Source organism: Ischnura elegans, chromosome 6 (genome assembly GCF_921293095.1).
Source record: "Ischnura elegans chromosome 6, ioIscEleg1.1, whole genome shotgun sequence".
NCBI lineage: Eukaryota > Metazoa > Arthropoda > Insecta > Odonata > Coenagrionidae > Ischnura > Ischnura elegans.
The window spans coordinates 58,260,531-58,401,404 of record NC_060251.1 but is presented as its reverse complement, the minus strand read 5'-3'; the positions used below and the strand labels follow the sequence as shown (position 1 = coordinate 58,401,404).

The 140,874-nt window shown below is 37.1% G+C and overlaps 5 protein-coding genes and 1 long non-coding RNA gene across 15 annotated transcripts; 3 read left to right on the top strand and 3 right to left on the bottom strand.

Annotated features, from left to right (window-relative positions):
* Window positions 1-3,893: 3,893 nt before the first annotated feature.
* Window positions 3,894-10,598, bottom strand: LOC124160775 (60S acidic ribosomal protein P0). The gene is made up of 7 exons (XM_046536809.1): window positions 10,511-10,598; window positions 10,017-10,110; window positions 9,751-9,926; window positions 8,714-8,948; window positions 8,406-8,591; window positions 7,505-7,663; window positions 3,894-4,109 (listed from the first exon to the last, which is right to left on the bottom strand). Exons 2-7 carry the CDS (start codon window positions 10,068-10,070, stop codon window positions 3,960-3,962), a joined length of 960 nt encoding a protein of 319 aa, XP_046392765.1. The 5' UTR covers window positions 10,071-10,110; window positions 10,511-10,598; the 3' UTR covers window positions 3,894-3,959.
* A 21,173-nt stretch (window positions 10,599-31,771) lies between these two features.
* LOC124160769 (glycine-rich cell wall structural protein 1.0-like) lies at window positions 31,772-51,007 on the bottom strand. 6 transcript variants are annotated; one of them, XM_046536796.1, is made up of 9 exons: window positions 50,857-51,003; window positions 50,511-50,651; window positions 50,316-50,429; window positions 44,276-44,496; window positions 41,483-41,744; window positions 38,891-39,054; window positions 35,980-36,072; window positions 33,999-34,049; window positions 31,772-32,979 (listed from the first exon to the last, which is right to left on the bottom strand). In XM_046536796.1, the coding sequence occupies exons 2-9, from the start codon at window positions 50,642-50,644 to the stop codon at window positions 32,963-32,965; spliced, it is 1,056 nt and encodes a 351-aa protein (XP_046392752.1). In that variant the 5' UTR covers window positions 50,645-50,651; window positions 50,857-51,003; the 3' UTR covers window positions 31,772-32,962. The 6 variants fall into 6 exon arrangements, with proteins under 6 accessions (XP_046392752.1, XP_046392751.1, XP_046392753.1 ...); XM_046536795.1 differs by having other exon boundaries at window positions 31,772-33,548; window positions 50,511-50,654; window positions 50,860-51,003; XM_046536797.1 differs by having other exon boundaries at window positions 31,772-33,548; window positions 41,498-41,744; window positions 50,857-51,001.
* LOC124160770 lies at window positions 37,034-38,037 on the top strand. The gene is made up of 2 exons (XR_006865235.1): window positions 37,034-37,515; window positions 37,948-38,037. It is a non-coding gene; the product is annotated as an uncharacterized LOC124160770 (long non-coding RNA).
* An 8,160-nt stretch (window positions 51,008-59,167) lies between the features above and the next one.
* On the bottom strand, window positions 59,168-65,727 carry LOC124160768 (60S ribosomal protein L35a). Of its 2 annotated transcripts, none has more exons than XM_046536791.1 (4): window positions 65,638-65,727; window positions 65,076-65,363; window positions 59,327-59,482; window positions 59,168-59,239 (listed from the first exon to the last, which is right to left on the bottom strand). In XM_046536791.1, the coding sequence occupies exons 2-4, from the start codon at window positions 65,352-65,354 to the stop codon at window positions 59,216-59,218; spliced, it is 459 nt and encodes a 152-aa protein (XP_046392747.1). In that variant the 5' UTR covers window positions 65,355-65,363; window positions 65,638-65,727; the 3' UTR covers window positions 59,168-59,215. The 2 variants fall into 2 exon arrangements, with proteins under 2 accessions (XP_046392747.1, XP_046392748.1); XM_046536792.1 differs by having other exon boundaries at window positions 65,533-65,645.
* A 1-nt stretch (window position 65,728) lies between these two features.
* Window positions 65,729-83,706, top strand: LOC124160767 (dynein regulatory complex protein 9-like). Of its 2 annotated transcripts, XM_046536789.1 has the most exons (7): window positions 65,729-65,880; window positions 66,008-66,204; window positions 66,340-66,423; window positions 66,507-66,747; window positions 77,869-78,075; window positions 80,357-80,488; window positions 83,280-83,706. In XM_046536789.1, exons 2-7 carry the CDS (start codon window positions 66,029-66,031, stop codon window positions 83,511-83,513), a joined length of 1,074 nt encoding a protein of 357 aa, XP_046392745.1. In that variant the 5' UTR covers window positions 65,729-65,880; window positions 66,008-66,028; the 3' UTR covers window positions 83,514-83,706. The 2 variants fall into 2 exon arrangements, with proteins under 2 accessions (XP_046392745.1, XP_046392746.1); XM_046536790.1 differs by lacking the exon at window positions 65,729-65,880 and having other exon boundaries at window positions 65,937-66,204.
* A 4,777-nt stretch (window positions 83,707-88,483) lies between these two features.
* LOC124160766 (serine/threonine-protein kinase Pak) lies at window positions 88,484-139,409 on the top strand. Of its 3 annotated transcripts, XR_006865234.1 has the most exons (14): window positions 88,484-88,670; window positions 89,073-89,183; window positions 95,491-95,638; window positions 96,737-97,007; window positions 106,646-106,805; window positions 109,672-109,898; window positions 110,686-110,940; window positions 112,170-112,435; window positions 119,670-119,856; window positions 122,104-122,296; window positions 127,259-127,455; window positions 128,680-128,817; window positions 132,726-133,081; window positions 133,181-139,409. XR_006865234.1 is itself a non-coding variant. In XM_046536787.1 (13 exons), exons 3-13 carry the CDS (start codon window positions 95,583-95,585, stop codon window positions 132,807-132,809), a joined length of 2,034 nt encoding a protein of 677 aa, XP_046392743.1. In that variant the 5' UTR covers window positions 88,484-88,670; window positions 89,073-89,183; window positions 95,491-95,582; the 3' UTR covers window positions 132,810-139,409. The 3 variants fall into 3 exon arrangements, 2 of the variants coding, with proteins under 2 accessions (XP_046392743.1, XP_046392744.1); XM_046536787.1 differs by having other exon boundaries at window positions 132,726-139,409; XM_046536788.1 differs by lacking the exon at window positions 89,073-89,183 and having other exon boundaries at window positions 132,726-139,409.
* Window positions 139,410-140,874: the final 1,465 nt, after the last annotated feature.

Sequence of the window (140,874 nt, the reverse complement as noted above, 5' to 3'; positions counted from 1 at the left end):
GTAAGCCTATATCGAGAAAGGCAGCAACTGAAAACTCCCATTGTTCAGAGTAACTTTGGGTATAGAGGGCTTGAATGACAGTCCAGCTTATAGCAGATCATACAGTAAATATCAAAAGAAACTTAATAATTTGATTCAATCTTTCAGTCAACCAATTAGTAGCCAGAAGGTGAATTGTATCACCCTTTTACTTTCCCCATTAAAAACATCAAAGATGATTCTACTCCCACCAACCATGATTTCTTACCATTGTCAAGACTTTTGAGAAGGGCCATTCATCAATTTGTGTTACTTGTTCAATAGTGTGATACTCCTTCATAACCTTTTTACCCATTTCTATTACCCTGACTCCAAATTCACAACAATGTGGTAACAGAATCTCTTTTAAAATTATTTGTTTATAACCTGATTCACTACGTAGTACTACGTTGTACAATCCACTAAAAATTAATGCTTAACAAGAGGTACCTTATCTTTGTAGTACAGTTTTAACTAGTAGAAAATATGACTTCAAATACTCATGATCTACCCCTCAAAAACCAAGAAACTTATGAGACTTTCAAATTTAAAAAACTCATATCCCAAGATGCAAATGGATAAGGAACTGAATGGAGTGACAAGGGCTTTTTTTACCCATCACTAACTACAGAGAAATCTCTGGGGTAATGAATGTGAAAGCTTAATACCATAATGGTACACAGTTGGTACAAAGCTTAATGGTTCATACCTATTCAGCCATTACTAAGACAAAAGGCAAATATGTAAGTACCTATAATGACTCAACAGAAAACAATGAGAGATACATATTCTACATTCTGGAAGGGCCTTCACTTCCAGTTCTCATAACATTCCAAAGTAAACAGATATGCTACTAATACACTGGTCAAAAACACACTTGGCGTAAATGCAAACACACATATAACAAATTAAATACACTACTATCTTCTTTGGAGGAGGGGAGGTAAATAGATGGTTGTGAGGAAGTGTGGAAACTGGTCGAGGAGGGGTGGCTGTACTACCAAATCGTTAAAAATTTAATTTGTGAGGGTCCCTTGATTCTTGTCTTTCGCAATAGTATTTTTATTTTGTTATACATTATCTCCACCAACTATACAAACAAAATCCCAAGACAACTCGCTGATACCTCTTCGAACATACCAACGTCACTTGATTCAATCCTGCACTTCACCAAAAAATCTTTTTTTTTAAAGAAAGCACCGGAAGAGGGCCTTTCCAGTAGTGAAATTTCTCTTTTATCTCACCCCATCGACAAACTCCACACTTCTATGTTCTACCCAAGATACAAAAGGCTAACGATCCTGGGCACCCAATCATCTCTTGTTAGGATTTTCCCACAGAACACATCTCATTCTTCATCGACCATTACCTTCAGCCTCGTGTACATTCCTTTCTGCCTTATATTAAAGATAATTATGGTATTCTCAATTGCCTTCTTTCTCGTCAGTGAGCCAGTTGAATTCTGATCATGCAGGAAAAAAGATGTGATCTGAAGATGGGAGACATAATTTGATCATACATTTGTACCAACCTGAGGCGGAAATACAGGAGACGAGAAAGATTGTTCAGAGTAAATCCACTTTTAAGAGTCAGATATTTGGAAGTAAGTTTCTACACAACATATGAAAAACTTAGAATGGATGAACCTCAGTTTTTAAAAATTATTTTCCTATGAGTATACATACATATGATATTCTCTTGGGACGCATAGGAGAAGTTACTCAGCACCAAGACATGGGCATACCCAGCGAGGGGCAGCAGCCCCCCCCCCCCTCACAAGAGAATCGCGAATGTCTTTAATGAAAATAATATTTTTTCAAGCAAATAATTTAAAAACTAATAAAAAGCTTTAATAGTTTCCATAAAATGTTGATTTCATTCACCTTTTCCGTGCAATGAAGTTACCTATAACTTGAACAGCCATGGCTAGCCCCCCCCCCCCTCCTAGTTTTGTTCCTGGGTACGCCCTTGCACCAAGATACTACAATGCGAGCATGAACACTGCCGATGGAAATTTTTGCAGTAACAATAAGGTAAGTTTAAATTAATACATACGCTGGGTCTACTATAACTTTCATTTGTAATACGTACAGAGACAATTTACTTAGGTTTTGTTACAAAGATATTTTTGAAGTTCTTGAAAGAAGGGGGTTGAGTGGTAAGATATTTCCGGGTCAAGCTCTAGCTGTATTTTGTAGCTGTTCACGTTGAGGCAATGACAATTGTTGACTTGTGACGGCTGAGAATGTAACCTATTGATGTTGGGCATAAGGCAAAAGATTGGAAAGAAGATAGAGGTTGATGATGACCAGGCAGGAGAAAATTCTGGGATTGGGACAGGGTGATTTATTATGGTCTGGCTTTTGATGTTTTTAATAAGCTGCAAGACACCCATACGAAATTCCATTTTTTCCCCTTCTCCCATTTTTCTCACAGTTGGTAAAACAGTGATAAAAAAATGCTTCGTCAGGTGCATGTTTAAGAGCATTTTGGATGGCTTTATAAACATCCTCTGGGCATCCGGGTTTTTTTTCCAAGAGAGGCAAGCTTTGTCCCAGTCACAGGCTTCCTCATTCAATGGCTCATTCCCACTCTAATGTTGTCATCAGCCTCACTGGCAGGTGCTGCTGATCGCTCCCGCAATGATGCTGGGGCTATAGGGAGTATAGGCTTCTCTTTGAATATATTGTATTCAGCACTGGCTTCGCCAGTGCATGTGAAAACGGCCTAAGCACGCAAACAATTATTGGTCTTCTGGAAGAATCTCTCCTATCTTACAACTTCAAATGTTACTCTGGCTTCGCTTAGTTGGAGCCATTTTCCATCTCCAGCCAAAGGACCAGACTCATTGAACTCTTTTATCTCAGCATTCAGTAACTTCTTTCAACTATCCTTTGCCTCCCAAATAAGTTTTGTGTGTTTCAATTTCCTTATAAATTCAAAAATACAACACTCAGTCCATATTCAACTCGCCAATAAACAACACTACTTGCCCTACACTAGCTGTCATCGTCACACACTCAACAAGGCCCACCTTTCTCTTTCTACACAAGGCCACATTATCTGTAATAAACCTGAATCCCTTCAAATTTTTCAAAACCCTTCACTAATCTCATATTCATCCTGTAGACCCGAAAATTGCCCTAACAAAAATCCCACAAACCTCTCACTTTCCATCTCCAACTTCCCTGGTGTGCACTCATTGTCAGTGAATAAAAATAATTTAAGCTTTTCTACAAAAACCTTATTGCCTGTTACATTAACTAAATTGCCAATCCTTGGCCTTCCCCTATCCACCAAACCTCTCTTCCAGCCTTAAAACAACTAATCGCTCTTATGATTTACAACCCAAGCCAAATCTTGACCTACCACATGCCACAGACCGCTATAAAACCTCTTAAAATTTCTTGCTTTTACACTTCCACTCCATCCCCCACCATTACTATGTGATCTACATTCTTCTGGGCAATTCTTTCCCGCCCTATATCAGTTCAACCACTTTACTCAACTTGAGGGTTAACTATCTGCATCACTTCCTGTCCTCACCCACTTCTCACACTGAGGAATCGATGAATGCTTCAGCATATGTATAGTTGCATCACTACTAGAATTGAAAACCTCAGGAAGCAATCGCATACATGGCTGTACCAAGAGTTCAATACTCGTGGTCTTCAGTGGACCCACTAATTTCTATGGTAGTCCTTCCCCTACTTCCCGCTTTCTTACCCCAGCCTGCAGAACCTGAAACTGCACATGTTTACTTTATGCCTTCGCTATTGCGGCTTCTCTTGGCATTCATTTAAATCATTATCACTATCATACACACATGTATAATTAAGGGGAATGGTAACCTGCCACTAATAAAACTAAGATGTTGGCCAGAAAAGGCATTTATTCAGGAAGTAAAAATGCAATGACAATACTTCAACCATTCATGGTTCTTAATCAAAAAGACCGAATCCCATATCATCATCAGACTCGTCACTTTCTTCTTTCTTCTCTTCCTTCTTAGCTTCGGCAGCAGGTGCTGCAGCTGAAGCAGCAGCTGCAGGAGCAGCAGCAGCCGCGACAGCTGCAAACTTGGAAGGATCCTGAGCAAAGGAAAGGTGAATATCAATTAAAACAATCCATAAGGGTCTTCCTTTTTAGCGATGCTGCCCTCATTTACTACAGACATTATCTTTAGTAATTCAATATCCTCCCTCCTCCCTTGTGTGCACTCCAATTCAGACCTATTTAAGCTGGTATTAGAACTTGTTTTCAACTTAAATACTGAATTGCTTATTTGGGTTATGTTTGAACTAGGTCCCCCATCAGGTATGTTACATAATTATTCAAGACCTTTGGACATGAACAATTGAATACAGGAGCTCACAGAAGGACATTAGTAAGAATGAAACAGTCTTTAAAGACACCCTGAATGGAGAGAGGCAACACTTGAAGGTGCTATCACATGAATTACCCCAGCACCTGTTTAAAAAATATCATCACAATAAATCATGGCTGAGCATGTTCAGACTACCAAGTGGTCAATATCCACAGTAAACCATGCCCCCCTCAGTGGGTTCAGCTATTTCTAGCTCTGAAGAGTTGATGGCACAGTCTGTAAGACGCTAATAGTATCATCATGACAAAGTCAGCCCATATTGACCCACATCATATCAGCTTGCATCCAGAAAACACAAGCAATTCACTTTTAAGATGTATGAGAAAATTCAATTGAAAAACAATATCTTACAAGCCACTTTAAGGGCAAGCAGCAGTGACATTACAACTACTTCCACAGCATAAGGAAAAAAGACTTGGTAAAAGCAAAAAAACTAATATAAAAATGAAGGAAAGACAGCTGAATCACAAGTTTCTTTCAGCCTCTTGTAAGACAATAAGATGCACAGCTCCTATAGCACCGCATTTCAGACACATACAACAAACATATATAATAAGAGTTTTATCCCAATGCTTCCGATTCATGCAATTTCATGATAGATTATCAACAGTAATGAAAAATAATTGAAAGTGATATAAGCCCAACTGAAGTAAAAATGATTGAATGCTTTAAGGAAAACACCAACCAGGGTTCCTACCACACTCTACCTACTCCCTACCCACTCTACCTAAATAATGAAATTCATGGTTTTTTCCAGGTTTTCACGGTCTCAATGTCGTCTAATTCATGGTCAGTTTAAAAGTGAAAAATAGGAGAATCACCAGCCGTATATTAACTAAAAATTAACATGCTCGACATGCAGCAATGAAAAGTGATATCTGTTATGACGTCAACGTTTGGAAAATTCAGGGCCAACTTAAGGCCCAACCCAACTGCGATCTTGCCTGGACGCCTAATACCATGGCCTCCTTTAATATGCGAATACCCTTAGGACCTTCTTCCGCCTGAACACCGGAAGTCCTTTTTTAAACCCTCGCCCCTCCGAGCGATTGTTTTTTGCGCACATTGCTACTACCGCACAGTAACCAAATTTCCCTTACCCAATCTTTCTGAGATCGCCGAAAATATTTATTAAAATTGTTTATAGAATGTTATACATCAAAAAATCAATTTCATATAATTACAGTGGAACCTCGATCTATCGTTTTTCAGGGGGATGGACGAAAAAAAACTATGAATGCGGGAACGTTTGGATAGGTTGCCTATGTCCCAGGAAACGCAGGATTTTGGCACGTAATTATGATATTTGTTAAAGAATTCAAACAAAATTTTAGCCAATTACAGGAATACTAGTACTTTATCGAAACACTTAGGTCACATTGCTGATTCGAATAATATCAGTTTCAAATGTCCTGCCATATAAATAGCCATGAAATTATTTGTTCCAAAGAGAAGGCAACTTACACATTCTTTTCTAATTATTGTAGCGCCAGATGAGTAGATGAATCCGGATTGTTAGTAGGGAGAAACAAAATATCTTGAGAAGATATCCCTTCCTCAGTAACTCTTACAACTGACACTTATAGTATAATCCATTAATTGATAACTGATAATAACCTGATATCCTGTTTTCGGAAAAATGCCACATTAACTGCCGAGAATCTCAGCTACGAGAGTTTTGCCAGAAATCGTCATTGTATTTTTCCAACTATTTTCTTGTTTTAAATGCTTAAATAACGTTAGAATAATGTGGTGTTTGGACTCATTCTTCTTAGAATTACGTTCACTTTACAAATACTTCAATCTAATATAAGTATAATGCCAATTGCCAAAATTCATTGTTAGACTACTTTTTGGTGACTACTACTGGTTAGACTACTAATAGGTGATTCATGCAGCAGTTGACCTCCAGAAACTGGGCACTTTGAAGCAGTTAGGCTGAAAAAGGTCAGTGGGTGAGCAAAGGGGGGGGGGGGCACGAAGCACGTTTCTAGTGTTCTCGTGTAACTTCATATTTTTTAGAAGCTAAGGTCTTCGTGATACGATCCCTGCGCGAGCTGAGACCTTTTCTTTATTTCGGAGAAGAGGAAAGCTTCAGAGGGGGAGGCGAGTTCTGAGTGGAGGGGCATAGCGAATCTTGGGAAATGCGCTAATGTTACTATCCCACGGCACTCAGCTTCTCCCCATAGTAATTCAATCTCCTGGTGGTGTCCGTTGTTATTAGCCACAAACAACACTTTGTTATCACTTCGTCACATTTTCGTTCAACGATGGATGCGGGAAAATTATACGACGGCACCGCAATCTTCAAACGATCCAAAAGAGGTGAGCGTAGTCTATTGAGAGCTATTACCATTAATTGAAAGGCTATTTGCCGTAGAAATGTTTCCTTAAGTAAAATTCCAATGGCAAACTCATCTTTCTAAGCATATGGCATGTGCCCTAATTTTGTGTGGGAACCGAACTTCGAGTTACAAATCAGATAATTTTCGTAAATGGTTCATTCTGGGTCCATCAGAAATGCAAGTTATTTCATTCCTCCTTTTTCGAATACAAGTCCACCCCAAGCTATCACTGAAATTGAAACGCTTAGACAAAATAACAAGACTTCCACCATTAAAATGCAAAATATCGGTCAATGTGTCTTCATATAGTACGGACCAATGACTAAACTTAGAATATTCGCGTGTAGAGAAATGCGGAGACTAAGAGTCAGCGCGTGCCTGACCATGAGACATGATTAACATACCGCATTTGACCAGTAAATCGTATAATTATCAAGATTGAGATATTTTTAAGTTTACATGGCGAAATTCACGGCTTTTTACAGGTTTTTTTCTCCGTGGACCAAATTCACGGCTTATTCACGGTTGAGTGGGAACCCTGACCAACCACTACTTCATAACTTTTAGATTAAGTGACAATAAAGATTAAATTAATGATGGGAAGAACAGCTTAAGAGCAATGAGTAAGCAAAGAGTAGAATTCAACACTTTGAACAAGAGGTCCACTAATGACAACGATGCAAATAACAAATTAAAAACTCTAAATCGAGCCTACAGGAATGTAGCCTGAGCACATTTCAGAAATTTCTATTACCTTAAGGAATTCCTTGACAGTAGTGGCTTCCTTAAATTCAATCTCAGTGGCTGCAGCAATGGCCAACAGATTCTTGAATCCATTGATGATGCTGTGAGGTGCAGAAGCCACAGTGGGATATCCAATGGACAAACACAAAGATGCAACTCTGCTGACACCCTATAACATTAAAAGAAAATATTGGCATGTAACAAAACAAGTGGCATTTATTTGCAGCAAGATTTTAAATATCCCAATGCATACATTTGCAAAAACAAAACTGTTACAATTTAACTTGTGAATATTATTTAAAGCTTTCCAAGTCCAGAAAACTATTTAACAAAAACTATCAAATCCATTGTCAAGACTATAGATAAAGCTTGTTTCTAAAGTTAATTAATCCAGTGGGTTTATGTCATTAGTTATACAGCAAATTGGTGCCATATATTACAAATTTTGGGTTTAAATGCCCAAATGATCAAATTAGATGGCAAGAGTAAAGTAGCAATACAGTTGAGAAATGGTCTCCACATTTTACTGTTGCACTGCATTTGCATTGATTAAAACACTACCTGTATGAAACAGTAAGGTCTACTACCTGTATGAAACAGTATGGTCTATGTTCAGACAACCAAGAGGTCACTTATCCACAGTAAACCATGCCCTCTTCAGTGGGTTCAGCTATTTCTAGCTCTGAAGAGTTGATGGCACAATCTTTAAGACGCAATTTGTAACATCATAACATAGATAGCCATACTAATCCAAGCTAAAAACACATTTTTAATTAATTCCATCAGTGTCAACTTGTCAGATGTCAAGCAAGGGTAAACACTTAATTCTTTTAATTAATACTACATCCACAACATTCTATTCAAGTGTGAGACAAATTTACAAAAATAATTTGACATCCAATGGCACTGACCTCCATGAATTTCACTCGCAGATCTTCAGGTTTCACATCAAGGATCTTCGGCTCGAATATAGTTCCAGAGTCATAGACCATCTCTACCAACAATCCATAGGAAAAGGGGGAGATGTTCAACATATTTAGCAGAGTGGCTTCTGAGGGTCCTACTTTGTCACCCTCTTTCAAGATGTGGACATCATTCTGAAATAAATGGGTAAGATACATAAGTGGGTCATAGGCAATACAACAGATAAAAGGGATTCGAACTATAAATGGAAAATCAAATCTAATTAGACTGCTTTATAAGGACAAAAGATACTTACGATGATTTCAATTGTTCCCTTAGAAATTTTGGTTGGAATAGAGAGGGCCTGGAAAAAGGATGTCTTCTCTGGGCCTAGACCAGTGTTTTGAGCAGGGATGATGACAGGGCATGGAGCAATGGCACCTGCACGAGCTGGAGCCCGAACTTTGTTTTCCAGTAGCTTATCACGAACCTCGGCAAGATCTCCACGAGTGAACACAAATCCAACATTGCCCTTAATGTGATTCAAGAGCCTGTGAACACATAACGAATACTTCTTACACATCATGTAAATGCAAACAATGAAACACGAGACAATATAGGTGATACCGAAATATTACTATAATATGTGAAAGTTTGTACAGCAAACTTCATTGACGCAACACAGCGGTTGATAAAGACTGTTATAGAAATACCATAAGTTAAAAAAAAAAAAACAAATGGTAATATATCCACAGCAAACCCCTGATTTAACTCCCCTCCCAAACATCCTACAGGTGGCTCGCAGGGTAACATGAAGATGTACCACAGCATCCTCGGCATGTTCCAACAATTTCTACCAATCAACAGTCGATGGCAAATTAAGAATAAAGTGACAGCATCATGACATAGAAGGCCGTATTTAACTGCACAAAGCGAGAGAATCAGTCTCCAGCAGCTGCTCTATAGGCCTGGTTACACAATACATAAACACGTACAAATTCATATTTAATGTATGAACGCGTGAATGAACCTTGTAAACACCCAACTTGTGCGAATGCATGTATAGAAAATTGAAACTTCTAATATATTTCATACATTCGTACATATTCTGTTTGATTCACAAAAATCACTCGAAAGCCAACAGACTAACTCGTACGTGCTAATGTACCCCGTAACCAGGCCTGAGTAGTAGAAATACCGTTCTTATGAATTTCTAGAATCTATAATTTCTTCAACCTCATGACAGCCTACGAGGCACCTAAGGACTGCTTGGTAAGGGTGAAGGTGCTCCCTCGGTAATACGCAAACGGAACAGAAACGCCGCAGATTGCTTAAAATTTACTCTTTACTTACTTCTCCAAAGCCGGGTTTCTTTCAAGATGTCCACGAATGGCTTTCCTCATCATGGTATTTTTACCCATTAGTACGACGGCCGAGCCACGCAAACTCATACGAATTTGCTGCATCTGCTTTGACCCGACATTGTCGGCACCGACGATGAAACATTTTGGATAGTCGTCCAAGAGTTGCTGCGAAATTAGAGGTTAAATAACATTAATAAGGCAGAGGTCTTCATTTGCCGCCTAAAGAACCATCATTTTCGCCTCATTGGCACTTACGATTAGCTTGGTGAAGAAGTTAGCCTTCCAGGTCGCCTTGTCCTCCCTACCCATCTTGTGGTTGTAGGGATTCCTCCGAAGAGATTTTTAAGGACTGAAAATAATATAAACTAAATAAATGCACAAGAAATTAAGTAGGCACGAGAAATAAAATAGCAGCAAATCATGAAATAAGACTCGAAACATATACTACAATATTGACTAAAAACTAAAAAACAATCAGCACAGTAAATTTTAAGGGATAGAGAGGTAGCCAAGCCACAAATTATGAAAAATTTAACGATTAAAACCCGAAACTTATCAACAAAATCACGAATGGCATTGACACACGTGGCATTCCATATTTACATCGCGTGCACTGATATACCAACACTATAACGAAATGAAACAAAAATTAACGGCATTTAAGGGACTCAACGCATATATTGGACATTGGGAAAGGCTATATTAAAGATAATTTAAGAAAGATGCGGAGAGATTCAAAAACACGTTACCTCAGGCGAATAAAAACGGTGCGAATGAGCGATTTGGCGTTCGATTAGAGATTGTTACATTCGATAGCTCGAAGTCTATCGATCACCCTTTCGATCCTTTCGATTTCGACAGTGGAAGCGGCAGGGCGACAGATTCAAATAGTCGAAAGAGCAAAGCTACTAATTGCTTATTGCCAAGTTGCCAATATATATGTCCTTCGTTGGAAATAGAACATTACTAATCACTTTTAAACAACAATTAATCAATTTGGAGATAGTTTGGCCACATCTTTGAGTGGATTACCTTCCTAGAGATGACTAGATGGTGCAAAATACAGTACATAAATTGACAGCCAGTTGACATTAACATGAAAAGTGAAAACAAAGAGTAATAGATAGTGATATAAGTAATTTAAGTGAGATAAGTGAAGCATGTAAAGTTACACTCTGCCTTTCTGGCTGCAATGAAAGATGGGATTCATGGGTACGAAAAAAATGACAAAAGACTTCATTGAAGTAGTGATTCTTAATGGGATGAATTTAGTTTACTCAATACATATTAAATAGTAGGCATTGAACTGTATAAAAGAAAAACTGGTCTGAGAGGAGCAGAAGAGTATAACAGGCAAAACAGTACCTTATTTCCTAACATGTATTGAATTTTAATGAATGCTCAAAATTGAATGGCATCAACCTTGAATGGCAACTTGATCCATTGATGGATAGCAAACAAAATCCGTAAAGTTAACATTAAGGTCATTAAATTAAGGTTAACATTACGCCTCAAACAATCAAAATCTTAATGGTTAATGCTTGATACTGCTTAAGTGATAGGAAACTATGGAATTTTTTATCATTTCTCACAAACTCTGGTGCTCCCACCAGTGGATAACAATCGCCATGAGCTGTACTAAAGCCAATATAATAGTGAAGTTGACTTTTCATTCCAGGCAAAACAAGAAATTTGAAAAATCTTGCCAATATTTCTTGAATCAAGCAGTCTGAAATTAATCTTAATCGCTCAATGCAATTTTGATCTATAATGACTTGTTCTACTGCTTGTAAAAATAGGATATACTTACACTCATTCATGTCTTATCTAGTAAGCCGAAGATTATGTGGGTAATGGATAAACTACAGTTTAAAAATCTAAAACCTGAATTTATAAATATCCTAAACTCCCTAGGGATAAATTCAAATTTATGTTTTTTTTCATAAACTCAGAAGTAATTGAATGTCCCCTTAAGATTAACATTCTCAGATAGAACCATCACTCATAGACAATTCATAAGTTTAATAATGGCTCTCCCACTTTCTTTGTATTTCCCTACACATTCAAATTATAATCACAACTACATGGCACCTGGGAAAAAAATACCGGGTAAGGTTGTTAATCCATCATTCTTCACTTTTGAATATCTATTTGATTAAAAGATTTCTATAATTTTACGAACTTTATGCTTCTATACCCCTAGCAACATGACCTTTATAAAGCCTCCTGCATGCACTTATGGTTATTTAAATAGAGATATTTTTATCTAGAATGCATATAAGTTGACGCTCATTCAACACAATGGTAGCTCCAGCATTTGTTGTCTTGTTTATTGGCCTTACCCCACCCTTACAGGATGAATGGAACTGTGGGAAGTTGCTTCTACTCGTGGGAAGTCGCTGATTAAACCTGACTCAACTTGTTTTTCAGCGTGCTTAAATGTAAAACGCATAAGGACCTTGAAGTACTATCACTTAAATTCTGTAAACAACTTTTTATCTTTGACAGAATAGGAGTTAATGTAAAAAAATTTTCAATGCTGGATTCAGGCAATTTGTTAACAATGGACAGCCCACTGAAAATGAAGTTGAAAAGCTGCAAACCATAAAACCATCATAGTAGCTGCCCTTGATCAGTGGCGGATACAGATAGGGCAGGGGGTGCGCGCCCCCCCCCTTGCGGGTCCACATGTATTGCCGAACATTGCAAAACCACAATTGTAACTTTTTTATATCATAAGATGGCATTGTCTTTTACATGTTTATAATCACTTTAAATAAAATTGCGTGGGAGGGGAGAGGGATTCTTGTGACTTGATCATCTTTTATTACGATAAAATTTAAGACAATTCAAGATATGTTGTGCCCCCCCTTGAGTTTTTTCTGTATCCGCCACTGCCCTTGATGAATAACTCACGTTATTAGTGCAATCCAATTCAAGAAGTGAAAGATAAGGTAGTGACTGGTGACTTGGAAATGACTTAGCACCATTAGTTTGACTTATACATATACCGAAAGTGTTTGGATCAGAAGATGGAGAGCAAAAAATAATGTGAAGACAAATCATCCAGCATGTGATATCACCAGACAAAAGTCACAGCACTACATTTGTAGAACAAGCACTACCTGGGAGAGCTAATTGACTTGCCAAAATGTAATATGAATATCCTTGTTGATTAGCAGAAATTCAAAGAGGAGAGATTGTTCTATGCTCTAATTTATTTTTGTTCATCCATCACCCCGGTTAAAACAGCAGTTGGGTGATAACAAAGTTTCTTATTGAAAAGGAAGTAATCTCAACACTGGAAACAACATAATTCCAGAGTAACCATGGTCCCTTGTGGTCCAGATTATCTATCTTAGTATCTACCAATACTAAGTAATTATTACTTCTGTTAACAATATTCCTTATTAAAAGCTGATAAAACCTCACCACCATGACCTACTATTTGTTGAGCCATGTACTCCTGAATGAACTAGCAGCTGAAGAGTCATCCAAGAGGTCCATGCAGCAAGGCATTGCATGTACATATTACAAAATGATGCACATTTACCAGAATTACAGGTAATTTCCAGGAGCACAGTACAACAAACTCAAGCATCCTTCCCATTATTTAAGAGCACCATTACTTTCTATTGCTCACTGGATGGAGGAACCCAAGCATTTAAATTTTAAAATTGTAACGATCTGGACCATAAATAAGGTGTCCTCAAACTCTACACAAGATTATAACCTTTCCTTCCTTTACAAACTGTGAGATGGTAACATAAACTGGATCCTATTGTTTGAATCACTGCTTTCACTAATCGGAATGAATTCTTTCACTCATTTCAAACACGAATAACCATCTCAATGAAAAAATTAAGAAACTGGAAGTGAAATATAAAATTAATATTTCTAAACACTACAACTAAAGCAGTGACTACAGTCTAGCATTCAATTAAAAATGCTTGACTGACAATTGGATGAGTGGGACGACATATTTTCAACCAATTTCAAAATTAGTGAATTCATTCATTACAAATTCCAGTGTTCATCTTCTTTCGCATGAAATTAAACATTTAGGCTAAACATTAAAAGTTTTACATGATGAAATACTTTTTATCTGGGATGCATTCATTTCACTGTAATTTTCTAAAAGCAGTAATTATTACATTTAGAATTAGGAAAAGATGCTGGACAACTTGTGTTAGTTCTTTGTTCGTTCATGAAAAAAAATTCCAGGAGAAATTATTTGCATAATTCAAGTGCAAATAGTGACATTAGTTACTTCAATATTTAGGGATTAATACGAAATGTTATCAATGACAGAGATGATCGAAAGTACTTCCAGACAGAAAATTATTCCATAAAAGTTTTCAAAGCAACAATTTAACCCTAATCTGAATAAGCTTACCAAGGATGAATCAAGCACTACCAAGGGAATAGGTATTCCATTTGTCACTTAAAGTTTAACATTTGCATAAGAGAGCACCAGTTGTAAAACTGTTCAAAACTGAATAATGCAATTGTACCCTAAGCCCATCGGAATGTGACAAATAGTAACTTCAAATCATCATGAGGGATAAAGGTTAAAAAGATGGGATAGGTTCCACACCTTAAATAAAACAGCAGAGGTGAATTTTAAATATGTTTATTAAAAATCTTAAGCACTCAATGAAGTCACCAACAGTACATACTTAGGCTCATTTCTAAAGGCTTGCTCACCTTTCAATCAAATGAAAAATGTTCCACAATGCAAATGAAAAATCATTTATCAAGTAGAAAAAGAAAGAATAAAAATTCAAAGTTAAATTAAAGAAGAACAATATAATGTTTACCATCCAATTAAAGCCAACATTTAATTACCACTTTGGTGATGTCATCTACTTCCTTAGAAAAAATGGTAAAATTTTAATTTCAACAAAATATAAATGTCCCTCAATAAAAATTATACCGGAAATATAAGTATGTAAACACGGATCTTAACATGTTAGCAAACTGAAATTATATACACTTCCATACATCACACTAGCCAACATTATGGCACATTTTCCTTCATGGATATAAGTAGAGCATACACAGTAAAGATCAAGATGAATCCCAATTTATCATCCAAACAGCTAGAAAGTAGTAAATTAAAAATCATAGAGACAAATGGATAAGGCATGTCATGTGCGTAAGATAATTCCACAAGTTTCCCAACCACAAGTATAAATAAATAATAAAAGCCTACCACAAATGTAAATAAATGGACGTAAGGAAATAAAAATACTCTTAATATATGCCAAATAATAACATTAACATCCCCAAAACATCACACTACAGCTAATAGTGGCCCCTCACATTAATAGTATTTTATGAGAAAAAAAGAATCGGATAGGTTCAAATAATGAGAGCTTTATGGGCTTCCAGCTTGGATACAGTTCTTATTTCTTCCAAAAGATGCTAACACTACTAAATTTAGAGGGGAATGGGAGACATTTAACATGCCTAGAGACCTGCGGTGCACCTGGAAAAACATGCATAGGTAGGGACACTTCATTTTTGCAAATAGCAATAATATGCAGTCCAGGCAAATAATTTTTCTTCGCATAATTTTTAACTACCGTTTGGGGATGACAAATGCGATCTGCATGCAGTGGGCAGCCTATATTACAATTTTAGATATAATATAGCTGAACAGAATTCTTTTTACTAATTACAAAAATTTGGCGCCTCTAATTATAGGGTTATTCAGCTGCATTGGGTTCAGTTTTGCACACTGATCAAAAGAAACGACATGGGACGACCACAGGTCAGCAAAATGTCACAGCATTGATTATAACTTCAGCAAAGAAAGTTTTTGTTATTTAATCTATGCGGAAGTGCTCTAGTTTAAATCACTTTAAACAGGAAGCACAATTGTACATAAAATAATAAAAAATGTACTCAAATTGTAATTGAATATTCTGCACACAATCTTGATCAGATAAAAAGTTGACAGACTAAAAGAAGACAATGCAAGGCGGATTCATAGGCAGAGAAAAGTAGAAAATTTTTTATCTGCAAATAAATCTTTTCTTGATCAAGCGACTTCATTTATGACTCATGTGTGTTCATTTTTTAAAACTGAATGAAAAATAATTCAACTGTACATCATTATTTGCTGAAGAAACATTCGCTGACAAAGATAAATAATGCATAATTTAAAATAGATGAGGGCTTCTAAGCATAATTTAATACTTCACAGGAACAACGCTCTTCTGAGGCCCATTGATATAATTTCTAAATTTCAACTGATTTGGCTCATATAATTAGCACTACAGGGGCTAAAAATATTTCATGAAGACCCAACTTCATTTTTTCCACCTGGATCTTTGACCCAAAAGTTATTTGATTCAGAAACCCGCACCGATGAAACTACAATTGATAACAAATTACAATATAAATAAAATTCAGCTAATATAAAGTATAGCCAAACTTACACCCCTGATAGCAGCCTCTACAGCAAAATCTACCCCTAACATGATTAAGTATCATCTTCAGCCATTGGTTTAAAAGAAAAATCAGAAAAGACACTAATTATTTGTCTCTAATATCTCTTATTGAATCAGTTAAATGCATTACATAACTTTTAACTTGAATACAGTACAATTGATCATGATAGCAGCTGGTCCCTCAGTTCATCAAGTCCTAATTTCATTGCACAAATACGGGTGGAAAATGGAGTTGAATAAGTCTATTTCCAAAAAAATAATAAACATGATATTGCAAGAATATTTCTTGTAGATGCCTGAATCTATGACTCGAAAAGAAAATACTTCCATGCAATAAGAAATAATGGACTTTTTGGGCTAAATCAACTCAAAAAGTAAACGGGAAGTAATTTTTCCACCCAAAAATGTTCAAACCAGCCATGGTTTCTATGCTCCACTGAGTTACGCCTGACCTCTTCAGTAGGGAGTAACTCTGCATACTTGCACACTACAACTTAAGTACCCATGCCAACAGTTCGTAGAGATAAATACAGCCATTTCCATGAACCACTTAGTTAACAAGAACCACAATTTTATTTGCTAATGCAAAAATGACAGCAGTTTTCTTTTTCATCTAACAATCCTTAAAATTCCACTAAATACGATATAAAATGAATCTTTTATGAATGTTGCGCATAGCCTTATTGCTTTGTCAGAAGACATACGTGATATGAACTTTTTATCTAATTCTATAAGCTAAAAACTAGTAATCAACACTAGCAATGTTATTTCTTAATCACTACAAAGAATTTTGAACATTAATTTTGATTAATTTCAATTTGGACATACCTAACCTAATGTGCCAAAACAAAAATTTGACAATAACATATCCCTCTGAAAGAAGACTGAAAACTAAGTAGTAAAAAACATCCTAATCTTCAAACTGCCAAAAGTAAGCATGACAGTTATTCAAGTATGTATAAATTAGCCTGACATCAAGCGGCTAGTTAAGAGCCTGCAGTGAGAGATACAGAATCAAACGTGAGACACTCACATTGTTTCTTTAAATTATAAAAGGAATTACAGTGAATAAATAAAAATAACCCTGCCAGGTTTCATGTGACATCACTTCACCCACATTTCATTGATGGGAAAGTCAACATCATCATAGAGATACTTGGAGAATACATCACATTGCAGATAATTACTGATCCAATAACTTCCTTTACGAGGAAGAACTATTTCTACTGAGTAACATCAGATGTAAGCATGAGGTCCCTTCACTCCTGACCCTTAGCTAATACATATGGAAAATGTACATGAGACAGAATGAGGCCTTCAAAACAAAAATTTGGATGAGATAAATAAATGATAATTTTACCTCACCCAAAAACATTGAGAAGCTGTAATTTTTCATTACCTAAACTCATAAAATGACAATATTATGTTACAATAGAAGTGAAGGAAGAAATAAATCTTCCATTATTTGTTTTTACCATGGAGCGGAACAAAGGCAGCACATAAGGGCTCCTAGCAACAAATAGCCAACAGCTACAACTCAATACTTCCACATTACCAGGTGAATACTTATCACGTTTTCTACATGGTTAGTCTGCATGATGGATGCTGACTTTTCATTGGGATACTTTTCCAACATTCTAAGGTCTGATGATGGTCATGAGGATGGTGTGAAAGTCTCCCAATGAAATGCCGGTATCCATCATGCAGACTATAACATGGTAGGAAACCTGAGAAGAATCAATCATTTTCACTTCGGGAAAGCCTTGCATCCTTCCACATGACCTCTCACCATTTCTCATCCCAAATCATCCACATTTAAAACATGGTAACTCCCAATGCACAAAATATAGAAAAACCACTTTCCAGCAGAAATTATAACAGACCCAGCAAACAATAGTTTAAACAATTTCCTTATGAAATGTGAAAACAAAAGAAAACCGCAGAAAAATTTACACCCAACATATAGCCACCAAGATCAAAAGAAAGCAATCTGACCATAAATAAGACTCGTTAGATCCTCCAGAAATTTTATAGAGGACCATCTTCATACAACGTGCAGAAGGGTGGAGTGAAAAAGTTCAAACTTTTATTCCAAAGTTGCCTCGGCCCAGAAAAGTAGTGACTGGTGAATACTTAAAAAAGGATTTTTAAAATTCTTCATGTCATATAATACCCTTGATCATGCAAATTGTTGGCACATTAAAAAAATGTTTTCCACCCATTTTTTTGCAGGAATCTTCCCATATTTTTTTTTTGTGCTTCAGCAAAAAAATACAACTAATACTATTTAAAATGAAAAATACGTAGTTACTTCTTTAAATATTTCCTGACCACGATAATACACCCAAACACAGCTTTCTGGTATTTTAAAGATAAACTTTTATCACTTCTCACCTGTAAAAGTTTTTGATTAATGAGAATGCATCTATAGGTCAGTATTGGTGTGTTGATTACAGAATTATATTCAAATGCTACCACCTTGGTCATCCAGAGAAACATTACTGTTTTTCCATGCCCAACTGTTAACATTGAACTGCCAGTGCATTGCATCTATTTAAAAGCTGTCATCTTTGTGCAATATGGACGGGTTTATAGTTTCACATGAATTAGATAGTGAATGCATCTCATGCAGTGGCACAGCAAGGGGGGTGTTTTGGGGGAAAAACCCCCCCAGAGCTCAGAGATATTAAGTTTAATCCATTTTACTTAATAGGATTGATATTACTTATAGAATAGTGTAAGGATTAATAAAATATCCCTCAGATAGACATAAAACTCACCATCACGAACCATTTATCTTAAAATTCCGCAATTTATTAATCTCGCATCTACCACTTATCATGGAGGGTATTCCACACCCCCAAACACCCCGGTATTGGTACCATCTTAACCTCCCTGGGCCTTAATTCCTAGCAGCACCCTTGATCTCATGCACTGGTAAAATGGATTCTTCAACGACAAAGAACATTAAAAGATATTCCCTTGGATGTTCAAAATTGGGCATACCAGAGACTTCATCCCAAGATAACTCCACACCTATGAGGATGCATTGTGATACTGATTTCAAGAGAGTATTCAGCTAGTAAAGAAAATTAACAATTAAAATGTGGGTTTTTCAATTACATATAAATTGAAGCCCTCTAAGGTCAAAAACATAATTTATTAAAGGTCCATCCCCACAGTGTCATTCTAAACGATAGGGTAGTTTCCTTCATCAAAGAAAATGAAAGGCATTGATTGCGATTCATTACCCACCATTGGTGTATTCATTATGCATAAAAATTATTTGGTTTTAGAAATCCCAGTTTATACGAATGATAATGGTCAATTTTAACATCATTTGAAAAGTGCCAGATTGGTGGCCATGCGATGCCACTCCATGTGACGTCACAGGAACCCAGATGCTATAAGAGTAGTCAGGAGTTTTACATTGTCTGTGATTACCAATGCATGCATGAGGCACAGAGCTCAGGGAAGCGTCTCTTAATAATCGCCAATTAAATTTGCCTATGGTCAGAGAGTTTCCTCCGCTTGATAGGGTATTAATAATCCTTATCTAAGCCAAGCACTACCTGCTAGCAGCCTGCATCGTGATGGCACTCATAGCCTCGCACCAAGGTGGCCTCACACATTGACAGGCGGTACTAGAATGACGTCACATGGGCTTTTCCCAGCATACATACTTAGGCGTTGCATTTTCGTGCTCTTAAAAATTTTCACTTTTCATTTAATCGCGAAAAATAGATACCTTCATTTAAAAATCTAAAAGCATGAAATACGTACTCCAGGAGTATCTTTCAGTTTAGGCAATAAAAAAAAATAGGAAACCACCCTATTGCTCAACTCTTTCATAGATACAGTGGAACCTCAATAAAACAACACCCCACGGTGCACCAATAAACACTCGCTATAGCGAATTGTCGCTTTACCGGAGGTGGTGCAAATAATAGCCAATATACCTCATATTACTCCTTTATTTTTATTTTCTCACTTAGTCCTGTTAGGTGTTTTTTTGCCCATGGTGTGTTCCATCAAATGCTTTCTGTTCATGCAACTCATGGACTTGCGGGTATGCTGACGACTGCTTTCTGCCGCCCGAGGAACAAAAGAAGATCAAGCATTCGCGAATGCTAATGCTACAATATTTTCACCAAAATTAACTACTTATTTATCGAACGACAGTTTACCACATAAATTTGAGACTGAGCACTCCATTAACTTCATTTCTAACAGATCGCTAGCAATTACAGAGATTAAGGAGTCTTGATGTAAGTTTTTCCGGCAGTGAAACCCTCGCTACGGCGAGAGCCAACACCAAAAGGGCCTCGTAAAAACGAATTTTTTAACACGCTTATTATAGGGTCAATTGACGGTGCATCGGCTATCTCTCATAATAGCGGGGGTCTCGCTATAACCCGTACTCGCTTTAACGAGGTTCCACTGTATTTTGGTAATCTTACAAAATACTACATAAGCGACAGCAAGAAAACAGATATCAAAAAGAAACTTAATGAGTTCATAAGTAATGAAAATCGACTCTATATGGGAACAGCTTAACAGGATCCCTGCCATAGAAAGAAGGATCTGCAAGCACATGATGCATCAATAAGGAAAAATCGTAAAGACATAAGGGTAGATTGTAGAGACGACAAAGATTTAAAAAGGACTTGAGGGAAAAGCTCTACTTCCAAGACATTCAAATTCTATAATTGCACTAAAGGTCAAGTCTGAAATTTCCAAAGAAAGTAATCCTAGTAGCTCTCATAAGACTTATGAGAAGTGTCAATTTACATTCTGAAGCAAGAATTTTCCTGGCACATTACTATTAATCTTGAAAGTACCTCATTTCGTACCCTAAGTACATACTGATCTAAGAGCAGTTGCCATAGCAACCAGTGTCCCGAAGACATTAGTATTATAACAGTACCGAAAATTGTACCCTCCCTATTGCTGGAGGAGCACCATATACCCTGCCAAAAGACAACCTGCAAACATGTAACCCCGAGCTATCAAAACACATGAACAGGTGCTTAAGGATCATTCACTGAATCCACATCACAAGGGAGCTTACTTATTATGGTTAACCATGCAATGTAATGCAGTTGAGATCTTATGTTGATATGTAGCAACATTGGAGTGCAAGGAATAACTAGTGATGTGTTTGTGATGCATATAATAGTAAATGAATTGTAAAATGTTGACAGAGGACTTTAAAACTTAACACTCATTACCATCTTTAAGTTACTAACATTAGGCAAGATGTGCTCACGGGAGTATGATGGATGCTAGAGGTCAATCAGTATTTCGTCCATCTGGCTATCACGAGAGCTGGTGGCGTATGAAGTTTTCATTTCAAAAGGCATAATCTTTCACCTTCGCTACTCAATGAATATTCATTGAAATAACAACCTCATTCCAAATGCCTCACTCTAGGTGCGAAATTCAAGCCCTATTTGGACTAGGTTAAGAACTGCACAGGCTCCTGGGCAACAGTTCAGCTGTTATAAAAATGTGTTAAGTGAGATTCTCAAGGAATTAGAGTGTGAGCCCAGTTTAGCAAGTACAGCATTTTATGAGAATCATGTTTTAGTGAGTAATAGTCTTTGTACCGCCAAACCACATATATTTTACAAGTAAAATAAATCATACTTGGCAAGGTCAAAAATTTCCTTCCACTATGCTCCACTAGATCGGTATTACCACAGATATTTCTCGAAGGGGGACCTACAAGAGAGAACTGATAGAAGAAAGGATGCGTAAATAAAAACAGTGGAGGGAGTTCAAGAGAGGGATCGCAGAGGAAGATATCCGGCAGTGAGTGGAGTTGTGGAGCATTGAACCATCCTGCAGTGTTTGAGTGGAGTCGCAGAGCAGTGAACCCGATAAGTGGAACTTAAATCATTATTATAAATATACAAGGAAAAGGGGAAGAGTTAAAGTCCATTGGAATAGAAAGGGAAGTTATACAATCTATTTGTAATAATGTCAGATTGTAAATTGGGCCCAATTAGTCTTCCTTTATGATGGTTTGAATACAAAAGTGTAAAAGTGATTTTGTGCATGTTATTTCATAATTAAATGTGTTTCTATACCCTAAGGTATCACAAAACAAAAATATAGAAGGTGAGTAGTGTTACAACATTCTTTTGTTTGGTCCAGTTATCAGTGGGAGGGGAATGGGAGGAAGATTACAGTGGGAGAGGGAGTTGACACCCCCCCCCCCCCAACCTCTTTGGCTGGCTTCGTTGCTACAATAGACTCTCATTATTACGAAAGTTCGCCGGACCGAAAAACCGGAGGTTCACAATAACGAAGTTTGTATGAATGTTTATTTTAGGAATCATCGCAAAAAAACTCAATATTTCTTGTCTTTTCAATATCCAGTACCTATAGCCCACACTGCGGAATAGCTTCAGTCATTTGTATAATATATGCAATTAAATTACGTGCTAATATATAAAAACGAGAACAATTTTGGTTAGGTTTAAACAATAGAAAAATACGACATGACATAACTGAGGGCTGATATCTTCCCGAATGCAGTAGGTCCTCGGTATACGAACCAGATGTGTTCCAATACCTTTTTCGTAAGGCATTAAACTTTTGCAAGGCATCAAATCGTGTGGTTATCCTGCAGAATACAACACTGCATTACAACTGGGTGTTAACTCATGATTGTGATGAGCTAATCTAGCTGCGAGCGCGACACAGCTGGCACCGAAAAAAATCACTATCCCCGGGAAGGAAGAACAGGTGAAACGCTGAACAGTCCCTGACTCCACAACAGATTAAATGATACCTTGATCAGATTATTCCCAAAGTGCGAGTTCCTATATGCCACACCGCATCGCATCAGCCAACTCCAAAGGTGCCAAATTTGAAATTTCGGGTACGCCTGCATTTTGCAAATGTTCGCATCTCTTGAAGGTCGTAAATCAAATTTTCATAAGAAGAGAACTTAATGTACGTCCAATTTCCGAGCAGTAATGAGTGAGTTACCACGATTCCACAGGAATGAAGTTTATTATATGAAGTTGGGTGCATGCTTACAAGTATTTTCTACCGAAGAAGAACCATAATTGTTGCTCTTGAGCACTGTGCACGAAGAGAACTTAAACCTGGTGATATGAGGAACTTATATTAAATATATAACGACGCACCGACGACATAAATTTTTTTAATTTCACAGGCAGACAAAATTATTTTCTGAATTCAACAAAGAAATTCACAAGTAAATCTGAGTTTTCCTTCGCAAGATATTCAATGATAAATATTACTAATTATTAAGTGTGCCAAAAACTCCCACACCCCCAAGCCACTGCCGACGAAGCCTCGATGACGTCATAGGTGCCGAAACATCACACGAAGCAATTGTTGTGAATGTTTGTAATAGTTGCCAAGAGTTGTGAGAGCTTCGTTTGTCAGACATGTTGATTATTTATAATATTAGTAACCGACTAAGGGCATAAAATATAAAACTGGAGCAGTTGTAAACAAGCTGCCATGTTGTTAATTTAAATGAATTAAAATTAACAGTAGTGAGGAAGCAATAATGGTAGTGAGGGACTCAAAAAGAAAAAAGGGGGAGTCGGATTGTGATAGTTATGGCGGACGGGTGTTTCCTTGCTCCCGAGTTTGTATTATTTAAAGTGCAATAAAATATTTGTAAGTTAAGTGAAACTGAGAGAAATTAATTAAAACGTTACACAGTTAAACCAAAAATTTTATGATACCTGAATAACATCGTTGTAGGAGTCTGAGCCACGGCCGTTGGAAGGGGATACATTAATTTTAAGTTTATGTTATCGCCGGCATCTCATTCATTTAAGTTTGTAATTAGACCAATTTTTTTGTTTTCTAATGCCCGCTATGTTTTTATATACAATAACTTAATCCATTTATTCGTAGGTAAAAGAAAATCTGTCGTTTTGGACTGCCTGTGCTTGTATTATAAGGTGAATTCCAGTCGCAACTTCTGCTCACTGATTGGAGATTTCTAGGAACATCTTTTGTCCCAAAATGGTGTTATTTTCAAAGTGACAACTCCCGTTAAGCTACTGTTAATAATCACAGTGCCAGTGGTTGTAATGCACAAAGTTTGACAAGGTTGAAAAATATCAGCCAAGAGTTGTAATTACCTGTGTTTCATTGCAATTTCATAATAACATTTCTTTTCTAGAGATTGGATTGGCCTTTTCATCGGGACCAACGATATGCCCTGTAATAACGGGAACTTCGTATTAACGTCGTTCTTATTAACAAGTCTACTGTAGCAGGCTATGTCTTAAGCGCAGGATCTACATTGTAATAAATCCCCCTCCGTCTTTTCACGTATTAGGTATGGAAGTGGAAATGGCAACATTGTCGTAATTAGATAGGTGCCCTTACATTGATTATTAGAAAGATAGAGCAATGTCATCTGTTGCTGCATGCTATCCGGTGATGTATATTTCGATATTTCATTTATGCATAGGAATACAGTTCGATTAAAGCATTGTCAGCTATTGCCATGTAAGAAAATCACAGTTATCACCAAGATGGTAAAATACAATCAACCTTAGGTTAGCAAGCAAGGACTCAGCACTGTTGAGTAAACAACTGCTAAATTTGTAAAAGCAGAATTACTGCGCCAATAGTAAAAATCCTCTGCTTAGGGACCATAGTGTATCTCTTCTTCATACTCTTCAAACTTCTCTACGTTTCACATCATTTCAGCAGAACTAAGACGCACTTCCACATAACTTTGTTTACTTGAATAGCTTAACATTGATGCGGTTACTCTCAAGGGCAATGTACTACACGAGCACAATTTAAAAAATGCTGCTTCCTACCCAGGATCCTTTGAATCTCCTGGCAATGATTAACAGTTCCTATACACAGACTCCTATATCATATATAATATCCCGCTGCGAATTTTGCAATGCAGCACATGCATACTTTCAAATCCATTCCCATGCGGTGCTTTTATTGTAGGTATGTAAATCGCCCAGGGTTATTTTTTTTGGAGGAACTGAAGATTTTGTACATTATGTAAATATTTATATTATTACTTTATTTATAGTTTACTCAGTCTCAGGGGCATAGTAGTGTCAGGTGGTTTGCACGAGTGCATCATGTCCAGGAAATGTGGATCTTTGGACCTTAAAACCAAAACTAAAATATATAGGAGAGTGACAGTAGCAGGACTTCAAGGACATAGGAAGGCAGTTTGGTGTCTCGTCATTTACATGGTTCACAATATTAAAGACATAAAATTCGTGCAGCAGACACCTAGCATTCAAAAATATTTACGGCGAGGGGAACATCCACAAGTGGAATCTGCACTATGCAAGTGGTTTTGTCAATGAAGGTCTGCAGGACTGCCCATAAACGTTTTTGCTGATGAATAGATGTTGAAGACAAAAGCTGACTACATTTCGAATGGGGAGAAATATCTTCAACCACTAAATCATATCATATTTCAGCGAACCTTTCGGCCAATTTTCCACTCCACGGCCACTGACTGGTTAACATTCAAAAACTTTACAAAACTGATATTGCCAGGATGATGCATTCGCAAGAGTATCCAAACACTTCCATCGCATACCAAACATATTGAATCAGACTAATTATGCCGTTTTTACAGCTTTCTTCAGCGATCAATAAATATAAGAACAGGAATAAAAACATTGAAACTAGGGGAAGTAATACTTCCTAAAATTGAAAATCCCCTGTTTCTTTCTTTAACTATGTTGATACTCAACTAGATTGTGCTTGATGATGACTCTTTCACTGTTTAACTACATTAAATACAACAGACACAAAAGAAAAACTGTAAATATGAATGATTTGTGGGTTTATTCAACACCTTCGGATACAATGAGCTTTAGCTTGGTAGGGATTATGGGCACTCATTGAACCGGGCTTCTACTGAATGTAGAAAAGCATTTAGAATGAATAGAATAGAAGGGGACAAAAAGCTGAAAGCTTCCAAATGAATCTGCCTCTTAAACCTAACACACCTGCTTTCTGTGTTGCGTTAACCACAGGCTCTCCTCTGGAACTACAGAAGAACCTCACTTATGAAACTTTCAGCAGAGAACCGAAAAAAGTTTCATAAGTGAGGAAGTTTCATTTGTGAGGTTTTTCGGTATTTAGCATGAAATCCTTTTCAGTAGGGGCCGGTTTGTTTCCAGGATGCAATTTCTCGTTCGTAGGCAGGATATTGAACCTAATTATCATATTTACTCACACGCCACACCACAGATGATGTGTTACTTCAAGAGAAACATAACTATGCATTCCTGAACAAAATTACCTACGGTTGAACATCTTGGTTGAATTGCTATCATTTCTAGCTCTAAGCCGCATGGCTATCACACAATAGAAATTTCGGTAATGGTGATACTAAATGTTGACAGAGGCCAATTTTCGATAAAAGTTGGCTCATTAAGAGCAGTTTCCAGGAAATTCATTTTACCATCTAAAGACAAACCCAAGATTGGAGGTTGAAGAAATGGGACACCTGAGGAAAGTCATCCAAATTTACCCCATAATTGGGGAGCAAAATTTCACTAATGCATCACGAAGGCTTCACACCCTTAGGACCAGGGTTCAAGTCCTGGCTGTGGCAGAATCTTTTCAGAGATGGCAGTATCCCTACTTAAAGAGTAGTGTGGAGGGAACTTCCAGTGCAACACACTGTCCAGCAGAAGGGACGTTTAGCCCTGGTTATGCCTCTTGTTATCACCTGGCTAATTCCAACACAAGGTTTCTATCCTCCCTCCCTTATGACAAAAATGACCCCACCTGTCTGTTACCATCCACTACATACCATACCATAGATAATACAGAGCACACGGCACCCGGCAGTGGCGTAAGTATGGGGGGATGAGGGGATTGATCCCACCCCCAAAGCCTCAGAGAAATGAAACGAACTATTTAAAACAATTGTCAAGGTTATGTACAGCAACTGCATCTGCTAAAAGTTAAATTTTAAGTGCCAAAATGATGTAAAATATATTTCCAGTCATGTAATTTTTTTTTGAGAATCCTCGTTGCTCCAGGTGCTGCTATCCCACACCCGAAAGCGTATTCCTAGTTATGCCACTGGCACCTGGGATATTCAGTAACTCAGATTTTTCCGGTGTTTAGATAACTTTTTTAAAGTGAGCCATTGAAATAACCGCGCAACTGCCGTCAGTGATGAATGAACAAAAATAGATTAGGAACCTGGAAAAATCTCCCCCCTCTATAATGTTTACGAACTAAAAAAGAATTTCCCCATTAAAATTAAGCGATAGTAGATTGAATCTACCAGGTATAGCTTCTGTCGGCATTCTTCCGCGAATTCAATGCCGGGAACTTCGACTCGGATGCCGCGTCATTTGTCTTCACGGAATATTTTACTTTTCATCTCTGATAACAACACCGGACATTTTTTGTACTTCGATATAATGGTTATAAGCCATTCCTGAGTCGAAAGGAACTGCTTTATCTGTCACGTTTTGAATTTGACTTGAATGATTACTTGACGACTGACGACGCGTTATTCTCCGATAATATTCACACTAACTCTCGTTCTGTTAAAAAATAAACGATTGCCACCAGGCAGAGTTAAGCTACTAGATATTCAAGGTCCAACTATGCGTAATTTAAACCCACTGAGATACAAGTTGGGTCAGTTTTGATCTGCGCACCGCGTAAGCAATTCCCCGGCTTAATTCGTCCCGCAGATGCAGCATTAGCCCGAGGAATGAGACCACACATGCTGTTTTAACCATCGTGTTGAATCACTATCAACTTACGTCCATACTGCAAATACGATTATCTTTTTTGGATGACCTTGGAAGCCAAAATTTTAAAAAGGTACGGTAATTCTATAAAATCTTTCGAGAGATAGATATTCAGTAGTTCATAATTCAGGATTAACGATCACCTACTGTAGTTGAAATTAATGTGTAATTAACATCATCGCTCATTATTAAAACTTATTTTTCCTTATTGACATATCTATGTAATAAGCACATACTACCCCCACTCCAGTGACTAAAATCGGCGTGCGTACCGCGATCTTCTCGTAGAGCAGTTCTCTGACAAGTCGTATAAGTGAGGTATTTTATCTCATTGGACTGGAAAAATACGTTTCGTCACAGAGGTCGACGTTTAAGTGAAATGTTTCATAATTGAATTTGGAAATACATGGGATCATATGGGGTTTTTCACGGGATGAAAAAAAGTCAGTGTATAAGCGAGTTCATCGTATAACTGAGCGTCGTATAACCGAGGTTTTACTGTATTTCTAGAAACCCGAGTCACAATTACAGTCACGTCAGCCAGAATTGTCCTATGATGAGAGGAAAGGTTGGAAGAGGGGCAGATGGCAAGACATCCGATATGAAAAATCCCACCACAGGAATAAAAAAAAAGCTCCTCCTAAGGAAGGTTTGCGCACACCTTCTGGAGAAATAACAAAAGAAAAGGAGTTTCCAGCTAATTCTTCTACCAGTAACTTCCAATGAAAAGGTGAATACATTTAATTTAATGGGGCTACAGAGATTGGCTGATGGACATGCACAGTCACCAGAGCATTCCTGTCTTGTCATGGGACAACTATGGCCGGCTGATATATAGTTGGGCGCTAAACAGCAGGAAGAATAAACAATGTGTCAGCACATACAAGATTTCACAAAGTTTTTGGCAATATATCGCATGACAATATCATCAATTTTTGTAACAACATAAATAAATTTATGGTTGACAAATATGATGCCATAAGCACGAACAAATTAAACCTGATGTTAAAGTAGCATGAAATAAACAGAAGTAATTAACTAGTTGACTGCCATACTATTCATAGTTACTGGCAATGAAAAGTCTCCCCACGCAATGCCGGTCAGTGACCAGCCACAGAGCGATTAAATCTCAATGTCATCAAGTCACTGGTGACCTAGATCAATTGTTAGGTTATGGGTGATGACCGAAGAAGTTATGATTGTATTATTTGACTGCAGTACTTGACCGCTGTAACAGACTTATTATGACTGCAGTACAAAACAGTAAAATTCATTTCAGATTAATTTGAAATTTTACAACATTTCCTTAATCAATGATATACAACTGGCGGAAAACACACGACGTCATCGCAGGAAATACATACTAAAATTCTACGGCGGGCAACTTGTTTACCCCAACAACGTAAACTATACCATTTCCTTAGTTACTCTCTCACTGTGGAAATAACAGGCCTCAAATTTTCTGCACATAATTTTCCCACCAAAACAATTTTTTTCTCTCCTTAGTCTTTTTTTAAATTTCAAACAACGTTCCAGTACTTAGCTTCACTTTACACTTCAACCGCTACATGGATTTACAAATGTGAGGACATAGCTCATCCAGACAAAGCCAATGGCAATTGAATTTCAAACATTTGGGGTGGGGGGCCAGTTCCTTTCTCTGTGCCACCTCTCACTAAGATGATTTTGCTCTGAAAATAACCCAAGGCTTCAGCTAGGACCTTTGTTCAGCAGCTATGCACTATACACACATATGTTATTTAAGATTTACTGCAATGCTCCCTAATTACTAATTCTTGGGACCAATTACAAGTTGGCATTCTTTTTAAACTGTCAGTGCATGAGAAAGTTCTCCCGCTAACGTGATAATATACACTTTCAATTAAATCCCTGATTTTTCTGCTTAGTTAACTCTACAATCACAACTATCTTTCAGCTTTCCCAACACCCACTCACACCCTAGAACTGGGTTTCCCCTATTCACTAGAAATATGAGAGAAAGAGATTCTGACATTTAAGTTTTGTTGATATAAACCATCCAAGTACAAGGTTCATCCACATAAGGGACCTCTAAGTGACAAGTGCCCACCAAGACTTATGAAAAGTCCATACTGCAAAAACTCACAATTTGCCATGGAAAAAGGAACTGAAAAAAATTTATATAAAAACGAGACTTATATTCGTATCCTATGTTAACTTTTCGTCAACGGCAATTTTTCACACAACGCACTGAACTACATACAATTATTCAATTAAGAATTAGCATTAATGGTAGTTAACAGACTGGGTTGCGTGATTTTCACAGCCAATTCCATGAATGTCAGTCATTTCTGTTTGAAAGTCTCAAACACAAATGTATGAACTGAATATAGGAAAGCCAGCTGAGTAACTTGATTTGCATTTTTATCCAAATCATGGCCTTCACAATTCAGGGGGATTCATAATGAAAATTATCACGCAACCCATAATGATTATGCATTTTTTGATTAGACAATTACACACATTGGTAGCCAGACAACAGACGGAAGCCACAAGTACTCACGTAGAGTAAAACAAATAAAAATAACCACCATGTTAGCTTACATTTAAGCATTCACTTAGCTAATACCCACCATTACTCCATTTCTTTCAGTCTCCATTGCCTTATTCCCAAGGTGGTTTCCGAAATTCATAAGACAAGGGCAGAGGTGTCCAAAGGTTCCCCCTTGGCATCCATGCTGCCCACCAATGCTCAGGTGCCTGGTATGTACAAAAGATAAGTTAAAGCATACTGGCCTCCTCATCATCACGTAATTTATGATTGGATGCTATCACCATCTCAAAACTAAGGTATTAGAGCTCAAAGCAGTGCTTACTTGAAGCTTTTCACTTTCACCACTCAAATTTACTTGCCATGTGTCTGAAATCTACAATAATTTTTTTAATCGATACGTAATCAGAGTGAAACCACTATGTGTTTGTATGTATTTTGCTCGCTAGTGATAGCAAGACATCCTATGATCAAGGAAGTAATCTGAAACCATTTACAGGTTTTCTCCCATAAAGGAGTCCTGTACAGCTGTGTAAAGTGAACCCCGGGTCCTAGTTGCATGGACTGTTTTTTATTCCAATGAATAAATCCCCATAAAGGTATATCCTATAATTTTTTTCTTTCCAAATTTGCTATGCACTGTAAAATGGCTTCCAGTTGATTAGCACACACATTATAAATATCAGGCACATCACCCTAAATGCTCACTATTACTGTAAAGACAATAATTTCTCCTGTCTGGCATTTTCAATGAGAAGCCTCAAGAAAATACAATGCCGATTATTCATAAATAATTTATAATTATTTCATCTAACTATTCTAATTACTGTCCGACAAAGAGGCATTTTTTTGGCATATAATGGCATCATATACACTTACCTAATGATTTAGCACCCTTAAATACCCCTCTCACTACTCTCTGATCTCCTCTTCTCAATTTGAGGAATTAGGTCAGCACTCTTCAGCAAACATTGTAGATTTAATTAAAAAGGCTGCATTTCATGTCATAACTTCTCATTCCAAGATTTTTTTATATAATTCTCATTTTACATGGAATTTTTTTCACCCAGAATACATAAAAATGCATGGTGTACATAAAAAGGTGTACTTGCAAAATGGCATAGATATAAATAGCAGGAGCATTTACTGAATAAGCTAACAATGTTTAAAGATGCTATTTAATGGGTGTTCAGAGGGAAGGTCAAATTGTTATATTTTTTCAAACAATGTGAAATAAAACAGTACTTATCATGTTTAATTTTGTTTTATATACAATACTATTAGAATAACCTATATCATTGTACAGGAATTAACTAAAAATCTCCAGAGAAAAGAGCTACAAACTCACGACAATCACATTCAAAAGTTAAAAAATTAAAATGTTCATGAACAATACTGTGCAACAGATTCCAATCTACACTTCTCAATACCTGGCTTTAAATTATCAGTGGTATATGGCTTGGATTACCATGATCCAGGTAGTCACACAACTAAACATTTAATGATAATAGACATCTGCCAAAGCAAACCACATTTGCATTTGTATCACTTAATCTCTGTAATATCACTTCTCAAATTCACTTCCAACTGGCACAATTATTCAGATTTCTTGTTATCCAAAAATAAAAAGAACTCACAATTATAAATGCCCACACTTGGGCAATAGAGAGAGCCTTGGAATGACCCTATGGCCTATCATTAAATTGAAAATAACATCAAACACATGTTCCTATAAGGTTTGAGGAGATTCACCTGACTTCACATCACTATTTCTTGGTCTATGGAGACGCATTTAAATCACCAACTTCTCTCACAAATCACGAATTGTCAAGCAATAATTTATCCAAACAAATTTTTCCAGGAAATAAAGCAGTGGGGCAAGGTGCTTTGAATAATTCGAGTGGAGAATGAGTCAATACAACACATGATTCTGGTGGAAAGTGGGGTTTCATGCTCATTTTCAATTGCAGCAATAGTTGTCACTATGCCCAGATGCGGGACGAGGCTTTACTGGAGGCCTCAGACACTTTGCTCAAGATCTGCATTTACTCTCCTGTTGTCACAATTGAGTCCCTTCCATGATGTCATATCACTCCCAACACTTTTCCTCAGTGTTATACTCGACTACATATTGACAATTACTGCAATTCTGAAGGGAGTGGTGGCCCACCGAGCATAAGAAACTATAAGGAGTAATCCTTTGACACCAATGGGAGGAAGAGCAACACATGGTTACCCTACAGTTATCTTGGAAGCATATTCATGGTCTGGAAGATAATAACCTAGTTTCATATCTTGTCAGATTCACGGCAACCATGCCAGTTCCAAGAACTACACACTAAATAAGTAAGCAGCCATAATTTTTCATGAGCCTTCATAGAGTGCCACCACTTTTGACAGCAGTTAGTCTCAAATGGTTGTTCCAACACCCTCATGTAGTTAGATGTTTGAATTTCCTAGTAAATATGCAGAATTTTTCGTTAACACACTTCTTTTGCAAAAAGAGACATCACATTACTTAGAAATTTCAAAATACAGCCAGACAGTACAGTCATTGCACTCTTTTGTCTCCCATACGTGAACTTGTAGGAAATATGAAGAAAAATAAATAATAAATTCTCCCTCCCACATACCCTTAGGCTACAAAATCCCTAATGACATTCAACTAGATTCTAGTTAAAAACACACTGCCTAAAGGTCAACACTGACCACTGTGTTTCAGTCCAACACAGTTTTAATCGTTCATAAATTTCATCAACTCACTTTCCACAAGATTTCATTTGTGTGGAAATTTTCATTCACTCCCATTTTGGGTTAGTATATAAAGAGTGACACCAACAAAAAAAAAGACTTCAAATGAATGATTTGAGTGGCAAACTTCAATACCCTGACCTATAGATCAGAGGTCTCAGTACCCCACCCCACCCGCCAAATCTTACTCAAATGAAATGTGGGACGCAGACGGGTGGGTCATTTCATGAGTGAGTGTGTGTGCTTTCTCACTGTTGAGCCCAGTATCCAGTTCCTGCAATGTAGGCAAGCTTTTTCAGTGCATAATTTGGTATAAATTCACAACTTCTTCCAGTTTCAAGAAAATTCATAATTGTATTAAACAGTGAAAAGAGTATCTACATGCCTATATAATTTTTATACGGTTATATACTTTTCACCTCCATTGGAAAGTTTTGTATAAAGATTTTTTTTAGAGAAAGTCAATAGGGCATGCTCATTACTAGCGGGCGGGCAAGCAAAAATAATAGCATGTAGAGGATAGCCACGCCTTCATTTTGCCATAAAACTTTTCTTGGGAACTTCTATATGCCATTGCATCTTTGGGTTAACACCAGAAGCAATCAATTAATATCGAAAACCTCTTATTAAGGCTGCAAGTAACTTAAATGCCATGACTGAATGATGGAACATGTCTTGTGATGATATGTGAAAATATAACTACGATACCAATAATCCTACTCACCATAGTCAGACTTGCCGTAACCACCGCCACCCCCACCAGCAGCATAGCCATCTGTAAAAATTGATTCAAAGGAAATCAGTCTCACAAAATAAACTCAGAGGATCAATAACAAATTAAACCTATAATTCATACGGTGCTATTATACACTGTTCAAATGATTATGGTGCCTAACATTTGTGCACAAAATGTGTGGTATAAAATCAGTTATTTGAAAAAAAAAAAAAAAGACATTATACTGATACATTCAAGTATGTAATTTTTCACTAAAATAATAGTATATTCATACCACAGCTAATGTTTTCTGCCTTTTGTTTGGACTAAGTACGGAATTTCCTTAGGTAAAAGGATCTAGGCGAAACTATTTACTCTCAAGCTCGATAGAAATGTTTCATTGCTGAATATTGTTAAGCTGCAGATCTTCCGACCATGCTCATATAACTTTCGTTTAATATTGGGCATTTATCTGAACAAAATAAATCACCTATTTCCACTATCTTGATTGTTGAGTTCCTGTGAGCCAGCAAATACTCCATCTGACACATTAAAATTAATACATAAAAAAACTAACTTACAGAACTTTCAGCAGACCATCAAGAAATGTTTGTAAGTTAGAAAATTTTACAGAGGTTTCATTGTGCAAGGGAATGAAATCATAATCATGTCCAAATTAGTTTACTTTATTTACTTCCATCCATTCCACAAATGGTCTCAGGCAATTTAAGACGAATTAATTTTTGATCTTTCAAGCATCAAAACAAATAAATGCATAAACGAAACAAAAAAAAATTTAGTGCAAACATTCAAATGCAGTAACTGTACAACTGAAACAAACAAAGGTTCCATATTTTACTCTAATAATAATGGATGCAAAGAGGAAAAGATGCCATTAGTTTGAATAAAGATTCACACTTGATGAAACAATAAATTGCTCGTGTGCACTAACGGAAGAAAATTAACAAAAAAGCTAAGTGTCCATGTTGCACTACCAAGTGCTTTTAAGTAAAGTGAACTTGTTGAAAAGGCAACGGGTCAAATTTCATCAATGAATCCATTTTTCCTACCTACGATATGGTTAGATGAGGGAATGTCACGCAAAGTTTTTTTTCCAGAATAGCAGAATGCATCTTAAGAGTAACCACCTAATACTGAAGAATAATTTCTTTAAAACTACCAAAAGAGGCATGTAATAGTACCCCATTCACCAGAAAATTAGATTTTCTACATGCAACACCCCCCCAAATTTTCAAGAATTCAATAAGGGAAAAGGGGCTGTAATCCAAGCAAGAAAATAGATTTTAATCTAAGCCAATCAAAAACAAATTGGGTAAGTATTCTTACATTATAATTTAAATAACTACTATAAAAAATAAAAAGTAATTTTCACAAAATTACAAAGACAGACGAGGAATTTCACCCACACTTAGAATAATGGTAAAGACAAAATACAGTGCACATATTAAGGAGGATAACTAACAAAGTACTTGGTCCTTTTCCAAACATTATCACGCATGATGATCTAAGGACTTATCACCAATCAGCTACTAGCATCCGACAGCTTAACTAATAATGGACCATGAATAGTAAATTACATGCCTTCAAAATTATGCCAAAAGATAAAGTAATAAGGACACATGCATGAAAAGACTTTAGGACTACACTTCCCTTTTTATTAAATAATACTTCACAAGCAAATACTGACCATTATGTGAATGCAGTGTGATACTAATGCCTACATTAAACCAGTGAGATACACCCACTTAAAAATTATACAGGCCATATTAAGGCCTTCTATAAGTCATTTCTTGGCCAAAATTATACAACACAACCTCACCTTGGAAGATGAAACATATTTAGTATCAAATATTATAACCAGCTCACTACAAACAGGTTGACTTTCATTACAAGGGCCCAGAATGACAGCACACATCTCTTATTGAGATGCCATGCTTATCAGGACAATACCTCAATGGCAAAAACTCACCATAAGAATTAGAGGAGAAATCTCCCCCCATGTCATCATAACTGGCTCCAGTGTTGTAGCCAGCAGAACTTGAAAATCCTTCGTAGGAATCTTCTAAGGGAAATAATGCATTAACACAGTTAATTACCAAAGTTTTCGACGAACAGGTAGTGGACTGGATGAGCAAATCCAAATCAAATCAATGTTGTTTCGACAAACGCAATTTCCTTGCAAACTTAACACAACTAGAATGACAATTGAATTAATCCCACTGAATTGCTACATCCAATCACACCAGTTAATCTAAGTGAGCTGGTAGTTCACATGAAGCTGCAATGACAGCAGAGTGGTTTTGCTTTAAGGTGAGATTTGCACTTGAATAGTAGCACTTTCAATTAGCTTATAACAGTACCATGTAGAGTAGATGAAGCCAAAATTACATATCACTGTGCATTCTAAAAAAATATTCCTATTGAAAGATACAAATTATTAAAATGTTTTTAATTAGGGGAAGCACCAATTCCAATCAGGCATCCAAGCAAAACTAACACATTCAAATAAGTGAAATTAAAATGAACAATCAACATTACAAATAAACACAGTTACTGCACTAATAGTAAAGAAGCAACATTTTTAGGATACTTCTAGTGAATATTACAGGATCAAGGCATGTGATTGTCTCTCTAATCTACCAAACTGTTAAAAATAAACTTAAAAATAAGAGTTGTCCACATTATGATAAACCGCCTACAGATTTCTAATTTCCACCCCCTTTCACAGCTATATTGTTCAACGCAACAAATCATAAAAGATAAAAGCACTCACCAAATACAAACTTCAAATAACTAAACGATTTCCTAAGGCTTAATCCAAATGCCCCAAGTGTAATACTTGCAACTGACTAGAATAACTGTACTTGAAACAAATTAAAATAGTTCTCATAATGGCCCATTATTAGCAGTGTATTACTTTCTAATTCTACATAATACCTACTAAGAGGAAAAACAATGCTAAAGACATTCGCATTGATTTGAAATTACCTAAAGTACAAATTGAAATGTTAGCTTATGCCTTGTTTCCACTACGCCCTTCTTACGCGGGTTAGCGCTGACCCGGGTTACATATCGTTGTGGAAACGGCAGTTAGCGCCAACCCCGGTCAGAATTGTAACCCGGGTTGGCTGACGCGGGTTAGCAGGTAACGCGGGTTAGAAATCGTAGTGGGAACGCTAGTTTCCTGATCTAGTGAGCAATTGACGAACGTATTTCGTCTAACAACCACGAGATCAGGCAATTATTGAAGGCAGGAAAAACGTTGCGAGTACACATTTTTTTTAATAAGAGCGGGGATGGCCAATCCTGAGAGAAAGAATTTTTTAGACGACGAGACGGAGATCTTGCTCTCGATTTATGAAGAGGAAAATATCCAACGGAGGTTTCGGGGTACATTTAAAGGCCACAAACAGGTGTGGGCAGACTTAGCTGCTCGGGTATAAAAGCGGCCTATGTTGACATCGCAGAATACCTCCACCACTGCAAGATCTGACCCAAACTTGAGGTAGTACAGTGCAATCGCTATCCTTTAGGGACGAGAATAGCTTCTCGCGTGCGCGTACTTATTTTAACGATGCTAGTCCTTATTCTATTGCACAGCATTTGAAATGTATCCCGCTGAATACGATATGTTTTTTGAAAAGCATCAGGTCATTTGGGAACATCTCCATCCCAAAACCCCTGACTGCTAACAAACCGTCAACTTCTTCTAATGTAATGCCGGGGTTTTCTTCATAACCTATTTATAATATAGGCCCTCAGGTTCCTCCTCCGTCGCATTTCTTCTTCCATTTGTTCCGGAGGCGGATCCAATTTCGCCACAGCATTAAATAAATGTTGATCAAATGCAACAATCTAGCTACTTGAACCTACATTTTCATCACACGCTATTTCGTTACTCAACTATTTACCTCCCCCAAACTTCTGTTCCCGGCAGGGTATTCGGACAAACTTCCCGTTGGAACGCTGGTCAGGTTACCCATCATCCCCTAACCGCTGTAGACCCTTCGTAGTGGAAACAAGGCATTACTAAATCATCCAAGAGAAAGGGTCAATTATCATGCACTATAATTTCAATATCTCTTGAGGTAACATGAAATACATCCATTATTGGTATTAGATAATTAGTAAATATTAAAGTGAATTGATACATACTTGCACCAGTGTAGTATTCACGAAAATTATGAATGAAAAACTTTTACTTAGTGCACTGAACTAACTTGAGCAAATCCAGCAGCTACAATCCAGCCGGCGAGAGTTGTCCAATGGCACTTTAAAAGGAGGGGTGGAGAACCCTGCGCCAACATGGTTTGCAACCAATCGCTGTCCCCCAAATGCACCTCACACCCTTGCCTAGTCATACAACGTTGCCACGTGCATACGAAGCACTGAAACAAGCCTGAACCACCAAAACTAGCCCTTTCTGCGAATCGCCAAAACAAAGGATTTTTCCTTTGGATCGTTCACGCTCGTCGTCCCTTCTGCCTGCTTTCTTCACGGAACCAGTTTGTTTACATGTGATGTGGGCATTTCCCTTTGTTACCTGGCAACCTTGCCCCCTACCCCTTGTAGCTGTCAACGGACAACTCACGGCGGCCGGACTGTACATGTGGCTCTCAAATAATCACAATTCTAATTGAACTAAGAGGTTAACAATAGAGCCCTCCCTAGGTCAAGAATAACCAGTTACTAAACAGTTTCATTCATTAAATGGTCATATAATCTTTACTGGATGACCCCCATAGTTTTTATATTTCTATCCCTATATCCCATCACAATATTTGAGCCATGCAAAAATTACTTCCTAACAGATGTTTTACTATTTGTGAAGTCTCTCAACAAAGTCACACAAAAAACAGGAAACAATGAAGGTTACTAACCTTGCTTGTACGAGGCATAGCCATCTTGGCCATAACTTGGAGCAGAAGCATAGCCTCCCACAGGCCTCACCTCACCAGCACCTCCATATCCACCCTGATAACCTCCCCCTGATCCTCCGTATCCATTTCCAGAGAACCCTCCTCCATAAGAACCTTGACCTCCCCTGAAAAAATACATCAGTCTTAGGGCTACATCACATGACACTTGTGAAGATTCTGATATAATTGAAAATATGATACACCCACAATTTTTAGTAGCCTTGCAAGCTTTATTGACATGTAAGAGGGCTGTTTTTTTTTCAACCTCTGATCACTTAGCAAAATCACCATACAAGCGATGGGCAGGTACTGCATAGATAGGGCGACTGCACATCCTCCATGCCACATGCTCAAGTCATGTAAGTTGATGGTTGAAGGTTAGTGGCAATTTCATTAGCTACACTGCCTCAATAGGTTCTCCTGCCTAGTGACACTAGGGACAGCCAGAAAACTTGCTGAATGACTGCAGCACTGACATGTCTTGACCATTTCAAGCAGCTGCTGACAATGCTAATCCAGCTGCTCAGTGAAATATTACAGTTTCGCCCATTCCCATTCAAAACAAAAGCAGAGACATGATGACTTATGAAGTGTTCTGATTAATGACAATGCCCATCATATCACCACTGACGTAGCCCAACTCCTTGATCAATTTCAATGGGACATTTTCAATCACCTGACGTGCAATGTCAACCTAGTGCCACATGACTTCCATCTTTACCCTGAAATGAAGATGTGGCTAATAGGGGAGAGTCTTCCAACAAATGATGAGCTTCAGGACAAAGGCAAAACTCAGTGGAAGTCATTCGGGCAGCATGCTATGCAGAAGGCATGGTAAAGGTTGTCCACAGGCACGATCAATTCCTTAATCGCTGCGTTAATTATGTCGAAAGGACACAAGTGTGCTCAATGTTTAGCAATTAAATCATATTTAATCAATCACTTTGTATCCTGTTCATGACCCATCGGAGTTTGAAAGAAAACATCCCTTGTGCTTAACCTTATAACTGCTAGCGTGGCTACACTGGAAAGGGAAAAATGCACCAATGAGTACCTGACATGCCCGAACTGGCACCCATGCTACAGAGTTGGAATTGAATCCAGCAGCAGAGGGTACCTCAATTTAGCGGCTAAGAGTTTAGTACATCAGTTTGGTTTTATTGCAACAGCATCATCAGTTGGGTTTCATTGGTTATATTGCAAAAGCATCAATAGTTGCATTTTATTGGTTCATTACACGAACATTGCAAGGTCAAGTAAAATGAATTTTACAAGACCTTACTATCGTAATGACCACTGTGGTCACCACCTGTGACCAGTAAATAGGACTTCATCGCTCGTCACTATTATCGTCAATTTTGTCATGTTAAAAAATCAGGTATTTTAAAAATATTGTTACAGAATGATCAAATTGCCAACTTATTATCACCAACGTTCTTATACTACTGACCCCTTTCCAATGGTTCTCCCATTAAGAAGCCCAGGGGGGAGGACTATACCTGAGCTTTCATTTGCATGCAAGTGATAGGTGACCAAGGAGTCACGTGACCCTTTATCGCACAGCTAGTAAATTTAGCATACCTAAGTAGGGGGAGTTAACTAGAATGTACAATTGGTTCACTCCCTCAAACCCGAAGAGAACCTACTTGCACATACGAGTAAACGAACAACATGCCGTTTGCATTTTTACAATGTTCGCAATTGAAAAACTGAAACAGGAGCAACCGGCACAAGTTTCACGAGCCATGTGAACAAGGAAATCATTTTCATTTAGAAGAATCTGAATTTAAATTTATTTCCCATCAGAAATAGATTAATGTCACACTTCAGCCTTAAGAATAGATCCAATGTCGCTGATTGGTTGTGATTTTTGAAAGCTCATGCCATTCTCACATTGCAGAGTTATCACGGCTCCCTCTCTCACTCCCTTGAAAGTAGTACATCACTAAGGCACACCAAATCTCATCTCACATACACGCAAGGTAGGGCATATGAGGCGAGGCAATCCATCACATGATTTTGAGCATTGTATCCCAGGGGAAGAGACATGTTTCTAGATCACACATAAATTATGACCATAATGAAATAAAATGCTACCATTGATGGTTTATGCTCTTTACATGACATTAATCTACAACTAGGATGAGGTAGCCACCCTATTTCTAATTCCAACATTACCACAATAATCCTTATTTAACATCATCGCAGTATTAATTCTAATTTTTGCTCAGACTTGTTGCTGAGGAAAGGTTGCAGATGACAAATGGGTAAGTGACAGTTAAGCCATTGAGGAAGAATAATGAAAAAAGGATTCTCAGAAACACCTAAGACTAAAAGGTCTAGGTAAAAAGATAGCCTCTGTATGAAACTTCAGAGTAAGTCCTAGACACTAAATGAGTTTCAAAGATTTACCAGAAATAGATAATACAAGGAATGTTCAAGCAGGTGGAATTTTAAATAGGTTTTCCCACTATCTTGAAGATGAGAGGCCAACCAGCAGTATACTGTAAAAAGAGACAGCAAGGCAATGTGTTTCATTTGTTTAACACATGCCTTGGAGGTGAGTACCCGTTATGGCGGGCCTGAGGCTCGAAGCGTCCTCTCTTGGGAGCGGGACCACCAGGGGGTGCACCACGGAATCCCCGCTTGGCTCCAAGAAGTGGTGGTGGCCTTGACCCCCTGTCTCCAACTCCAACTCCTCTTCCTGCACCCCTGGGGAAGCGTTCAGCAAAGCCACCTCGCTCTCCACCAACAGCACCTCGTCCCCCACGAGCCCCACGCTCAAAACCTCTGCTTGATCCACGGAAACCATTGCCTACAAGAAAGAGCTACAGTTCTAGACGTATGTAGGGCATCGTTTCATGTCACTTATTTTGTACCAAAAAAACACGGGATAAACCAGTATAATGTAAAACAAAGTATCAAATGCAGAAAAGTTTCTCTCCACCCTTCCTTCCATTTCATTCCCTTTAGAACAAGCGACCCTAGTTTTCAGCCACCTCCTATATAATACCAACTAACAGAAATTGAATGTACGCCTCGAGTACTTCGAACATGAATGTCTTGAATGTGCAACCTGATATCCATTACTTTCACTGTTCTCGTCTTGTTTTTGGTTCCTTTGATGCTGGAAGCTTTCTATGACAAAAAATTTTAGAAATCCTTACAATCACATACCCCCTGCAGGGATGGCATTTCTGACCTAACAGCTAAAAATGGAAAAGAGGTACCCATTCTTTCCAGTTCGTTCTTTAGGTCTGTTTAGTAAATGCAGTGCAAATTTACTGAGGATTCAACAAGCAGTCCAGATGAATTTATTAGAATTAGGCACTAATAAATCCTCTAACCCACTTAGAAAACTTGATAACATCCCAAAATGTGATTGCCAAGATGTAATTTTGGCACATTTTCTTTGAAAAGGAAGGTTTGTGTACGCTAAATCATTGATCTACAACTACCTACAGGCTGGATCCATTTCCTAACTATCCAGATGACAAGCTATTAGAACAGTTGGCCATGGATCAAACATTACTACATGAGCTCCCCACCTGTGACATGTGGTTTGTTGCAGTTTACACTGAGGCCTTCCTCAATGAAATGTTCCATCAAAACAAATAAATGAAACTTTTCCCTAATGACATCAACATCTCACGAATAGCAGGTGAAAGTTTCATGTCATTTTCACTTAATTTTCGTGAGAGAAAGGCTAAAAAAGCTGGATGTTCTTTTTGTCTTACCCCTATATCAACCTAATTATTATATTGGTGTGTGATTTCAAATCTCAGAGAACTAACCTATTATTTGGAAACTAACCCTAACTTATTAACTCATATTGTAACATTTAGTTCACTCAAATGAAGTAATTAAAAAATTAAGGTGGTTAAGTAATCAATACTAAATTACAGTAAACAGTGATTTTCCCATTGCATTTGAGGTAAAACTATCATGAATAAATAAATTAGATACAGAGCTTACACATGGAAATCCAATGAAGACACCAGAGAAATAAGTTATCATTTCATGCCCTAGTACTTACAAAATAACAATGTCTGTCCACATTCGAATTTAAATAACAACATAAAAGATGACATTATTTTGCTAAAGAGTAGACACTTGTTATTACGAGGTTCACCAGACCGAAAAACTGGAGGTTTGTAATAATGAAAATCGTATGAACGTTTCTTTTGGGAATCTTTAGTTTATAAAGCTATGCAAGGCATCGAGAAGTGTGGCTATCCTGCAGAATGCAACACTGCATTGCAATTGTATGATGTAACATAAAACACAGGATAAAAATAAGAAGGTCAATGGCTGATAACAATAATAACTTATAAATTCGAAAGTTTAAACACCTTCAAAAGATACAAGGAAACAACTTACAGGTTGCATCATGGCAAGTAATTGAGTGTACTACTAAGGAAAGCACCATTATTTAAAACGTACTAACCAAATAGTTTTACCTGTATTTTGTTCGGATGGTACTGGGACCAAGAGAAATCGTCGTATTAAGTAGGAAAATGTGCTAAAGAGGAAAAAAAATACTATCCAAGTTCCCCTGTATTCGTAAGAAGAGGACTTTACGTCCAATTTACAAGCAGTAATGAGTGGGTCACCATGATTCCGCAGGAATGAAGCTTATCATATGATGTTGCGAGCATAATGAAGTATCTCCAACTGAACAAAGAACCATAATTGATGCTGTTGCGTACAGTGCACGAGGAGAACTTAAACGCAGTGCAATGGTTATAATGCAGTGTATTATATATCCACCTAAACGCCGTTGCTTATTCGTGGATCTTCGTAATAAAGTTCTTTTAGTAGTCAGTGGGACCGGGACTGATGTTCATAATTTCGTAACACCAAAAATATCGTAATAACAATTTCTTTAACCATAGATTGGATAGGCCATTTCATTGGGACCGACAATTTGCTTCATTTTAACGAGAACTTCGAAATAAGGTTGTAATAACGAGAGTCTACTGTATAATGGAAAATAGAAAAAAGTCACTTGACCCATAACATACGCAGAAATTTGATTCAAAACCACTTTTTTGCTGAAGACTTCATTCTGCATCACTGATAAGACCAAAAATTTAATGCCTTGGCTGAATTGATACATATAATTTGCACAGGATCCCCTTCCATCAGACTTACAAGGTTTCAATAACATAAGCAATGTTCAAATTTCAAACACGATATTTTAAAAGCATGCTTTTGAACGTGCTCAAAACAACAGCATGAGATCTGCAACCACAACAGCAAAACAACAGAATTTCCACAAGTAACGAGAACTCTAATTTAAAGTCATGCCTATTATTACTATGAATGCCTTATGAAAGTAACCACCTCTTGGAGAAAACCCTCTAGAACTGCCGGAATCTGAGCTATATCCAGCACGAGGAGTGAAAGTACCACGAGATCCAGGGCCTCCTCGGCTAAATCCTCCAGCTCCTCTGCTTGAACCAAGAGATGAGCCACCTCTAGATGACATACCACGAGGTGCACCTCCTCGGTAAGATGTCACTGGAATAGGACTTCCTTCAATGGGTGGTCTCCCCTCACCAAAACTGTAAAGAATCATGCTAGGCATGAGTTACACAAATTCAAAACAATTTGGGCATTCTTAAAGTGGACATTCACAGTAAAAAAATTCAGCAAAATTAAGTGTGATATACCCCCACTAAAACAAATCTCAAATTACCAGTCAGAATTAGTGTTAAGAAAAATTCACATCGATAGTGGTGTGGAAAAAAAGTACAAATATTTGCTGATATACTAGAGTCTATATTGCTGTTTACAAGCGTGTAACGATCAAATTTTTTAAATCGAATCTTACACTACCACTTTGTAGACTAAGGTACTTGATAGTTCAATTTTGGCAATAGATTTATAATTTTTAATTGGCAAAACCTTTGTATTTTACATCACAGACAGGCATTGCATAAATAAACAAAATAACCAAAGCTTTCAAATCAGAAATTTTTAATTTTTGCACCAGGTGTAAATTTTAACTGCTATTCGGCTTGCACAAAATTATTCAAATTCTTTCCCTGAAGAGTTTTTCCTACTGGCCCTACTACCTTGTTAGGTCCGTGACTTTCTCTTGAGCCATTGCTTAAAAATAGAAGCCAAGGCAATGAATTGCAACCAGCATGATAACAAAAAGCAGACGGTAAAAAGGAAACACGCTAGGGTTAGGAGTCACGTTGCAAAGGGGATGTCTTCACGTCTCATTGACATTTTAAACACTGCCTTCCTGCTATGGTCTTTTTCAGTCAGACAGGCTGCCCATCAGCAAACTATGTGATTCAAGGGATAGAGGAAAATGCCTTCTATTCCTCTTAACCGAAATACATGTTAATAGGGATGTATGAGCAGTGCCTTTTCATCTCGAGTCTAGTTGAAAACTACTCTCGAGTGTGGTACCTAATTCCTGGACTAGGCAGTACAACAATGTATTCTCTAAGATATTCTCACTTTTCCAATACCCTTGTTAATTTTCTATTGTGAATACTTAGCTTGATGTCTATGAAAAAGATAAAGAGGGACGCTGATGGTTATTGTGTCAGAATTTGGAAATGAATTAAAATTAATGTCTCTTAAAAACTTCCATGAGCACAATTGAATTGAATTAACCTCTAGTAATACGTAGTCAATTCAATAAATATATGTACAGTGGAACCCCGATTTATCGTTCCCGCATTCATCGTTTTCCCGCATTCACCGTTCGCCGCTCCTGGTCCCAAATTAAGTTCCATAAAGACAATGTGATTTTTTCCCGCATCTATTGTTCCCCTAAGTATCGTTTTCCCGCATTTATCGTTTGACGATCGCGGTCCCGTCGTATAATTTTCCCACATCTATCGTTTGACGAAAATGAGACAAAGTGTTTACAACGTGTTGTTTACGGCTAATAACGACAGACACAAAGTTTGAATCTTCCCCAGGAGATTGAAATACGATAGGGAGAAGCTGAGTGCCGTGGGATAGTTACATTATTCTGGAAAAAATTCTCTTGGATCGGATTTCAATTCACAGAACTTTGGCTTTCCAAGCCACTGAGTTGATAACTACATCATCCAAGCTCCTTGATTCCTACACCAATTTTCTGAGGTCCATCGTGCTAGATTTTAGGCCCTAGCAGTCTATCAAGGGGTGCAAGGAGAACTAGGACCACTACAAGAAGCGATCACCGAATCTCCACTAAAACAGCACAAGGCAGCAAGTGTGATATATTTTGAGACCACCACGTCAACGTACGTGAAATTCACCATAATTGCCACAGGGAAAAAGATATCAATGGACCACAATCAAACCACGGACTTTTGGCTTGACCATTTGGCCTGGACCGTGACAGAATGTAGAGGTCCAAGAAGTAGTGGCCCAGAAAAACTAAGGTCAGTGATTATATTCTTGGTCCATGGGAATTTTTTCAATTGTTGTGAACAAAACCATGGTTACATTAACACAACTTAACAGTGGTACCTCTAACTTCAACACCTAATAATAAATTTGCTCACCAACTAATAATACAAATACATCGGTGATATTCAAATAGATAAGTTTTATTCATTAATAATCACTACAGAAGTCAAGTAAATTTACTGTACTCTGTTAGACAGTGACTAATTACACAACCTTAATACAACTACTGGAGAATATATTACAGCATGTCAAATGCATACTTGCTATTGGATCATTTCAAAAGGTTACTCGAGTTATTTTTTTATCTTTTAAGTAATTGGAAACCCAAGGATATTTCCATGATGTTCAATTTGCAATCCATTGATATGGAAGGAATGATTGACAGAATACTAATTTCTGACATTGTGAACATGATAATTACATTGTTTCAGTAATCCTTTAGAATTTCTTAAGTACAGAAGAAACTTCTAGGAACAACCCTGACACATAGTGAATAGTATAATTAACTCTGACAGAAGTGTTCAAATCATCACTGAGTATTTGAGCCATATTTTAAAAATTAAACTTAATAAGTACCCATGCCCATCGTATTTCCAAGCACGACACTGCCACAGACAACATACCATGCAGTCAAAGGTTCTCAGTGCCTTTCCCTATTATTTTGAAACTCAAAACCAGCTTTCTTCATAACAGAGATTTAGCATGCATAGAAGGCTCTACACCCTACATGAGGCATGACGGCTTAATGGGTCGTCTTTTGCTTAACCCTTAGACAGCAGGAACATTTTTTACACTCACCGCAGGAATTTTTTTTCAAATAATGATCATTGCTCAACTACCTATGGCAGTTTCCCAAAATATTTATTGCTACTCAGGTAGAGCTCAAGTGCACTTTCCCTCACTGTAACTGATCACTAAGGCAGCATAACTCTTTCCGGCTATCCCTCAAGGCAGGGGGTGCCTCCCAGCATTTCCCAAGGTACTACCCATTTCGCATAATTCCTTTCCTGTCCACTCTGTTAACACAATCAGTGTGGCCAAGTGCCCTCTCTCCACCTCCGCACGTCACTAATATCGACTTCAGAGTCTTTGGATCGTGTGTATGGCCTTCAGCAAGCTTCCCTCTTTCAAACCATGTGCGTCATTTGTAAAAATCAGTATTTTAACGGAAGTTGTGGCACAGAAAACTTCCTCTATCTTTCTTTCTTATTTAAACGGCAGATTTTGACAACTTTAATGAAAATCAGGCCCGCATTGAATGTGTTAATATGTCGACGACAAATGCCCAAATGTAGGCGCATCCATAGGTAAGAAAGAAGGGTTTCCCTGGATTAAAAGGGTTTACTCCTTGCAAAACAATCGGCCAGGCTAAAGGGAAAAATATTTTTCTTGGTTACCTCTCACACAGGCTGGTTATAAAAAAATCATGTACTCCCACAGCCAAAGGTTTGACTCCATGGTTCTCCATTCAATTGACAATGTCATATTTTTCATGGATCCTAATTTGTTTAACATCAAAACTATTATATTTTAACCAACATTATAAAATCTACTATTTACTAGAAGCTTTTATCATTAAAAACACTGTGAGAAGATGATGATGCACACTTTGCAGTATTGGGAAGTTTCGGCTGTCCATTTTCTAAACAATGTTCAAGCAAACCTATTGAATTAAGGTTAAAAAATCATATTGATGAAATCACTATCAGGCTATATGTTATTGAGTTAATACAGCAATAGATTTAGCATGTGTTTCAGCAGAATTAGCACAGACTCTTTAAGAAACTCTCAGAATACTTATGAAATAAAATGCATTTAACAATAAAAATAAACTCAATAATAATTGATCTGATAATAGTAAAATGCATTTTAACACCATGAGCACCAGCCATGCTGAACATCTTATGCTTTGAGTCTTGCTTTGAACTGAAGACATTTCTTTTCTAAAAGCAAACCTCAAAAATCATGAGCGCTAGAACTTGGGGGTTTATTATGTCCCAAGAAATAAGGTAGATAGTGTAGAGGTCCTCACATTTACGATCTCAACTAAAGAGAGCCATTCTAATTTCTGCCCAACCACTAGAACCCGAAAACAGCAACAACTAAGACTTGGTAATCCAAGACTCCAAGGGAAAGGAATCAAAATTCACACACAGTTGTAAGACAATTGCTTTGACCTTGATGGACATAATATTTCTGAGCGAGTTATGTACCATTTATATAGATCAATCAAGAGATAATTTCATATCCACTTCTGGCTTATCAAATTTATTGTACAAAGACATCGGTATGCCAAATGCATATTTTTTTCTCCTGCCTGCCACCAATTTATTATTTTGCGGTTAGATGTAAATATCTTTCCTTGATATTTTATGATACAATGTTGATTTATTATTTAAAGCTAGCAATAGCAATAACATTGGATAAAGACTGTTATAATTAGTTATTTAAAAACGACGATTGAAAATTAACAGGACTTATTTTTATTTCTTTACTTTGCCCCAAAAACAGCTCATTTAAGGCCTATCACATCGGAGGAAATAACATGAAACAACTATCACACTCAACCATTCCCAGGGTCCCCAATGAAAAAATTGTATAAACCTGTTTCAAAATTTTATACAATTTATACAATTACCATGGTAATTGTATAAATTGTATAAAATTTTGAAACAGGTTTATACAATTTTTTCATAGGGGGTAGGAGCAACCAACCCAGGCGGGACTCGAATCCACGACCTTCGGTTTGGTAGGTGAGGACTTAACCAAGGAAGGAACTCCAGTAAGTGATAAAAGTTACATGTATAAATTGAATTGTCAATGCAAAGCAGCATTCTCCACCAGATAAGTTTCGAGAGAGGAATAATAACACCATTCATGCATCAGAAATAAGGACCTGACATCTCTCTTAGCAAAATATTTGATGGACAAATATCATCTAAGTGACTCTGGGCCAGGGATTCTACAAATAGAGAAGGGACATAGACCTGACGCAATAAGGCAATTTGAAATTGTGAAGCAAAGCACTTCCATTGTGTGAACTTGGATGAAGAGGAATGCTAATGGTGGGGAAAGGGACCAGTCAGTGAATAAAAAATTCTCAGTAAATAAAACTTGGTTTTATGACATCCAAGATCAAGCATGTGTGAATAATATATAACAAATGTTTCTGGATTAGATGGATCTAATACTCCTAAGTGCTGAAATTATTCAAGAAAAAATCCATCACGATCGTCTACATGCTAACAATAAGTTACACTCTACAGGTATCATAACTGACGAATGAAGCACAGTTTAACAGCACAGCGTTCAGATAGGCACAAATATTTTAGATAATAGCAGGAATACGCATTAAGCTTTCAAATTCTCCTGGGGCCATTTCTTTTAGAACCTGAGACCTTTCCATAATATATAATTCTGAAGTAAATATTTCAACTGACTCATTTACAAAAAGTTTAAGGAATAACAGATTAAATTAACCAAGTGAAGGCCATTTCAACTACGTGCAAACTAGTAATTCAAGAGAGACTATACTTAGAAGCGTATTTACCAATTCCGAACGTGATACGTTCATGCGGCATCAAAAATTCGGGCAATACGGAGAAAAACCTCGAGAGTTCAACAAGAAGTAGATTCCATAAAGATGTCCCTACTGAAAGTTAAACCACTTTAATACCTTCGTGAATGACCACTAACACGACCGAAGAAAATGGCGGGATTCTACGCCACCTTCACACCACATACACTGAACAGCAATATTCCGGGATACAAAAATTTAACCACGACTTGGACATCGTAAATCCGGATAGAAGATAAACCGTAAAACTACTGGGGTTGAGAAAAGGCCATCGATATTTAACGCAAGTCTAACAAGGTCGCGCTCATATCACGACGCATCATAATAGCTGGCGAATTAATAGCCAAATTTAAAATACGGAAATCGAGATTGGGAATAATTTACCTGGCAGGTGCACCGCCACCTCTCATGGCGCCTCTAGGAATGCCGCCACGGCTCCCTCTCATCAACATACCGCCCCTAGTTGGAGGACCACCTCGCATCATCCCTCGGCCACCTCTGCAAGCCGAAAATAAATGGTAAAAATCCAAATGCAGTATTAAAATTTAACACTAACGTAATTATTATGCAAGCACATACCTCCCGCGGAAAGACTGGCCATCACCAAACATTCCCCTTCCTCTGGGCATACCTCGGCCCGGCCTTCCTCTACCACCACCACGCATAAATCCACCACGCTCTCCAGGGCCACGTTCACCAGAATCTTCTGCCATGATTTATCTACACCAATTAAAATAAAAAAATTCATTCATTAAAGAGAGATATATAACTAAACTGTATGCCGATCGTGAGGAGTCCTTGAAACCACGAGGAGGTACTTAAATTTACATCGTATTTCAAACTCACGACGAATATAACTGCGTAATGGAACTACAAGAACGAAATATGGGATATAAAGAACATTCTGAACAACAAAAATACTCATATTGTATTGTATGGAATTCACAAACCGATTTGGCCGGTAGTGTCACCTCAGATTCACTTGCACGAAATCAAAATGGCATCTGTTGTGGCGAGTAGGGTTACTTTGGGAGCGTTCCTCGCGATCGTCCCTCCTATCGCTTCTACCAATGGCTGTCACTATGAGAAATTTTATCACCAAAATGCAAATAACCTTGATAATATGAGAATATCGCATTGAAAATAATTTCCTTTGTAGGATTTGGCAGCATTGGCTTTTCTTAATCTATTGATGTCCTTTTACCTCGATCATATTGCAGACTTAAAGTTACATAATAATTTCTTGGAGCGACATAATCCATCCTGATCTGTTGGGAGAGGGCGAAGCAGGTGCTTATTTAATCACTTCTCAAGAAACATGCCAAGATGCCTCTTCCACGGCCAAGTAATTACTTCGCAGTCCTACATGAAATTGCAAGTATACCAAGGGCAATTGCAATGTGCTATAGCCACCGAGGCCAAGGTATTTGTTCTGCCTGTTGCCATGGTTAGTAACGTAGCAACTGTGCAACTTCTTTTGGCATATCTCTTCGAACGAACGGGACTGAAATGGATGGGCGCTCATTTCGAAGCGGATAATACTTTGACAAATATACGGTGATTCTTTTTTACAGCCATTTCCCAATTAAATGGTCTTATTATGGTAAAGCTTCCCTGGTTTCATCCTCAAATCCTTTCCCATGAGCCATAACTCAAATCCGTACCTCCTTACTCAATCTCATGCTACAAATAATTCATCACCTCTTGGATATACTGACGAATCTGTGCCATTTTACTTATACCTCTGGAATTGCATTGCGATGTTATGCTAACCCCTAGAATTTACGAAAAACTCACTATCAACAGCTTTCATTTCAACAATCATTTTCTTTAAACATACATTTTTGAAATGTCAGGGAAAAAACGATTTAGTCCTTGAGTGTCATAAGAAATGTGACAAGCATGGGCACGTGAAAAATTTTGGGGAAAGATTGAGCCGAACTCATTTGTTGTTTACGAACAGTGCTTTAAATATAGTAAAACATTACAACTAAGAAAAGCTTTAAAAATTCGCTTTTAACAGAATTTCCTTTGTTCCACTTCGTACTTTAACAAAAGCGTCACACATGGCAACATAACGCTCAAGGGGCGGCAATGAATGCACCCCGACAATTTCCGACGGCACTCACGGCGACAAGCAGGGGCGTATTCAGCATCCAATTTGGGGGGTTCATAACCTGGGTTCGGGGGTTACAGAATACTCCCTAGAACAGAAGGGTGTTCTCCCATGTAAAATGTTTCATGTGAGACGCAGCTTATTTTTTTACAGGAGGGAGTGCTTCGCTCTATGATATGCACATCTCATCTTCCCTCATGTTTGGGACTTGTATCCATGCATTTGCGTAAGCATTACTTCTAAGAGGAAACAAACAGCATTAAACTAATAATTTTTTTTTTAGTTTTGATAAAATTTGGGGTGGGGACACAACCCCTATCATGCCCCCGTTGACAAGTACCTTCATCGAGCATGTTGTTTCAGAAATTATCAGTTCCCACAGCTCTTCTATGGATTCTGAAGATCACTCTCACATACTCAACCCATCTTATCTGCAGATGCAAGGTTACCAATTTCTTGCCCCAGTAATTGTCAACATTTTCAAGTTCAAAATCTGAGATGTAATATAATTAAGTCTGGTACACATTATCCTACTCGCATTAGCCATACATGAGTGGAGTTGAGATTTGAGCAAGTGGCAAAAGATGATGGATTGAGTTACTGTGTGCAAAGTATCAACAGAAATACGAACTGAATTCCAGTGCATACAGTTGGCACTTCAAAGTGGTTTGCATCACTGGCCTAGTGTGCCCAGTCAATGTGATTTCATTGAATCAGCATACAACATAAAACAGACAAGTTTCCACAATTGTAAAATCATAATCATGAGTGTATTTTTTCCATTTCACCTCAGTATCGGGGAAAAAGGCAGAAGCTGTATTGCTTTGCTGATAATGACAGATAGATGGCACCATAAACTAAGTGTAAATCAGACTAAATGAATCCTTCCATAAACTACCTTTATCATTCAACTGCATTTTGACATCCAAGTGAAATACATTCAAGATCAGCTTCCACACATAAGGAAGCACCAACTGATATTTATGTCTCACAGGTGTTCATTATGAACGAAAGAGGGAAGGCAGCTAAAGTAGACACTATCGTTGTGGGACTGAAGAATGATGTAAATAAAATTAACACTCCACAGGTTTTATTTCATTGCCACCTTTACTTAACCACAACTCTTTTGTCTGTTATCAACTCCAGGAAACTGCATTCTCCTTCCTTCTTGAGTCCCTAACGTACATATTACCTCATAAAAAGTCAACTTTACAAGCCTCAGCTTCAAGAAACTACCCATTGCATATTTATTATTCCAACTCCTTGCCTCTTGATTGAAAATCTATTTCTGCCCAATTCATATTATTTTTAATTGGGCATTTTTTTAAATTATAATTAGTATTTTTTTTCTTTTACATTGAGGTCAAAAACCTTGTCTTGGTAGGACCTTCAAGCCAAACTATTGAGCTACCACGTACATCAATGTTCCACATCAATTATTACCCTTTATACCTATTGTTACTAAAAAAAAAACTAAGCACCAAGGTGGAAACTTAAGCAAAATTGAATCCTCAAATAAAAGATCTATTGATAGTATAACACACATTCACTCTTCACCTGATTTATGAAGAAAGCATTGTTAAGGTAATTGAAAAAAGTTTAGGATGGGATTCCAACAGTCATGCTAAAAAAAGTTGTGGGCAAACCATCCAGCCTACTAATAAAAGGATCTATGTTAACTGGCACCTTTCCTTTCAGCTGAAAATGTGTTATGGAAAACCACTCCACCAAGGTGGGATCCAAGAATTAATTATTACCAATTGATGTCAGGTCTCACTCTTAACCAGTTTCTCCAAAGCATTTGAAACGACTATCTATGAGCAATTAATTAAATAGAAAATAATTTCTTTCCAACCAACAACATGGGTGTAGGAAAAGGTTGTCCAACAAACTGCCTTAACAGAATTGATAAACAAATTGACAAATCATACAAGACAACTGTCCGTACATGCAACCAGTTAAAGCATTTGATTGCATTGATCACCGATAGCCATAAGAACTACTAGTTTACTATTTGATACAAGAAAACAAATGAATTTAGATTTTAATGATTTTTAAAGACTGCAAACAGAACGGACATAACTTGCTAAGGTGATAAAAATATGTACATATGTCCAAATGAGAGAACTTCATTAAAGGAGCCCATCTAGGTTTAGTGCTCGGCCCACTTCTATTCAATACATGCAAAGAGTAATAACTTACTGAACAACAGACAAGGAGCTGCATTGAGAACTTAACAAGTGATATACTGGATATCCTATCATAGTTATGATGAATTTTTGGCAGCCTACCCCAATGAAAAAATTGTATAAACCTGTTTCAAAATTTTATACAATTACCATGGTAATTGTATAAATTGTATAAAATTTTGAAACAGGTTTATACAATTTTTTCATATGGGTATGTCTAAAAACTAAATAAGTCAAAAAGCGGTACCAATAATCCATTTCAAAACTGTAAAAAATTAACACAACATCCACAAGACAGCAAAAGGCAGGCCTAAAAAAATATTAGAAGCCCTGATAGAATTTTGGGGTAATAGTTGGTAAGAATGTTAAATGGAATGAACACTTGAATGTTTCAGATCAGCTCAACAAAGCTAATTTGGGATGTCCAGTATAAATAATGAAATTGTGATTAAAACAAAAATGACTACCTTATGGCTATTTCTACCCAATAATTAAATATGGGATCACATGAGGAAAGGCAAGTGGGTGGCACATTAAATAGCATTGAAAACTCACAATATAAAATGGCCATAAAAATAAACGCCACCATCAGCATCACCCTCCTAGTACAATGGGCCAATACACCTCCTCCTGCATATGACATTGTTAAAAATTCTTTGTTTTTCTTGCATAGAATTATTTTAGTTATATCAAAAGAATAATTCTTCCTCTTCTTCATATCACACAATATTTTCCCTTTACTTTAAATAAAGCTTAAATGTTACTATGATTTTTGTTGAACTTTTTTCATGTGCCAGGAAAACTCTGCTTAATGCCCTCAATTTTTTTACTTATGTCGGTGTCCATTCCATGATGAATTAATTAGATAAAAAATGCTATAAGTTATTGATTATAAAACACAAATGTGAGCATTACTTTATAATAAATTCGGTTTCTTGAGTCATCCCTCCCTAGCTAATTGCATGGGCCATGTGGAATCATCAGTAGTCCTTCATATGATTATGGTTTCATCCTTCTCTGCATAAATATGATGGATATTATGGATTAACATGAGGGCAGTACCTTCTTAGCGGTCCATCCAAGCTCAGTGAGGTTTCCCCCTTACATCAAATTTTCCCGGTTACATCAAATTCGATTTGAATGAAGTACATGTTTTTACTTTTGCAATTATTTTAATTGCCTGAAATGGCAACTGAGAGGACCAGACTGAGTACATAAAGTAGATGAAAATATGGTCAATTACCTGTCACTGCTAGGTGATGAAAGCAACCCTGTAAGTCACAAAATCAATTTTGATTCTGATGCAAGTGGCTCTGCGATGCAGAGGAAAAGACTGAGTTTTGGAGGAGAGTGATGAAGATGATGCAACCACTGAAATCTCCCAGCCAGAGTTCAACATAATATTTGCAGCAGTGACACTTGATATATTTCTTGCCTCAATTTTCTGACAGTTACTTCTCCCATCAAACCTTACTACACATCAAATTGACTGAACTACCCATTCACAAATAAAACAAAAATGTCATACAATTTAACATTAGTATTAGTATGAGTATTTTGGAAAATCAACTTTTAAATGACATCATAAACAATATGATCCTAAAGTTGCATACATAAAAGAAATTGAAAATTGCTAACCATTACATTCATAAGATATTTATTGGCTAAGAGTGAGTAGTGAGCATTACATATTTGCAGCAGCAACATCCATGCACTTAGTTGTTGGCACATTCTTCACAAAGCAAGTTTTTATTGAATTGATTTTCAGCCTGCACTTGAAAAATATCTCCATATCATTGGAAAAATAATCGGAAAAGTACTTTCACCAGGAAAAAAACAGCTGACAAATGTGCTTTCAGAAACATATTGATTCTCACTGCTGCAAAATGAGCGGATATAAATAAAAGATGCCGGTAGTATTCCTCTTCATCTCACAATGTCAACTTCAACCAATTTCCACTCCTCTCCTCATTTAAGTGTGGAATCAACATAGCTTGTTAATGCAATGAATTCTGTTCTGCAAATCACCGCATCTAGGTAACCCAAATGTCAAAAGGAAATATTTTACAGAAGAAAACAGAAAATTAGTTTAATAACTCTCTTGGGATTAGTGTGAAGACATTCAAGCTCTGAGACAGCGATAATACCACTCAGCCTTATTTTATCCATAGCTTGACTATCAGCGATTCAACTTAAAAAATAGGAATTTAAATAACTGTAGTAACATTACCATAGTTTAGATGCTTACATTATTTACATTTTGCATTATTGACCTTCCAATATATGTAGTTATTTTATGGAGAAAAGTAGCACAGCATACAGAAAATCAAAGTGAAATAATAGAAATATTGGCAGAAATAAAAAGTAAAGCAGTCAGCACTATCCCATATCCCCTAGCCTGAACAAAAATGTAAGGCCCACTTCGCTGCTGAAATGTAACAACACAGGAATAATTCAATCCAATTTTCATCCTCCTGCTACTCTTCTAGATTTTTTCCATGGCCTTAACAAAATTTCCCTGACATTCCTACAATTACCAGCCTTAATACACCAGATTCCCTATTATCAGGGCACGGCTTACCTGTGCACGAGTCCTTACTACTTCAATGTTTTCAGAGATCTTGGTTTAAAAAAAATCAGATGCAAAAGCAGCAGAACATTAGCATTTTAATGCATGGCTACACCGGGTGTATTATTTCCATTAGAATTCCCGTCAAAAAAATGGAATTATTTTATTCACTTGCTGCCAAGGAATGTTTCAAGTTTACTCAGACGTATGATCTAGCATTGCAGACGGTGATCAGCGACAGGAAAAAACTCATTTTTTTATAGTAATTTCTGTGTTGCAAATACATCGTAATTGACGAAAAATGTTATGTATGATTTTTTACATGGTTATTTCAAATTCTCAGACGTGCAATTATTGCCCTGGACTAGCATATGGCTCAAGGGAACTGGAGATTTCATCACATTTGGGCATGTTTACACTGTGACTAGTCAAGGTCAATCTGGAGAAGAAGGGAATAGTAGAAGTGAGGGCGGCGAGGGAAGTGGAAGTAAAGATAGCATGAGTCATAGCTAGGCACTTGCTTTCGAAAAGTTTGAAATAAGTCCTGGTTTTCTAGAACCACATCTGGGCGATGGGGTGATCGCGTGCCAGTTGCCATCACAAGAGTTACAGAATTCTGTTCACCAAGCATCAGGGTGTGCGATCATGCTCATTGCCAGTGATCACGGATCTGCGTCCCAGACAACTTGTGCGAGACGTGGCGTGGTGCCTGACGTTGTAGTCGCACAATGCTTTTGAAGCATTCATGCAAACTACATTTCTGAAGCCGTGATCTCGAAGCCATGGATGTGCAGTTTTCAGAAACTAGTTATTATACAGAGCAGTAAGAATACAAGTGCAGGGGGATTTCATCTCAAATCAGGCAGAGGGGTGTCAGGAGACTATCACCGATTTCTCTGAAATTTATGTGTGAAAGCAGTATCCTTATGATGAATAATGATGCCTTTATCTCAGCTCAGAACTGAACCTTCTTAAAGTTATCCGCCTTTGAACATTGCAGTATCAGGCATCAGGGTAAAAAATGAAAAATCACATAAATGCTGATTACTAAGGAATCATGGCCCATAAAGCAGTGGTTATTGTTTCATTTTGAAGATAATTTATTTATGCACATTATGGCATAATTTGCAAGTCATTTGAAGCAATAATAAACAAATAGGACTTGTTTAAACAATAAAAATTAGTCATTATTTAACAATTTATTACTAAAAAAGGCCACCTTTTATTTTCTTTAAAATTTCTCAGGGGGTAGTTCATATGTTCTGCTTTCAATAAAAAAATAAAGAAAGGTAGTATTTTTATACTGTATGTGTTAAGGCATGACAAAGTTAGGCATGTTTTCGACTCTTTTACACCAAAGATTGTATACCATCGAAGGGGGAAAAAAATGAAGCTTCTACTTAGCATTCGTAACAGTGAAAAGTTCATATAAGAATGATTGGTTACATCTATTGAGTGAAAGCTAGTTCAAACTTGTTTACTTCCATGGCATCCAATGTGTGCGAACACCCACTGCTACTGGCTGGAAACTGTGAATGAGTCTCAATTTTCACAGAGTATTTATCAATGGCACTTCACAAAGTCTTCTACTTTGGGCCATGAGGAACATTTTGATGGACCATGTGGATGCAAAAACGAGACACTAATGTCATTCCCTTCTAAACACACTGCAGTGATTAAAGAAATTCATCTGGTTTTTTCGGAAAGACACAACAGAGTCTTTCATGGTGAGATTGTGAGTACTGTTTCATGGTGAGATTTTGAGTACTGAAAGTCTTTATATCTGAATTTGATAGTGTCACAGCCTGTTTGATTGTGTGGATTCTAGAGCGAGCTATAGTTGTCATTGTAAGTTTGGATTATTAATTTTTTCCAATTATTCGTGCCGCCTCTCCATCATTAGCCCAGATAATCGGGAGTATGCTGTATTTAATTCCACGACTTCCCTGTCCTTTGTGAACAAGATCAGATGGGGTCTATATGCAAGAAAGGGAAATCACTTCTTTTTTTAACACATGAAGACTATACAATACCTCTCATGAAGGTCTGGTCTGGTCTTTTACAATATAAGAAATCTCTAAAATTGTATTATGAAGGTATGAAACACATTGGTACTAAATATTCAACTAGTAAAATAACTTTAGATGTAAACCACGTCTTTCTTTCATAATTTCAAATTTTCCAGTAATTTTGAGGGTAGAAGGCATTATAGAAACCCCAAAAATTTTGATTTACCTTGTCACTTCCTCCAATGTGCACTCTTAAAAGGAAAATACTTTCATAATTACCTCATTGAAGAATATTTCATTAAAAACCATTAGTTTCAATTATGGAATGTCATAATGCTTCAACAAAAAACACATTGTTGGTGGAAATTTTTTATTTATCCTTTAAACAGGAGAACAGCTTCTTAAATGCTTGATGGGTATAACATCTGAAAAGGCAAAAAAATATCATGATAGATGTCATATGAAAACAATTTATGACAAAAGGAACCAGATTCCATGTTATTATTACTTACAATCCTAATTCGATGTCCCATTGCCTTAGCTGGGAGATTGGTACGGAACTTGGCTCTGACACCGCCACTGCAGCCATGTGGTCGTGTGACTTTTCCCCAAATAGCACGGATATTGCTTTTCCTGTTTCCTCCGGGAACCCTCGTCTTTGTTTTTGCCTATGAGGAAATAAACATAGCTTTAGAATTTCAGACAAAGCCTTTAAAAACGTTTCCATAAAACACATAAACATGCATTAACATAGCTACAATACTACCAACAACTGAGATAATTTTAACATTGAAACCTACGACAAATCCTATGCAATAAATGTATCAACTTAATACTGACAAAATTTCCCACATTCTTGATAAATCAATGAAAACTTGTAGATGTTGACTCAACCATCTGACGTAAATAATAGCCACCATATTTGTACGGCAAGGTGTCCCACCAGTATCAACCCTAGTTCAACAAATTGGCATGTAAGGTCTTCACCGATTGGCTAACATTGAACGGCTAGATGGCATAACTCCATAATCTTATTATATTCATTTATAAATTAAGCTAATTATAACACAGACTAGACAACTTTAAATCAATTTTTTTCAATTCTTTACAGAAGCTTAGAACTTCACATTTAATATAAATTTCAACTTCCAAAGATACTTTTATATGTGATAACTGATACTCTTGACTCAACAAAATACATCTGCATTTCAATGCCATACATAATTATGTACAAACACAAACAGAATAAATAGACGAAACATAGAGATATAAACACGAACACAATTATCATCAGTGGCATCCAGCTCTTCACATTAGACAATATGTCTCCATCAATATGGAAGATAAATGTACATGCAATTAATTGCTCACTTTGAACGCCTAGCATTAGGAAAGATAAATAATGCATTATTTAACAGAATTTAAACGATTACTAAATTTTATAACAAATTCAAAATTTACAACCGCTTTTCCTCATTTTCCTGCTATCCCACTTTACTCATATACCCTTACGTCTTTACAATCATTACACCCAATAGCCGCAGCTCATCCTCACACATTTATTTATAAAACCCTGCTAAAAAAGCCATGGTAAATACGTAGGGCCATCCATGTTTGCGACCCAACATAAATATTGTTTGGTAAATAAATGTATTGCCTTCCTGGACATTTTTGCCCAAATCAATCATCACCTCATCTCCCATTTCCTGCTACATTAAACTGAAATCATATCATCATTGCAATGCATGGCACTACTTCCAAGCAACAGGAGAAAATATTTGTATACGAAATTAATGGCAACAATTGTTTGCATTTAGCATGAGTTTTTCCTTTTGGGCACTTGCAATGATAATGGCACATTTTTTAAATTCCATTTAGTACATCAATATTTTGATTAATGATTGAAATCCTATTTGAACGGGAGAAAAAATGCTTTCCAAGGTGTAAGACGTGTGGCTTGAATACTGATAAAATAGATTGTTCTTCACCATGTCTTCTGGGCCCATTATTAACATAGCTTAAAACATACGATAAATAACTTATGAAGCTTAAGGGTATCAAATACATTTTTGATGATTTCTAATCAATAGAAATTACTTTAGACAGCCATGAAAGATTAAGAGGAATCCAAAGGAGAGTTTTGAAAGGTGGCATTTTTGGAAAATAGGGAATTAGACAAGGTAGCTTCGGTCTAGGAATTCTGAAATTGAAATGTAGTTATGTTGAAAGGAATCAACATTCCTGACTCGATCAAAATGTGAGCAACTATGTATGTACTATGATTTCAAGTATGCTGAAGATAAAAAAAATATTCTCAAGGGTATGTAGAAGATGGCACTTTGCAGATGGATTGAAGAGTAAAACTTGCAAATGGAAAAGAGATGCAGATTTCTAACAATGACCTAAACAGTAACATGGGAAAACTAAGTTTGGTGAACACCAACTGTCAATGGGGAACTTGCATGAATTTTTTTTACTTCACAGGTGGACAGAAAATTATTTTCTGAATACAACAAAGAAAACCGCATGTTAATCTGAGTTTTCCTTCGCGAGATATTTAATGATAAATATAACGAATTTTAAAGCGCGGGAAAAACTCCCTCACCCCCCAAGCCACTGCCAACGAAGCCTCTATGACGTCAAAGGTGCCTAAACATCACGCGAAGCTATTGTTGTGATTGTTTGTAATAGTTGCCAGCAGTTGTGAGAGCTTCGTTTGTTAGACGTGTTGATTATTTTATATTTAAAGATAAATATCCGACGATAGAGGCTTGGAAGCCCTCATATTTTGCATTATTTATAATATTAATATCTGAGTAAGGGCATAAAATATAAAACTGGAGCAGTTAAACCAAAAATTTTATAATACCTAAATAACATCGTTGTAGGAGTCTGAGCCACGGCCATTGGAAGGGGGATACGTTAATTGTAAGTTGATGTTATCGACGGCATATCATTCATTTAAGTATGTAATTAGAACGATTTTGATGTTTACTAATGTCCGCTTAGCTTTTATATACAATAACTTCATCCGTTTATTCGTAGGTACCGGAGAATTCGTCGTTTAGGACTGTATGTGCTTGTATTATGAGGTGAATTCCAGTCAATGCAACTTTTGCTCGCTGATTGGAGACATCTAGGAACATTTTTGTGCCAAAATAGTGTTATTTTCAACGTGACATCTCCCGTTAAGCTACTACTAATAATCACAGTGCCAGTGGTTGTAATGCACAAAGTTTGACAAGGTTGAAAAATATCGGCCAAGAGTTATCAGTGTTCCATCGTGATTGAACTGTAAAAAGTGCTATTACGCTATCGATGAATGTCTAACAGTAGTGTAAAAATTGTCAGTGGCGTGCTAATCTCTGTTGTTCATCGTAGATATGGCATTTCACGATCACGCTATTGAAATAAAAACTGTGAGTGAAGTTTGTTATTCCATTATTTCAACGAATAGTAGTGAGAAAAGTCACCTGTGTCACTTGTGTGGGCTAATTTAAGGGTTTAAATCAGTGAATAAATAGTTGTTTTCATCATAATGAGTTCTGTTATTGTAAGTTGTACATGATGAATATAAGAATGTGACAGTGACATCCAGTTTTTGATAAGAGTATTTGTCTATTTCCCACTATATTTTTATGGTATATGCTAGTATATTGTTTATGGATTTACCTATATTATTGAAATAGGTTATAGCTTGTGTGTGTGTTGGCAGCGGAACCGATTCGCGATCTCACATGTGGATTGTGTGCAGACTGTTTTGCTGTGAATTCGTCCCGTAGGACGGATAGGACTACCTTCTCCGTTAATTCGGTGTTGCAAAATTCAACAGCACAGCTTACTCTAATGTCAACAGCACAGCTTACGATCGTTATCCTCCAGTATTACAAGTTTCTTTTACAACTCGATTTGCCGCCGACGTATAGCAATAATTTGTCTTAACAAATTCCATGAGGGTCGTGGCATCAATTTTTGGTGTCCTAAAAAAAGGCTGGTGTCCTAACACCCCATGCCACACGCCTTTTAGGCGGCTTGCGGGGTATTATGTAGATATAGATGAATTTCAGGTGTACTATTCGAACGAGTGGCAACGTTATCATCCATTTTTCTTATCACTAAAACCCAAGTAATAATCTAGGCACAATAGCAATAGGAAAACTTGCCTAAGAATAACAGAACAAAATAAAGTGACGATGAGCGGCTAAATACTCCCTCAAAACAAATTTTACACCATGCGCGCAGCGTATTTTCCTACTCCCTACGGTTGTTTAGGCACCTATGACGTCACGCCTGGCCTCGGCAACGCTCGGGTGTCTTCGTGCAGTGGTCGGCTCAGAGAAATTTTTCTCGATTTTAAATGCAATTTTTTTATTTATTTTGATGTTGAATGGAGAAACTGAAGGTATTTTCGCGAGCTTATGTATCCATTTGACTTATTCAAAATAGTTTTTAGGGCAATCTACGACCCATGCAAGTTCCTCATTCCGAGACAAATTTTTGCCAATGAATGTGAAAGTCTGAACTAAGGCGATGGCAATTAAAAAAGTTGCAAAAGCACATCAAGATTTTACCAGCCCACAGACTTTCCCATTATTCAACAAAAATATATTCCCTGATGTCAAAGGACACTACCTATATCTAATATGGAAATTAATATACATTCCTTAACCCTTTCGAGACGGCGGAGTTTTCGTCTTAGCATGACTGCTGTACTGAGCCCCAAGAGACTTCCTTCTCGTGGTACGGAGCATTTTTGGAGGGCATTCGTTAAGAAGGGTCTCGCTGAACCTTTTTCGACCCCTCCACGCTGGGACTTCGCATTATCTCGGACTCCGAGAGTAGTTGTGCTCCCTTCTTTCTGGGTTTACGACCATGCCTTTTGGTTCGCAGTCAACTTATGTATTGCTTATATATATTTAGCAAATGGATAATTGTTGCTTGCACATAAATTGCAGACTTTGAATTGAATTCCTCATTTTTTTCTAAGCTTGTCAAATTGTAATCGAAGTTCTAAGGCCAATATTAACGCATTTAACGCAGCAACATTTTCCATGTTGATTTTTACACATAACTCGAGATACAAGTTAATACTTATCGTAGAATTTTGTTTAAAAATTGTAAACGCTACTCAAAAGACAAATAATTCAATTCTTAGTTTATTTTTTATTGAGAAATGAACAAATATTTATTTCGAAACCTGACTGGATAAACAATTGTATGACCAGAAGAAAGATCTGAGGTTTTCCCAGCGCAAGATGTTGAAGTTTATTCTTTTTTCCCCCAAACCATCATCATCATCATCATCACTGGTCAACAATCCTAGGATTGGTTTGACGCAGCTCTCCACTCAGTTCTCCAATCAGCTAATCGTTTCACACCTACGTATTTCTCCTCTTTCACATCTCTCTTTACTTGTTCCATATATTTTGTCCGGGGTCTTCCTTTTCCATTATTGCCTTCTACTTGTTGCACATGCACAAATTAAACCTATAAAACACATAACACTAGCAACTATGAGGACTTGAAAATAATGAATACCTTTAATAGATAATCCAAATCAAACTACTCAAATAATTTCCAATAATTATTGTTTAAATAAGTATTTGTTTACAATCGTTTAGAATTACTTCCAAACCGTGCATTTAGTATTTTCTTCACAGCAACTAGGATTACTTCTCCGAGTGCTTTGGTTACATAGCTTTACCATGTCAATGATTTCCATATTTCTCTCCATGGGTACGAAGCTACTATGTTGCAAGGTTCATATTTTAGTGGGTAAGTTCAGAGCTTCAATGAAGTTATCATAACTCATCTCCTTCACATTCCTAAATATAAGGAAATCTTCGATGGTCACCCGACATTCCCGTCTAATTTGGGGTGAAATGCCCCAGAAATCTGCGTATGGCATACGCATCCTCGGTAATCGTGTCAAAGAAAGAATGAATTGGCATAAGGAAGCAGGCCAAATTTTGCAGCACACCCGAGGTATTATCCTGAGACAGACATCAGACGTAATGATATATAACGCAATAAAATAATACAGAGTGGAAATATCCAAGGAGTCGAATATTGAAAAAAAAATCCTGACCCCGACGGCATCACCCTTAGGTCTACTGTGAATGCACTCTTTCAGACGGGCGGACGAACGGATCTTAACTTCTCTGTTACTTCTCCAATAAGAAACAAAACGCGCCCTTGATAACATGGCTCAAATAAAACGGAGAACACGCAATGAAGAGGGAAATAATACGTAAGACATACCTTGTAAACATAGACACAACGTTTGCCGACGTAAAACCAACTTTCTGCTTTAGAGTTGCACCCATCCACCTTTAACAAGGCGGTATTTTCATGCTGATTGCGGAGTCCACGCTTGTAACCCGTAAACACAGCCTTCGCGTACAAACGTCCATGACGTTTACGGGGCCTTTTCTTCAGTCTGGGAGTTGTGGGTTTCTCTATGCTTTCCTTCTTTTCTTCGGTAGCTTTCTTCTTATCTGAAGACTTTGTTTTCGTAGCCTTCTTCTCTGTGTCCGCCATTTCGATACCCTGGAAGAATAAGAAGCCGATAAATCCTCTGATATTAGATAATATTAGCAACGATATTTTTGTCTGAGGTACACATGATGAGCATGAAAGGAAAGGGGCCCGAAAGGTTAAGCATCATGAATCCGAATTCATCCGCAAGATCTTGACAATGAACTAATCCTAATTTTACCTAATGCACTACAATCCCCTTTTAATGAATATTTTAACTTCACAAAGATGAAAATAATCTATGAACGTATCTGGATTGCAATAATAGAGCCACATGCAAACTTACCGGAAACAGGTCAACAACGTTGAAGGCAGCCCGGAAGTCGGCAGTGAAATAAACGACTGTAGAAAACCGTTATTTAAAACAATGGCTAATCGTTTTCATGGGATTTCCTGCCGCCAATTTGAAATACTCTTGAAAATCTTGGGTTGTTATGTGTAGGACCATGAATTCACGTCAGTGTTGAAAGCTGTACACCTTGAATTGGCCTCCTTTTAAATTTCATAGACAAAATACATCAATAATTAGGTAACCAAGATTTTATTATCATGGATTAGTGTTGATTTTTCCTGAGCAATAGTTACGGAAGCTCATCACTCGAGACAGTTTTTTGGGTGCATATTTTCATTATTTCTACATTTCTTTTACTTTATAGGGAAGAGAATACCTGGGAATAATGGGGCCATTAGAAAAGATGATGGGGGATGTCTTAGGCCTAAAGCTTACAGAACAACAGACAATTTTCGTAATAGCCGTTTTGGATGATACGATCAATCAACTAAGCATCTTGAGGCACCATTTTCCTGGATGTGCGCGAGTCTCTAATTTGGAATACACACCTCTGCGTAAAAGGTTGGCTTAGGAAGTTTATTTCAAAACAATGTAATAAATTGGTCTCTTTGTGACTTAGGTAATTGGAAATTAATCCAGTCTTGTTTTGCTTAGACCACAACATTGATATTTATAATTTCATGCATATAATTTTAGGTTAGGCATCGACGAGAGAGAGAGGATTTTCGAAAAGTCACCAGACGTATCAAATCATCAGTCTACGATGCTGGGTAATGAATGGTGAATAATTGCTTTTCTAATTACGATGTAGTGGTTCTTAGTCATTCAAGACTTCTGTAAATTTTTAATTTATTAATTTTCAGTGCATATCTTGAAGTTGTTTTCCGGAAGACCATGAAAGAACTTATGACCTCCGGTAGTTTTACAACGGTATCAGAATCCCTAGAAGTTGAAGCTCAGTTACAGGAAGATCTCGTATGCCTTGGGGATGAACTGGAATCCAATTTGAAAGAGGTGGAAAGGCTGATGAATTCGATTGTTTACGCCCTCCAAGAGCAGAAAAAAGGACAGAAGCTTAAGTTTGAAGCAATTTTGGCTATTAAGGTATGGATTAAAATGCCTAATATTAAATTTATAGAAGAGATAGATGCCCAATCTTGCTATTAGTGATATTTATTCTAGTTTGTCTCATTAAAATGAAGTAAGCCGGTAAAAGTAGGTCTGTAAAATTTTATTAAATTACATCTTATCTTACAGCTCTTTGTTCTTTCTAAACTCTCCACTTAATTCCTTCATGCAGCCACCCTCATCGTGCATTATTTGAGACATATTCCTTTAAGGCTATGAAACTTTTATAGTTTTTCCCTTCTGTTAGTAGGTATTTTCTTCAGTCATTGGTCTTTTCATTATCATTACACCTATTACTTTGTCAAATTTTTTCTTGCTAAAAATTATAATTACAGGCTTGCATATTTTGGTCATGATGGCATGATTTAGTCCTGGGAACAAGTTTAATGTGCCAGAAAATGTAGATGTATTTTGCTTTTCATTTCCAGTGTAGTAGCAATCAATATCCCAACAACATCCAGACAGCATTGTTAGCTTTAAGATATGACATCCGTGCAATATCTATATTAATCCAAATTATGTTGCATGGATATCTGTCAAAAATCCAAAGGACCCACCACACAACTTTGTAGTGATGTCCAACAGTAAACATGAAGCTCCATATTTCAAGATTTCGAAGATATCTTCATAGTATCTTATGAGTAGATAATGGGTGTGCTTATTATGGATTTTGGTAATCCCCAGACCTACAAAACATTTGTGCCCTTCAATTCCATAGTTAACATATGCTACCTGTGGATACTATTTGTAATAAGAATTTTGTAATATCTTAGATATTACAACTTGGATATCACATATATATGTAGCATTACTTTAACAACTCATTTTCGATGTTACAAATAGGGTGTCTATGTGTAATAACAACGTATTTATATGTATATCAACCTTATTTTGATACCGCATGGATAGCATCTGCTGATTGGGAAACATACTAGCCTCTGAAATAACTGATGTAGAGAAAGCTTGAAATAATTTTTTTACATAAGATACTCTGACCTTTTTTATGGTATGGTATTGAAAGGAGTTGACTGACAGCTAAGATCATTTTGCACCATGAAGAAAGGTCAGCGAAGGAAGGATGTAGAGAAACCCTTGGTGGCAGGTCAATTCGCTCTATCGGGCATCACTCAAGACACTATGCAATATGGATATGTCGCCTCTCATCTTGACTCCAGATAGTCAGTGGAGGTTCAGGACATTCTTATTAATCCTCCCAGTGAAGGTTAGCATCAGTGCCTCAATGAGGAACTCATCCGGCATCTCTCGCTGTCAAAAGAAAGGGTGTTAGACAACTTCTCACTGAGGAATGGCTTGGTGAGAGGACTCCCTCTCAATTCTTACATCATTTTCACTTCTTTGGAGGCACCACCTAAGTCCAGGATAATCTGCTTCGAACTCTATGGCTACAGCATCTTCCTGCAGGGGTTTTAGCGATTCTCCTTGTCCAATTGAACCTACCTCTGGACGAAGTCGCCAAGCTTGAGGACCGCATCATCGAGGTCTCTCCGCCGAACGTTCGCACCAGCATCCACGCTGCTACCTGCACGCCTACCTCACAGATTAAATTACATTGCTAACCAAGCAGTTGCAGAACTTGTCGCAGCAAGTAGCTGCTCTTCAACTGAGCTTTTGGTGCAATCAGCGGCGGTCGTGGTCCCATGGCTATTCCTATCCTGCTGCGCACTCAGGATCTCCTGCATCTCGCTCCAGTTCAAGCTCCTCAGCAGTCCATGTCTGCTGGTGCCACAGGAAATTAGGTCCATTAAGGGGGAGTTAGCCCTCTGAGATCTTTCTCAGTATGGGAGCAGGTCACTATGCTACTAGCAGTCCAAGAGAACGCTCCAAGATATTGAGTGCTCACACTGAGCTGTAGGGGGTGCATTTGGGGGAAATTCCACAACTGTTTTGGTAGTGCTTTGAGTTCTCTCTACCCATGGATGTGCCCAATGGTTTTGTTCTATAATTATACAGTTTACTAGCAGGCCATCTGGAATTGCTAGGGAAAGATAGTACCCAGAGGAGTGGGAAACTTGGAGCTTGGAATTTATGGCCATGATACACGATTTTTTGGCGCACTGAACAGCAAACAATTGAAAAAACTATTTCCATATACATAATGGACACCGTCAGCTTATATCCCACTCCACATCATTGAAACATTGATTACTATGTGCACCCATAGGTGTGTAAACCAAAAACATCTTGTGAACTTATACCCCAGCAAAAAGGTTTGCACCGAGAGGATTAATAGATAAGAGTTGTATTATTTGAATTATGTTTTCCCTTTGAGAGAGTGAAGAAGTGTGCCTACCCTGCAAGATATCCAACCACAGAAGTTGTGTGACGTGACTTAACAAACGGTAATGAAAAAAGACAAAAAGGACATGTTGGACACAACCAAAAGTAACACTTTGAGCTTTGGGAGCATGAGGTCCACTTACATACTAATTTTGGTTTCAATCCATGCTGCCATATGGAAATGCATAGCGGGCAAACAAACAGACATCCTCCTTTATACATACAGACAGTGGCGGATACGTAAAGGGGGCACATGCCCCTCCCTTGCAGGTCCGTCCATATTGCCAACCATTGCAGAACCACAATTTTAATGCTTTTATATCATAAGACAGCATTTTCTTGTTTATGTGTATGGTCATTTTAAATAAAACTTTCTTAAACTTTGCTTGTAACGTGATTATTTTTCATTACGATAAACGTATAGGTAGCTAAAGATATCTTTTGTACCGCTCCCCTTAAGTTTTTTCTGTATCCGTTACCATGTATAGATAGATAATTAAGATTAACTACAGTTTATCAAAGCATTACAAGTAGATTTTCTTTTCCTTACCTTAAATTACAATAAGTCTTAAAATTGAAAATAGTTTATGATTAGTAAGTTATAATACATTTCTCAGCTTTTTCTTATGATGAGAACAGAAAGGGAAGAAAGAGTCTGCAAACTTGAGAGGCCTCTTTTTGTCTTTGTGGATTATCAATAGCCTCTTGTATGATATAAAATATGTATCAAATGGGTAAAAAAAAACCCTTTGTGTAAGATAAATTTGAATACATTGCATAGAAAGGAGAACAATTAAATTCAACCCGAGGAGAAGTTGTTATAGATTGGTAACTGACATCAATGTAAGGTTGGTACCCCTGACTGGAAGGCGGTCAGAGCTGTTGAGTCAGGTTGAGTGTTAACCTGTGTAATGGTGTCTTGAGTTCCGTTGTTAATAAAAGGAGTTTAAAACAGTAGTAAAGTCTTGAATACCCTGTAAACACAATGAGTTGCAGCAACGTTGCAGTCAGGTTGCACGAGGTTGCAGAGGTTGCAGGGCTGTTGAGGTCTCTTTGCAACGTTGCAGACAGGTTGCTTTGCAACGTCCTTACAACAATTTTCCCTCATTCATTAAAATATGAAAATATTGAGCTAAAAGAATAGGTACCCACACAGCAGAGGATATTCCTGGAATATCCTATTTTGATCCCTTATATTCATATTTCGTCCCAGAGACATTGCGAACCATTGTGGGATATTCGCGGTATATATTTTGACAGTAGGCTGTTGTGTATGTAATAACTGAGTCACAGTTGTTACAGTGTGTTTCATCATTTCTTTTCGGAACACCCAAGAACGCCGTCCACCTGGGGTGCTACGAAATGCAGATTAATTAAAAAATCAATCAATTCCCTTAAGATGTAAAAAAAATCCTACCATGATAAGTTTTCTTCGTTTCATAAAGAAGAATGTTCTTCGAAATGTGATTTCACTCGTGCTTTTTAATCTACTAAGGCGATGATACAAAAAAGATATATTTCCCAGTGGGATTTATTCCTCAAGTCATAAGGCGAAACTTAATTTTTCGGATACCAAGATTTAGACTCCCGCCCGCGATGTCGAGCTATCGATTGTGGATACCATCGATGGTCGATTCCACCAATAGTCGATTTCCATCGAGAGAAAAACAAAACAAATACGCACATGCGCATTACCACTTTCAAATCCAACCGAATCCAACGGCCACAACGGCCATGGCCGTTGTCGTATTCATGTGCACATTAATAATGTTACGTGAACTGTGTTGTGTTCTTCGTGAGCGGAATTGATCCTGCCGAAGCATATCAGCCTCTTAAGTTCTTCTTTTACTTGTTTCACCAGCACCTAGGCAATCATCTACTGTTACTACGTAATTTTGTAGTGTTATGTTTGCGAAACTTCTCCAACAAAAGTTTATCAACCGCTGAAGTTCTACTTTTGCTTCCTTCATCAGAATCTGGGTAAGTAGAAGTGTTGCTTATTGCAACATTTTTATTTTAAATGAAGCATATTCTTAATATTTTCAACCTTCTCACACTTCCTGAGACAGCTCAGTCAATCCATCTTCTGTGGATTGAAAAACATTGCATATGCATAAACTTAAATTTATTTTAATGCTTGACGCATTGCATCACCGTAGTGTGGGAGGATTATGAAGAAAAACTTCTCGGCTTTACTATTTATTGAGTCATTTAAAGTTCACAAAGGTTAAGAAAACACTTAGCTGTTTCACAAAATAAAATATATTGCGACCGGTTTCGATACAGCGTATCATCATCAGGCCAGATGATGATACGCTGTATCGAAACCGTTCGCAATATATTTTATTTTGTGAAACAGCTAAGTGTTTTCTTAACCTTTGTGCATCATGAAGGAGTTTCACCATGTTACGCCAACCACCATCGCATTCATTTAAAGTTATTTACATTTTTTATAGTGTTTAATTTTCATTTAGGTGTAGTGGGTTTAAGTGTAGCTTCATGTCAAAAACATCTTCATGATGATGTAAAAAGTTTTGGATCAAAGTTCCAATCAGGTAATTGCTATTAAAAGAAAACATTTCAATTTTGTGTCTCATTTTTGATAATTTTTTGTAGTTAAAGATGTCACTGTGATTTTGTTAAAGAGGGGATAAGTAATGGGATTTGATTTGTTGGAGGCAAGTCTATTTGTGCACATTACTCAGGGATAAAAACATTGGGCCATAATGATAAAGTGAATATCAGTTTATCTGTGGTAATATTATTAATACCCAGCCCAGTATAGGAAATGGTTTCGATTCATCTTCCTTTATGTTTGCTTGAAGCACTTTTCAATAGAGTGATCAAAGACTTTGAGATGCGTTGGCTCCCTAATATTGTTTTCTTCTAAGCAAGCAGACTGTTTGATCTTGATTCCAATTATGCAGGGTATCCCATTTATCTTGACCACCCGAAATAACTTTTTGTTCAGATGGAAGTTCAAAAATGTGTCAAGCAAATGTTCATAAGCCCTCAGGGGGACATTAATCAGCATGACTGCCTTCCTTGTATCTTTGTTTCTACAAAGATTTGAAGAGTGGTATGTCTTTTTTAAATGACACCCTATATTTTTTATGAATGACTGGTGGAGTAGTTCCAATACCCGCCTACCTGCACTAAGTGCTATTGAGTCAGACATTTTTCATAACACTGTGTTTATGTTAATGGTCCACTGTGCTACATTTTTGAATAAGTCTTTAGGAGAGGAAATGAACTGCCAAATAAAAAATATAGGGTGCCATTTTAAAAAGACATACCGCTGTTCATATCTTTGTAAATAATAAAGCTACAAGGAAGTCAATCATGCTAATTAATGTCCCCCTGACGGCTAATGAACATTTGCTTGACACATTTTTGAATTTCCATCTGGACAAAAAGTTATTTCGGGTGATCAAGATAAATGGGACACCCAGTATTCTTCATGTAAAATTGTCATAGTGGATGTGTACAGCCTTTGGTTCAATGAATTATCCCTAATATAATAATTTTTATTTCAGATTGATTTTTTGAAAAGAGTTGGGGGTTCTACTCCACCAGATGCAACAAGGCGTGGGTTGAGAGCATCATTCTTAGATGATATTGCAAAATATTATTTATTGGAAGGCCTTAAAGGGAACATAAAGTTTGGACAGACACACATTCATTCGGCTCTAAGCTGTAAGTAAAGTTTTCAAATTTCTATTAATTAAATACTTCAATGAGACCAACATATGTCAGTAGCTTAGGTATTTTCCTTGAGAGCTATCAGCAATCCATCCTTGCATTTTGTTGAAATTCTTGCAAGGACATTACTTTTGTTATTTTGTGCTGTCCAGCGCCCAGAATTGAATTATGCTCTCTAGTCTCTTGGGTTGTATTCAAAGTTAGTACTCTCCCTTTCAATACAACCCTAGCATTCGATTATTTTTATTACCATTCCTATGATTTTCAAGATTGGCTGTTCTAAAAAATATCATGAGATAATTTCTGTTTTCTTTGAATGACATTCAATTATTGTTGTGCTTGCTTATTTCATTAACATTTGGACTAAACTTTTATTTCTCTAAAGTAAAGAAACCACTCTCCAGCCTTAAATTTATCAGGTGGATTTTGTGGGAAAATTAACTGCTTACGCCTTAATAGGGTAGTTTCCTTCATCAAAGAAAACGAAAGGCATTGATTGCGATTCGTTACCCACCATTAGTGTATTCATAATACACAAATTATTTGGTTTTTGAAATACCGGTTTAGACGAATGGCAAGGGTCAAATTTTATCCTCATTTGAAAAAGGCCAGATTGGCGCCCATGCGATTCCACTCCGCATGACGTCACAGGGACCTAGTTTCTACACGAGAGGATAGGAGTTATGCATCGTCTGAGGTTACCAATGCAAGCATGAGGCACAGAGCTCAGGGAAACATGTCTTAATAATCACCTATTAAAACTGGCTAATGTCGGAAAGTTTTCTTCGTTTGATAAGGTATTAATAAACCTTTTTTAAGCCAAGCGCTACCGTTCAGCAAGGTACTCAGCTATCCGCTAGCATCCTGCGACGTATCAGAGCTAAGCCTCGCCTCAAGGTCATCTCACCGGGCGGGAGGGGGAACCAGAAATACGACGTACGGAGATATTTCCCGACATTCATACTTAAGCGTCGCGTTTTCGCGCGCTTGAAAATTTTCACTTTTCATTTAATCGCGAAAAATAGATGTTGTCATTTAAAAATCTAAAAGCGCGAAATACGTACTCCAGGAGTAATAATCTTTCGATTAAGGCAATAAAAAAATAATAGGAAACCACCCTATTATCGAGGTCATTTCAAGATCTCATGTAATGACAGTAATGATAATAGAATCGCTCAAGAAAATGACTAAGTATATGCAGCCAAGCTCGTGTCTCAAACCCTTGTTTGTCATTTCATATGAAGTAATTTGCCAACTTTTGCCTCATAGAAAGTCCAAATTTGTGGGCTCTGGCCTAGGTGGCAAGTGCAATACTAATCCTGCTGATTTCATCAGCTGACCATCACATCTTATTGGTTATGTGCATTTATTTAAAAATGGCCCTATAAAAACTACTGTCTTAATTATATTATAGTCAATTTACTTCTCACCTTTATAATAAGATGAAAAGTACATTATACATATTTTTTAGTAATGTGAACTTCTTCTGGTCCCATAGTTATTTCTGAAGACCTTCTTCAGTATTTAAAGAGAATTGAGAAGACGCAGCTGGAAATTTTAAAGGAAATTCGGGCTTTGAAAAGAGCTAAGTCGAACTGCCAGATGCCAGATGAAAGTGACAACGACTTATTATTGACCTGGAAATTCCCCATGGATACAATGGAAGAATTTGATGCCCTGGAGGTGGAACTCCTCAAAAAGCCATTCCACGCAGCTCTGGTAAAATAAAACTTTTGAGTGTCATTTGTTTGATGGGCTTTTATAAGTAGCTATTTGTGAGTTTTTTTGTGTTGTAAAAATTCCTCTGATTTTTCAGACTGTAGAGTTATGCAGACGAGGTCGGAATAACATTACTGAGGGTGTTTTCGGCATGTTATACCACCTATTTACCAATAACCTTGGTCGGAGATTTTCATTTTTCGGCCATTCCAAAATGAACACTAAAAAAATCCAGTTCTGTGCCACCAGAACGTGTGCCTGTATTATTGGTATGTTGTGCTTATAAAATTATTTCAAAATGGGAACTGTTCAATAAAACTACTTGTGTCTAAAATCCTTACTAAAATTTAATTTCAGATGCTTTCCGTTGCAAGCCCACATTAAAGGAATATGGCCATAAGCACATAAAGGAGAAGGCAATTGACTGGTTCAGGCACGCTGAGTCAAGGCATCAGAGGGTGGAGGAAAGGAAAACAAATTGTAAATAAGGAATAATAAAAAAAATTCCTTTGAAACAACACAATTTAAAGTATTATTTATTAAAGGTTGCATCACGTTACGCTTCTGGTGGCGAAGATTTGTGAAAATGTAGTAAGGATTAAATTTTGGCAGTAAATTGGTTGACGTGAGACGTAGCTGCAACGTTGTGGCAACCTATATGGTTTACAGAAGGTTGCAGGCAGGTTGCAATCATGTTACGTGTCACGTTGCAAAGATGTTGTGAAGACGTTGTGAAAACGTAGTACGGAGGACGTTTGGCAGTAAATAAGACGTTGTCACAACGTTGCATGGAACTCCCAGTTGGTTGCCGTGAGACGTTGCTGCAACGTTGTGGCAACCATTATGGTTTACAGGGTACTTATGTGTATACTTTCAAAGTTTAAAGTAATCCAGAAGATAAAACAGAAGTAACAGCTATATATGTAATGTATAAGAGCAAATAAGTGGGCATCAAGGTAAATTGATGCATTAATATGACTAAAGAAAGCAAGATTGAATGGGATGACATGAGTGAATCGGCTGGTCTCAGTGGTGGTTGGGTAAAGTCCTTGCCTGCCAAACCAAAAGTCACCGGTTCTCGTCCTGCCTACATATACAGGGCATGTGAGTGTATAAATTTATTGTCCAGGCTTGGTCGCCTGGGTAGATTCCCTCTATCTAGGGCATGGCTGTTGATGATTGCTGCATTGTTGTTCGTGAACCCTTTCGCTACTAATGACAAAAATATGCGGCTGGATGTTTCTTGATCCCGGAGACGAAAGCCGCAAATTTTCGTCAGAGATTTTCCTACGCAGGCGAACGAATGCCGAAAATTTAAGGTATGTGTTTCCTTGCTCCCTCCCTTTTATGACGGTCATGGGTTCGTGAAGTCTTAGTTTCGGGACCCAACAAAGCGGGACTTAGGCCGTACCCTCGAAACCAGGTATACCTGAATCCCTCCTCTTGTATTACCCCTCTTTGTGGTAAGGGACCACAGTCATTCAATTTTTCATTCAGTAAGTTTTTGAAATATATATTGGTTCCTTTCTCAAAAAATGTAAACTAATAATTGAATTCTTTGCTGTTTAAGCAGCGTTTACAATTTTTAAACAAAAATCTATGATAAATATTAACTTATATCTCGAGTTCAGTATAAAAATCAACATGGAAATTGTTGATGCATTAAATGCATTAATATTGAGGGTAGACCTTCATTCAAAATTTGACAATTCTCAGAATAAAAAAGTGTTTTTAAAATTCAAAGTCTGCAATTTACATGCAACAATTATCCATATAGCTAATCCATATAAACAAAGCATGATTGACCACGAACCAATGCTGCTGGTAGGGTTATAAACCTGGAAAGGAGGGAGACCAACTACTCTCGGAGTCCGAGATAATGCGGAGTCCCCGCTATGAAGGGTCAAGAAAGGTTGGCGCTGGGAGTGTGTGATTATCAGGGAGACCCTTCGTAACGAATGTCCTGCAAAAATGCTCCGAATAGAGGGAACGGAAAATTCTCTTGGGGCTCAGTCCAGCAGTCATGCTAAGGCAAGAACCCCACCGTCTCCAAAGGGTTTAATACCCATGCCAGGGCCGAATTTAGGATGTGGGTGGCCCAGGGCCTATTTTGATGGGAGATCAGAAGGCCCACTGTTTCAAGGTGCTGCAATTTGTGACATAATAACAGCAAATGGCAGTAATACAATTTTCAGCTAATTTATTAATAGTATACCAAACTGAGCTCTTCGTCTTCCTAAGTACATACACAGATGAGTGCAACTGTTGTTTTCTATGGCACCGCTCGGCATGCCACTGGTTGCGTCCAGAGCTACATTTACAATGCCAATAGATAAAGTGTTTTTTTATCAGCAGCATTAACCATTTACTAACACCAATGCAGACGACTACATATTATCCAAAAAACAACACAGCTTCACTTTGAATCGCCTCATACAAGATTTTTTTTTATTTTATGAGAATTACCCCTGCTGTAAAGGCCTTTCCTGCCAGTGCCTACAATTGGAAAACGTTTTCAGTGCTACGAGTATTATGAGAATATTTTAAACCTCCTGTACAGAGCTCTTTTTTGGGGTGGAGTTAACCTGGTATTTTCGTCCCTCAGATTTGGGACCCAACTCAATGGGGCACCTGTCCCATATGCGAGCCCAATAACCCTATCTTAGCAGGAATTCACGGTTAACTTATTGCGTTGCCAGTGTTTTTCGACCAAATATTTCATTTGATTTTCAATAATTAACTCTTCCAAAAAAATACTTACATATTTTTAAGCATTGTGGAATTTTAAACGGATTTCTAGCATAAATAACAGTAAAGTTAGTAAATAAAAGGAATTAAGGCAATTAGTTATTTTTCACAATAAAATTTTGTTTCATAATTGCTTACCCACTGATCAAAACAAAGAATTCGTTTCAAAGTGTAAAAAAATTGTTGTATGCAACAAAATATATCATTGAAAAACTATTGACAACGTAACCACTTCACAACGAATTCCTGCGGTGAGGATGATCATAAATGAGTGGGAAGGTCAGGCTTAATTGCAGAGGAGTGGCCTTAAGGACTCGCTAAGCTGGGTCTCAGGCCTGGCCTGAATGCATCAGACAATTGCTCCCTCAGTGGTTTCTTCCCTTCCCTTGCGTAGGCCAGGGCTTACGTCCGGTTGTTTGCATTGAAAAATCCTCGACTGCTATATCCCACATCGGGTGTCTGCATATGAAAATGCCCATCGGTTCCACCCAATGTCCGGCACGAAAGGTTTAAATGTGCTGTTTTTAGGGTAGAGAAAATAAATGAATAAATAGGTACTTACTGTGTTTGTATTCTGGCGGTTCATATGAAAATTGGTGAAAGAAATTGAATCAACCCTTTCTATTTTAGAATCAAGTACATGATCTGCTGATGATGGAGAGATTGTGTGCATCTGTCATGGCAAAATGGGAACATGCCCGACAGGATTTGAACAAAAAATTTTTAGGCTCCATAGAAGGTGATGCCCAACGGAGGAGTGATTTTCTACAGAAATCTCTAACCACTGAGATGTATACTCATGCACAGTATTCCACTGCATTGGAGAAAATGATTGCTGTAAGTTTATATTCATCTCATTTAGGTCATAATTCTTGAGGTTCATGAAAAGTGTGAGGGCTCTAAGATGATGTTCTTCGTGTTGCTCCTAAAAATATCTTTTTTCAATTGTTCAAGCAATCTAAGCCTTGCACACAGCCTCCGAGTCTCTAGCGGCTCCCAGCGTAATTCACTTAACATCTGGGTAATGCTGGGTTATTATGGGGGGACAGATGATTACTGACACCTTGGCGATTTTGCGCAGATTTTGTTAAATTATAATACCATTTACTCTACAAAACCAATATTATTCAGTACCTATTTCACCATATCCAACCACCGTGAAGTTCATGTTTTGGAAATTAATCTCAATTGAAATAGAAAAAGGTTTTCCATGCTTTTATATTTCATTTAATAGGGTAATGGATAATGTCAGATGATGACGCAGTGACGTCGTGCTGTCGCATGTAAATAAATACATGTGGGAAAACAAAGTACAAATTTTATTCATCATGAGCAACTTCCATAAAGTAACGCCTGAAACCATCAACTTAATAGGGTAGTTTCATTCATCAGAGAAAACGAAAGGCATTGATTGCTATTCGTTACCCACCATTAGAGGTTTCATAATATACAAATTATTTGGTTTTAGAAATCCCAGTTTAAACGAATGGCAATGGTCAATTTTAACCTCGTTTGAAAAAGGCCAGATTGGCGGCCATGCGATGCCACTCCACATGACGTCACAGGGACCTAGTTTCTACCGGATGAGATAGGAGTTTTACATCGTCTGAGATTACCAATGCATGCATGAGGCACAGAGCTCAGGGAAACATGTCTTAATAATCACCTATTAAAACTGGCTGTGGTCAGAAAGTTTCCTTCGTTTGATAAGGTATTAATAACCCTTATTTAAGTCAAGCGCTACCAGCTAGCAGGGTACTCTGCTACCTGATAGCATCCTGCGTCGTATAAGCGCTCAAAGCCTCGCCCCAAGGTCACCTCACTTGCGGCAGCGGGAACCAGAACGCCGTCACATGGCGTTTTCCCATCATTCATACTTACCCGTCGCGTTTTCGCACGCTTGAAAATTTTCATTTTTTGTTTAATCGCGAAAAATAGATATCATCATATAAAAATCTGAAAGCGTGAAATGCGTACTCCAGGAGTAATTATCTTTCAATTTAGGCAAAAAAAATAATAGGAAACCACCCTATTGGTTTCAATACATTTCATACTATTTTCAAGAACTAACTCTGAGTGAAGAAGAGTGGAAAATATATGAAGTTGTCTCTCTGCATTTTGCCTTAGGAGATTGATTTGTGTTTACTAAGCCTCTGTTTAAATAAGCTGTCAAAGGATATTCCATTTGAAAAGTCATAGCTTGTTGCTGTAATTGATAGCACACAGGTTGCAAATCTGAGAGATCCCATTTAAATCTCAGCAAAGTTAATTGATTTTTTTACATAAAATTTCTTCCTTCTACTCCTTAGCTCTATGGTTGACTTGTCATTAGTTATGTTGTAAAATAGAAAAAAAAATAAATATCCAAGTTTTCAGTACCTATTGCTTTGAATTTGATCACCTAATAGAGTAGTTTCCTTCATCAAAGAAAATGAAAGGCATTGCTTGTGATTTGTTACCCACCATTACTTTATTCATAATATAAAAATTATTTGGTTTTAGAAATCCCAGTTTAGACGATTGTTAATGGTCAATTATAACCTCATTTGAAAAAGGCCAGATTGGAGCCTATGCTCTCCATGTGACGTCACAGAGACCTAGATGCTATATGAGTATGTAGTCAGTAGTTTGACATCGTATGAGATTACCAATGCATGCATGAGGCGCAGATCTCAGGGAAACATCTCTTAATAGTCACCTATTAAAATTGGCTGTGGTCAGAAAGTTTCCTTCGTTTGATAAGGTATTAATAATCCTTATTTAAGTCAAGCGCTACCAGCTAGCAGGGTACTCTGCTACCTGCTGGCAGCGTGCATCATAGCAGAGCTCATAGCCTCGCACCAAGGTGGCCTCACGTGGCAGCAGCTGGAACCAGAATGACGTCACATGGGCTTTTCCCAGAATTCATACTTAGCCGTTGCGTTTTTGTGCACTTAAAAATTTTCACTTTTCATTGAATCGCAAAAAAAAAGATATCGTCATTTAAAAATCTAAAAGCGTGAAAAACATACTCCACGAGTAATAATCTTTCGATTTAGGCAGTAAAAATGAAATAAGAAACCACCCTATTGTATCATTTTATGCATTCTGATGTTTTTTCCTCCATTGATTAAAATAGGACCTTGAAAATGATATTACAACATGGACCAAGAAACGTGAAGTTGAATTGGATGAAAAGGAGCAGCAAATTCTCAATCTCAAAATAGAGCGATCAAGAAATCAGAGACATTTAGAGGAGCTGAAGGAAGAGGTAATGACATTTTTCTATCTAATTCTGAAATTTTGTTTGGATCAGGCTGTCCAATTCATTCCATTCTTTGATTTTAAATACATACCTTTTATAATATCGCCTGATTTCACATGTGCACTGGAGGCAAAGCTGTCAGCCTATATTTATTTTTCCAATCCAACCTTACCCTCTATGGGTCATTTGCTGAGACTTAGAATCGCTCAAGAGATTATAGTCTTTAGGACAGGTATGCGGCTAAGAATTAAGGCTAGGGAGTTTTAGGTACAACTAATACTGGAGCGTATGAGGAGAATGAAACACCTGCCAGGGTAAGTGGGAGGTGTAGGGACCCTCCCCCAGAAAACTTTTAAGATAAATGGTTCAAAATGGTGAGTTTTACGGCTTTATGAGGGGTATTTCATTAATGCTCAGTCATTTTTATAAAAAAATATTAATACAATTAACTAATATGGATTATTATTATTATTATTATAGTATTCTACCGATTAAGGTAGGTTTCCATGGAGTACTAAAGAAGTGATTTGGGAACCTCCCTTTCCTTCCAGCACTGCCTTCTTCAATTCACTATAAGGCCTACTCCCTTTCAATCTAACTAAAAATCCTATTCTTTTCCTTCCCCTCCCTTGTTTCCCTAACATTCTACCTTCTAACACTATTTTCAACATCCCATCCCCGCTAAGTATTCGCTCCATCCATACATTCTGTCTCCTCCATACCTCATCTGAAAGCTGCCTCTCCTCGCCAACCACATCCAGCACTTCGTCGTTCCTTTTCCTCTCCGTCCACTTCACCTTCTCCATTCTTCTCCACATCCACATCTCAAATGCCTCCAATCTTCTCTTGTCTTCTTTCCTCAATGTCCATGTTTCCGCACCGTAGAGCGCTACACTCCAAGTCAAACTCTTCACTAACCTTCTCTTTAAACTTTTACATAACAATCCTCTCAGAAGCTCCTTCCTGTTCATAAGCGCCTCCATTGCTAATGCAATTCTCTTCCTAATGTCCGTACTACTGTATCCGTGTTCCTCTAACATACTGCCTAAAGAGTTGAACTGTTCAGCCTGCTCAAGTTTATTAAACTTAAAAAAATCTCTGAGCTCTGGGGGGGGGGGGGGAGTTTCATCCCCCAAGACCCCCCTTTGCTATTCCACTGCTTTAGACTATGCATAGTTTTTCATCTCTCAATTGTCAAGTTGAGTTTGATGGAAGAATATAGCATTCTTTGTTTCTCAGCTAACACTTAACGTTTGCCACCGATCCATACCAGGTTATTTCCTTAAAAACCTTCCCTTAGGACAAGGGTCTTCATCCGTTGGCCCGGCGGACAATTTCTTGTGGCCACTATGGGCTAGAGAAAATATTGTATCATTAATCAAATATTGACACACTTGTCAAATATAAGCAGTGTCAAAAATTGCTTTGATTGTTTGAACTTTTTAACAAATAAAGGTAATTGAACTCTGAAATTATATATTTTACTGATGTGGTGGTAAAATGACGTGAAACAATCTGGCATTCCGGATGATGTGAAATTGGTTATTGGCCCTTTCATGAGAAAAGGTTGAAGACACCTGCCTTAGGATTTCCGTGAGATGGCACTGGTGAATTTTAAATTATATTTCATTGGAACGGTAAAAGTAAAAAATCTATTAACTTAGTAACTGAAAGAAGTACATATTAATAAGCATAAAATACTCCATGTCCATTTTTTTTTTTATTCTTAACTGAAAACATCAATCAAACTTAAGTTATTGGTCATGCACATCAGATGGCACAATTCTTGGCCAATATACATATGTACATATTTATAATTTGATGATGGCGGGGACAACCTGTACACATGTTTCACAAGTTGATCCGTGTACGTGCTATGTGTCGGGGGCGCAGCTGGGAATTTAGGCTAGGGGGGTTTAGGTGAAACTACAGTCCAGCCGGCAAGAGTTGTCCGATGACAGTTCAAAAGGAGGGGCGGAGAACCCTGCGCCAACATGGTTTGCAGCCAATCGCTGTCCCCCAAATGCACCTCACACCCTCGCCTAGTCATACAACGTTGTCACGTGCATATGAAGCACTGAAATAAGCCTGAACCACCAAAACTAGCCCTTTCTGCGAATCGCGATTCTTCCTGTGGATCCTTCACGCTCGTCGTCCCTTCCGGCAGTCTTCTTCATGGAACCCTTTTGTTTACATGTGAGGTGGGCGTTTCCCTTTCTTACCTGGCAACATTGCCCCCTACCCCTTCTAGCTGTCAACGGACAACTCTCGGCGGCCGGACTGTAATACCGGAGTGTGTGGAGGTATGGAATACCCTCCAGGATAAGCGGCAGGTGCGAGATTAATAAATTGCGAAATTTTAAGATAAATGGTTCAAAATGGTGAGTTTTACGGCTTTCTGAGGGATATTTTATTAATCCTTACACTATTCTATTAATAATATCAATCCAATTAAGTAAAATGGATTATACTTTAAAATTTCTCTGAGCTCTGAGGGGGGTTCTATCCCCCAAACCCCCCCCCCCCCCCTCGCTGCACCACTGCTATGTGTACATGTTTAAAATTGATTACGATCAGAAAAAAGAAATCCCTTGGTTATGGTAGACTAATATGTAATGGTATGATTTGAGGAAATCAGATCTTAAACCAGAGTTGCATTGTATTGCTCCACTCAGACTATGGAAATTTGGTGGGATATGGTAATTGCCGCTAATAAATTTTCTGTTTGTTACAAACTAGCTATATAAATAATGGAATAATAGCTGTAATTTGTCTTTGTCAATACATGTGTATGTAGTATGAATCTCGACAAGGAGAAATTGATGATTTTTTGGCATACAAGAAAGCAAAACAAGAAAGAATTGAGCTTGAAATATTACAAGCTAAAATGGCCACACGGATACAAGCATGGTGGAAAGGGATTCTGCTCCGTAAAAAATTAAGGGCTAAAAAGAAGAAGGGTAAGAAGGGAGGTAAAGGCAAAAAGAAAAAAGGTAAAGGAAAGAAGAAAAAAGGGAAAAAGAAGCCATGATTCCATTATTTGTTACACTGTAAGAAAAATTAGTCCTAAGTATTATCTGATTATATTCTCAGTTACATGTATGATGTGCAAAATTATGTTCAAAGGCTGTATGCATAATTTCAACAGTAAATTTTTTAAAGTAAATAGCAACAACAGGTCATTTTTCATGCCAATGGTTGAAGAAATAAACTTATGTTGTCAACCTCCTGAGTAGCTTCTTCCACAAGAAATTTTTGGGTGTGTAATTAATTGTGGTTGTATATATCTGGCCACATCTTCTATGTCATGGTAATATGTAATATGCTAGGGTCTGGCTAATTGTCCAAGTAGCACATGAAGGATATCAGTGTAACCTTTGATGAAGCCACTATTCATGTGTGTTGAGTGCTAGGATTCAACTCATTGTTTTATCAGATTGCTTCTTCCATTACAAGATGAAGATATGACTGAGTCGGTATTATCTGACTATTACTTTCATGTCTTCAATAGCTTAATCATGGGATGTAGACCAATCTCAATTTCAAGGTGGGCAGTGCAGAGAGAAAACTTGTTATGCAATTGCTTTTTAATATCCTTAAATGTCCCACATCTATATTTTACACTGCAAGCCACCTCAAGGATGTGTGGCAGGGAGTGGGTATACACCAAAATGCATCATGCATTATGCTATTTCGTCATAGTCATCAAAAATGAGGCAATATAGTACATGCATTTGCTAGCAGGTAGTGTGAGCTCTCACTGATCATACATTGCTCCATGCACATTGACACCAACCATTAAAAAATACAAGTTAGCAATGAAAGATACTTTGTTACTTCCACAATTTATTTAAAAATTATTTACTACCAGTTTCGGCTTTTAAGCCCTTATCAAGTTCATAAAGTCAAAACATATCACATCAAGTACGAGGATTTTATATACAATGAAGTAACAGCCGAAACCGGTGGTAATTTTTAAACACATAAAATGTGGAAGTAACGAAGTGCCTTTCATTTTTAATATGGAGCCCTTCCAACATGTACAAGCTTCAAGTTTCGATTTAATTTAAAAAAATACAAATTATTAAGTGGATAAATATCCATGCAGCTGCATAAAACTAGTCATATTCTTGAAAGAAAAACTAAGACCAACAAATCGAGACCAGGAAAGGGACAAAAAGAAGAAAAAAAACATGCATTCGGTTGACATAGTGAGTACAGCATTTAATTACATTGATGACACATCTAATAATATCCTCAATAGTCCTAGAAAATAATGAAAAAATTGACATCTTAAATCTCTCTGTTATACAGTCCATATCTTCCTCGTGTTATCTCGTCTGCCATAATACATATGAGGTTAAGTGAAGTGAAGGGTTGGCTAAAGATGGTAATTAACCAAGGCCGGATCCAGAACTTTTTTTTTTTTTTTGGGGGGCAGAAAGGCCTGACAGGCAAATGGTCTTCTTATATTTGAGATTAAAAACAACATACAGCAATTACAATGCGAAATATTCTCTTTATTTTAATGTGTAATTAAATGATTAAGGCTGCGAAATATACAAAACAAAATGAATGTAATGATAACTGTATTAATAACCTTGTCTATTTTTATAAGTGTCTGGGGAGGCACGAGCCCCTGTCCTCCCCCTAAATAATTAACCTCGCTTCATTGAAATAAATAGAAAATAGACTTAAGTCGGACCATGTTTAATAGATAGTGAGCAATAGAGTCTGAACAGTCTTTATGCACTGCCGTTTGTCTCACGTTGAAGGAAGTCCTTTCTCTCACAGTCACTGTTCGTGAGCCTCTGTGGTGCCTTCCTGGCATTAGGCTTCCTCTACCCTAGCGGTCTCACCAGGGAGCTCGGCCCTAGGGCAGCAACCTCAGCCAGGTGGAGGTCCCTGGTACTGGTGGTGGTGGTGGTACTTCAAACTAGAAGCTCCACCACCACATTTATCCTATGACGCTAATGTGGAGAAAAGAAGGAGAACAACATAAAAATGGTAAATTTTTAGGAGAAAAGATTGAAGAAAGTTAAAGTTGGTAGCCGAACAGGTACTGAGGGAAATGGAAGCATCTCTTAGTGGAGCTGCTGGACAGTGTGCGTCCTGCCCCTTGAGTTGCAGGTGAAAGTGTGGGTACACCAGCTGGTGGGATGGCTGTAGATGGCAATGTCGCAGTGACTCGAGGAACTTCAGTTTCGTGGAAAGGGTTATCACCATTATCGTGAGCCAGCTATTCTCCTCCCCCTGTGACGAGGCCGATTAGTCACCCACTCAACCCCTCCCCCACCCCGGGCAATGACCTTCTTATCAATCCAAGCGGTACCTGCAGAGCCGGCCTTAGGGCGGGGCAACTGCCCCGGGCCCCGCGTTCGTGAAAAAAAAATAAAATATACGATAGTTTGAAAATGCAAATTCAACTATTACTGTATTGTTTAGTCCGTGCTAGACAAAAAATAATATAATGAAAAAGGAATAATAATGCAGTAATTTAAAGTAAAAAGCGCGCTTTTTATGTTTATTTTACATTATAATTTTATGAATTTATGAACTGCGTGATGGTATCATAACGGCGTAATTACGAAGTCTGAATTTGGGAGGGGAACACATACTTAGCCAGAGAGTGGTAGGGATTCAAAATGCTCGAGTTTGTAGATGTGGTATAGAGTTTAATATTTTAAGTGAAGGGCCCCGCACTGAAGGTTCGCCCCTAGCCCCGCACCTGCTAGCGCCGTCACTGGGTACCTGCAACCTTTGCTCCTAAGGATTGACTTATATTGAGGAGCTGTCCTCTGGCCGGGACCTTTTTCCTTCCCTCCCTTCCTCTCGGTCGCGGGTCGCTGTCTGACCTCTTCCGAGCACCCTTCCCCTCGGTCACGGGTCGCTGTCAGACCTCCTATCTAACGATTTGATCGTTGGATCATTCTTCCTCATAGAATGGTCCTCCAAGATTGTTAGAACATTAATTGCGTAAGCTTGGTTTTGTTAGTAGTAGGACCCGCCTGCCTTTGTGACGGTGCGGGATTCCTCGTCCCCTCCCTTCCTTCCATATCCCCTCCCAGGAGGCGTCGTCGGGCTCCTATCGCGGTGGCGCCTCCTTCCCTTCTCCTTCCTGTCCTCCCCCTTCTGGGTGCAGAGGTAAAAAGCTCGTGCTTATAGACCCTGCCCCGGGAGTGTATCCTCGCGAGCCCGCCCTAGGGTTTCGTTCCATTTGTCAGACCTCCTCCGGACTTCCTTCCTGCCTTCCCAGCATCGCCAGGAGCCGTTGCACCGTCCGCACCTGAGTCGCCACCCGTCACAGGTCTCGTCTGCCGCTGAACGCATGGAAGTCTCGATTTCCCCCTTATCTGCTGTGCCTGATCGTTCTTGTATGTGCTTTCCTCAAGAGAAGTCCTAAGTTAGAGTGACCTCCAGAGATTTGAAAGGCTCAGCACTTGATAATGGAACCCTGTTTGTGGTGTAGCCTCTGTTGGAAAAGGTGGCCTTTTTCCAGATATTCATGACCACGAACTTGTCGAACAAATGAACGAATAAGTCAATTTTAATTTCCATTCATTACAGCTTTTGTAAATGGCAAAGGGGTATATTTCAAATTCTCTACCACAGATTTATCAACAATTTCTCTGTGTAAAACTGCATCATATGCAGAAAGTCAAATTTTGCTTGTGACAGCAGTACTAATTTCACTTATTCATTGAAGAAACAAAGGGGACTTGTGGCACCTCCCTGAGGTACACCTTAAGTCACTTTCACTGTTAGGTATTTCCATCCAATATAACTATTTGCTCACAATTGCTCAATAAATCTCTATAATGTATACTAATATGTGCATATCTATTCCATAAGTTACCAATTTTACCATTATTTCTGAATAGAGGTGTGTTATCAAATAGGTTACCTTCCTGAAGTCCAAAGAGTTTGAGATAGGCTGAATGTGTCAATCACCTGAGGTGTATTCAGTGTATCACTTTAATACATTGTCCGGAGCAGTATACACCTGACATGCAAATTTTTAAAATTTTATTCTACTTCTGTCTTTCTTAACCCTTTCGTGTCAAATGTTCTTGACTCAATGAACTTCTGGACATATATTAATACGTACCTTGTGTTCAGTGACTTTGTTGCTATTAATGCTATAAATCCCTTTAAAATTCCAAAACGTTACTAATTCTTATAGATGAGTAAATTATTGAAAATAAAATGCAATATTTGTTTTGAAAGAACACCAGAAACACAAGAAGTTGACCGTGGACTCGTGCAAAGATAGGGTTAAAGGGTCCAATGGCCAGGGTAGGGGCTCTGTGCCCCGTTGAGTTGGGTCCCAAATCGGAGGGACGAAAATACCTGGATAACTCCTCCCAATAAGAAAGCTCTGTACAGAGAGGTTTAAAATATTCTTATGCTACTCGTAACATGGGAAAAGATTTCCTCCCGTAGGTGCTTCCAGGAAAGGGGAAAATGTACCATCGAAATTTGGAAAGAACAACTCCTGTATTTAATAGGCGTTTTCTCATTTCAATCTCGGTGTTCTGTGTTCTAGGTTTTTGGCTGTCGCTGACGTTTAAGTTGCTGACTCTACCAATACTACCATAAGGGCTCAAAATTTGTATTGCAGCCAAAATCCTGGAGAGAAACCAAGAGGTCGAGACGAATGAATGTAACTTTAAAAATTAAATTTTAATTTCTATATTTTCTACCCAAGTTAAGTTTTTGAGGTTATTTTTCACATGGTCTCCTTATACATATGTGAGGATGAGGCTGTAAAATTATTGTGGTTTCTTAACATAATTTTTCAGCAATTTTGTTATATTTTGTTCGTTAAACAACTTGTTAAAAATTCATTTCGGATTAGATTCAGCTCTTTAACAATTTCAGAGGTACGATTGTGATTTTATGCTCTCTGACCTTCTTAAGAACAGAACATCTTTGAAGGTGCTTCCATACGCCGTTTCAAGTTACGCTCCCGTAATCTATGAGAAATCTCAATAGATGACACTGCGTGTTGTATGACGTCACCTGCAATGAGGACCACCCGAAAGCGGAGGTGATTATTCTTATCATGTTTTTCAAGTATTTGTTTTGCCATTATGGAAAGACTATTGAGTCAACGATTTCTAGAACCTTTGAATTTATTGATAATGGCAAATGTTTGCAGGAATGAAGGCTGAAGAATTTTGTACAGGTAATTACGGGTTTTGGACGGCCGATTTGGCATTTACACATGTTATTATTTTATTTATACCTTCCCATTGCCTATGAGAGATTAAAGCTGCTTCCTTTTGGAAGTTATTGACTTCCTGAATGATCTGTGATAAGTAATATGATATGAAATTGAACTACCTAGAATGGCGTACCGTCTCACGTCAAAAGGGGCGGTTCGTATTATGTATCTGTCGTTTTTGCAGATTTTATCATTGCATTTTTATATCCATCATTGTTTCATACTCATTCGTTGTTCTAAATTTTCATATTTTGATGATATTGCACCACTTTGAACTTAGAATTCAGAATGCAGTCATGTTAGACATTGCCGTTGGTTTGAATTTTTTTGTTTTAGTCATCGCAAGTTTCATTCTTGTTTCAGGCCTCTAGAGTTTTAAGTATCCGCATTTTTAGCAACACACTAATTTCCGAATGCACATGAGCGATTTAGGAGAGAAAAGTCTAATTTGCTGTTAATTGTGTTAAATCCGTGGTAAGTACTCCTAATAATTTAATGTGATAAAATTATTATGATTTTTAACTTGAAATTTGTACGTGAGGCGTGATTCATGGGTGATTTTAATTTCAATAACGACTCACATCATCGGAAGGATGTGTAAAGTCTGTGCTTGCCTTAATGGTTGCAGTTGTAGTTACATGTCAAAAATTCATGAGCTGCTTGGCTTAATGTATTAGATTAAAAGTTAAATTGATTTAGTAATGAAATCTACCATAAGTTTTATTTTTACTATGTTTTGATTGTATCATCTTCGAAAAGCGTTTGCGCAGTCGTTAATGGTGCCAAGTTCACAAAATTTTTGTGTTAATACTGGTGAAATTTTACTATGCTTAAGCTTGTAAGAAAAGTGTTCTATAATGTGACGATTGCCTTCTGATGCAGTGGTCGTGGTTTTTTTAATCATGGCTTTAGTGTGTAAACCACATGAAGTTATCTGCCTTTGCTTATATCAGTTGTAGTTGTGATTAATATCCAATTAGTCGGTAGTCCTATGGCAGTTGAGTTAGTTAATCATGAAAAAACAGTAAATTGAGTTTAGCGGGATATGTTTTAGCCAATATTTTGTGATTTAATATCTCATCTGCATTTGCAATTTTCCATGTTAAACTGATAACCTCAGTTCATGCCTTGAGTTCATTAAGTATGGAGGTGTTCTTAAGGCGGAAAATTCCTTCATAATGTAATTTGCTGTTTACAATGTGGATAATCCTTGTAATACTGTTTGGGTAACCTTTTATTGGAATATCTGCTATTCTTTCAATGATTTCTTATTTTAATCTTTTGTATTCAATCTTCCTACCCCACCACCTCTAAAAATGGCGTGTTTTTCAATGGAATGGGTGCAAAAGGTCCCAATAAGTACGTCATGTAACCTACAGTCATTAAGGTTATTGAATATACATTCCAGATTTACCCATTTTTAATCACTTGCTAATGTGTGCACAAGATGGTAGAAATTTTAGATTTTTTTCTTTTGTTGCTGGAGAATGCTGGATTTTTATCCTCATAAATGCAGTTGCAACCATGGTTTAGGCTCGGTGACACCGGCATCACAGTACTGGCATTAGTTCACATTTGACCTCAAAGGAATAGCTAAGTTTGTGGAGGGGGTTGGAGATTTTAATTGCTAGCATTCATGGAATGGAATTTGGTTTTGGCTATATATTTGTGGAAATGCATTAATAAACCATAGATTCATTTTGGTTGTAATTTTGTGATTTTACTACCACAGTCTGACCCCCCCTTAACACAGTTTTTTTCGGTTACGGCTGCAGGGCATTGCACCTTGTGGAACTAACTCATTGAAATAGCAGACATACTGGATAATGTATCCAGACCACAGAAAATGTATTTTTTTGCCCGAATAACCTCCAATAATGGGTATTATATACTGTCTTTCAAAATATCCCTTCCTCCAAACGACAAACACGATGTTTGAACACCCATTACTCATAAAGAATGTATCTAGGAAATTCAAACATCAATCAAATCAAAAGAAACACCTTGTTGATCTACTGCCTATTGGTTCTTACTTTTTTTTATTGCCACACTATAATTGCTGTTGATGTTGTGAAATTATGAGAATTGGGTTCTTCTGCTGTGATCATTGAGGAGAGAAGATTTTGGAGAGAGAGTGAAAGATACGGAAGCAGCAAAGCAAGATGAAGTCCTTACAGAAATGTAGATAGATGAAGGAGGCTAATTGGGTATCTCTCGATTTCTATTCCCAAGCTTTATGTGTTTACCTAATACAGGCTACGTAATCATTGCTGAAATGACTTTGAATCACTTATTATGTTGACGGAGGTCGAGCTTGGTACCTGGATACTAAGGACCCACCAGTGTTTGGTTTTTTTTACAAAGAGAGATATACACTCACCAGCTCTTGGATAGGCAGAAATACAAATACGAGTGAACATAACTGTGGAAGTATGCTGAACATCAGAGTTGAAAAATTGAGAACAATGTTGGTATTCAGCCATATTCCAAAATTGAAGGAGGAAAGGAAGAAGGTCATGAGTGTTGGCTCTTACAAAGTCCGGGAACCTATGTGCAATGTAGTTCAAAATTTGGAATTTGCATGGGAATAACAGGGATGTGTGTGAAAGTGGCCTTCTAGGTTACTCAGCTTTCCTTCAATATAGCCTCGGTGTCTCATATGAATTTCATGAGGTGATAGGTGATGGCTCAGGAATGGGAAACTATTATGACATCATCCTTAAAAAAATTACTCATTACAGTAAACAATTGCTGGAGAAAGGCATAGGCTGCGTTTATGGGAGAAAGGTTACAGTGTTAATGTGTGTGACAGAGTAAAGTGAAGTGTTTGTGCAATTGCAGAGAAGTTTGGAAACTTTTTAAGAGCAAGGAGAGACTATTGAAAGGATGGGCTGAGAACAAAGGTGGAAACATCAAGAAAAAGTTTCCATTAACTGGCGGAATGGCAAATGATAGCCTCACAAATGGGTTTGTAGTGGTTCATTTACTATCCCTACAACTGGTTGATAATAGATTGTTTTGATATTGATGATGCCAATAGTTACCACATGGGCAGAAGTTAACAAGTTTTTCTTTTTGAAAATTTAAGCTTACAGTGTATTGTTTCAATGTTTGTTTTTGTACTTGGTTTTCAAAATGAGTATGACATAATCTGTGTTATAAGATTCCCTTGAAAAATTGACCAGCATTGGTTAGGAAACATTGGGGCCACCCGAAAATTCACTGGGAGACGTAGCCCTAAAGACTTGAACTAACATAACCGTAAAATCACTCCTCAAAACCCATCGTAACTCATTTTCACATCCATTTGCAATTGATTAGTCCTTCTCCACTCTTCCCTTCCAACGCCATAACTATGATAAACACAATTCTTCTCTATCAGAATTATGATTCTTCTATGTTAGACTACTCTTAATTGATTCTATGAGAGTCTCGGAATTAAAGAAATGATTAGGAAATGTCTATATATCCACCAAGCAGTAGTATTATGCCACAATAGTGAGTCTGGTTGGATAAATATAAAATAGTACTCCATTTGTCCCAAATTCATGATTAACTTTGAATAAATATCATCTGTTCAGTGACCTTGGATCTGTGTGTGGTCGTTTTAGGCCAAATGGTTGACAAGGATCCCAGTCAGCACAAGATACATTACCCCATTATTACCCTTATTTTACACGGGTAAAATTTTGGTAAAAGATGGGTAACCTGCATATTAATGGGTAAAATATCTGTTAATCGAAGTGGTAAAATTTGGGTAATTGGGTGGTAAAACATGGGTAAAAATTGTACCTATCTCCGAGTAAAACTTCACAATGCGATATCAGAGCAATCTGTGGAGCTTAATGAGAAACATGACGCCACCCCCTCTATCGGTGCTATTGTGAACTAACAGTACTTATTTATAATGCGTTATAGGCGTTCATATACACTGATTTGTGAATGAAAAACTTTGCTGTTTCTACAATTTGGAACTTTATTTTCCTGACTAGTTTCGATACACTGTATCATATTCATAGGACTAGCAGTACAAGTAGCGTCGCTGTGGGTTATATACCAAAAAGGGGGGGGGCGGGTTTACCAAAAAGGGGGGGGGGAAAGGTAGAGAAGTATACTTCATATACACGATAAATGAATGAAGTCGACATTGATATTGAAGAATAACTGTTTATTGAATGACGAAAAATTTCTAAATATACATATATGACATTTGTATTAGGAAGTAACCAATTGGTGAAAGAGAAATAATAACAAAAATAAAACCTACATTCATGAGTACGTATACACGTACTCGATGAAAGAGAAATGACCAAAATAAATTACAGTTATGTTTTAAGAGGAATTGCCAATTTGATTTCTTTTAAAATAGAAAGAATGTTAAAGTCTGAACTAATTTTCTTCCTTTGAGCTCTCGGTGACAACAGCTTCCACACCGAACTCCTCAGGGCATGATTACGAGGAGACAAATTTGCCCAAACGATAATCCTAAAGACTGCTTTCCCAAACTTTTTTCACCTGAATTTTTCAATGAAATCACTGCAAATAAAGAGCGCTATACTTTAGCAGAGGTTGAGGGAACCAAATTACAGTTATAAAGGTTATTAAAAAGTATTGTCCCACTATGGCGTCACAACAAAAAGTGATGCTACTCTCTGGTTAAATTTTCCACTGAATTAAATTTTACTATTTTCAGCATTATATCAAGTAACTTAGTTTACTTCAAGCTATTGTAATAGTTAGAAATTATAATTGCCAGGCACATTAATTTGGCACTTGCAGTCGCATTCATTTTCCCCCTTCATTGTTTGTGTCCTCTCGTAGCCAACGTTACGGTCCACTATTTGCAAATCGCAGTTGAGGATCCAATATAGCCAACCATCATGATGTGAATTTGATATTTCGTGTGATGATTTTAGCGGAAATAATTTTCCGATTAAAATTAAACGCTTCTCTATGTATTCACAAAAATAATCGGGTAATTTTTAAGTACTTGAATTTTTGTTAATGGCCACAGCCTTTCATCGATAGCGTGTATATACTGTGAAAGTATTTGCGAAATGACATCAAAAATAATTGCAAAAATATCTCTGCAGTGTCACTGTGGATATATTGAACTTTATTTTTCTACTTTAAACTTTTCTCAGCTTCATATAATTAAGTAAACGCCTCAATGTATATTTGTTGTTCTTCACTTTTGGCAATTCTGAGCACGAGTAATCATGTGGTAAAGAAAGGGTAAAGGTTACTAGGGTAAATTTGTCCCAAATTACCAAAATAATTTCAGTCTAAATTATCTTTTGTGCTGACTGGGATATTAGTACATCATCAATAGGGTGGTTTCCTATTATTTTTTTATTGCTGAAATTGAAAGATTACTACTCCTGGAGTACGACTTTCACGCTTTTAGATTTTTAAATTATGATAGCTATTTTTCGTGATTAAATGAAAAGTGAAAATTTTCAAACACGCGAAAACGTGACGGCTAAGTATGAATGCTGGAAAAAGCCCGTGTGACGTCATTCTGGTTCCGGCTGCTGCCGTGTTAGGCCACCTTGGTGTGAGGCTATGAGCTCTCCGCCTCATGAATGCATTGGTAATCTCAGATAATGTAAAACTCCTGACTAGGGATGGGCAAAAATTACTGGTTTTATATATAACTGGTTTTTTTATTAGGTTAACCGATTAAAAACTGGTTATTTTTATACACTGGTTAACCTGAGTAATAGGTTTTTTTTTGGCATAACCAAAAAATAACCTGACTCCTGATTCCGGCACTCTCTCGGTAACCGTTGGAACTACCAGCACTATTTGCCGCTGCCACACGGCCCTGAGGTTTTCCTGCGCCTCTACCGGCCACAGAGCACATTAAAGCCTTTTTTTATGACAACGCTGAAAAAACCTTTTGGTCGGTTATAACCTAAGCGACGAGTACTCATTGGCATAACCGATGGCAGGCGGAAGAGAAATAACTGGATGAGTGAGTACTCGCAGGGGAAACCTATCGCTGTGGAAAGGTTTTTTTCAATGGGTCTCAAGTTGAAATGGAATGAGTACTCGGTTATTTTTTGGTTATGTGGGTTATATCTAAACAACCAGCAGAAATAACCGGACGCATGAACACACGTGAGGAAACCATGCTGCTCATCGCTGCGGTATAGGTTTTTATCAATGCATCAGAGGGGGTTCGCGGTCCCCTCAGGTAGGGGTCAGCGTCACCAGAAATGTAAAATATGATTTTTTGTAGACCAATTATACAGCCTTTTCCAAAGTGTACAAGTTGAGAACCGAAAGTTGGAGGTTAAACCAGGAATTTGGAGTTGGAGGAGTAATTTGGAATATGCTTTGGGGGAAGATGGGATGGTCAGGGGTGGCGACAGGGGAAGGGGTAAACCGCAAAATTTTGGAAACATTTCATGTCTGGAAATACATTTTTATGCAATATTGGCCCGAAAGATTAACTTCAAGCAGATGCAGTTATTACATGTCATAACTTGACAATATCTTTAAATAATTTTTTTTATTTCTCTGAGGCTTTGGGGGGGATCTATCCCCTCATAGTTATGCCACTGGGTAAACATAACACACCGTTAATGGAACAGTGTTATAATCACTCTTTCTGACTCGGTGCCCTCCGTCTGCATTTATTGTTATGGGCTTATGTGATAAATGAATGCACTTTTCATTTTCCTAGCATTCAATTGCTAGGTGAATGGCATTGTTGGTCCTATGTTGTCCCAATGAATATGTTCTGTTAAAAGTTAAAGTTCTCATCTTCCATCAGGTACTGGTTGCTGACACATTGGTGGATTTTTTGGAGGAGTTGACAGGGAAGTGGCGTGGACACGTCAGCCAGTGGGGCGGCCAGCTGTGGCCATGTCTGATGATGAAGACAAGCCCCCAGCACCCCCGGTGCGCCTTACCAGCAACCGGTAAGTACTTGTTATTGTGTGGCTGCATTTTGTTTAGTGACTCCAATATGCCTAGAAATAATGAATTAATTTTCATTATCAACTTGCTCCTCTCTACTGTTTAAGTATGCCTTTATTCTACTTCTGCAGTTTCTTGACTTAAACCAGCTGTTCATTTTATTACGTAAAGAAGACAGCTCAAACCACTAAATTATTCTGCTGATAGAGTGAATAAGAGGAAGTATAAGTATGAAAAATGGGTAAATTTATTTCTATGAAGGATCAGAGCTTTACTTATGTTGTAGTTTATTGCTTTAGGATGAGTTTTTATTGAGATATCTCAGGTCTTAATAGATAGCTTGAAAGATGACATTCATACAATTTATCCGTTGAGGCAAGTGAGGATAAGTACAGCAAACTCCGGATTATCTGGGCTAATGATTGGGATATGCGGCACAAATAATCAGAAAACAGAATTAATCCAAACTTGCACTTAAATTGCTTGTAATTTTCATAATTTACGCAATTCAAACAATCTATATGCCCATGTTGTCTGAAATTTTAGATTACTTTCCGGAATCATTAATAGCTTTCTTTTCCCGACTGCGACCTCTTTAGCAGCAATGATGTGATTGTCCTCGCATTCCTATTGCTCGATGTAATACCTGGTTTCCATAAACCTCTGCCCGTGACTGTGAGATCACTGGTTCAGAAAAGTGGTTTTCACGACAGGAAGACGACGAAGACAGGAACACGGAACTCCTGTGAAGGCAAAGGGTGCGCGATCAATAGCGCAGCAGCGGTTATAGGAAACGAGGACATTGGCAAATTGTCTATATAGACGTGTGCCTGGCTATGACTCATGCTATCACGACTTTCACTTCACCTGCTGCCTTCACTTCTACTATTCCCTTCCTTTCCAGTTTGACCTTGACTAGTCATGGCGTAAATATGTTGGAGTGCGATGAAATCTCCTGTTCCCCAGGGCTGGTTTCAACCTTAAATATTCAACTTAAATTTTCTTGAATGAATTTGGATTCTGTATCTACCTTGTGTGTAAATCTTTTATGAAGTGAAATTGTATGGACTTTTATAAATAAGAGTGTATTTCTCTTTTAGGGGGGAAGTTCCATTGGTGGGAGTCCCGGTGGATATGAGGCCACTGCCCAAAGAACCCGAGGGAGAGGAGAGGAAGAAGAGGCCTGGCCTTAAGAGCAAGATGGTAATGAAGAGGGTGGGACAGGGTGGGGGCAGTGGAGGTGGCGGGATGGGTGGAGGGACAGGGGGTGGGCGGGAGGGGCAGGAGGGGAACAAGCCCAACATCTCCTATCCCACCAACTTCGAGCACACAGTCCATGTGGGATTCGATTCAACCACCGGGGAGTTCACGGTGAGTTCCAAAAGATGCTGCAGGCTCTACGTTTATAATTATCACATGGGCCCAATATATTCTTGTCTTTTTGACCTTTTTTTTCGTGAATTTGTTAATGAATGAACCTCTATTTACAGAAAAATGGAATATTTTTGTTAGAGTGGCTTAAGCGTGTTGGATTTTTCTTTGAAAAGCTGTTCTTGATGTATATCCTCTGTTTCTAGGTTTTTTTTTTAATGATGGAACAGAGAAAGGCTGAGTTGAAAAATTGAAGCTTTTATGAGGTGAAATTTCATTCTGAGAGGTTTTAATACGTCATATATTGAATGTTCCATGTAGGGCATCTATAGAATTTTAATTTTTTACTGAAAATTTGAGATAGGTCATGAATGTGAATTACGTAATATTCCCCACTGCTGAGAGTAGTGCATGGATTATTTTTTAACCGTGAACTTTGTGATTTGTCAGGTTATGTCTAATTCTTAATTTTTGTCCATCACTAAATAAGTCAAAAATGTATAGTTAATGATGAAGTAATTTTTGTAATGTAGAGTATTTTTAAATTGTGTAGCAAGAGTGCATTGGAGTTTTTTTGTGATATTTTTGATTACTTGTTGGTGGAGTTTTAAAATATATATCCTACATGATAGCAATAATCAAATTGTTTAATGCTACCCATTACTCTCAGAAACTAAGTTATTAATTTTACCTTTGTTTTAGTTGTAATGTACGGGCGAGATATTTGGTTCTTTGGGAATGCTCTATAGAGATGATATCCTGGTGTTTTTCTTTTGTATTTGCCTTTGAATTTAGGTACACTTTTTTTCCTTGGGAGATAATTGTTTTTACTTATTAAAATGTGATTATTCTCTGTGCTTAGGTGGCATTAAATAGCTGATTTTATGAGTTATAAAAATGATAAAGTGTTGATCATTGACATTTATTTCGTATCATTGCATTGTGGTTGTTCTCAGTAAGTTCATTTGCTGTTACGAAAAAGTTTAATTTTACCATTTTGTTTTTTGGCATCCTTATATTATTGCTTTTGTGGAAAAATAATTTAGTTTCATTTTCATGCTGTCATTGTTGTCATTACATATTTTTAGCACTTTTCTTACCTCACTCCCTTAAATATTCCAATTTCTTTTGTTTCAAGCTGCCGTTAAAAGTAAGTAATTTGTTAACGACTTTATTCATGTTTTGCTTGCTGATGAGATATTAGTTTACTTAACTATATGTATTTTTGCTTGATATTTTTTATTCGTTTTGTGAATAAAATTCTTATCCTTTACTCCCTATTATGATTTTTATTTTGTAGCACCTTATGTGATTTTTATTTGAAAGATGTCTTGATCGTTCTTTCTGTTGGGATTAGCCTTTAGTTCCTTCCTCTTGTGATTGGCACACATTTAGAGTTAATGTTTGTGAAGATTTCAGAGGAATTTCGGTTTACATCTTTGTTTTGTTTTGATGTTTTTGTATGTTATTTTACATAATTTTTGTCAAAATTTCATTATTATGATATTATTATTTAAATATACTATTCGTCTCTACTATTTTCCCTTAAAATTGGATGTGATGACATATTATGACATGTTTTCATTGTTTAATTGTGCATGAAGGTCTGAGTATTGAAATATTTGTGCAGTACCAGTGTTTTAGTTTAAATGCTGTCATCATGGATATTAAAGTCATACAGCTAATGAAAATATTTAGTTACCGCCTCGTATTTAAGCTATATTACCGAAATTGTCTTTTTTCATTGATCTACGAAATACTCGTGTCTTCAGTTAATTTCCATTGGTTCCTAAATTTTGATCTTGATTACTTCATATATTGGTGTATCTGGATCCTCTACTTTGGCAGTGTATACCTCTCATCATTTCTTAGGAATCTCATGATGCTCTCTTCATTTGTCCTACACTTCTGCCATCTTTTTTTTATAGTTTTACCCTTAAGCTTCTCAGATCTTGGGTGATAGAGAAATCTTGTATACACTATCAGTTTTATTTATCCTTCAACGCAGACCATATTAAGTAAGGACGTTAACTTTAAAGGTGACTACTGTGAAGATTATTTTTGTTCCTATGTAATAATGTCATAGCCTAAATTATCAGTCATCATCTCATTCTCTTAATTCTGTAAATGGAATAGTTTGTATCTCGTATATAATGTTCATTTTTTTGGGTTTACTTCTGTTTCCCTCTCCTTTTAACTGTTTATTTCTGATTTCTAATACTGTGAATTTCCATCCAGGAAATCTGTAGAATTAGCTTTAGCATATTGGTATCGTTTTTTATATTTCTGCACTTTTTATGTGATGCATACATTGATTTTCAGTTTTATGTTGGCTTGCATTTGATTGACTTCCGACTCAAAAGTTTTTTTTATTGTTATCATTGATGACTTTTTATATCAATTATGGCTGGTATTACCACTTTGATTAGATATTACGTATAATTATTTGTGTAAAATATCTGGGGGAATGATTTTTTCATGCTGTATTGTGAGCACAACTTAATCTCCACATAAGTATGCAAATGTCCCTGTTTAAATTCATAATGTTAGTGCCCTACAAATTAAAGCATTTGCGGTAAATTGCTGTATTTCAATATTGGCACAATGGACCAATAGATCCATTGTACCTGTGCCCAAGTAACACTGCTATCCTACCCAAATCCATATCTACCTAGGTATATCATATTTCTATAGAAATACTCGTCTTTACCCTTATTTACCTTCTCCTCACATACTCTGAAGGCAGAATTCTAAAGAGAAACATAAAGAGTGTTGTGTGCCATAGGGTTGAAATCATCAAAGGTAAATCCTTCATATCATTTTAAAAAAATAATTTTAGCTCTTAACAGTAATTTGTTATGAAACCAATAGAAGTTAATTGGAAAAAATAAATGATGCCGTGTAAATTACTTTTCAAGCATCAGTAATTACCTAGTTGCAGGAAAAAAGGTAGCACCCTTAGTTCTCAATCGTAATATGAATATTTTTCTGTGGGGAACAAAACTGGTATGGAATAAATTCCAGTATACTCAAGGTGATAATCCATTCTTATTTCCATTACTATAACTCTTGGCAACGATGGAGACAGCCAATAAGATGTTTAGTTAGTTACCATAAAATGGGATTGCAATGACAAATTATGTCATTAAATGGTCATAAGCATGTGAAATAGTTCTTGAATCTAATTTATGTGCTAAAGACTCTAATTTTAGGAATGAAACTTGTTAAAAAAGAAAATGTATGAAACTTGCTAAGGCTACTATAAGTGCCGGATCCTGGTTAGGGACAAAGGGGGGTGGGAGATAATCTCCCCCCCCTATTCTCTCTAGATCTGCGACTAGCCTCAATCTAACCGATACTAAGCCTTCACACTACCCAGGACATATTGTTATAATTCACTGCCATATACTAGAAAATTGCATTGTAAAATATTACTTTAAGAAAATGTAATGTGTCCTTCAAAAATATGTATCCAACGGCAAGCATCTTGTGTCCTCTTTGATATTTTCACACTGTATGGCAATACCCAGGGGCGATGCCCATAATATACAGGTATCCTCCCCACTTAACTCTAGATATATATCCTGAAAAATAGTGGTATTAAACGAATATATTATGTACATGAGAAAACCTGTTATTGACTCATAATACGGATCAAAAGTAATGAAATGTGAACCACAAAAAGATCTTATGAAAAATTCAATGTCTGATTAATTACATAAAAACTTGTGAAATGAAATTACGTAGAGTAGAACTTGGTTACTATCTTTTTGAAGGGATCACAGAAAATGAATGTACTTCCCAGGAAAATGTGGTAACCAGGGAAGCAAATAATTGCAACTGTGATAATTGAAGTCTGTGGAATTGTCGTCATAATTACAATTACTTTTGAAAGTTATCATAGCATACCTTTTCTTGACTCTTTTCATGTTTAAAATTAAGAAAATGAGTTATACACTGCCAAAACAATACCACATGGATGGAAATTACAATTTTCATAGATTTCTCTAAGACAATTACATAAAAACAGCGTGGTTCACAGATTTTTACTGAATATATATAAAAAGTCAAGCTTAGTCTATTCTTCTTCTTTTTTACATCTTACTCGGAGAATACATATAAAGATAACCCTCAATATTTCATTGGTTTGTTAAAAACTTTGTAAAATATTTATCTCAAATTCTGGCAACAGCTGTACACACCTGGTATAAAACCATTTTGATTTTTATATTGATTAATAACACAGTTAAAGGTTATTACAAGCAGGTTTTTATTTTCTACCGTTTAAATTCACAAGAAAATTTATCCAATGTATTCTGCTTTCTATTTCCTTTGCTAAAACCAAGTTTTTTTGCATCAAGCTTCTTGTGGAGATCCAATGCATCATCTGCTCCCACTGCACTTGTCAAGTAATGGCATACATACTCCATATCCTCAACCACTTTAGCTGAAGTGGGTAATGGATCAGACTCTGCTCCTTGTTCAGCATCATTCCCATCATTTCCATTTTATTTTCCACCAACTCCTGTTTTTGAAGTTCATCAATTGACATGGTTTGGCAAGCAGTAAAATTATCATTGCACTTGCTTTATTTATAGAAATTCATCTCTCCAGCAATCTGACGCCACTATTCAAGTTGAGATGGAGTCTGCTCTGCTTCTTCTGTTGTATGATTCACTGTTTCAGACTCTGTATGAGGAAATCCAACAGCTATAAAGCAACTGGTGATAGTTTCTTTTCTCACGGAATCCCATGCATATTTGAGAAAGTGCATGGAATGCATAACATCTATCCTCCACTCAGCTGCTTGAAGATTTGCCAGCCTCTTTTGCACAAGTTCTTCATCTTCTATAATTTTGTTTGAAACAGCATATAATGCCTTGTTGAAGAGGCTGAAGGGTGCGACCCGAGTGTTCGTTAGGTAACTTGTATCGACGGGATGAGCAGCACATTGATAGATAAAAAGTAGTTTAAAAAAATTACCTCCCAGTTTCCCACCAAACCTTAAAAAAATGTTTTCAAAAATAGATTTCATTGACGTGATGTAAATGCTCATTCTCACAGCTAAATTTTACTGGTAAAGCTTTTTGGTGATGGAACCATCGAATGGCATCTTTGAACTTCGTGCTTCTTTGCACCATTTAATTAGAAAATCTCCCTATTTTGGAAAGTTACCTTAATGAACTTTAACTTTTTGTCACAATGACTTCAGATTTTGTCACGGTTACTTATAATTGCGCTGAAAGTATATGTAGATATGTTTAATGTTTGAGCTGATTCCACTCGCTTTATCTGTGGATTTCAGTCCTCCTCTTTGAGATTACAATCTTTTCTTCATAGCCCGAGTTGTGCATAGTCCCAGCTCCTGTTCTGTTCTGTTTTTTTATTTTGGACAAATTGCGCGGCACACCATACGGAAATATTGGCCATTATTTTTGCCTCATCACTGTTGGCGACACACTAGCTGTTGACTCTATGCCATACCGTTGATGTTGAATTACTGTACCTCTATGTGAATGCTGTTGCTCTGGAGTCATTTCATAAAGATCACAATGCCAGAGTAATCCCCTAAGTGCAGTGGGCTGGAATCATGGCTGCTCTGTTTTCTTCCACTTTCGCTCTACCTGCTCCCATTGTGGAGCCACCACCGAGCAGTGGTTAGTTAACCTACTACATAGTGGTTTACACCGCACAAAATGAAGTACACTCATGGCCCACTGGTAGGTTACACCTCAATCTGAACCAGGGAAGGGAGATTCTGGTCATCAGTGAATATATTTAGCAAATTCATCATATCTGTATCTAATTCAAGGGAATCTTAGTAAATTTTAGAATCTGTTGGTGTTATAGCTGTTAGAACAGAGTTTACCATATGCACGTGAATACCATTTTTTTTTTGGTTGAATTGTGTGAATATCTCCAATGATCTGGCCATACTCTAAAAATGAGTATTTTCTTTGATTTAGTATTCATAAACATTGGAAACAAATTTATAATATTGGAGTATTTGTTTACTAGTTCAGGAATTGCGGAAAGGCATACCACCCTCAAGTTTTGGGAATGCCTACCTGTGTTGTGTGCCTCTCAAGTTTGTTGTATGTAACAGGGTAGCCACTTTTTTCCTGGAAGGCCAGCAAATATCAGTGTGTCTTAAAAGTCAGGGTAAATGACGAAAAGGCTTGATAAGTCATACTGCCATAAAAATCAAACAATTTTTCATCTTTCTGTCGTGCATACATGGTTATGTCTTTGATATTTGAGCATCCCATTTCTAACTTGACATTTATATGGTGCTCCAAACCTGTTAAATTTGATTTTTATGTACTGATTTTACTTAATTTGTTGTAAGGCATGGTCATATGTTACATTAACATGTATGAGTTAATGTCTAAATTTCTGAATGTGAGAATGAACCCAAAAATGTGCCACATAAAAACCCAACTTGTGCAAATGCATGTACAGAAAATAGAATAATAATAATAAATTTATTTCACCATTGGCAATACAGACATCTGCAGGGCTAAAGTCAATATAAAATTTACATACAATTACATTCATTCAAGAAAGATTGAAATTACCAGGAATATGTTCTGAATTGGTTGAGAATCTTCCATTCTGGTCCACCAAAATTGTTCATGCATTTTGACATTAACTCGTAGGGGTTAATGTACCGTGCAACCAGGCATTATGGTTAGTATTTAACTGCACCTTACCACCTTCCTATGGCCAGTGAAGATGAATATTCATTACAGACATTTTATTGAAGTAAAAAGAATTTTAAAATTGTATGACAAGTGTAGAAAATCCTGGATATTTCAGTTTTATATTTGAGAGGCCACTCTGCTTGATAGTGTGTAATACCTGACGGGAGGAGTCATTGTTGAGCTCCTCGTAGTTCTGTATTCCAGGGTCCTTTTGAGTGTTGGTGCACCACTGTCTTCATCCATCTACTATTAATGCTCCATATGTTTGACCCAGATGTATACATACAGGGTATTTCAGGAGGAATCTGCAATACCTCAGGAGGTGGTACGGGAGACAATTTTAAGCATTTTTTTCCTATAAACATGAGGTCGCAACTCCATAGTTACTGAGTTATGGCAACCCAAACATTTTTTAAATGCACTTAATAGTTACCATGAAAATGGTTTTTCTTGAGCATCCAGCCTTTTTGACATTATATTTAATATTCTTGCTTAGCAGTGCCTACCTGCATGCTCTGCACCCAGGTTAAGCTTGCTGGGCTACAGTTTGTTACCTTGTTGCTTCTCATGGCCCAGTTGCAAGAAATTTTCTCAGGGATTTTGGGGGAAATGGAATTAATTGTGGCATGCTCTCCTTTGCTAGAGTTTTGCGAAGGAGAACCACTGCAGTGGTGAGGCAGGAATTAATTGTGGCTTGCCACAGTTTGTCTCCCGTTTTTTGGGCTGGCTGTTTTTGGTCCGTTTTTGTGTCTTTTTGCCCACACCTTTACGTAATGTCGAGCTAAAGCGCTGGGAGAGTCTGTCCCTTTCCACCCTGAACATTTTTTTTACCCCTCGAAATACCGATGTTTACATGATCTTGCTACCATCTGTGGGTCACTGTGCAAAACGAAAAAAAAGAGAAGCGTAGACCAGAACTTGCTTGAAATTGACACAATCATTGCAGTCCGGTTTGACGCACAAAAGTAATCTGAATTGACCAGGGGAAATTTTTAAACGAACCCGCACTATCATGTGGGGTCGGGAGGAAAGGGCTATAATGTGTGTGTAGAAATTCTGCATCAAATGTAAACTATGCAATCTATTTTTGAAAGCATGCATCGTGCCATATGAGCGCAAATTTACTCGTCTCACAACGTGTGCTAAAGGGTGAGAATTTTTATTTATTTGCAATCAATGCCATCGGACCAATTCGACGCCAACCATGAATTACCTTCCTACCACTGTGATATGGTGGATTTCCATCGCCCAAGTGTCTTGGCACACGGCATTTTATTTTTGCATTTAATGGAAGCATATGACTTCGACTCCATTCCACAAATTCATTTCATGCTGCTCTCGACACTCGCCATTGTGTATGCGAACTAGAAGGCCATGAAGTTTATCTTCAATGCATGCAGACTGATACGATTCAAACTCAATATATATGGATTTTTAAGAACATCACATAATTAAGGCTGGACGAATATTTGCAATTGAGTGAAACAATCTCAAAATTGGTGAGATTGCACAATCTTATTGTTGATACTTGCTCAAAGCTCGTTTGATTAAGCTCAAAGATTATCTGTTACTGATAATTACAATCGCAAATTTTTGTCCAACCTTAATTATTTAATGTCCTCAAAAATCCAGAATATCAAATAATGTTGAAATGGTTGGATACCCAAGAAAAACTATTTTCATGGTAACGGCTTAGTGCATAAAAAAATGTTTGAGTTGCCATAACTCAGTAACTAAGGAGTGGCGACCCCATATTCATGAGACAAAAAATGCTTAAAATTGTCTCCCCTACCATCTCCTGTGGTATTGCAACTTCATTCTAAAAGACACCCTGTATTTCATGACAATTCTTTGAATCTGATACAGCTTTAAGAAATTAGAGTTGGTGATATTACAGCTCGGATATTCTCCTTCTATAATTCCATTTGCGTACTGTACTCGATGGATGTGGTTTGGGGGCATCCATTAATTACGTGAGGCATTTAGGGGTGAGGGGGTCAAGCCAATTCTCACCCATCTGACATGGGGGAGAGGTGGGGTCCTGGCAAGTGCCACGTATTTTTGTTTCCGCAAGAAGCAGGGTAAAATTGCGATCGTATTCATAAATACTAGTCTTAACTAAAAATAAGAAATCAATAACAAATCCAATGCAATCAAACTTAGATTAATGTATTTACACTTATAATATGCATTTTGAACAATCTCACATGAGGTTAGCGGGAGGGGGGGGTGAGCCAAATGTCACGATATCTCACTAAGGGGGGATGAGGGGTTCTAAAAATTGCCAAAATCACCTCACGTAATCAATGGATACCCCTGTATGACAGCTCTCGGCAATTGGCATATTTGGTGGATACATGAACTCAAGAATGGCATTCAAAATTTGTGATAGAGAGGCTTTACTCCGACAAAGGCATTAGAAATGGCAGTGGATTATCATCATCGTTCATGAATTTGTTGACATCTTTTAGGTTAAATAAAGGATAAAAATTCAACTCAAAACTTGCTTTTTATCACTGATGAAACTGCTGAAAATATGTATTTTGTAGTCCCAATAATCAGTATTCAACCTGAAAACCGTTTTCCTTGCATGATTTACAAATATGAAGGTGTGAAGCAAGTTGTGGCATTGAGCACCCTTTAAAATAACAGCTTCTATTTTATTTTTATTCAGTTTAATTTTCATCATCTTAATCTATCTTTTAATAATATACCTACCTTTTTTTCTTCTACTTCAGTCTTTCATTTGTTAAAACCTACCATGCACCTCTTTAAACCTTTAGCACCACTTAAAAAGGGGGTTTAGGTGTAAGTTTGATGATACTTGATCGGTGAAGCTGATGTGAATGCAGCCTTTTGCGATCTTAAGCAAGAGGGTGGAGTTATAGATTATTCTCTTTTCACTGAATGTAATGATTTACTGTTTTGTTTCAGGGAATGCCAGAGGCATGGGCTAAGCTGCTCATGAGTTCCAACATTACCAAGCAGGAGCAGAAGAGCAATCCCCAGGCTGTGCTTGATATTCTAAACTGGTATGATAACTCCTCAAAGGAAGTTAAGGCCTCCAAGTTTATGACCACCGCGAAAATGGTTGGTAAGTAGACTATGCTATTCATGCAATTTGCCCTATTATTTGGACGAATATATAAAGCAATCCAATATTCTTTTCCAAAGGTATTTTTCTGCTGAACAACTTCTGGGCCATGTGTATTTGAAGTCTTATTTTTAAGCTTTGAACATTGCTTTGAATGTTCTCCTTTGATTTTGATAGAGAAGTTGTAATGTACAAAATATTGTATAAAAAAAAGAAATGAGATAATATGTAGTGATATGTATTGCAGATATGAATCAATTTTAATTGCTCACAAATCTCTCATTCTAGCAATGTAGTGAAGCCGTGTTAATTCGAAATTGAAGGGAACTAAAAAATGGACTTTAATTTGTACGGTTTTGAATTAGAAGTACTTTCTAAATGGACTTATCTGCCCTCAATATTGAAATTATGGACTAAACCCTGTCCGGTACAGGTGGTCCCCGACTTTCACACACAATGAGTTCTTGAAAACGTGTACGAAAATTGAACCATATCCACAAGTGCTATCGTATACATTCGTATTGTCCGCTTATAATGCCATATGAAACAGTTGAATGTTGAGATGTGCAGTAAACATCATGGGAATTTCAAAAAATTACAGACAAACATTTGAAAGTCTGAATTTAGTGTCCGAAAGTTATGTAATAGGTGTCAATTTGGAACGTAAAAAAGTGTGAATTGTACAAAAGTCGAGTGTACAAAATTACAAGCTAAGTGGCGTTTTGAATCATCTGTTTCACTTAGTAGTCTATTTCTCATGCCGTTTGCAGGAGACTGGCCACAACTTTGAATTAGGCAGTATTTAGAAATAGCAGGGTTATAATTAACGAGGTTTTACTGACTGTGATGTTTACTTTGCCATTGGAATATTTTCAGTAAAATAGTTGAAAAATTGAAATTTCACCTCATATTACTTTCAATTTTACTGAGTAGAATGAATTGCACATTTTTATGTCAACTGAAGTTTAGGGCCGTATTCTTAGTCGACCCTACATATCCGTCCCTACATAACAAAAGGCCCCTACATGCGTTTCTCAGTCGGCCCTATATAAGTGATGGGGGTAATTCCGTCGTCAAGTTCTCTGAAATGACGTAGATGATGGCGCAGCGCCAATTTTCCACTCTGGTGGCGTAATGGGAACTATGAAACTAAGAAAAGACGTCCGATAATTTTCGGGCATATTGTTAGGGTACAGCTCAAAGTAAATAAACAATAGGTGTCGTCCGCCAGGTCGTGTCGGTGCCTTAATTATCGCTACAAACACTCTCATATCAAGCCAAAAGTAGAACCTAATTGTCTATAAATTACTTCAAAGCGGTCTGTACAAGATAGTAATAAGTACTGAGCAAAAATTAGCATCGACGTGGGAACTTACGTTGCATCATCAAGGTTAAGTAGTTAAGTTTATTATGTGGCAAATAGTGGCATGAAAATACGTTTTCTATGGTTATACGTAAACGAAGTATTAGTTTCCCAAAAGTATACCAAGTGGCAAACATGAAAAATATTGTTTTATATTCGTAGAAGCAAGGTGCATGTATATCGCTATATTGTTCTTATTAGTTCAGTCAATTTTATGATTTATTTAACTTGGTGGCTATAATGTGGTAGTATTATTACCTTCCTGCTGTGTTTCTGTACTTTTTAAAATAGTTCGTGTGAGCTCGTCTCACTTTGTATGCATTACAACGTAGATTCTTTAACCGAAGCGATGAGCAGACGATATTTGGCCGCCATGTTTTTGTAGGGTGTAGGGTTGGTTCGGGTACCCTACATCAAGTAGGGCCCGTTTAGTTCCAAAAACGGCCATATGTAGGGCGAGATCGGTTTATGTAGGGGCTGATGACGTATTCAGGGTCGGTTGACCCTGCAGGGTCGACTAAGAATACGGCCCTTATAACTGCCGAGTGTAAAATTTTCGTGTTTTCTGGTCAAAGAAATTAAGTGTTCATATGTGGTATGTTATGGGCTTGCATAAAAAATTAAGGGAATATTGTTTTGTAATGTTATCCCCCAGGGTCGAGTTTATTGCCATCAGAATTCCAATGTTTGACTCACTCATCATCTTAACCTTGAAGATGAAGGTGTCTATATTGTGTGGGAGAATCTTATCAATTCATAAACTTTGTACTTAACCACAACATTTTTTCAGGGAAAAATTGCAATGGAGAACCAAGTCTATACAATTAAGAATTCATGAATGAATGAAAGAATTCATGAATGAATAGCCGTTGCATATATTCTTTTACTCTGTTTATAAGTTCCTTTGCTTTCATGTGGATCATCTTGTAAGAGTTCATTTTTTCTTTTTAGAGAAACCCAGCCTTGTGTATGAGTGCTAGTAGTATCTCTTGTTTTAACTCTATCAGGGGTCTTGAACTCATGTAAATCTTTCATTTTTTGATCATCTTAAGAATTCAGAAAGGTGTTCATTAGGCTTGACATATTTCTGTCAGAGTTGCATTATTTTCATTTTAGCAGAATTGGGAATTGGTGGAGTGCAAATTTAATTCTCTATCTCAGTTCATCACTAGACAAAAGGAGCCAATTAATTCAATTTTAATTATTGAAATCTAAATGTTTTACTCCTATGATTGAAACCAGAACAAACCTCATCAGCCTCCTTAATGACTTTATATGATATTGTTATGATTATCTCGGAATTCATATTTTGTTTTCTCATGAAAAAATTTTCTTTGTGCATGTATTTTCTCTGCTAGTTTTTACCATAAAGAATGGAATTTCAAGGGTCCAAGTTAAAGTTGAGGATTTGTTTTGACCCTGGCATATAAAATTTGATTACCAATTTTTCTTTAGGTTACATTCAGATCTACTTTGTTCTGAGAGGGAATTAATATGTTTCAGAACCACCACCACGGCCCAGTGTGGGCGGAGTGTCTAGAGGACACACTCCATCAAGTGTCAGTCCCTCACCGAGGCACCAACCTCATTCTCACCATCGGACACACCAGCATGCCTCTCCTTCCTTGGTTCCTCCGCCCCCTCCTCCTCCATCAGCCTCGCTCCAGCGAAGTACGGCCACATCTGGGCCTTCGTCGTCAGTTCCAACTCCACCTGTGCCAACACCCACGGTAAGCACACTGATGATAAAATATTACGAAAAAGTGAGACCAGAAATAATTAATGTTATTTTTATTGATGAAGGGCACATTATGTACTAGAAAATGTGCTAAATTTTCATTGATTACTAACAGGCTTCATATCTGTCAGGGAAGTTGGTTAAATCTCGAAATGTCAGGGAAACAAAAATCTGGATTGAAGGTGAGGGATATTAGATTTTGGTCAGGGAAAACTCTTAGAGACTCAGCGTAAAGCGAAAATAGTAGTTGAAAGAGTAAAGCATAGCTGCGGAGTTCAAGGGGTGAGTTGGGCATCATATTTTGTGTTCAGAAAGAGATAGAAGGCAAAGACAAGGTCATAGGCATAAAATTTGGCTGATCTGAAGACCTAGATAGGAGAGGATTAGTTTCCTAGAAAGCAGTGGGGATAAGTGCAAATGACAAACAGATTGTTGCAATAATAGCAAGGTAATAATGGTATTTTTTATGATTTGTGTGATTTTTAGCAATCTCAGATTTTTAAGTATGGCCCCCTTAGATTTTCCAATATTTTTAAATTTTGAGTAATATGTTACACCCATGGAATAAATAAATTTTTTGCATTATGTACTCTGCTGTAGTATTCTACAAAATCACTTCATACGATACTTTGCTGTGGATGTAAAGTTTGAGAAATGATAGTGAATATAATAAATATTTGGACTGGTCAGGGAAAAGTCAGGGATATCGAAAATGGAAAGTTATGAATCCTGAGTATCCAAGTCTCCCTTGGTCATTGTTTGTGATTATTTGCCCACAGGTCCACACAGTATCAACTCCAACTATATCAGGGAGCAGCAGTAGTGGTAGCCAAAGTCAACCCTCATCGTCACCGTCCTCTGAAGCTACGACGACTGATGAACGGGAGGAGGGGGAGGAAGGTGAGGAGGTTGGGATGGGTGACTCCACTGGTGCTGGTGCGTGGCCACCTCGGAGACAGCCAGGCTGGGATGGTGCCGAAGAGGAACCTCCACCTCCACCTGTAGCAACTAGACCAGAGCGTACCAAGTCTATCGTGAGTATTTTTCTTCCTTCTCACCGTAACTGTATTATTACTGCTGCTATTAACCTGTTGACTGCCATGTTTTTTAGTATGTGTTTACTATCATGTGATTGGTGTTTTTTATCAGTTGGATATTATTAGAAATATCGTTGCAAATGAATCTAAAATGGGTATAAACTCTGTAATGAAGTAATGTGGTTGTAATGAACACTTTGGCCCCATTCCGGCATGCAGCCAGGGAGGGTAAGGGGTGGCTTGGGGTGTCAGCCCTTCAAAATATTTTTCCCTTGTGGCAGCTACCCATGATTCATCTGCTGAAGAGACTATTAACCTGAGGGCACCTTACCTCCTACACTCAATATAGTTAAATTTCTTAATTTCTGCCAATTACCAACAGTGATGTTAACTTTCAGCATAATGCACAGGAAATGCATTGCTGATAACGAATTGACAACATAACATGAATATAGGTCACCCAGATGCCTCTCAAGCTCCTCCCAAAGCAAATTTCTGGCTTAGTTCCTGGCCATGACCCATGACTAAACTCATCAGTCTCAAAACAGGGGTGTAGGCTCTATGGCCTTGAATATGAAATAAAATATGGAAATGCACCAAAAGCCATAACTTATTCAACTCGTCTGTTTACCTCGGACCCCGGCTCAGTCTTGATTTGTGGGATGGAGCAAGTTACTGCAGGGACCAAACATAGTTTTGGAAAGCAGGAATCAATCGCTTCAGCTCTCTGTAGTTGTAAAGATCTTTAACTTCATGGATAGAAAAGGGGCTCTTGGAGGTCGAAATAGTGCTATTTTGTCTCGTCTCAGTTTTCATCTTTTCCAGCTCCATTTGAGCTTATTTTTCTGCCAATTTATCCTGACTGAGTTCATGTGTGAGTGAGTGATGTTGGTGGGTTGCATTAATTTAGGCATTTAATTGTACTTTACGTCGCTAATATCTTGAAAAATATTTAGCATTGGCAGCTGAAACAAAAACTATACCTCATGGGTAGCCATTTCCTATCACTAAGCAAAATTTGAAGGAGATCTGATGGTGACACTTGAAGGACCCCTTGTCATTTGCCTATGGCATGAGAAATCCCATGGGATTTATTCTCTCTGTAGCTTGTCATTATGTTCAGCAGGGAGAGGTGGGAACATTCATTGCCCATCACTGAGACCAGTGTGATGGTCAATGTTTAAAATCAAATTTTTACTAATTTCATTTGGTTATTATTTTGCCAGTACACCAAGCCTGTTGAAGAGGAGAGTGGAACAGCTCCTTCAAATGGCAGCATAGCACCTACAACTACTCCATTTCTTTTGGACAAAAATAAGAACAATGCTACTGGTGTACCCGTTGGTGGTGTGGCAGCTGCAGGGGCTGGTAGCTTTGACAAGCATAAAAAGAAGAAAATCAGTGACGAAGAGATTTTAGAAAGATTGCGAACTATAGTGAGTGTGGGGGATCCTAATCGTAAATACACCAAAATGGAGAAGATTGGACAAGGGTGAGTTAACCATAATTTTAATATTAAGTTGGCATGAGACTTTGGCACCATTCCATCCATGAAGAAAAATCATCTGCCACTGTATCTTTAAGTGGTGGTTGCGACAGCATGAATATAAAAATGATGTCCCACGGTTGAAAAAGTACTGAGAATTATTCCGCTGCAAAAAGGCTTTGATTGAAATTGTGTGGTCGCCCAAGTGTGATCCTTATAATTTCTTGTCCTCAAAATAATGGTCATCATGAAGGACTAGAGAAACAGGTGGTAGGGAAAGCATGATTACAATTAGCTTGAATGAGGGGAGGAGAATAATTTGCCTGTAAATTTGCTCTGATTCTTAAGACTTTAGATGATCATGATGAAAAGTGCTCGGAAATCTTATTGACTATGCACTCACTATAACCCTATAAATCAGATGGATAAATTTAGTACTTCATGGTGAAGAACACTATTCGTAACAGAGACAAATACAGCAAAGTCCATTTGTAGCAAACCTCCGTAAAGCAAAATTGTTGTGAAAACCACCTTATAACCAAGTCTTAGCCCTGGTCCCAGGCCTTTCTCATATACAGTAGACTCTCGTTATTACGAAGTTCACGGGACTGAAGAACCGGAGGTTCATAATAACGAAGTTCGTACAAAGGTTTCTTTTTGGCATTGTCGAAAAAGAAAACGGTATATAATATACGCGATTAAATTACGTGCAAATACATAAAAACAAGAAAATTTGTTTCAGTTTGTCAAGAAGAATGCTGCATAATGCAATTGAGAGTTAATATCTTCCTGAATACAGTAAGCCCGCGATATATAAACTAGATACATTTGGAGACCGTGTTAGTAAGTTGATAAACCCACAGTCCGGCCGCTGAGAGTTGCCCGATGACAGGCAGAATGGTCTAGTTCGGGGTAAGGTGTAAGGTTGCCAGGTAAGAAAGAGAAATGCCCACGTCACTTGTAAACAAAAAGGTTCTGTGAAGAAAGGAGCCGTAAGGGACAACGAGCGTGAAGGACCCAAAGGAGGAATCTCATGTTTTGGTAATTCGAAGAAAGGGCATGTTTTAGTGGTCTAGGCTTGTTTCAGTGCTTCATATCCATGTGAGAATGTTGTGTGACTAGGTGAGGATGTGAGGTGCGTTTGGGGGACAGCGATCGGCTGCAAACCGTGCTGGTGCAGGGTTTTCCGCCCCTCCTTATGTGCTGTCATCGGACAACTCCCTCCGGCCAGACTGTATGCAAGGCATCGGGGAGTACGGTTACCCTTCAGAATGCAACACTGCATCACATTTGTACGATAACTCAAAATTGTGATGAACTGATCTAGCTGAGCGTGCGGCGCAGCCGGAACCGAAAAAAATCGCTCTCCACGGTAAGGAAAAACTGGCAAAACGCTGAACAGTTCCTAACTTCACACCGGATTCAATGATACTTTGTTCAGATTATGCCCAAAGTTCGAATTCCTCTACCCTTCCACCGCGTCACATCGGCCAAATCGAAAGCCGCCAAATTCGAAATTTGAAATTTTTGAATGCTCGTGTCTCTACAAGTTCATAAATCTAATGTGCGTAGGAAGAGGATTAACTGTGATGTCCAATTTATGAGTGGGTATGATTGGGTCACCATGGCTCCACAGGAATGAAGCTTATTATATGATGTTGCGTGTATACTGGAAAGAACCATAATTGATGCTCTTGTGCACAGTACACGAGGAGAGCAGTTATTAAAACTTAGAACTAAACGTGGCTATAAGTGAGTCTGTAGAAGTTGCAATGCCAGCCTTCCAAATTTACTGAAACTTGGGTACTAGGAACAAGGATTATTTATCCTGATACTAATGATTCGAATTGAATTTGAGTGATAAATAAAGCATTTGTGTCGTATTTTCACTAATCAACTCCTTATTAATAGTATGGATGATGCTATTAAATAGAAAATCTACAAAGAAATGAACATTAAAGAGCTTTGTGTCAGTCATTCGACAGGGACTGAAATCTTCTTAAATCAAGGCATAAAAATTTATTATTTAAACAATTATGGATACTTTATGTCGGGAAATGGTGCAAAAATTTCTTAAGAAATTAAAAACCAGTAGATTATCGTATCTTTTAAGATTCGAACTTTTATTGCTACTGACGTGTTTTCATCTTCAAAAACCAATGAGACCTGATTTAAGTAAGTTTGACGGAAGGATTTGAATTTTTATTTTTGTCTTCAATTTTATCATGTGCTAAAAACTAATATATTCATGAACCTGGATTAATATGGGATAAAGCAAATTAAATCATAGCAAAGGTAGAAGATAACGTTATCAACATCAAATGCATCTGAAGTTGACAATAGTAAAATTGAAGAACATTACGTACAAATCATCTGCTTTGCAAAAAAATGCACGTCGATGATTTGGCATCCTTCAACAGATGCACTCGTTGGAAACGCTTTGATGGAATTGATGGATTCTCCTCTAGCCACATTATGTTTCCTCAGATTATTCAAGCTCTTACCATTGCCTTTAGACACAAATTTGCCTGTAAATCGGCATGATGAAGCCACCACTTCAGCCCAAAGGTATATTTAATAATTTAAGGCTAAGTAAAGTGGATAATAAAATGAGTGATATTGTCACAATGCAACGTAAGTCAATGATGTAGTGTAAACAAACAAAGGTGCTCAACCGGGGTGAAACTACGATATGTTGACAGCATTGTCAGGATGGTGGTCAGCAATTATATATAAATCAATTTTCCAAATTAGGTTAAAATTAACAGAGCAAAAGCTCTCACTAGTTATGTTCTTTTTATTCATCGCAAATGATATCGTTATGAAGCTTTGCTGTATTTCTAGAGAAAGTTTTTAAATTCTTCTGATACAGAAGACTCACCATTCTCTTCCTGTGCTCTAGGGTCATCGTTCTACATAGCGCCTTTCTCTTCGTATTAAATGCTACAGTGGAACCGCGTTAAAGCGAGTACGGGCTATTGCTAGACCCCCGCCATTACGAGAAATAGCCAGAGCCCCGTCAATTGACCCTACGATTAGAATGTAAAAAAAATCCGTTTTTACGAGTCCCTTTTGGCGAGGCACTGGCCGTAGCGAGAGTTTCCATTGCCGGAAACCTTCATTAAGAGTCCCTAATCTTTATAATTGCTGGTGATCAGTTAGAAATGAAGTTAACATAGAGTGCTTAGTCTCAAATTCATGTGGTAAACCGCCGTTCAATAAATAAGTAGCTCGTTTCAGTGAAAATACTGTGGCATTAACTTTCGCGATTTTTCGATCTTCTTTTGTTCCTCGGGCGGCAGAAAGCAGTCGACACCATAGCCGCACGTCCATGAGTTGCGTAAATAGAGAGCATTAGAAGGTAGACACCATGGCCAAAAAACGTCAAACACATATAAGCGAGAAAATTAAAATAATGGAGCAATACGAGGGAGGCGTAATTAATTTATCTTCCTATTTTCTCTTCACAATAAAAAAACAATAGCACCTGAGGAATGCCGAACATGAAAAGTTAGAAGGAGCTTTTTTACTGTGGTTTTACCCACTTCAATCTCAACTTTTTTCGTCTGCAGAAACAAATGCGATACGTTATTTCACATACCTTCTGCATAATATACAGGAACAATAAACATACACCAAAGGAAGCATTTGAGGCATTTAATAACTGCGATACTGTTTTATCAGCAATAGTTTGAATTTTCCGTAGGAAATATCAAAATAATAGATTGATCACGTAAATGCACAATGTAATAGAAAAATGGCATCGTCGGTTGTGCATTGGTAATGTTGACAAAGCAATGCTTTCCATGATTTTTATTTAGTACGGCGCTTATAAATTGAATGGCTAGTATGTTATTAAGGCAAGGAAATTTAGTGATACAACAAAACATCGCCTTTAAGTCTTGATTTATGCTGAAGTTTATCGGATAGAAATGTCTCCATCGCGGCACCAATCCTGTTTCAATATAAGTGTTGACAATAGGTTTATTGGCTCTTATTTGCTCCACCTTCGGTAAAGCGACAATGCGCTATAGCGAGAGTTTATTTGAGCACCGTGGGGTCTCGTTTTATCAAGGTTGCACTGTACCTTTCTGATAGCTCTTCTTGTCTTTATCTGCCTCACTCCTCCAGTCTTCAGTCAGCATGCTTCCCAAATATCTATCCCTTCTAACTTGCTCTATCTTTTCCCTATTGGTCATAACATTCACATTTCCCCCATCATAATAATAATAATAATATTTATTTGCCCAAGGATACAATATGTCATGATAAAATCATTAAACAAGTATATAGGGCACGTCAAAATTTACAAATTCACATAAGAAAATGCTACATTTCAGATTGAAGATATTCTTTTATACTATAAAAACACTTCTCTATTAAGTAAGCAAAGACCCTCTTTTTAAAAACATCAATATTTTCTATACTTTTAATGTTTACAGGTAGGTTATTATACAGTTTTGTACACATGAGCTCAGGCCCTCTAGATACCAGAGCTAGGTTCGATTGTTTGACATGAACGTCATTACATCTCCTTGTTTCATAGGAATGTATCCTATTATTCATAGTAAAACAACCTTTATACCTTTTTACATATATGACACTCTGATATCATCATTTACTCTCATACCTTTTGTTTTCACAGCATTTTCTTATATACCTTCCTCTGAACTTTTTATCATTCTTTGAAGTGCCTGGTTGTCATCAGCAAGAATCACCATGTCATTGGGAGACCTTATGCATTTTATCTCGCGTCCCTTTTTCACTTTTCATGGTTTTACCGACTATCTCCTCTCTGTATATATTAAATAGGGTGGGTGAAGGGAAGCAGCCCTGCCTTACCCCCTACCCAGGTCCATCTATTCTGTCAATTTTCCATTAACTTTCATAGCCTCCATCTAGGTTTTGTACAATTCCCTAATCTGCTGCCTACCCTTCCAGTCTGCTTTCTTTATTTAAAAATATCCATTAGCTTTTCCCATTTTACTCTGTCAAATGCTTTTTCCAGATCCATAAAGCATAGGCTTACTCCTTTTCCTCTTTCCTAATTTCTTTCACAAGTTGTTCTTAGTAGTGCAGTGGCTTCTCTCGTACCCCTTCCTCTTCTGAAGCCAAACTGCTCCTCACTTACATTCTCTTCCATTATTCTTTGGAGTCTCAGATTCAGAACTCTCAACAATATCTTGGCCGTGTATGAAATCAGACTGATAATCTGGTGTTCCTAACACCTTCTGGTGCTTGCCCTTTTTTGGAATCGCTATCATTTTTGTCTTTACTAAGGCCCCTGGCCACATTCCTTCATCGTATATTTTGTGACACAACTCTACTACTTCTTGTTGACCTTCTTCATCTAAGCACTTAAATAATTCAATAGGAAGCTTGTCAATACCCATTGCTTTTCCATTCTTCATGTTCTTCATTGCTATCTCAGACTTCAAAATTCTAGAGCCTCTCTCATCTTCTGTCACCTCTAACTCAGTACTATACCGTACTCAGTATATACTATGTAGTTTTACTTAATTAAAATGGTGTAGTATGGTAAATGCAATTATGATTGTGAAAATGAATAATTATAGGTGCATAGACAAGATTGGCAATCAAATAATATGGAAGTGCATGCAAGTTGTCACCAAGAATGTAGCATTCAGAACGAAACCAGAACTCAACGGCAGTTATGAAGTCACGTACCTGTCTGTAATTCGCACGTGGAAAGCTTTGTTTGAAACTGTGACATGTTTTTGATTCACCTCAGCTTAATAAATACAGGTTGCTTCTTTGAAATAAAAGTATGACAAAATATTGATTATCTATAAGGTGTGTGGGTTGAAATGGCTGTAGAAAAACCGTGTAAGTTCTCCATTATTGATACGGAAAAATTTTATATTTACGGGTGTTATGAGCATCGTTAGATTCAATTTTTCAAAGTGAACATTCGTAACATATCCAGGCCAAGATTTGTTGCCATTGCTAAAGAGCCCTAGGCACAATAAAAATTCATTGGTCCGTAGGTGGATCTCCAGTACCTATTCAGTTTTGCTTGCATAGTTTTTATTAACCTTGGTAAGTGCTGTACTAATCATGTTCATGGCGTGAAAATATGGCTTAGGTACTTTGTAAAGTCAAATGGTACTGGTAAGAATGGTAAAATCACAGGGCAATATTTTGGAAGCGTCGAATTTTACTGTGATGAGGGGGGTTAAATGGACTCTGAGAAAGTTTGCAACTGCTCCCTGTCACTCTCCTTTTTCACCCTTCTCTGTTGTACCTACGCTTCTGGAGAGCACACAAAGCTTATGGAATAATGTTGTGTTGTCGTTGACCTTAATGTTACTCTCTCAAAAATTGACCACCTAAACAGTGTTTAAAACAAAATTTTGTAAACCCAGTGTGCCTATTGTTTAAATATTAAACACAAATTTTGTATTGAGTGCATGTATTTTCATGATTAGATTTGCAATGGACTACTAAATGTGGTTTAATGAACTTATTTAACAATTTATACGATAAAACTGAATATTGGATGAAAATGAGGCGTTTCATTCCTAAATGCATTTTAGGGGTCAAATGACCCCTAGCCGTCCTTCTAGGTTGCATGAAACTCCCGTCCTCCAAGTATAATAGTACTTGAGGAATTGAGGAAATTCCATTTTTTTATTAGTTTGTTATCTCAAGGAAGCGACTGTCAATTAAAGTCATTAGGATCATGGAAAGGAGGAGTCTGTAAGATGAGTGGTGGGAGATAAACCATTGGCCTATCCTCAACCCTAGGATTTAAGTATACTATTGTTTTACTTACCCTCATGCTGATCTGGTCTTGTGGTTGAAGTTTGCCTCGGTATCACCTGAATAGTATTTGTTATGTCTTAATGAAACATCTGCTGACTCTTGAATTTGAAGCTAACAACTTGGTTACTTGCCTGCTCAGTTAGTATTTTGTATTTGGTATGTAAGGTGTAATTCATGTGTTAATTGGTAGTTCGTAATACAAGTATTGGATATTAAGCTCCTACAAGATATTAATTTTCCTAATCGAAATGTAAACATAGGTCATTCTTCATGGTTCACTATTTCATTCCTGATGAATTTCTTTATCTGTAATTTATGACATGAATTTAAATTATGTTAAGTAAAATTGACATGCCTGTATCATGGAACATGATTGTACCAAGATTTACTAGCAAATTAAAACTAGGTTTTATTATTATGTCAAGAAAATTAATCTTATGTTTAATATTTTTAGCGCTTCGGGTACAGTATATACAGCAATAGAGGCATCAACAGGAATGGAGGTTGCCATTAAGCAAATGAACCTGTCACAACAACCTAAGAAGGAATTAATAATAAATGAAATCCTTGTAATGAGAGAAAACAAGCATCCAAATGTTGTGAATTATCTTGACAGCTATTTAGTGGGAGAAGAGCTTTGGGTATGTATTTGTATTAGGCATGAATAGTATTTCCTCTAATTATTTTATTCACAGTAGTATATTTCTCTTTGTTTTTCTATCACCCTAGAGAATATTAATTGGAAATTCAAGAAATATGAAAGTGTGCAAGTGAAGCATTTGTAGTATAGTACTGATCCCTACATATTTAATTAGCCAAATGCTAGTGGCATTATCATTTTGTTGTCAATTAATGCATTTAAGTATATGTTTCATGGCTTTTACACTGACATGTATGTGGATTAAGTTATTTCTTGGTTTGTCGTAAGAAATGTTCTTTTCGACTAATTCACTGAATAATTATGAATGTAGTCCATTCATTTTGGCCTATAATCTCTTGTTGAAAAATAATGGGTAGAGTTATGTAAGTTCCAAAAAAATGTTTTGCAAATCTGTCTAAATAGAGGGTGTACTATATTTGTTTAAATGTGGCTTTTTATAAGATTTAGAGTTGCTTTGGGATATGCTGTGTCAGATAGATCATTGGCGCATGATTCAAGTGCATCTGTTGCATTTGGCTCTGAATATATCTAAGAGCATAATTTCTTTTGTACAAATCCAACCCTGCGTTTTCCCTCTGGAGGGAAAAGTGCTAGACTTCAGCATTATGTTTGCTGGAGAAAAATAGTGTGTTGAAGTTGGACATTGAAAGTCCGATTTTAAGTTGTATTTCATTCCCATAGTAATTCTGCAGTACTGACTTTTTAGCCGATCTATCTTGCCTAATCCTTACGAAAAATGCCCTCTCCTTCAACAATAAATACTATCTGCTGATCAAAGGCTGCGCCATGTGAAGTAGATTTAGCCCTTCATACGCAAATTTATTTCTTAGTCTCCTCAAAGAATCCTTCCTATCTCCCTAACCACTTCAATCCTCACTTTGTCTTCGTTATATAGATGGCATTTTCCTTCTCTGGCCTCATTGAGTTCTTTCATTTCGGCACTCAATGAGTTCTCCAAACTATCCTTCGCCTCCCACCACTCCTCCTGAATGACATTCCTAGACGTTTTAATTTCCCTAGAAAATAATAATTTCGTCTCTTCAGTCCACATTAAACCTACTAACAAACAGCAATACCTGCACTACAATAGCCGTCATCCCTCGCATACTAGACAAGCCCTCCCCTACTCTTTTTCAGTACGAGGCCACAGAATTTGCAATAACCCCGACTCCTTAGACACTTTTCTTAATAATCTTCACCACTCTTTTCTTCATCAAGGATATCCTGAGAACCTTCTGCATAAGAAAATCCTGCAAAAAAACCTATGAACCCAAAAGTCAAACAAATAAACAACCCACATACCTCTCCCTCTCCACCACCTACTTCCCTGGCGTGCAGGCTTTGATCAGAATTGTTAAAAGCCTCTTTCTGATTCTGTCCAACAACATCACTACTGGAAAAATCTTCTCTAGTTGCCCATCCTTAGTCCATCGCCCCCCAAATCTGTCTTGCGTACTCAAAACAACTAAACCACTCTCAAGGTTCACTACCTGTACTAACATTTACATATCCCTTGCCAACAGCCCTGTCGCAAAACCTTTGTGGTTCTCATTACTCAATCACCTCCTTACAAATTTCTCACTTTTCCATTTTCATTAACTCTATCACCCACCTTCACCACTAGTTATGTAATTTATATCCTTCTATGCAGTTCTTGCCCTGCCTTCTACATTTGTGTAACCACCACTTCACTCAACTTCTGGGACAATAGCCATCGAGCTTCTTGCAATCTTACCTCCCATTTGCCTCGCTTCCTGTCCCCACCCATACCTTTTCCCACAGTTTGGATTTTGATGGCAAATGATTTGTGGCCTCTCTAGGAATTTTTTTATGTATATCACCTGTGATGTCCTTCAAATGTTACACAGATTTATTTATCATATCTATATATCCGTAAAGTTGATGTGTAGTTTTCCGCGGCGTTGTATAGATGATGTCTCCATGTTTCTGGGTTTCACCGAGTGGATTTTCCTTGTGATGACAGTTTCTCCGGTATTCCAACTGGCGTCTTCAGGTCGATGAAACTGTCGTCGCAAAGAAAATCCACGCGGTGAAGCCCAGAAACATGGAGACATCATATGCATCCGTATTTCTTCTAAGCCACATGGCTTGACAGAAGGGTCTGTTCATAACTACATAGCCTTTCCATTTTTTCTTCACTAATACATCCATTGTTACTACTGAAAATGTGTTAATTTTTGAATGCAATTGATTTACTCTTTTCCAGGTTGTGATGGAATATTTGCCTGGTGGCTCTTTAACAGATGTTGTCACAGAGACTTGTATGGATGAAGGTCAAATTGCCTCGGTCTGCCGTGAAGTATTGCAAGCTTTGGAGTTTCTTCATTGTAATCAGGTCATTCATCGGGACATTAAATCTGACAACATACTTTTAGGGATGGATGGTAGTGTAAAATTAAGTGAGTATTCCAGTTTCATTGCTATTTGAAGTCATTCTAATCTTAGGTGGAATCGTAAAATGTACATTAAATGTGAAAGCACGTTTTGCTTAGTTAGGTGTTTAAGTATTCTATGTATTAATTTCATTATACCATTGCAAAAATATAACTTTTCATGATAGACGATAGGATGCATGTATTCAGATATTATGTTTTGTTGTTATTATTAAAGTTGTCAACTGGTCAAGGTAGGTTTACATGGAGCATTTTGCCATTCACCCCAGCCTGTCTCTCCTAACTTTTAGATCCCTCTTCAGTTCCAAATAGGGCCCACTCCTTATCTAAAAATCCTATTCATTTCCATCCCCTCCCTTGCTTACCCAACATACTTCCCTCTAACGCTGTTTTCACTGTCTCCTCCCTGCTCAGTAATCGCTCCATCCCAACTCTCAAGTCTCCTGAGTATCTCATCTAGAGGCGTCGTCTTCATGTTCCTCTCCTCACCCACCATATCAAGCACTATGTCATTCCTTTTTCTTCTCTACCCACTTCACCTTCTCCATTCTTCTCAATATCTTCACCTCAGGCGCCTCGATTCTTTTCTTGTCCTCCTTTCACAAGTGTCCGTGTCTCTGAACTATTAGTGTTACACTCCAGATCAGAATCTTCACAAGTCTTTTCTTTAAATTCTTACATTATGATCCTCTCACTAGCTCTTTCCTGCTCATGAGCAACTCCTTTGCTGACAAAATTTTTTTCTTACGTCCTTATTGCTGCATCCGTTTTCTTCTAGTGTGCTACTCGAATATGTAGTTGAATTGCTTTACCAGCTCAAGTTTTTGACCACCTAATGTGAACTTGAGTCTTGCAATCCTAACTCACACTGCTTTATGAAAGTACAAAATTTTGGTCTTCTTATGATCGATTCTTATGCCATATTCCTTGCAAAACTTACCTAACACCTTCCCTCGTTCCTATGCGAATTCTTGCCCACCCTGATTCTCCGTCTGCTACCTTCACTCGTGTAGTCTGGGCTATTTAAAGATTATGAATGAGTCACCTATCCTTCCAATCTAAACCTATTCACCTATTTTCTTAAGAATGGTCATTAATTTTACCCAGTCCACTCGACCAAATGCTTTTTAAAATACACAAAACAGACATTCACTTCCTGGGTTTATTCTAGGTTCTTCTCCATAAGAGTCGTCAAGACTGCTATTGCATCACTGGTTGTCTTACCTTTTCTGAAATCAAGCTGATTGTCACCCCGATACTTGTTTTTGTCATTTGCTAAAGCAATTAAGAGTATTACCTCTGGAATTATAATTTTTAGAATGTAACTCCTGCAATCATAGGATTCTCCAAGAATGCGACTGTCCTGTACTGTGGGAGCATTTATTCTGGTAATCATGAAAGGTAGAGAATTTGGTTTGGGAAGAAAGTGTCTCTCTTGCCATGATTGTTGTATTATCCTCTTGCCATGATTGTTGTATTATCCTCTTGCCATGATCGTTGGGTATTACGTTAGCTGTTGCAAACCCTTAGCTACAAATGAACCAGAATAAACATCCTGGTCTCATGGATGTGAACAGCTATGGTTTTGCTTAAAGGTTTTAGGATTTTTGTGGCTACAATAAATGTTTTGCTGTGGCATTTTTGTGCCTATAAATTTTTTCTCTTTTTCAAGAAAGTATGATTGTCTTGATATACTAGCCCTAATTGGTTTCAATATTTTTTCTGGAAACACGGATATGAAAGCATGCTGACTTGTTTTCAAATTGAAAAATTCCCTAGAGATGTATGGGTAAAATTACTTACAAGGGGAGACTACGAAACTTGCTCCTCCTTTTTCAATGCCGTATTTTTTATGGCCTTCGGAATGGTGAACACGTCCCTGAACTAGTAGTGGTTCCGTTGAATGAGCCTTAGTTTGGCTGTAATTAATTAATTTTCATGCGACACTTTTCACAATCCGCATATAGTTCCATAATGTCGCCCCGCTCAGCAGCCGGGTCAGGTGGGGTAGTGGTTAGCGTTTACAGCTACCACCCAGGGGTCCAGGGTTCGGGGCTCCATGATGGGTGTTTATTTTGTTGTCTTCATTGTGATCATACGGCGTCAACTTTTTCATTAATTTTAATTGCGACAAGCATAGGCATGAGACTATTTTTTAAAGTGAACCTATTTGGAGTAGCAATGGCGAGAAATGCCAAATTTATGTTATTAAATAAAGGTTTGTAAATTCAATGTAACATCTTCAAGAAAAAATTTGCTACGTGATTTTTTGGTGTATCAACTTCCTTTAATTTTATTAACATTTAATTAATGTTTAAACTATATAATTAATACTGATTTTATTATTCAAGAGTTTAGTTGCTGTATAATTATTAATTTGAACAATAAACTACCTGGCTCTTTTTGCTTGAGAAGCAAAAGTCAACATATCGGGTCGTGGTATTCAGAGGGTTAAACCAAAGCCTTACTTGGTTGTTGAAAAATAATTTTAACACTTTCTTTCATGATTATCATCTATCAGATTATTTTTCGAACTTTTAATATTTTTTAACGCAATTTATCGGAGCACAGTAGTGTGAAGTTGGATATGTATGGCTGAAGCCTCTTCTTACTCTGCCTAACAACATAGCATTTAAAGTGACAGTGATTGGAAGTGAGAGTTTTGCTAGGAGGTTGAGGGTGGGGAGTACTATCAAGGTTTCACTTGTATTTTTTTTAGATTAACTGCCATCTGGCACTAAATGAGCTTCAGCCTAGAATACCGCCTGCATCCTGTACCTCTAATCTGTGTCAAACTTTGCTGCACTAATTGAGCTTCAGCATGCTAACTGACCTACCTTTTGAAAGAGGGAAAAATTAAGTTCATGTAATGCACTGTGACAGAGAAGCCCTTCATCTAAGAAGTTCCATCATGCACTTGAGTGCCTTACTGGTGATACCAGGCAGTAGTATGTAGTTTATTCCTTCCATAGCTGGGTGCAAAGGCTAAAGAACTAGTGAGTTCACCAATGGGGAAATGTACTTGTTTTGTTTTGTTCAAATAACATACTTAATTGTGAGTATTCTTATCTCAGTCAATTATCTCTCTTTGGAATGTGATGCAGTGTGCTTATGGGTGCTTAGAAAATTCTTTAAATTGTCACTCCAAAGCCATTCCATGTATTACAAACATCAATGTGATTTTTTCTTGTAATTTTGATTTTTTTGCCGTGTGAGTGTGTTGAGGAGTGTTGTTATATTTTTTTAATGTGTCAAATACATTGAATTAATCAATGCTATTAAACTATTTTTCAGCATAGAGACAATTTACATGTAAATCATGTATTATTGTGAGGATTTTAAGGGATTAGACATGTCATTTAAGCTAATGAAGACTGATGTTTATAGAAGTTTACTGCACATGGTGATAAGAAGGCAACCGGAAGGCATACTAAAAGCAAAAAACAAATTGTTGACGACAGTAAAATAGAATTAATTACAAAAACATAAACAACAACAATTAGTCATTGTTATCTCATTGCTCATTCACTTATGTATTGGCTTATAGTAAATTTTTTAGCTCCTCCAGATAAGTGGTGTGGCTTATATTTTGAAATCATCATTTTTGTAGTTTGTTTTACTGTGGTGAACTCTATTTTGTGAGGATACCTCTGTCTGACATAAATATCATTATGGTGAACCATAATAGAGGAATGTTCAACATTTATGAAAATTGGAACTTCTTATTTAATACATGTTAGAGATAGACACTAGTCCAGTTCTGTGCACAATAACAATGCTGAATGAAATTGTAGGTTTGATGAAATGCCATAATTTGTGTGATTATTATTCACACAGCTTGCCATCGGCTCAAAACAGGCAAGGTGATTTTATGTTGGTCAGTATATCCTATTATTTTTGTATTGATGCTTCATATTTTTAGGTCTAGATCTATGGGGTAGTTAAGTTTACTTGACTCATAAAATGAAACTCTAAAAATTATTTCAACTACCAAAATTTTGCTGGCCCTAGCTCTTCATTCTATACATATTTCCATTTTTGTGCTAACATTTTTCAAAAATTAAACATATCTTTACAAGAAGCTGAAAGAAACATTCAAAATTAGAAATTGATTTTTTTCATTGTTATTTGGAATAATCCCACTCAAATGAAATATGTTGTTCAATTGTGCTGGTAGACAGAACAGAAAAACTTTGAACTTCCATCTTCAGGGAGGAGAAAGCCAAAATAGATAAAAGAAACGGATGATTTTTTTTTCTTAGAATCTCAACATTGGTTTTTGTGTCATGCTTAGTATGGTATTTTTCAATCATTCTGTCTAACAGCTATATGGGGGAAGCTAGTGTTGAGGTTGAGATGGTATGAAAGTGAGATAAGGAAAGGGTAGACAAGGGGAGAGATATAACCAGAAAGTCATGACGTAGTCTCTGGAAATTCTTGGAATTTCAGGGAAAAATTAATATAATATTGGGAAATTAGGGAAAAATAAAAATTATGCATTGTGAAAGTCAAATCAAAATTTTTTTCTCCTCCGGTCATTGCATTGGTTTTTCCTCTATATTAATATTTCACATTTCCAACATGACATTCAGGCGTTGCTCAATACATAGCTGTTAAAATTCATTTTTAAATCGTGAATATTCATTATGTGTTGTTTGGTTATTATTTTTTTTATCATTAATCACATTTTTGAGTCCATTAAAGATGGATATTCCTTCAAATTTGGAGCAAAGGTGTTATTTGGTTGGGTAAATTGTGAAGGTAGTTGGTGACTATCATTTTGATAATTTTGTATGTACTCTTATCAGGGAGTGTTTGGGAGAATTGGTCTGGGAAGTGATGTTATTTTTTTCCAATGATCATTTAATTGAGGTACAGATAATCAAGGTTTTAGCGATGTTCTTATGTTAAATATAAAATCGCATCTTTTCTAATCCTTATCTTTTATCACACTTAATTTTCTTTCAGCTGATTTTGGGTTTTGTGCTCAAATCTCACCTGAGCAGTCAAAACGGACGACTATGGTTGGTACACCTTACTGGATGGCTCCGGAGGTGGTTACACGCAAGCAGTATGGACCTAAGGTTGATATCTGGTCTTTGGGCATCATGGCCATTGAGATGATTGAAGGAGAGCCTCCGTACCTCAATGAAAATCCTTTGAGGGTGAGCAATGTGTCTTTGTTTTTAGCTGCACTTTTGAATTTTGATGAGGAATTTATAAACTTCCTGGTATTATGTTATGTTCATTAGTGTGCTGCAATTAACCACTTTTTATTGGTGGGAATCGTGGTGCCAGTACTCACAGGGAAGTCAGGGAAATTAGATAATGACAATAGAAAAATTCCAGAGTGAAAGGAAGTGGCTAAATGGGGCACCATATTAATGTTGCATCATTTTAAAATACTTAAAGTTGGAAATCTTTCTTTCACTTCTTGGTGTAGGTCGGAAGTCTTTGGTCTTGCTGGTCTTCTTTTCTTTTGATATTGTATATAACTGAGCTCATTTTCATAAATTGTTTGTAATATACATACCTCTTATTTACTTGTAGAAAGCATGAAAATCATACCTTGAATAATGAAATTCCCATTTGGTCTTAAATCTGGTTGCCTCATCATGCAACCTGGTTTTATTGTTGTTTGTTGTCCCGTGTCTTTAAAGCAGGTGGCTCAAGTAATCTGCCCTGCAGATAATTTGAAGGCATAATATTGAAAATTGACTGCAGTGTAAAGTAGGGGTGGAAAGATTGAGTTTTGTCAAAATTAATTGAAGTTTGCATGCTGCTGCTAAAAATGAATGTGTGATACATTGTCCCCATAACTTGATAAATATTTTTTTTATTATAATGATTTAATGGTAATGAATTTGTAATGACAGTTAAAGAGTTAATTATAACAAATTTTGTTGATTTTGGTGTTCTGAATTCCAAAACTGGATTGGAAAACCTCGAATGCCAGCCTTACCTTGGCAGAAATTTACTCAATGTTATTTTGTATTAACACTAGAACTACCGATGGAGTCATTTTGACTCCTCACGATTTTTTTGAAAGATGTGTACTATTTTATTTTCTAGAACTATTTTAATCGAAAAGCCTAATTTTATGTCAAAAATGAATAAAAGTCACGGAATTTCAGGCCAGAATTCAGAAAATTGTAGTCAGGGCAGAGAAATAAAAACCGCGAGGAGTCAAAATGACTCCATGCCGGTAGTTTTAGTGTTAATAGAACAAAGCAAAATTTTGGCAATTTAAAAAGGAGCTGTGCAAAGAATCTCCAGCTTCTTTTTAAATGCTTCTATGCTACTTTTAACTTTTGTGACTGTATTTTTCTTACAAAATTACTCTAAATTTTTGTACATATTGCATTAAAATGTATCCCTTCTCTTGTTAGGCCTTATACCTGATAGCGACCAATGGTAAACCTGAAATCAAGGAAAAAGAGAAACTGTCTGCCCTGTTCCAAGATTTTCTTGACCTGTGCCTAGAGGTAGAAGTTGACCGAAGGTCCTCAGCCTCTGAGTTGCTCAAGGTAAAGGTTTAAGCTAAAATAAGAGGTATGCTGAGGGTAGTTGGGTCACTTTTTGGAACAACATTTTTTTTTTGGGTTTCAAATGTTTGCAGCAGAGCTGAATCTCTTTTTCGTGGTTCAAACTGTAGTGGAACCCACATCTGGGTCACACAGTGGAGAATAAATAATAATAATAATTTTATTTCCGTTGGGTTACATATGTAACATAGAAATCGTCATATAGTGGACAAACAACACATGAGATAAAAACATAAAAGACAGATGACATATATACATGTTATTTATTTATTTATTACATCCCCCGTAAACAGCACATAACGGCCTTTTACAACGAGGGTTTCCAATATTAACAAAGTACAACACAAACATCCATGCCCTGGATAGGGATCACCTACCCAGGCGGGATTCGAACCCACGACCTTCGGTTTGGCAGGCGAGGACTTTACCCCACCGCCACCGAGGCCGGCAATTATGGCTTGTAAGGTGGCTTGTTATGGCCTGTTATGGCTTGTAAGGTGTCGAGTTCTTTTTGTTAACATATTTTTTACACAAGTCGTAGAACTCATCTAGTGAATAAATTGAATTTTGATATATAAGCGTTTTTAATTTGTGCTTGAATGAGTTGCTATTTTGGATTGCTTTAATATCTGGTGGTAGTAAGTTAAAAAGTTTGGCCCCTTTATGATATGGTCCTTCACTAGCAAGTTTAGATGATCTCAGTTCAATATGTATATCATGTTTTTGTCGGGTGTTTATTTGGTGTATTTCACAGTTTAGATCAAATGAATTCAGATTTTTTTTTGACATACATTATTAAATTAAATACATACAGGGCAGTAAGAGGCATAATTTGTAAGGATTGAAAATGTGCCCTACATGACTCCCTATAGGGTAGATTGAGAATAGCCCTAATTGCCTGTTTTTGTAATTTAAAGATTTTATGAGATTGATGTGAGCCCCCCCAGAAAATAATTCCATATGACAGATGTGACTGATAAAATGACAGATCTGACTGAATAAAGTCCACTTATCTTCTATTGGTGGCCTTTGACCAATGGGAGTAGGTAGAGGGGAAGTTAAGGAATGTATGGACAGCCACCACTTTGAGCTACTGCAGCCGTGAATACTGAGATGCATAATAATAATAATTGTATTTATTTGCCCAAAGACCAATTACAGCATTGTGCATCGATATAAGGCACGTCAATAAATTGCACAAATACGTATACAAGATAATATAAAATACAAACTTATAAAATAGTAAAATGTAAATAAAATTACTCATTCCATTCCCAAGTATTCATTTACTGAGTGAAAGAGGTTTTCAAGTAGAAAATCCCTTATTTTTCACTTAAAAATAATATTAGATTGGATTTCCTTCAATGCCCTGGGCATTCTATTTTAATAATAATAATAATAAATCTAATGAATACAATAAATATCAGATTTTAAAATTTGAATCGAAACATTTTGGAGTGGAAAAAATTCAACACCTTTTTCCTAAATATGTACTTCATTACTTATCTTGGTTTTGAGGTCCTGGGGTAAATGATTGTAAATATTTAACCCCATGGACATTGGTCAATGCTTTGGAATAGTAGTCCTAACAAAATTTGGATTAAAGTCCTTATGCCATCTTTTATTGTAGTTATTAATCCTATCATGTGATGACTAAGCTTGAATGTCTCTCTTTATCACTGCATTTGCTGTACATGATATGTGTTCTTAAAGGCACTAGAGATACTGTAGCTCTATAGAAGGATCAGAGCCATAGAATCAAACTACTTTTTTGTATTTTACCCCTTGTGCTATCTGGGGTAAACTTCAGTACAGTGAAACCTTGATATAACGACACCCCACGGTGCACTAATAAACACTCGCTATAGCGAATTGTCGCTTTACCGGAGGTGGAGCAAATAATAGCCAATATACCTGTTGCGAACAGATGTACAGGAACAGGAGTGGTGCGGCGACAGATGAACATCCATCCGATAAACATTAGCATAAATCCAGACGAAAGGCGATGTTTTTTTGCATCACTAAATTTCCTTACTCAAAAAACGACTAACTATTCAAACAATTTATAAGCGCCGCACTGAATAAAAATCATGCAAAGCATTGTTTCGTCATCATTATATTTATCGAACAACAGTTTACCACATAAATTTGAGACTGAGCACTCCATTAACTTCATTTCTAACAGATCGCTAGCAATTACAGAGGTTAAGGAGTCTTGATGAAAGTCTTCCGGCGGTGAAACCCTCGCTATGGCGAGAGCCAACACCGAAAGGGTCTCGTAAAAACGAATTTTTTAACACGCTTATTATAGGGTCAATTGACGGTGCATCGGCTATCTCTCGTAATAGCAGGGGTGTCGCTATAGCCCGTACTCGCTTTAACGAGGTTCCACTGTATTTCACAATTGGAAGACACAGTCTATGTATCTGATTACTACTTATTTATTAAATTTCATTTTAGAATAGGGTAGTTTCCTTCATCTAAGAAAACGAAAGGCATTGATTGCGATTCGTTACCCAACATTTGTGTATTCATAATATGCAAATTATTTGGTTTTAGAAATCCCAGTTTAGACGAATTTTAATGGTCAATTTTAACTGCATTTGAAAAAGGCCAGATTGGCACCCATGCGATGCCACTCCACGTGACATCACAGGGACCTAGTTTCTATACGAATAGATAGGAGTTTCACATTGTCTTAGATTACCAATGCAGGCATGAGGCACAGACTTCAGGGAAATATCTCTTAATAGTCCTTATTTGAGCCAAGCACTACCTGCTAGCAGCCTGCATCCTAGCGGCTCTCATAGCCTCGCACCAAGGTGGCCTCACACAGCCACAGCCAGAACCAGAATGACCTCACAGGGGCTTCTCCCAACATTCATACTTAGTCATTGCGTTTTCGCACACTTGAAAATTTCCACTTTTCATTTAATCGCGAAAAATAGATATCGTCATTTAAAAATCTAAATGCGTGAAATGCGTACTTCAGGAGTTTTCTAATCTTTCGATTTAGGCAATTAAAAAAATAATAGGAAACCACCCTAGTATGTACCGTATTTCCTGGCCAATTAGATGCACTGACACATAAGACACGCTGTTATTTTTTTCAGGTTAGATAGTGCAATAGAAATCACTTAGTAATGTTCCACAAAAATTTTTCTTGTTCTGACCCTGGATTTCTACTAGTATATAGTCATTATCAAGGTGACCAAATGGTTCACCGCTATCCCCTTATATATACAGAGAGGGTGTTAAAAGGCATGTCTATAAGAGGCTCGCTGTGAACCATTTGGTCACTTATACTAATCAAAACCAGGGGTCAGAATAATGAAAGTTTTTCTGGAACATTAATGAGTGATTTATTTCGCACCAAAGATATGTGGTTCCACCTAGTAATGCCTGTACACTAGTTGAACATTCAGGTTAGATGTTAGGAAAAATGTTTGAATGGATAGAGTACTCTGCTAGGTGGCCTCGTTACCACGTAAACAAGTCGTCATATGATTTGTTTGTAATTTTTCGAAGGAATAACTGTCATAGTAATAGTGGAACTCTTTTTCTTAGCACTGGCTGAAAACAGGTATTATCAATAATTGTTATAAAGACAACCGTATTCTCGGCGAAACATCTCTATGTTAGTGGAGGACCAAGTACTCTTAGCTTGTAAGACACTGGGTTATTTTAGACCGCATTTGTCAGTAAAAGTGCGTATTATGGGCCAAGAAATATGGTTATTTCTCATAGCTGAAATCTTGAGCTGTTATCCAAGTTGAAATAAATTGTTCTTAGTTCACAATTTTCATTTCATGTGTATTTGAATTTTAACTTTGATTGAACCTTTTGTGAGGGGAAAAACCAGGAGGATTAACTTGGCCTTTACTTTTCAGCACCCTTTCCTCAAGAACGCAAGACCACTAGCATCCCTCACACCCCTCATAGTCGCTGCCAAAGATGCTGCCAAGAGTCATTAGTGGATGTCTTCATTCAAAAGTGCTGATTCCTTGGCTGCTACTCAGTCCAGATTTTCCAAAATATTTGGTTCAGTTCATCGATATTTTACCCCTCTATACGTTAAATATATCTCATATCAAGAAGAATCTGCCCTCCCGTCTCGGTGCCAAACTGAAGACATCAAGAAACAAGTTCAAGATAATTTCAGCTCTAGTTATGTCTTGGTGGAGCTTCAGTAGATAAGTGAATGGTAATGAATCCTGGCAGTGCAAAAAGTTAATATTTAACCAAGGTTGGTAACAATTTTATCTATATCATCCAGTGAACATTTTTTTGCGTAACTTAATGACCTGCTTTATATAATTCTTTGATTTCATTGTTTATTTGATAGACATTTTTAATGGCAGCATTAATTGGGTGCTTCAGTGGACTAAAATTGAACGAGTGTTTGGAGAAATAGATTGGAAAGGCTGTCATGGATTGTGAATTGCCTCTATTAATGCCCTTGTTGTTTCACAACCATTGTCTCTTCCTAAGTGAATGAAGTTGGTTGCTGAGTAGGAATGGTGTGATGTTGCAAGTGGTGAGCTGAGAACTGTGCTTATCTATTCTTCAGGAGAGCTATACTCTTCCTGTTCTAATGGAGCCCATTGTGGGCCATAATCTTGTAGCCGTGTGCCTGATTAATTCTTAATTACTGGTTTCTAAAAGTCATGGAGGAGAAATTATATATATGAAAATTATATAAATAGATTCATAATGTATAGTTTGCAGATGATATGGAAAATGCATAATAAACTAATGATTGAAATTTTCTGAGGACAAGGAAAAAAAATGAGAGTAATAGTGTGTGAAAGAGACAATAGATTTATATCTTTCGAGAGAACATTTTTTACCCAATATGCTCTCTGGAGTGACCATGCAAATAAGTTTGAAATGAGTGTAAATATTTAAGTATGTGCACGCACATACTTGTAAATAATGAATTTTATGGATCATAGCATATTGAATTTGTTTTCTTTTTAATGAGTTTGGTTTAGATTAACGTGCCTCATGCTTGTTAAATGTCCCTTCCATAGAAGGGTGACCCAGCCGATGCTAACCCAAAGGGTTGACTGTGTTTAGGTGAAACAGGTTATAGTCATCAGTTAGAGCTGAATTAAATGATGCCCTACAGTTGGCCGCTGTGTATATGCTAGTAGTCAACAACTGGTGGTGCACTCTAGTTCATACAGCAAGGCCAAGGCTGTGAAGAAAATTCAGCCAGTATTAATGAAAAAGGTTTAACAATCTTCCTGTGCTTCCTTTCTATACCCTTAACTCCCCTACTTCAAATCATCTATCTTGGTAATCTATACCTAAGACTTCTACTTGACTTTTGTTTGAAAATTATTCTGTCATACTCTATAGCTTTCCATAAAAGTGCTATCTGTGATGGCACCTCTCTATATATTTATATGAAATGATACTTTGTTTTTCTTTACTTAGACCCTTGCTTTTTGTAGGCTTGGTAGAATTTAAATAACTGAGTACCTATATTTCGAATTATTAAATAAATTACACATTGTTAGATATATGATCTTACATATCTTTTTTTATTTGAGAACATTCTTTTGCCTGAAAGGTGAAAGGAAGCTATATTGTTGCCAATAGGTAGTATAGAGATTCATTAAATGGTTCTGTAAAGACTGTTAATTTTAGAATGATTTATATGGTATGAATTACAGATTTTTCTCTTCTTACTATCTTGTGTTTAATGGCTTTTATCTGCTAAGGTATTAAGTTCTCTTACATTTGAATGATGGCTGTCTACCTTTTGAATGTAAAAAAAAATTACCACTCATTATCAAAATCTACCAAGCTATTCCATTCTAAGAAATTTGACAGTTATTCTGGTGCTATTTGAAGTCCTTTGAAAATTGTTTGCTTTCATTTCATGTAGTTCCCTCACTGGCCCTTCCCATAGGCCATTGCCTTTGTCAAAGTCTTTGAAAATGATACTGAGTAAAGCCTGGTAAAGAATGCAATGACAAGTTGTTAGTTCATAACCATGGTATTCTCGTGAATATTTTGTGTTATGCCTAGTGTTTGGATTGATTTCTTTAGATATTTATATGATACCTATGCTTTACCAGTCCTCGCCATTAAAAGTTTTGATTTTGTAGTTATTTTCCTTAAATTTTTGATAATGCCTTTGAATTGTAAATCATGGAATGAGTTTGAATATTTTGATTTAATATGAGCAGTAATTTATTCTTTTTGTTGTAATTTATTTCAATAGAACTTTTTTAACTAGCGTTCCAATTATGCCGTTTAGCTGTCTTTTTATATGTGCTTTCACTTAAATTATGGGTTGATGTTATCAATGACTTTTTGGGTTAGAAGATTGTAGAAGCCTCAGGCTATGTGTTTCTTTTTTTTTTTTTTTTAAGTTTGTGTTTTAATCAAGGGTGCTCATAGAGAATATTAATGCATTTTGACGTGACCCATTTGCTTACAATTGAGTGACTCTGCTAGAATTTTTACCATGAAGTTAGCGGTTTTTCTTATTGATAATTAATTTTCAGACATGAATTCCCGTCTTTTATTAAGATAACTAATAGACTGGCAGGTTCAAATAAAATGATACCTGTAAGGTCTAAAATTTTGGTTTTGGATCTGTTGTAAATGTTGAAATAAACTTCTCGCGTAATGTCTTCTGTTTCAAAGGTTGCCTCAAAATTTGGAGCCTTATTTCATTGCTAAATTACACAAAAAAATCATGAGTACTTGCGTATATGTATGTTCAACCATTGATATTTAAGCAGACGGGGTAAATTATTTTTTCAAAGTATTATAACTGTGACCCATCTGTACATTCATAAGTTATGAAAAGGTGCAGTTGATGCTAGTCGTGCCTTGTAAAACAAAGATGCATATTCATGTGTGTTTGGGCATTGCTACAATTAGCAGGACCTGGGAGTGCTATACACCTTCAATTTATTCTAGGTTCATTTTATTTCGGGGATCCATTTAATGATTTGTATACTAGGAAAGAAAAGGGTGCTGATATTTATCAATTCATTGCTTATCTCTTCTGCCTTCTAAGCCTTTGACAGCAGTTTTTATGCTGAAGCATCTTGTGTGTAGTGTTTTGTTATCAGATGATTTCTCTTAAGAATTTTCAGCTTATGAAATAAAATTCACCATGCAAGCAGTCCTGTGAAATAGATTTTTCTTAAAAAAAAACAGAGTTCCATTGAATTTTAACATTTGAGTGAATAGCATTGGGTATTTTCGAAAACTTTTCCATTAAAGGCCCTTTAAAATGTGCTTTCCATTAAGGGGACCCTTTAAAATGTGCATAACGTAAAGAAACGCCCTCTCATTCCAAAAAACGCCAGAGATATTGAAACCTTAAGTTTGGCAGAAGAGAAATTAGCAGAAAAATCATCTATGGATTGGTGATTGTTGAGACATTGTTTTTATTGTCACTTCTGTATAAATAGAATAGGGAAAAAATATGGAGCCATAGCAATGATGAATGAAATGATATTAGGGCAAAGTGGGCATATTTTTGCAAGCAGGTGAATTTGTACTTTTAAAGATTCATTACTAAATTATTTGATGTTTTTGCTGTACATTTTTGTGCAATATCAATTTTGGATTCCTGTTTTTATTATAATTTATACAGGTACATAAATGTAATTTTTTTGGAATCCTAATCGTTCACACCTTTTAAAATTGCAAATTATTTCCCTTGGTGATTCGACCCTAACATTAGTTAGTGTATTGAATGTAAATAAATCATTTCTTTTTGAAGATTTTAATCAATTTAAAAATTATAGACTCTGCATAATTAATGTACATATCTTACTTTGAAGGTGTAAGAAATAGAAATTCCCAAATTTTATGCTCAAAAAAACAGACAATGCATTTCTCGCATAATTATCCTGCAAATTTCTGCTTTTGGTATTAAAGATATACTTAGGTTGACATTTTCAGTTACATTTTGGAAAGTAGTAAAGCTTAGAAGGAATCATACGTTTAAGAAATAGTTAAAAGCAGATGTAAAGTTCATTTTATTTCTTATGATCACAGTTATTTTTATAGCCATGATCAGGAAACATTGTTAATTTTATACTCACATCGTAGTAACTTTGTAGTAAACAACTCATTAGATGATGATTACTGTGAGATATACATGTCTACATACATACATGTCCTTTATTGTGAAACCGAAAGTCATCAGTTTTTCGCTTTTATTCCTAGAGATGAGTACAGTAATATGTACACTGTGACATATGATGAAAAAGCTAATGGCGTTCAAGTTTTTTTATCTATGCAAGAATTAAGTTATTTTTAGAAGAGAATTTAATGATATAGTTAAAATCATTGCTTTTTGAACAATCATTCTGTCTCTTAATAATGTGATAATTAATGCCATGTATGAATGGAAGCACTAGTGATGGGAAATATCAACCTGAGTTTTTAAATAGAAGCAGGAAGGTTAATTTCAGCTGTCAAAATTTTTATTTTTTTCGATTGGGAAATTCTAGAGTTCCGTGTTTAGTGTCATGGATATTTTTCCACTATTTATGGAGAGAACAAGGTACAAGGCATGACTGAGCAAAGCTGCTGTTTCATTGCTAATGAGCTGAAGCTTCATTAGATACCGTTCAAACTTCAAGTTAACCTGGGAAATTCAACTGGCATGCATTTCTTTGATGGTGTTGCATTTTATTTCTATTTGCATGCTCCAGAAATATAAAAAAGTTCTTGTATATGAAATACATTCTGTACAGTTTTCGTGTTTGAGGAATTTTATGGCTTAAATTATTGATCTCTGTATCTGCACACTCCTCTGTGAGTGGCACATGGGTGTATAGCCAGGTACTGCAGAGGTGTGGGTTGAGGGCTTAGTCTTTCAAAAATATCTGCACTGAAGTCAGCTCATTGGTAGTAATTTTGTCAAAATGCATTAAAATTTTTCTTTGCGGCCATGTTGTAATCATTTTAGCTTTTCCAAAAATGTGACAACTAGTTTTAAACTTTTCCCTTAATTTTTTTAATGATCTTTACACAAAAGGCATAATTTATTTTTGATTTTTTTTCAATTTTCCCTCAATAGGTTTATTTACCTTGGTTTTTAATACAATTATTTAGTTTTAGAAGTATTTTTTGTTCAGTATAAAATCCTTTGCAGCTACTTTAAGTGTGTAGGCTCATATATTTTGAAGAAATCGTGAATTAAGGACTAGCTTAGACTATCATTTTTGTGATGGTGGCCATGTGAATCATTTAGTTTACCTGTTATGTATTTATTTGATCAGAGCTTCCTCTTTCTATGGATTTCATTGGCTGAATTAGAAATTATTTAACCGTAATTTTTCCTCTTTTAGGTACATAATTTTTATTCCTTTAGGCATCTTCTCATGTTATCGTCTATTAAAATGAGTGACAAAGTTGATGGTTTGTGTTTAAGGACATTTTTTTGGGATATTAAATAGTATTAAAGATGGAACTCTCCATTGCATAGTTTCCTTACTTGTATTCTTCTGCAGCCAATACAGTATTTTTTGACAGCTAAGCAAAAAATGGGACAGCAGTTTTTAAGAATTGGGCCGTTATTAGCCCAGTGTTACGTGCCTATTATTTTTTTGATTGACCTTCGTGGTCTAGTGAGATGATTGTTGTGTAATGATGCTTCATCGTGACCAAGTGATAAAGTACCGGGATGACAATATGTGAGTGATGAGTTGTTTTCCTGATTGCTAATGGAGCACTTACCATTCGGGTATTACACTAAAAAAGAATATTACTGGTTATCCCTCAATGCTGTGCTATCACTCCTTTATGAAAAGCTTCCTAATGATTTTGTGGTGTGTCTTCATTTAGAGGATTCTTCTGATTGTGTTTTGAAAGAGCATTTCTAATTGACGTCACCTGTGGACCATCTTCACACTTTCCGTCTTCCTGCAGGGTTGTGATGCAATACGAGCAGGTGTTGATAAAGACGGGATTCTTATAATTTTTGTACATCGAGTCGTTAGAAAATTTTTCATTGGTGCCTGTCTTCCTCGATATTTGTGGAAGTAAAATTACTTCATTTCACACTAATTGTATCTTGAACTGAAGGCAAGTGAGAGTGACTTGAGTATATTACAGCTATTAAAATTCCCATGATATTTTATTTTAATTAACCTTTTATTTCTGCCAATGACTTTAAATTTGCCAAAAAATGCTTTTGATATGATCTCATGGCAGCAGTTTTTTTTTTATTCGGTAGGTTGCAAATAAGGTTGTACATAAAGTTGTCACGAATAGAAAGCCTGGTTATATCTTGTTGTTTTCTGTGATTGCTACTGAAGAAAAATGTGGGATGTTGGTGATTGTGAGCTTATAATAGACAAGTGGTCTTGGGGCAGTGTTGGTAAGCGTGTCAAGTGTACCTAATGTGAGTAAAGATTTTATGAGTGGTGGTGTTGCTTTAAACACATCCTTCACTCTCCTCCATGTTTATTGTTTTTCGTTTGTTTCATTAACTCTGTTTTCATACTTCTGTGAATCATAACCTTTTGAGTCGTGTGTCCGCTATTTTGTATGCACATTGAGATAAGTAAAAGTAATTGAGTAACTGATGACTTCTTTTCTCTTACCTTTGTTTCATCCATGGAAAATTTGTATGTACTCTTGTCGAATAGGATATACCTAACATGGAAAAGAGAGTGAGACATCAGAATGCAGAAAGCTTATATGTTCTAATGAAGGCACCGGCTGTGAATGTGGTGAACAATCTCCCTCTAGAGATAATGAATTAGTGAAGTGATTGTTCATCATGAATTCATCATAGGTAATTAGTTTTTAAGTCAGTTGAATAATCATATCTGCAAAAAAAATTTCATGTTCTTGTTAATGATTTTATGAAGGTTATCTCGACAGCAATGCAATCATACCAAAGCATGGACTTCTATCAGAACTCGGGTGAAGGCCATTTAAGGGTGATGGAATATTTTTTAAAGAAACAAATGATATGTTTTGTTTGAGAATGTTAGGGTTTCAATACTTTGCAACGCGCGAAAGATCCACAGAGAAAAAATCATTCGCCTTGACCGGGATCACCGCGGCTAGTCCCGGTATACTTTAAACTTTGCAACGCATTTCAAGTACCCTCCTGGCCCAATTTGTGTGGAGCAGTGTGGATTTAGAGTGCATTAGAAATTGTATCTTTTCGCATCCGATTGGTGATGGTTGTTAACCAATTTGGCCCATGCACGGATTTGATGTAGCTCTTTTGTATTCCCAACATTTTTCTAACATTGAAGAAGTCATGCATTTAATATTGTTATAGGCCCATATTTTTTTTTTTTAATGAGTTACAAATAGTTATTAAAAAATTTTTCCCCGCAAGACCACTAGTCATCATTTGAATCCAATGGTGAAGTGAATTGACATATACTAGATTGTAACTTCAACACATGTGAAAACAGGTGAATGAGGTAGTGTCTACTTGATATATGCGATAATTAAATGGCTTTTAATGTTAATTGACCAAATTGGGTGGAAAAAACAAACCTTGAAATTTTTAAAGCATATGCAAAAGCAGAATAATATAAGTTTAATCTTCATTAGGTAGTTTTTGTTCATCTGCATTGCATTTTATGAGGGAAATAAAAGACTGATGTTCACCTTTTTAAAAAATACTTGGTATGTGATAAGGAGAATGTTGGTAATGAATAAGTAATCCATTTGAAACCCTTGCTTGATGGGCCCATTTTGGTTATTCATGTTTTCTGGACAGAACACTCACCTTTTGCAAAAAATTTTAGCCTGAGCAACTTTAATCATGTGCTAGCACGGTGCAGTAGCTGTATCTCTTAAGTTGGGTTTTTGGTTAAAAAAATTGCCTGTGGTTCACTTAGAGCATCTATGAACCCCTCAAGGATTACAGACTTAGCTAGCCTTTAAAATCATCTGTAGCAGAGCATAGCATTTCCAGGGACCCTACCATTTTCTGGGACATGACCTATGTTCTCTGCTGACAAGTTCCGAGTCAGTCAAAGGAGACCATCAAAATGTTCAGAAATCACGTAACTGTGATGCTGG

What these genes read in the sequence shown, in the direction of transcription:
- LOC124160769 (XM_046536795.1), bottom strand. Translation starts at nt 50,644, where the DNA reads ATGGCAGAAGATTCTGGTGAACGTGGCCCTGGAGAGCGTGGTGGATTT. An exon ending in CTATGCCTCGTACAAGCAAG is followed by an intron (nt 36,073 to 38,890) that starts GTTAGTAACCTT and finishes TATTTCCCTTAG; the next exon opens with AAGATTCCTACGAAGGATTT. An exon ending in TTACGGCAAGTCTGACTATG is followed by an intron (nt 33,549 to 33,998) that starts GTGAGTAGGATT and finishes CCTACATTGCAG; the next exon opens with GAACTGGATACTGGGCTCAA.
- LOC124160775 (XM_046536809.1), bottom strand. Translation starts at nt 10,070, where the DNA reads ATGGGTAGGGAGGACAAGGCGACCTGGAAGGCTAACTTCTTCACCAAG. An exon ending in ACTTCTTCACCAAGCTAATC is followed by an intron (nt 9,927 to 10,016) that starts GTAAGTGCCAAT and finishes CTAATTTCGCAG; the next exon opens with CAACTCTTGGACGACTATCC. An exon ending in AGAAACCCGGCTTTGGAGAA is followed by an intron (nt 8,949 to 9,750) that starts GTAAGTAAAGAG and finishes ATGTGTTCACAG; the next exon opens with GCTCTTGAATCACATTAAGG.
- LOC124160767 (XM_046536789.1), top strand. Translation starts at nt 66,029, where the DNA reads ATGGGGCCATTAGAAAAGATGATGGGGGATGTCTTAGGCCTAAAGCTT. An exon ending in ACGATGCTGGGTAATGAATG is followed by an intron (nt 66,424 to 66,506) that starts GTGAATAATTGC and finishes ATTAATTTTCAG; the next exon opens with TGCATATCTTGAAGTTGTTT. An exon ending in TAGAGGAGCTGAAGGAAGAG is followed by an intron (nt 80,489 to 83,279) that starts GTAATGACATTT and finishes ATGTGTATGTAG; the next exon opens with TATGAATCTCGACAAGGAGA.
- LOC124160766 (XM_046536788.1), top strand. Translation starts at nt 95,583, where the DNA reads ATGTCTGATGATGAAGACAAGCCCCCAGCACCCCCGGTGCGCCTTACC. An exon ending in CAACCACCGGGGAGTTCACG is followed by an intron (nt 97,008 to 106,645) that starts GTGAGTTCCAAA and finishes GTTTTGTTTCAG; the next exon opens with GGAATGCCAGAGGCATGGGC. An exon ending in GGATGGTAGTGTAAAATTAA is followed by an intron (nt 122,297 to 127,258) that starts GTGAGTATTCCA and finishes ATTTTCTTTCAG; the next exon opens with CTGATTTTGGGTTTTGTGCT.
- LOC124160768 (XM_046536791.1), bottom strand. Translation starts at nt 65,354, where the DNA reads ATGGCGGACACAGAGAAGAAGGCTACGAAAACAAAGTCTTCAGATAAG. An exon ending in GTTGTGTCTATGTTTACAAG is followed by an intron (nt 59,483 to 65,075) that starts GTATGTCTTACG and finishes ATTTCCTCATAG; the next exon opens with GCAAAAACAAAGACGAGGGT. An exon ending in TGGGACATCGAATTAGGATT is followed by an intron (nt 59,240 to 59,326) that starts GTAAGTAATAAT and finishes TTGCCTTTTCAG; the next exon opens with ATGTTATACCCATCAAGCAT.